The 126,640-nt window shown below is 52.4% G+C and overlaps 4 protein-coding genes across 10 annotated transcripts in view; 3 read left to right on the forward strand and 1 right to left on the reverse strand.

Annotated features, from left to right (window-relative positions):
• The window catches only part of CCDC124 (coiled-coil domain containing 124), a 12,739-nt gene extending 10,144 nt beyond the window's left edge, over window positions 1-2,595 (forward strand). The window contains exons 3-5 of the mRNA XM_064280962.1: window positions 1,194-1,383; window positions 1,996-2,110; window positions 2,188-2,595. Coding sequence (XP_064137032.1) covers window positions 1,194-1,383; window positions 1,996-2,110; window positions 2,188-2,395 — 513 coding nt within the window. The 3' untranslated portion in view covers window positions 2,396-2,595. The remainder of the gene's footprint in view (window positions 1-1,193; window positions 1,384-1,995; window positions 2,111-2,187) is intronic.
• Window positions 2,596-30,939: 28,344 nt separating this feature from the next.
• Window positions 30,940-50,490, forward strand: KCNN1 (potassium calcium-activated channel subfamily N member 1). Its single transcript, XM_064280963.1, has 8 exons — window positions 30,940-31,359; window positions 32,409-32,504; window positions 38,053-38,471; window positions 41,626-41,767; window positions 42,818-42,928; window positions 44,721-44,848; window positions 48,073-48,142; window positions 49,955-50,490. Exons 1-8 carry the CDS (start codon window positions 30,955-30,957, stop codon window positions 50,207-50,209), a joined length of 1,626 nt encoding a protein of 541 aa, XP_064137033.1. The 5' UTR covers window positions 30,940-30,954; the 3' UTR covers window positions 50,210-50,490.
• A 3,569-nt stretch (window positions 50,491-54,059) lies between these two features.
• ARRDC2 (arrestin domain containing 2) lies at window positions 54,060-67,714 on the forward strand. 4 transcript variants are annotated; one of them, XM_003413021.4, is made up of 8 exons: window positions 54,065-54,521; window positions 57,885-57,951; window positions 58,191-58,338; window positions 59,211-59,313; window positions 59,408-59,664; window positions 60,034-60,196; window positions 60,417-60,574; window positions 60,919-63,320. In XM_003413021.4, the coding sequence occupies exons 1-8, from the start codon at window positions 54,263-54,265 to the stop codon at window positions 60,970-60,972; spliced, it is 1,209 nt and encodes a 402-aa protein (XP_003413069.2). In that variant the 5' UTR covers window positions 54,065-54,262; the 3' UTR covers window positions 60,973-63,320. The 4 variants fall into 4 exon arrangements, with proteins under 4 accessions (XP_064137036.1, XP_003413069.2, XP_064137035.1 ...); XM_064280964.1 differs by lacking the exon at window positions 54,065-54,521 and adding an exon at window positions 57,221-57,797 and having other exon boundaries at window positions 60,919-63,338; XM_064280966.1 differs by lacking the exon at window positions 59,211-59,313 and having other exon boundaries at window positions 54,060-54,521; window positions 58,169-58,338; window positions 60,919-67,713.
• A 20,970-nt stretch (window positions 67,715-88,684) lies between these two features.
• On the reverse strand, window positions 88,685-121,408 carry IL12RB1 (interleukin 12 receptor subunit beta 1). Of its 4 annotated transcripts, none has more exons than XM_023552231.2 (16): window positions 120,782-121,403; window positions 115,444-115,506; window positions 114,154-114,271; window positions 113,509-113,678; window positions 111,652-111,791; window positions 109,249-109,282; window positions 108,693-108,821; window positions 107,995-108,077; window positions 106,939-107,179; window positions 105,075-105,242; window positions 104,231-104,368; window positions 103,226-103,381; window positions 100,551-100,685; window positions 99,523-99,619; window positions 99,107-99,188; window positions 88,685-98,326 (listed from the first exon to the last, which is right to left on the reverse strand). In XM_023552231.2, exons 1-16 carry the CDS (start codon window positions 120,843-120,845, stop codon window positions 98,048-98,050), a joined length of 2,097 nt encoding a protein of 698 aa, XP_023407999.1. In that variant the 5' UTR covers window positions 120,846-121,403; the 3' UTR covers window positions 88,685-98,047. The 4 variants fall into 4 exon arrangements, with proteins under 4 accessions (XP_023407999.1, XP_023408002.1, XP_023408001.1 ...); XM_023552233.2 differs by having other exon boundaries at window positions 98,192-98,326; window positions 99,523-99,692; window positions 120,782-121,405; XM_023552232.2 differs by lacking the exon at window positions 88,685-98,326 and having other exon boundaries at window positions 98,911-99,188; window positions 99,523-99,692; window positions 120,782-121,408.
• Between the last annotated feature and the right edge of the window lie 5,232 nt (window positions 121,409-126,640).

Raw genomic sequence — 126,640 nt, forward strand, 5'->3', positions numbered from 1 at the left:
ATATTTGGTTGTTGATCACTGAATTTTCTTTTATGAAAAAAAAAAAATTTACAGCCTTGGAAACCCTATGAAGCAGTTCTGCTCTGTCCTACAGGATCACTGTGAGTCAGAATAAACTTTACAGCAATGAGTAATCTTTATTAGAGTCCCTGAGTGGCACAAACAGTTAAGTTCTTGACCACTAGCTGAAAGGTTGGCAGTTCAAACCCAACCAGAGGCACCTTGGAAGAAAAGCCTGGTGATCCGCTTCTGAGAGGTGACAACCAAGAATACCCCATGGAGCTCAGTTCTACTCTGACACACCTGGGGTTGCCACGAGTCAGTCAATGCGAGGGCAATGGGTTTGGTTTTTGGTTTAGGTCTGCCTAGAGATGCAGGGGCATGTCACGTGAGTGTGCGGACCCCTCCCCAGGAGCTCCCAGGCAAGAGCAACAGATGGGGGATTCACGGGGCTGGGACGCAGGCCCAGCCTGAAACAGAGGAATATTCTAAACCTGTGGCTGTACCATAAATAACCCAGAGCCTTGTGCTGTCTTTGGGGTGGTGGGGGCAGCAGCCAGGACGAGCCGCGCCCCCCCCCCCAGCCAGATGTCTCCTCACACTGCCCAGCTGTCTGCTATCAGAGCTTCCCTGAGGGGTCAGGGCAGACCTGGCCCCCACGACTCATAGGTAGGGACATGCGGACAAGGCCTCCCTGTCATTCCCACTTGGACTGCCTCGCTCCAGACCCCTTGCCTTGGCTGCAAACAGGTCCAGACCCTCCTGTGGATCCCATCACCTTGGGATCCAATCCAAGCCCTCTCGGTGCCCTCCATGCCCTTCCCCCTCTAAGTTTGCCCCTCCTTGCTCCCCGTTATACACCCTCACTCCCATCACCACCTGAATGCAGCTCCAGCCACAGCAGCCTCCCTTGTTCCCCTATCGTGCCAGGTGGTTCCTGCCCCAGGGCCTTTGCACCTGCCATTCCCTCCACCTGGTCCCTCTTGGCTGGCTCCTTCCCCTCCTTCATGCCTCAGCCTAGTGTCCCCCTTTTCCTAAAGCCCCCCGCCCTGGCTGAAGTCCGTCTGCTGCTTCTGTACTTGTTCAGGGTGGGTACCCCCCAACTGGCAGGCTAGGGCCAGGCCGGGCCCAGGTCCATCCTGAGCCCAGACCCCTTCGATGGGGGTGCCCAGCATGATCACCCATACCCCCAGGAGGAGAAGGAGAAGAGGCGCTTGGAGCAGCTAGAGCGCAAGAAGGAGACACAGCGGCTGCTGGAGGAGGAGGACTCAAAGCTCAAGGGTGGCAAGGCCCCACGGGCGGCTGCGCCCGGCAAGGTCACCCGTGCCCAGATCGAAGAAACGCTACGCCGTGACCTCCAGCACCGGGAGGCCCCAGAGCCAGGTGGGTGCGGGGCAGGGGCACCGGGAGCTGCCCTTCCATCACTAAGGGGTTGTGGCCGCAGGACCCTGACCCAGACTGACCCACTCCAGAGCCCTCCCTTGCCCTCAGCAGAGCCCCCAGATCCCCATGGTGGGGGGGTTGGGAGGCATCCCTGCTGGCCTGTCTCAAAGCACAGATGACACGGGGTGTCCCCAACATCCTCAGCTTGTGTACCCCACAGTCCCGGTGGTGTTAACGGAGCGCCAAGAGGCAGAGATGGCAGCCACATGTCGGCACCTCCTGTGTGCCAGGTGAAGGGTGGTCAGCAGGGCCTGGGCAGGGTCTGCTGGGGTGGCCTCCCCGCTCACAGTCTGTTTCCCCTCTTCTCATCATTCTTTCCTTGCCTCTTCCTCTCCATCCCTTCTGTCTTCCTTCTTTTCATCTCTTCGTATCTCTCTCTCCATACATTTCTGTCTTTGCATCTCTGCATCTGTTTCTCCGTCTCTGCATACGTCTCTTTGCATCTCTGCGTATCTCTCTGCGTCTCTGTTTCTGTGAACGTTTCTGTCTTTACATTTCTGTGTATCTCTTGGTCCTTGCATATCTATCTGTCCCTCTGTCTCTGGACCCTAGCTGAGAAGGCCCGGAGCCACCTGGAGGTGCCGCTGGAGGAGAATGTGAACCGTCGCATGCTAGAAGAGGGCAGTGTGGAGGCGCGCACCGTGGAGGACGCCATCGCTGTGCTCAGGTAATGGGCTCAGGTAAGGGGGGGCTCCCTGGACCCTACCAGCACCCTCCGGCCCCCTAACACGCATGTCCCCACAGCATGGTTGAGGAGGCGGCTGACCGGCACCCTGAGCGACGCATGCGGGCAGCTTTCACTGCCTTCGAGGAGGCGCAGCTGCCGCGGCTCAAGCTAGAGAACCCCAACATGCGGCTGTCGCAGCTGAAGCAGCTGCTCAAGAAGGAGTGGATGCGCTCGCCCGACAACCCCATGAACCAGCGGGTCATGCCCTTCAATGCCCCGAAGTGAGGCACCCACCCCTGGACTGGGAGCTGCCTGCGGCTGGCCACACCAAGGGGGACATGGAAGACGGGAGGCCAGGCACACGCTGTGGGCCGGGGGCTCCGTGGCATCACGCCCCTTCCTCCTGCAGAGGGTCCCTGCTCCGAGCGACCCAGGCGCACGCAGGGCCCAGGGCTGGGTTCCCAATAAAGGCAGGTCTGGCTGCAATGAGCAGGTGTGGACTTGAACTGGTGAGGGAGTGGGGGGCTGGGAGGTGGGTGGGAGGGGTGAGGGAGCGGGTTGAGCAGGCAGGTGGGAGGGGGCAGGAAGGGTAGACCAGTGGGAGGGACTGAGTGTTCAGGAGCAGGAAAGGGGGCTTCTGGGGCCAAAGTGTCGTAGGTACCCACAGTACCTACTGTGGTAAGATGTTGGAACTGCTGCCTGGGAAAGACGAGGGCCCCGATGCTCAGCAGGGCCGATGATCATGGGACAATACTGAACCATGCAGGGCCGGGCTGACGCATCTCCCCAGTCTCCTCCACCCTATCAGCCCTGGCCATCAGACCCTGCCCACTCCTGCGGTACCTCAGTGTAGATTAGCAAAAGGCACCCCTCCTCAGCTGAACCGGTTGTGCAGCGAGTGACCTGTACAATCAGTCGTCCACAGCAGCCTCCCTGAGAGGTTGAACCACTGGCCGAGGTCACATAGTACATCAGAGGGACAGCTGGAGGCAAGTCTTTGGCCTCCGGAGCCTGCATTTCAGACTCTACCTGAGGGCTTGTGCTGTGCCGGCTTCTGCTGCCGTTTGTTACTCCCCAACTGGAGGCGTCCAGCTGAGTCCTGGTGGATCAAAGTTGCACGTCTGAGAAGCCACAGAGGGAGGGATTTGAACCCGGGTTTGGCAGCCTGCAGCTTCAGTAGACCCTAAAGGGCGGGGGGCGGGGAGGGGCAGCTGGGAGACAGCCCACGAGGCTGGGGAAGGGGCGGATTGAGGTGGGGGGTTGGCAACAATTTTTTGGACATGATTTGCAAGAAGCCGACTTCAGTCCAGACCCAGCACCTGGCTCTTGAGGGCCAGGAGGGGAAAAAGGTGCCCTCCAGTACAGCAGTCAGATCGTCAGCAGCACTTCCTGGGTAGGCTTAGACCGAGGGCAGAGCAGCTGCTGGCGCTGGGAGTCAACACCATGGTGAGGGAAGGGTGTTTTCAGTGCATGCTATGTGCCAGGCCTTGGACAACCCTGCTGCAAATCAAGGTCACCCATGACAGAGAAGAAAACTGAGGTAAGGGGGACTCCCTGGACCCTACAGGTGCTGTCTTTGGGGCGGTGGGGCCAGCAGCCAGGATGAGCCTCCCCCAAGCCAGATGTCTCCTCACACTGCCCAGCTGTCTGCTATCAGAGCCTCCCTGAGGGGTCGGGGAAGACGTGACTCCCATGACTCATAGCTAGGGACACGCGGACAAGCCTTCCCTGTCATTCCCATGCGGTGCCTCAGGGTTGATTAGCAAAAGGTACCCTCCCCCCGCCTCAATCCACCCCTTCCCTAGCCTCGTGGGCTGTCTCCCGGCCGCCCCTCCCTCCCTGACCTTCAGGGTTCACTGAAGCTGTAGGCTGCCAAACCCAAGTTCAAATCCCTCCCTCTGTGGCTTCCCAGACGTGCAACTTTGATCCACCAGGACTCAGCTGGACGCCTCCAGTTGGGGTGTAACAAACGGCAGCAGCAGCTGGCACTTCTACTGGTCAAGTCCTCAGGTCGACTCTGAAATGCAGGCTCCGGAGGGCTCTGAGTGGGAGGATGGGGTGAAGGATTTACTGAGCTCTCCACCCTGGCTCCCCACCCAGGCAACACCCTCCCTGTGCCCTCTCATGCCCATTCCCAGTCCCCCTTCCTGGCTCTCAGCTTCTCAGATACCAGGCTTGGCCCCACTGGGGACTTTGCCCTGGGTTCCCCCTGCCCAGAATGCACCTTTCTAGATCTCAAGTTTCAGATGCAGATACCCACTGAGGCCACCTGTCCCTGTGGGGTTAGGGCTGGGCCAGAGAGAGCCAGGGTCTGCCTAAAGGTGGGGTGGGGCAGAGGGGAGGTAGAAGTCTTCATAGAGGAGGGGCTTTTAAGGATGGATAGGAATTCTCCACAAAGATGAGAAATGGGGAAGGCTGAAGGAGCGACATGCAGAAAGGCCTGGAGGTGTCAATTCTCCCCTCGGGGAGGGGGTGCAACTAATAATTAGGTACAGCTCATGTGTTATGTGCAGGGGGCTGGAGGGTGCCAGAAGCAATGGAAGTTGACATGAAAATGGCAACAATGGTATAAAAGTGGCTCCAGGTATTGAGCCCAAGATTAGTTTGGGGTCCCTCAGGAGCCAATCCTGCAAGGAGGGCATGTGGGTTACCAGGGAGGAAACCCACAAAGCTCTTGTGGGGTGTGGAAATGAGGGAGGGGAGGAGCCTATGGGGGCGCCAACGAGCAGAGTCCCTTCAATGACTCAGGGAGACTGGGCCAGCAGTGAGAACCCCCAACAGGGTGATAGGCCCTTGCTAACCACGAGGCAACATCTCACTGAACCCCAGGACAGCTCCATAAGACAGCGATTCTCTTTACAGATAAACAGTCACATGGCCCAGAAGCAGCCGACAGAGTACTCCACCCAGAGCACCCAGGGAGGTAGCAGGGGTGGCATGGGGCCGGGAATCGGGGCTGAAGGTGTCTCAGCGGGGTATCGGTGGAGGAGCCCAATGTCTCCCCCATAAATGGAGGCTTGGGTTCGAATCTCACCTCTCCCCTTTACTCCTAGGACCTTGGGCAAGGGCCTTAATGGGCCTGAGCCTCAGTTTCTCTCTCTCTAAAACAGGTCTAGAAACAATGCCCACCTGTAGGCTGTCTTGAGAACCAACATGCCCTGGAAGGACATGTCCTGGAGAAGGGCTTGGCAAAGGATTCTCCGTGTGGACACGCTGAGGTCTTTGTGGCCCTGGCTGAGTCAAGGTCGGGGCCAACGGCCATTAACTGGAGGGTGGAAGCCAGGGGGGAAGCCCTGGATGCCATGCTGAGGAGTGGGACTGTTCCACAGCTATAACGGCACAAGGCAGATGAAAGCGAAAAGAAGCTTTATTTAGTTGGCCAAGTAAGGGAGCACAATGGGGCTCATGTCGCCAGGATGGCTCCTGAATGATGGCTGAAACAGTGTATATTAGAGGAAGGGTCCTTGCAGGAAGGAGCAAGTCATTGATTGGTCTGGTGCAGAAAATGGCGTTTCCCCCCACGGGGTTCCGTCATCTGCGCTTCCTCAGTTCAGAAAAAGGGGGTGTCTCAAATTGGAGCTTAGGCTCAGATCCTTATCTTCTGAAAGTCTTCCCCCAGTCTTGGGCCACTAAAGTTCAGTTCCCTCAGATGGGAGAAAAGTTCCAGGGTCACCCAGAGGACAGGGTTGCGCATGTCAGGCGGGCCAGTTCTGGTCTTAACTGGTTCTGCAGGTCTGTGGACCCCGGCCTCTTGTTTTTCTTATCTTGGGCAGGAAGTTGGCTTGATTACCTGAAAAACCATCTGGAGAAACCAGTTAGAGGTGGAGGTGGCTCATGCTACTTTACTTACAAGTTGGGGTTGGTAATGGTGCCCAAAGGTGTCATTCCCTCCTCTTTTCAGGATTTGGGTGCTCAGTCCAAATCCTGACTTCCATAGGGTGAAAGTCATTCTTCTGTAAGTACTTCAAGCTGGACAGGGGCGCTGGCATAGAACTGAAGTCTGGCCTGTGTGGGTTCAGGAGGGATGGGTTTGTATCCTTGTTGGCCGAGGTTTGTTAAGAGGAACACGGTCTGACATATGAGGCATCATGATGTTCACAGCAGCTAGGCAATTTTGAATGAACCCGGTAAGACAATTTAAGAGGCAGAGCAAAAACAGATAGATTAGCAAAAGAATAATCAACACAGAGTAACAAGAGGCCAGAGCCAGTGGAAGCTGGCAAACAGGGAGGTTATCCATGACCACCAGTCAGGCAGTGTTTCTCCATCAGGGGATGGGTCCAATTGGCGATTTGTTCTAATTTGTGGAGACTAACTTCTGCATCATGGCTGGTGTTTATCCAAGTGCAGCAAGAGGTGTTGGCTATGGCACAGATGCCCCCTTTTTTTTTGCCAAAATACAGTCAAGGGCAATGCGGTGGTCCATCATGACCCAAGCAAGGTAATTTAGGGAAGTTTGCTGGGCTTTTATGGCTTGGCTGTTAGTTTTGGAAAGGATGTGAATAGTTTCTGATAGATTTTTCACTGCGTCTTGAAGAGCTGCGAGCTGAGGGAAAACTGTAAGTGTTTGAATGATAAACCAACCATCGCCAGTCTTGGTTATGGGATTAAACCTGGTTCCAGTTAACTCCCACCCAGTATCATCAGAGTCATAGTTGTCTGAGGTTTGGGTTTCTCTTTTCTTGCCTTCTGGGAGTTAGCAGGTGGTTTCATTAGTTGAGTGAGCTTATAAGGGGAAGTGATCATCACGGGGAAGGACACTATTCCAAGAGTGCAAGTACCGAGCACAGCTCGGGGCAAGAAGCATTTGTGAGCAGTAGAGCAAATGTTTGACTCCCAGGTTTAGTGTGATTACCACAAAGAAATGAATATTCAGGTAGCACGCAAGCACGGGTACGGTGTGCAACTTTTGAGCTGGTCTTCTCTGAGTAATTCCAGGGGCGTGCAGTGTCACCAAACCAATTTTCCCAGCCTTCTGTTATGCTGTAGTCATTAGTGACACAACCTGAGTAAGTTCCTAGGTTAACAAGGACAGCTAGATTTCATATGTGTTTGATTCCTTCTACAAAGCTGTAATTAATCCAAGTAAAATTTCTTATATTGTCTGAATCTGAAGGCCAGTAAAATAAGCTTTTGATTTTAAAGCAAGGAGTGGTAGCACTTGCTTTTTTTGGCTCTTACCTCTAACCCAGGACTATCTAAAGAGTCATTATAGGTGGGAGATGGTACCTTCTTCAGGTGTGTAACATTGGATATTGGAACTGCCCAAGGGGCATGGAGACTTTCCGTGGTGGTGGGCAGAGGCTAACATACCCAACAGGTGGTGAGATTGCCTCCAGAGGCTACTGATTGGATTCATTTCAGATAAAAATTGTCCACAAGATGCTCACCATGGGGTCAAAATAAAGGAAAGACCTGGAGCTGCTGTAAAAAGAGAAGGAAGAACACAACGATTGCCAAGACAGTAAAGGCAATGTAAACATTAGGAGACAATCATGTTGGAAGGTCTTCCCTTTTCTTGAACGGCCACCACAACCCTGTTATTGGTCCAGCCTCCCAGTTGCTGTTCTTCTGCAAAGTCTGTTGTTCAAGGTCAGATGTAGGAGCTGACTTGATTCTGGTGTGGTGAATCCAGGCGCCCTTCCCACTGATGTTCACAGCTGCGGGTGTGGACATCAGCATGACATAGGGACCATTCCATTTCTCAGCCAAAATCTTAGCATCCCAGGCTTTAACAAATATCCAGCTTTTGGGCTTGGTGATGTGCAGCAGCACTTCAGGTGGTGGGACAGTCTGCCAGGTGGCATTGGCGTACCTGTGGAGAGATTCAAGATTTTCTCCTGCTAAGCGTAGATACTGTTTTCCAAATAATTTACCTTGTTCATGAATACAATCAGTTCCCAGGTCTTTGGTTATATCCGTGGAGCTTTAAGTCAGATTTATATAGTTACAGAGCAAGGGGCACCCATATGCAAACTCAAAAGACTTACCTTTAGCTTAGTTCTAGGAGCAACTCTTACCCTGAACAGAGCCATAGGGAGAGCTTTTCTCCAAACTAATTTGGTTTCTTGACATATTTTGGTTACATGTGTTTTCAGTGTCCTGTTCATTCTTTCTACCTTTCTGCTGGATGGTGGTCTCCAGGTGCTATGGAAATGCCATTTGATGTCAAGATGCGTAGCCACAAGTTGAGTTACCGTGTCAGTAAAGTGAGGTCTGTTGTCACTTTCAATCAACTGTGGTAGGCCAAATCTGCTAATGGTTTCTTCTAGTAAATGCTTTGCTACTTCTGTAGCTCTTTCTGTCCTGCAGGGATAAGCCTCTACCCAGTTAGAAAAAGCATCTACAGAGACTAGCAAATATACTTGCCGGTATTCTCTGGGTATTTGTCCCCGATACTGTGTTCCAAGTGGAGCTGCAACAAATGCTTTTGGATTATTTTTCTGGCAAATAACACAATGTTGGGTAACGGATTTTATTATTGCTTGGATACCTTCACTCACTAGGTGTTGATGCACCCAATCATACATGGCTTCTCTCCCATAGCGGGTAGCCTCATGCAATTCTAAGACTGGTGGGATTTTTTTCTTTTGGGAGGAATAACCGTCCATCTGTCGTACAATACCACTTTTCCCTCTTTGGGAGTTACCGTTCATAAGCTATGTAAGGTTGTTGCTTAGTTTCAGGAGTTGGGGAATCAGGGCTATTACTACAGGTGTAAAAGTTCATACAGCTCGCTTCGCCTCTAGGTCTGCTTTCCTATTGCCCTGGGTGGCGAGAGACTCACCTTGTTGGTGTCTCTTTCAATGGGTTATAGCCACAGCCTCTGGTAGCAGGACTGCTTCGAGGAGTAGCAGTATTTGCTGGCTATGCTTAATATCTTTCCCTGCTGAAGTGCCTCATGTGCGTGTAAAACTGAAATATGTACTTTGAGTCCATGTAGATGTTTGTCCGCTTCACCCTGGCCAGTCTCAGAGCTTGCACCATGGCAATCAGCTGGGCCTTCTGGGCAGAGGTACTGCTAGGGAGAGCATTCGCTTCCAGAACTGCAGTAAGAGTGCCGATTGGGTAGCCTGCGTTCCACTCTCCACCTTCTACGAAGCTGCTCGCATCGGTGAAGAGTTCAAGATATACTTGCGCCAAGGGCCAGTCCTGCAAATCAGGGCAACTGCCATATACTAGATCGACAGTTTGAACACAGTTATGATGTACTGGGTCACCAACGGGCAAGGTAAGGGAGGAGAGTGGCTGGATTCAGAGCGATCATAGGTTGAATTTGGACATTTGGACTGTCCACAAGGGCAGCTTGGTACTGGGACACCTGGCTCTGAGATAACCAGTAGCTGCCTCTCTGTTCTGTCAGGACTGAGTGGGTGGTATACACTCACAATGGCTGTCCCAAAGTGAGCTTCTCTGCAGCTTTGGCACTCTTTAACAGTTGCCACTACTGCCTTCAGGCAAGCTGGCCATTCTTGAGTTACTGGGTCTAAAGTCTCAGAAGAATAAGCCACAGGGCATCTCCAGGACCCTCAATGTAGGGTGAGTACTGCTGCAATTCCTGGGTGTTTATGCACAAACAAAAGGCTTGTACAAATCGGGCAAACCTAGAGCCGGGGCCTCTAGCAGGGCCTTTCTGACTTGTTCAGATGCTCTTTGCTCATGGCTAGTCCAGGCAAATGGATCTGTCTCCTTCCCTTCCAAAGGGTATATAAGGGTTTGGTTAGCCTGCCAAAATTTGGGATCCAAATTCTACAGAATCCTGCCATTCCTAGAAGCCCGTGCAGTTGCTTACAGTTTTCAGGTGGGCCAAGCCTGCAAATGGCCTGTTTCCTTTTAGGCTTTAACTCTCCTTGCCCTGCACTGATGATGAATCCTAAATAACTAAACTTTTGTTGCACAATCTGGGCCTTTTCCTTGGATACACGGTATCCAGCCTCGGCCAAAAAGTTTAGAACAGTCACTGTGTTAATACTGCAATCAGATTCATTATTACCTACAATAAGGAGATCATCACATACTGCAGAAGGACCCCATTAGTCAGTAGTAGTCTCTTAAGTTCTCTGGCCAAGATGGTCCCAAACCAAGTCAGAGAATTTTTAAACCCTTGTGGAATAACAGTCCAGCAATATTGCTGTGTTTGCCTGGAATTTGGATCCTCCCACTCAAATGCAAATATCTCTTGGCTTTGGGAGTCCAAGGGAATGCAGAAAAATGCATCCTTTAGATCTAAAACCAAGAAACAAGTCCAAGCAGGTGACAGGGTTGACAGTAAAGTGTACAGGTTAGCCACCACCAGGTGTATGGTGACAATTACCTGGTTAAGGGCTCACAGGTGCTGGACAAAACAGTATGTCCCATCCTTCTTCTTGACTGGCAAAATAGGGGTATTAAAATCTGGATAACAGATTCGCAAAAGTCCAAAATCCAGGTGCTTACTGATGAGCTGATGAGTGGCCATCTGGGCTTCACGGTTTAGCAGGTACTTTCTCACCCATGGTGGTGTGATGTTGGGTAGTAGCTGGACCTTGATCAGTACTGCCCTGTGGGTGTGTCCAGGCCACTGAGTGCCCAAACAATAAGGTTATGCACTGGTTTGGGAAGAGCACTGCCCCCTGATGGTGAGGCTCTGTCTCTCGGCAGAAGATGGACCTTCCAACCATGTTCAGCAGGAACATCAACATGCATCTGTCCTTGCTCAAAATAGATTTCAGCCTGTAATTTACTGAGCAGTTCCCTCCCCAACAATGGGGCAGGGCATTCAGGCATGTACAAAAAGGAGTGAGTCAGGGTTTTTGCCTTTCCTGTGAGAGAGCAGATTAAAGGTTGGAGAAAAGGTCAGGTATCTTCCTTTGCTGATACTCCCATCACAGAAATCTTTTTCTTAGAGGGTGGACCCGTTAGGTGGGTTAAAACTGAGTGGGTAGTGCCAGTATCCACAAAAACTTAGTTGGTTTTCCCTCCACACTCATTATAACCAGGGGTTTGGGTGGAAGGCCTGCCTCCGGTGCCCTCCAATCAGTCTTCTTCTAAACTTAGAGGTGGCAGTTGACTGGCCCCTGTGTTTGACCTTGACAGCTTTGGGCACTCTATGCCAGTGGCCTTCTCCCTTGTAAGCAGGCGCACTGGTCTTTACCCATAGGAATCTTGTTACCAGCTCCCCCTACTGGAGGACCTCCTTTTCTTTGTCTATTTGGGCCTCCCTTTCCTTTTTAGGGCTGCCACCAGCAAGGCTGCTATAAACTCTATTTAAACTCCTTTGCTTTGGGACCCCGTTCTTAAGCCCCATGAGTAAAAAATCCTGATACTGAGTGAGCCTACCTTACTCAGCATAGTTTGGCTTCCAGTGAGGGTCCCGGAGACGGCGGGCCTCATCCAGTGTCTGTGCTTGCTCAGTCCAGCAAAGGGGGTCTCTCAAACCCTTTGTTTCTGAAAGTCTCCCCAGTCTTGGGCCGCTAAAGTGTGGTTCTGTCTGGTGGGAGAAAAGTTCCGGGGTCACGTAGAGGACGGGGGTTGATGGCTCTGCGCATGTCAGGCCGTCCCGATCTGGTCCTAACTGATTCTGTGGTCTGCAGACCCCAGCCTCTTGTTTTTCTTAACTTGGCAGGAAGTTGACGGATTACCTGAAACGAAAACATCTGGAGAAACCAGTTAGACGGGGAGGTAGCTAATGCTACTTTACTTACAAGTTGGGGTTGGTTTTGGTGCCCACAGGCTGGGGTCTCACCAGGGGATGGGAAGCCATGGCAGATGTGAGAGCAGGGGAGGGAGGGTGTCTGAGCTGCGCGTGACCACCTCCGCTGGGGACTTTAGGAGGACAGCTAGAGGACCAGAGAGTGGGGCTAGAATCCAGGACGCGAGCTGAGAGCGGCACCTTCAATCCCCGGACATAAGGGTGGAATGGTAACGGCTGATCCCTTTTACAGAAAAGCCCCTTCTTGCTGGGCCACACTACCGGAATCGCGGGTACGCGCATGCGCACCTGCAGCAGGGAATCCCTGGCCCCGCGCAGCGCGCGGGAGGGGGCGTGCAAGGGGAGTCCCGCACGCTCCCAGCCCGCCTCGCGCGGTGTTGCCAGGACGACCGGGCAGCTCCTGGGTGGGGCTGCGGAGACGCTGGGAGTGTACTGCGCCTGCGCAAGTCTCCCGCCACTGGCGCCGGGGCTTTCCCTGGGCGCTCCCGCCGGGGAATGGGGGACGAGGTGACGCCGCGCCCCGCGCGCATGCGCAGGTTCCCACCCGTTCCCCCATCCCCTGGGCCGGGGATTCCTCGCCGCCGCAGTGCGAAGGGGGGCGGGGCGGGGGAACTGGCTCAAACCAGAGTGGGGATCGCGCAGAGGCGGCGGAGGAGGGAGCGCCTCCGGGGTCTTCCCGAGGTTCCCCACTCGGCCTTAGCCATTGCCATGGCAACCGCTAGCTGGCCGCAGTGCTGGGGCGACGGCGGGGCTTGGGAAAGCCGTGCGGCTCTGCGCCTGCGCCGAGCTCCGCGTCTGGGGTTTCCCCTCGCGCGCCCCCGGGGACCGCAGGTGTTGGGTGGTGGGGAGAGCCCGGGGGACGACAAAGGAGGGGAGGGGGAGCAGGGAGGAGACAGGGATAATGAGGGCCCCTGGAGGTTTGGCGGGGACAATGGGAGACAAATGAGGGGCTTGAGAGCGGGACACTGGAGGTGTGGGGGTGCAGGGAGGGAAGACTGGGGGCCGGACACCTTCAGCCCCTGGAGCCGGAGCTTCCAGACAGCTAGGAGCCCTGGTTGTGGACCCAAAGTTTCCAGATTTCAGCAAAATAAAAACACAAACACAAGACGCCCGGTTAAATTTGAATTTCAGATAAACCCGGAGTAAATTTTCAGTGTAATGTGTTTTACCTGACAACCCGAGTCCAGGTCCCCCCCCCCAACTCACACACAATCTGTCCCTGGCGCCCTTTCCCAAAGCCGTGGGGACTCTGGCGGACGATGCCTTCCTCCTCTGGCTCAGCCTCCCATTTTTCTGACGCCCCTCAGCCTGTACGCGGGGTTCCCCCGCCACGGGTCGTTCCCCACCCCACTGGCCTTGAACCCGCGCCCACCTGCAGATGTGGGGCAGGTCCTGGACATGCAGGAAATGTGCAAAGACGCGGTACACGCTCGCCCACTCGGCCCCCTAAACCCTCCGCCATGGACCTGGTCCTACTGGGGCGACGTGTCTTTGCCCATCCCTGATGGCCGCACCCCCTTCCTTTCCCAAACTGGAAGGGGTTCCTCTCAGCCTGCGCTCCCAGCACCCCCAACCGCCGGGCTCCCCTCACTTTCTGGGCACACAGTAGGTGCTCAAAAACGTTTGAGGCGATTGTAAGGAGCATTTATGTGGGGATTAATTTCTCAACCGCTGCCTTCTCCATCGCACGGGGAAGCACCCTTTTCTGTGCCTTTACAGACTCCAACAAAGTGCTTTTCCTTTGTCTATCCCTTTGGTTCCAAAAATCATAAGACAATAAAATGTGATGGAAAAGCGAATAAAAGGAGGGAGGTCAGCCCTGAGGGCCCCTGGCCCTGGCTGCCCCAGGCCCCACACTGAGCAGACCAGGGACACGTTCTTTTTGCAGCTCCGTGTTATTCCGGTTAAGCGTCCCGGGTGTGAAACGTTGGGGCTCCTGGCTAGGTTATTAGCTTCCCTTTGGTAGGCAACGCCCTGCAGAAGCAGTCCTGGATGTTTGGTGCCATGTCTTGGGGGCGTTTCCCAGGGCAGAAGGTAGCTCCGTCCTCTGATCTGGCTCTGGGTACCCCTTGGGGTTGGGGAGGATCAGGACTACCCCCTATCCTCCCAGCAGCCAGGCACAAGTCAGAACAGCACGAAAGGTGAATAAAAGACCAGACCCCACCAGGGGCTGAGGAGTAGCAAGGATGGTAAGCCAGGCAGAAGGTGACATTGGACCCAGCACTGAAAGACGAGTGTGGGTGGGGTCTGGGGTCCGGTCGACCCGGCAGAACCGCAGGTGCAAAGGCCCTGAGGCCGAATGGGTTAGGAGAGCCCCCGGGCGTGGCCGGAATGTGGTGAGCGGTCCAGACGGAGGTGGCAGAACTGGGACAAAGGGTGAGCTGGGCCAGACCACTGCAAGATCTGCGAGGGAAGCTTCGTCAGGATCCCCTTTTGATTCAAAGGAAGAGGGGGGCGGGGTAAGGGAGCGCGGACTTAAGCCGGGCAGGAACGTGACCTGTCACCACACAGGCGAGCTCTGGCTGCCTCACAGAGAAAGGTCTGTGGGAAGACAGCGGGGACAGGAGGAGTTGCAGGACTGGGCGTGGGGGCTCCACAGGGCGATTGTGGGCGGCCCAAGGGGCGGGGACCATCCCTGCACGCCCTTGTCACCGCTGGTCCCTGTCTCTCTCCACAGTATGCGACAAGGCACCACCCACATGCCCACCTAGCGGGGAGTCACCCCCACAGGGGTGCAGGGTGGCGCCCCTCGCCTGTCGCGTCCCCGTGACCTTTCTGCCTCCGTAATGCAGACCCCCTAGACCCTCGCCTCTTTGTTCTCTTTCCCTCCACACACGGTCACGGTCAGGCTGGCGGCGCCGTTCGAGCGCATCTCACACACACAAAGGGGGGTGCGTGCGCTCCCAGCCCCTCCCCAGTCCCGCTTCACCAGCCCCGCCTGCGCGCGGAATCCCAGCCTCTGGACCCCTCGCGGGAGCTCATCGCGGGGGCCTTTCAGGGGACTCTCCCGGCCCCTGGGGGGGGGGGGGAGGTGGCGGCTATTTTTAGAATGAATGGAAGAAAAGGAAAAAAATATATAAAAAAGGATGGAGCCTCGTAGAAGCCACCTGGCTTCCGGGAGGAAACCCTACTAGCCCCAGGCCACGGCAGAAGGTGGGTGGGGGTTCCAGGGCTGGCGGGGCGGGAGAGGGACGGGGTGGCCACGGTGGTTGGGACGGCGTTCCCCTTTCTGGGGGGCTGGAGGAAGAGAAAAACGTTGGAGCGAGAATAGACCCCGGAGATCGGCGTTGCTCATTTACTAGAGAGAAACTGAGGCTCAGAGAGGGTCCGGACTGGGCCAAGGTCACCGGTGGGGCCGAGCCCTGGCTTCTCGCTCCCCTGCTAACCATTCTCTAGTGACCCCGACCCCGCGAGCCACGTTATTCGAATTTGGCAGAGTGACCTTCACAATCCTGCTGCCTCCGCCGTTCGTGTCCACAGAGGTCTAGGAACCCGGGGTCCCCGATTCGTGCAGGCGTGGCGGGGGCGTTCCCGGCCCGCCGACGAGGTAGAGAAGTTTCTGTGGTTTGTTTTCGGGCTACCGAGGTTCCACTCCGTCTCTGGGACCTTCCTGCCAGGGCAACGTCACCAATTGCCCCAGCCTCCCTGGTCCGCTGGGCTCCCCAGGCCCTATAGCCGTCTCGGGGTGGGGAGGTTAACTGCTTGTCGGGTTCTCTAACTCCCCACCTGGGAGAGCAGCCCCCAGAGTGTGAGGGGCAGCCGCGTTGTGTATTGCTGAGGCACTGCGCCAGGCCTGGGGCTCCCCTTTTCCGGGCCTCAGTTTCCCGGCCAGTAAAACAAACGCCTTGGTCCAGCCGCCGCGTAGGGTGTCCCCCAGCCCCAGCCCCGCCATCTCTTTGAGTGTGATCTGGAATTTTTTGCCACGCCTTGGGGGTAGTGGGCTGGAGGGAGACACGGAGGGGGATTCCCCCTCTTTTCCTCTCTTTCCAGAGAAGTGCTGCAGGGGAAGTGGGTAGGGCAGCGGGCAACGACTCCCTCCCTCCCTCCCTCGGCGGGTCAGCGCCCCCTCCCCGAGTGGAGACAGTGGCGGGCGGGGCCGGGCGGCCGGGAGGGGGCAGCTCTGCGGCGGCGCGCGCACTCCTCCAGCCCGCACGCCCTTGCCCGCCCGGTGCACTTGGCTTTGCTCTCCCCGCCGGTCCAGCTCCGGCAGCTGCGGCCAGCGACGGTCGGTGAGTGGGCGTCAGGGAAGGGTACCGGGGTCCCAGAAGCGGCGCCCCCCTTCTGTTCGATGGGCGACGGTCTGGGCTTGCCTACTCGGGGGATCCAAAGGAGAGCTGCCAGAGGGAGGGGCACCCCTTACCCCCCACCGAATAGGGAGTCAGCCCCAGACCCCCCACATATCCCAGTAACTGGGGGCTCCGGATGAGATCTCGAGACATAGGACCCGGTATGGGCAGGGGCTTGAGGACTCTCAGGATGGGCACCATCCTCAGGGGTGAGGGGAGAGCTGGCCCCCCCTGGTCCCCCCTTTTCTCCCCTTCCCAGCCTTTCCCCTACATCCCCAGGCCCTTCTCTTCCCACCAGGGCGTACGGGTATTCCCCTCAATGAAGATTGGGAGCGAACCCCCATCCTCTAGGGTGCACTATCTCTTCCCTAAGCTTCAGCCCCTCCCCCCCATCCCCATTGACAGGGAAAGGGGCTGAGGCCCAAAGAGGGTTAGCACTGGCCCAAGGTCACCCAGCCAGGCAGAGACAGAGCCGGGAGTTGCAGCCAGACCCTCTGACTCAGCTGGTGGGGTTCATTCTGGGGTCCTCTCTTTCCAGTGTTTAATGCCTGGAGTGGGATGTGGAGGAGCCTCTATCTGGGGGGCCAGGGATTGGGGGTCTCTTCCCTGTCTCTGAGTCTTTCTGCCCAGCCAGAGGCCCAGACAGGACTGAGCTGAGAAGCCCTCGCCTTCTGCCCTCCTAGGGCTCCAGGGTTTCAGTCTCCCCTCACCTGACTCGCCTCTCCACACCCTCCCTCCAGCCTCATCAGGCTGCCCACCACCCTGCCGGAAATCTCTGGGGGTTCTAGAGCCATGGGGTGGGATGGGGAGGAGCAGGGAGGAGCATCAGAATTGCCACTATGATGCCACCAGCTTGATGGCGACTTTGGACAAGCCCCCTGCCCTCCCAGGACTAGAACTATCTCCAGCCCCCAAGCCATTCAGGGGGTTGCCCCTTCCCGCAACCCCAGACCCTCCAGGAGTCTGGAGGGAGAAGGGGCAGCTGGAACGTTTGTTCACACTGTGTTTCCCCTTCAGCCCCAGTCTGGGATCTGGCCAGCCACCCCCTCTTTTCCCTTAGAAGCTGTCCTGTGTCCCCTTCTTCCCCCTCCTCTAGGGTGGTGCCTGGGTCCTGGTGCCCATATAGGACTTCTGGAAGAGGGAGTGAATATAAGGAGGAGCTACAGGCCCTAGGGCAATTGTGGGGGGCTAGAGAATTTGGAGGGCTGAGATTAGAGTAGGTCTCACCAGGGATTATTTCTGTCTCCTTCATCCTCCAGTCACTCCATGGGAGAAAGATGTGGCAGTCTGCTCTGTAAAAATTATAGCCTTGGAAACGCTATGGGACAGCTCTACTCTGTCCTCTAGGGTCACTATGAGTAGAAATCAGCTCCACGACACCTACAACAAGTAGTGCAATGGGGCCCTGATGGCACAGTGGCTAAGAGCTTCAGAGAGCTATGGTTGTTAAGCAAAAGATCGGCGGTTTGAACCCACCAGCCACTCCTTGGAAACTCTATGATGCAGTTCTACTCTGTCCTGTAGGGTCACTATGAGCCGAAATCAACTCGACAGCAACGGGGTTTTTTTTGGTTAGGTGGTGCAATTCGTTTGCACTCATCTACTAACCTGAAGGTTGCCAGTTCAAATTCATTCAGTAGCACCTCGGAAGAAAGGCCTGGTGATCCCCTTCTGTAAATATTACAGCCAGGAAAGCCTGATGAAGCAGTTCTACTCTACATATGTGGGATAGACATGAGTCAGAATTGACTCAACGGCAAAGCAACAACAAGGGAGAGGACAGGGAACAGCATAGGGAAGGGCAGACAGAAGATGGAGTCCGGTGGCCAGTGCAAGGAGGCAAGGCCACTGGAGAGGGAGCTTTCAGGCTGGTTTGTGGAAGGGGCATGGAGGTATCCACAGGGGCTCACCGAGGCCTCAGAGGGAGGAGACAGGGCCCCATTAGACAGAAGAGGCCACTGATCTTAAGTTTCCTTACCAAGTACCATCTCATCAATGCAAAGTCAGACTGCAAATCTGTTCTGAAGACCCTTGAGGTCTGGGGGCTGTCTACACCCAACCCTCTTGTGGCCCTGCCTTCACCCCACGCCCATGTCTCGTCTTCACAGGTCTCTCCAGCAGGAAAAGAAAGACAACCAGCAGCCCCCCACCTGGCAAGTGGTAACACAGCTGCTCTGAAAGGGGCAGGGTCCTTGGTGGCAGCTCATCGGGGAGACCCCTGCACCCCAGGGTGAGTGACTCCCAAGGTTTTGTGGGGGCTGGGGTGGCCCATGGGCTGAACAGGCCAACCAGGGTGGATTGACTAGAAAATCTAATGATTTAAGGAAATAGTGCCAGCCACTGAAACAATAATAACAATAATAATATGAGGCCATGGTGGTTCTGTGGTAGAATTCTTGCCTCCCATGCAGGAGACCTGGGTTTGATTCCCAGCCAATGCACCTCTGTGCAGCTACCACCCACCCACCCATCAGTGGAGGCTTGCATGTTGCTGTGATGCTGAACAGATTTCTGCAGAGCTTCTAGACTAAGATGAACGAGGAAGAAAGGCCTGGTGATCAACTTCCCAAAATCAGCCAACGAAAACCCTGTGGATCACGGAAGTTTGATCGAAACTGATCATGGGGCTGGCACAGGACTGGCAGCGTTTCATTTCGTTCCTTATGGGGTCACCTTGAGTTGGGGACTAATTCGATGACAGCTAACAACAACAACAATAATAACAACAACGATGACTTCACTTTCTAGAGCTCCCAGGCAGTAACTGCCTACCTTATCTGATGGCTGGTGGTGGAGAATTTGCTCAGAGATGCTGGTTGACCTGCCCAGTGTCACACAGCCAGAGGGGGGTAGATGAAGTGGGTGAGAAGGGTCCCCATCCTGACAGGCTCCTCTCCACCTCCCGGGAGCCTCACTCCATGAAGACAGCTTCCAGGAAGCACTCAGGTACAGGCAGCTTGCTTGCTGGTTTTTCCCCGGGAATATTGACTGGCATTCGGGGTTGGGGGTGAGCTGGCTGGTGGGTCATGAAATCAGAAGCATGTGGTCCCAGACCTGTGGAGTTGGCCACACATCAGCAAACACATACTAAGCAGGACTGTGTGTCCAGCTCCAGGCTGGGCTCTGGAGACACAATGCGGACCCAAGCAGGCCCAGGTCAGTGGGGTCTCCTGGGATATCACTTAGGAAAGCAATATACTAAGTGCTGGATGGAAAATAAAACCTGGTGATGTGCCTAGGGTGGGGCAGGGTGTGGCTCCTGTAGGTGGACAGAAAGGCCTCTTTGGGAAAGTAACACATGAGCTGAGCTCTGAAAGAGGAGAAGGAGCCAGTTGGGAGAGCTGGGACAGCATACCCAGCAGAGGGAACAGCCAGTGCACAGGCCCTGAGGCAGGAATGAGGTGGTATGCTTGAGTCAGGAGGCTGGTGTGGCTGGAACAGAATGAGTGGGACAGAGAGAAGGGCGCTGAAGGCAGGGAGGTCAGCAGCTAGAGACCAGGACATGCTGAATCTCAGGGGCCAGCAGATGGGGTAGACTGTAGAGCAAGGAGGAGCCACGGAGGGTGTGTGAGCAGGAGAAGGCTATGGACTGATGTGTGATTTTCAGGAGTCTCTGTCGCTGCCATGGAGAGCAGAGGCTGTCAGGGCAGAAGTGGATGCAGCAGGAAGTCAGGGCAGAAGGCGGGGCAGTATCCAGGGTGGGGGAAGATGTTGGCAGAGCAAGGACTAGTGTGATGGAGAGAAGTGGGCAGATTCTGGGACAGAGCTGGGGACTGAGGAGGAACTCTTTGTGACCAGATTTCTGCACAAGATGAGGAGAGAGCAGGAGGGATCAGTTCTGATTGAGGAAAGTCTGGGGAGGCGTCCTGGAGGAGGTGCTCTTTGAGTTGTCAGGAAGGGTGAATAGGAGTTTGCCAGTGGCCATGGCTGGAACGGTGTCCAGGGTCTAATTGTGCAGAGTGAAGATGCCATGTGGGCCCCACGGGGAGCCCTGAACTCAGAATTTGGGTGATGTGATCAGATTTGTAACAAGGAAAGATTCTCCCAGGCCAGGCTGTCTGGCAGCAGTCTGGCCTGAGGCAGAGAGTCCAGGAAGGCACTTTTGAAATGGTCTGGGTCATGATTAGGACAGCGGCATGAGCATCCATTGAGCGCTTGTTGTATGCCAGGCATATTTGTCAGAGATTAGCTCCCTTACCACTGCCCTCCAAGGGGCCTCATCATGCTGCTGAGGAAACTGAGTTACAGACAGACACAGTGCCCTACCCACCACAGCTGCTGTATGAGTCTTCTGTGGCTGCTGTAACAACGTCCCACAAACTGGGTGGCAATAGATAGATAGGTAGGTAGGTAGGTAAGCAGGTTGGTAGGAAGGCAGGCAGATAGGCAGGTAGGTAGGTTGGTTAGTTAGTAGGTGGGCAGGTAGGTAGCTAGATAGATGGATAGCTGCCATCGAGTTGACTCTGACTCATGGTGACCCCATACACAACAGAGCAAAACGTTGCCCGGTCTTGTGTCATTCTCATGATTGCTGGCATGTTCAAGTCCATTGTTGTGGCTACTGTGCCAATCCACCTAACTGTCTCCCTCATCCTTGCTGGCCCTCTACTTCACCAAATGCGATGTCCTCCTCCACCAACTGATCCCTCCTGATGACATGTCCAAAACAAGCAAGTCCAATAAGGTTGTGTTCTGTGATCCATAAGGTTTTCTTTGGCTAATTTTTGGAAGTTGATCGCCAGGCCTCTCTTCCTCGTCGTACTTAATCTAAAAGCTCTGCTGAGCCCTGTGCACCATGGGAAAGCCTGCTGGTACTTGAAATACTGGGGGTGTAGCTTCCAGCATTACAGCAACACGCAAGCCACCACAGTATGACATACTGACAGATGGGAGGTGGGGTGGCTTTAACAACCGTTCTGGAGGCTGGCAGTCCGAATTCAGGGTGTCAGCAGGGCCCCGCTCCTTCCAAAGGCTCTAGGGAGGATCCTGCCTTGTCTCTTCCAGCTTCCGGTGGCCCTAGGTGTTCTTGGGCTTGTGGCTGCCTCACTCCAATCTCTGCTCCTTCCTCGCACTGCCGTCTTCCCTCTTTGTGTTTCTGTGTCCTCTCCTCTCGCTGTAAGGACACCCATCACTGGCTTTAAGGCCCACCCTAATCCATGATGATCTCATCTCGAGATCCTTAACTAACTACATCTGCAAAGACCTTATTTCCAAATAAGGTCCCATTCTGATGTTCTGGGGGGGGGGACACAAATTTTGGGGGGACACTCTTCAACCCAGTGTAGCTACAGAGCAGGACTCCATGCTTCGGAGCCAGGTCTTTATCTCAGGGCCTGTGCTGGGCAGCGGCTATGAGGGCAGGGAGGAAGGGCCGCATGAATTGAATTTGTTATCAGTTGCTGTTAAGTCAGTTCCTACTCATGGCGATCCCGTGTGTGAAGAGTAGAATTGCTCCACAGGGTTTTCAAGGCTGGGATCTTTCAGAATCAGATTGCCAGGCCTTTCTGCTGAGGCATCTCTGGGTGGGTTTGAACCACCAACCTCTTGGCTAGTAGCTGAGTACTCAACCATTTGCATCACCCAGGGACTCCTGGAGTGAATTTTGGGAGAGAAATTTAGGAACAGCTCTGGGGTCCTTTGGAATTGGAAGGTCACAGGAGACAGAGAGTTGATGGTGGTCTGAAACCTTCCAGCTTGAGCACGTGAAGGGAGGGGACTCTGGTGTCTGGGGCAGGGGTGCTGCTGCTGCAGCTGAGTGAACAGGACAGTCCAGGGTGGGCGTGGCAGGGGCTCTCTCATGGCCTCAGATGCTTTGTGGGGACCCCCTTCCACTCCTACCACCTCCTCCAGGCCAAAGGCTGAGACAGCACTTTTTGGTTGAGGAGGATGGTACCGCCCAGCCCAGCCCTTCTTAGCCTCATTTCCTCTGAGAACCCTCTTCAGGATCCTTGTGGATTTATTTATCACCTCAAGGTCTGTCTCACTCACCGGCCTGGGGGATTTTGTGTGTTTTTTTCACTGCATGGTCACCACCTCGGGTTTTTTTATGGTCACCACCTCAGGGTACAGGCCCTGCATACAGGAAGCACTCAATAAATGCTGGCCTTGCATACAGGAGGTGCTCAATAAATGCTGGCAGCATAAAAAAAGCTCTGGATCCCCCCTCAGGAACAATCCCTCTGGGGCAGCTGCCCTAATCTCCCCATGTCTCCCTGCTTGCCCTGTTCCTCTAACAATTCACAAGAGCCCTGAGGAGCTTAACCCTCAGTGGCTTCTCCTCTGCTCAGAATTATCACCTCCCACACAGACCTGGCCACACTTCTTCCAAGACAGATTGTTCGTTCTTTTGGCAGTCCATGGTATATTCAATATTCTTCGCCAACACCACAATTCAAAGGCGTCAACTCTTCTTTGGTCTTCCATATTCATTGTCCAGCTTTCACATGCATATGATGTGATTGAAAATACCATGGCTTGGGTCAGGCACACCTTAGTCTTCAGGGTGACATCTTTGCTCTTCAACACTTTGAAGAGGTCCTTTGCAGCAGATTTACCCAATGCAATGCGTCTTTTGATTTCTTGACTGCTGCTTCCATGGCTGTTGATTTTTGATCCAAGTAAAATGAAATCCTTGACAACTTCAATCTTTTCTCCGTTTATCATGATGTTGCTCATTGGTCCGGCTGTGAGGATTTTGGTTTTATTTTTTTATTTATTTATGTTGAGGTGTAATCCATACTGAAGCCTGTGGTCTTTGATCTTCATTAGTAAGTGCTCCAAGCCCTCTTCACTTTCAGCAAGCAAGGTTGTGTCGTCTGCATAACGCAGGTTGTTAATGAGTCTTCCTCCAATCCTGATGCCCCGTTCTTCTTCATATAGTCCAGCTTCTTGTATTATCTGTTCAGCATACAGATTAAATAGGTATGGTGAAAGAATACAACCCTGACGCACACCTTTCCTGACTTTAAACCAATCATTATCCCCTTGTTCTGTCCGAACAACTGCCTCTTGATCTATGTAAAGGATCCTGATGAGCACAATTAAGTGTTCTGGAATTCCCATTCTTCGCAGGGTTATCCATAGTTTATCACGATCCACACAGTCGAATGCCTTTGCACAGTCAATAAAACACAGGTAAACATCCTTCTGGTATTCTCTGCTTTCAGCCAGGATCCATCTGACATCAGCAAGATATCCCTGGTTCCACGTCCTCTTCTGAAACCGGCCTGAATTTCTGGCAGTTCCCTGTTGATATACTGCTGCAGCCATTTTTTAATGATCTTCAGCAAAATTTTGCTAGCGTGTGATATTAATGATATTGTTCTATAATTTCCACATTTGGTTGGATCACCTTTCTTGGGAATAGGCATAAATATGGTCAGCGGAAAAGAGGAAGACCCTCAACGAGGTGGATTGACACAGTGGCTGCAACAATGAGCTCAACCATAACAACGATTGTAAGGATGGCGCAGGACCGGGGCAGTGTTTCATTCTGTTGTGCATAGGGTCGCTATGAGTCGGAACCGACTCGACAGCACCTAACAACAACAACAACCACCACACAGACCTGAGGCAGGACCACTGCCCACCTCTCTGACTTTGCCTCACCCTGTTTGCCCCCATACTGGTCTCCTATCTCTTTCTTGAATTCACCTTCCCAGGTCCTACCCCAGGACTTTTGCATGGGCAGTTCCCTCACCTGACGCATTGTTCTCCCAGCTCTTCCCATGCCAGCTGCTTGGCTCCTTTTGAAGGTCCCCTCCTCTGAAAGGACTCCCTTCTCCCCTCCCCAAGTCTTCCCATCTTCACTTCCTTTTCTCTCAACTTCATTGTTTCATTGGATCTTTTTCCAATTCTTTCATGTATCTGAAATTCTTAGTGTTTTATGGCTTCACTTGGAGAGGACTGGCCTCTTTGTTGTTGTTAGTAGCTGTTGAGTTGACTCTGATTCACAGTGACCCCATGTGTGCAGTGTAGAACTGTGCTCCACAGGGTTTTCAAGGCTGTGCTCTTTTGGAAGCAGATCTCCCGGCCTTTCTTTGAGGTGTCTCTGGGTGGGTTCAGACTGCCAACCTTTCAGCTAGGAGGTGAGTGTATAACTGCTTGTGTCATCCAGGGACTCCTTTGCTAGAAAGTTATCCATGAGGGGCAGGGGTTATATCTGTCTTGGGTACCATTCCCAGTACCAGGCTCAGAGAAGGGGCTCTGTGGATATGTAAATAAGTGAATGAGTTAATGGGTGAATGAGTGAAAACCTCCCCCTCCTCCTGCCATCCCGACACTCACTGGGGGGCCTGGTTGGGCCTCCATCCAGGCAGCCAGACGTTGAGCCTGGGTTTGGGGCTCAGATGGGTGGCTTTGGTGGATGAACAGCTAGAGGGGAGGCCAGGTGACCCGGATCCCTCAGCGCCAGTACTCTGAGTGTCTCCCAGGTCTCCTGCATCCAGACCCTTGGCCAATAGATAGTCTCAGGCCCCTGGGGGTGGTACCTCCTGATGGGCCGCCCCCACCTGGCCTGCCTGTGGCCAAAGAGGACACTGGCAGCCTAGGTGGCTCAGGCTGTGAATCACCAGGGCTTTTTGGCAGCTCCCTTCCAGCCAACGACAGGGCCCATTCGAAGTTCTGGCTGGGATGGTGTCTTAGTTATCTAGGGCTGCTATAACAGAAATACCACATGTGGATGGATTTAACAAACAAAAGTTTACTCTCCCACAGTCTAGTAGGCTAGAAGTCCAAATTCAGGGCATCAGCTCCAGGGGAAGGCTTTCTCTGTCAACTGTGGAGGAAGGCCCTTGTCATCAATCTTCCCCTGGACTAGGAGCTTCTCGGCACAGGAACCCTGGGTCCAAAGGATATGCTCTGCTCCTGGTGCTGCTTTCTTGGTGGTATGAGGTCCCCTCCCCGCTGCTCGCTTCTCCTCTTATCTCTTGTAAGATAAAAGGTGGTGCAGGCCACAACCCAGGGGAACTCCTCTTACATTGGATCAGGGAGGCGACCTGAGGGAGCATGTTAACCTTCTAATCTTGTCTCATTAACCACAGGCAGAGATTAGAATTGACAACACATAGGAAAATCACATCAGATGACAAAATGGTAGACAATCATACAATAATGGTAATCATGACCTAGCCAAGTTGACAGATATTTGGGAGGGGGGGGGACACAATTCAACCCATGACATATGGGGAACCCAGGCAGCCTCCGATCAGAGCCCCACCTCTGTCCAGCCCCCCACCCCCACCCCATCTTCTCCTGAGCAGGGCAGATGGGGACAGTTGCTCAGGGTAGAGGGCTCGAGGGAAGGAGGGCCCTTTCCAGAGGGAGGCTGCGGGTTCAGAAGCTGCAGGGCCTGGGGGGTGGGGGTGGAGGGTCTGTGGCCGAGGCTTCTGTCGATGCTTGGACTTGTGTATTCTTCTTGTTGTTGTTAGCAGCCCCCGCCTTATGGCAACGCCCTGTGTTACAGAGTAGAACTGAGCTCCTTCAGGTTTTCCTGGCTGTAATCTTTACCAAAGCAGAATGCTAGCTAGCCCTTTCTTCTGCAACATTGCTGGCTGGGTTCAAACCACCAACATTTAGGTTAGCAGTCGAGCTCAAACCATTCGCGCCACCCAGGCTCCTGGACTTGTGCATTTGGGACCCATATTCAAATAGTGTTAAACATTGCGGTGACCCCATAGTGCAGGCTGGGGTCAGTCCATGGGCAGCTGCTAACAGGATTCCACGGGAGGCATGAGTGACTGGATCACATCTGTCCTTTAGAAGGAGCTCCCTCAAAGCTCCAGGGGGAGGACAGGGTGGCTGGGCCTGGCCTGAGACATGGGGAGGACTGGGAGGGGGAGCAGGAGGGGTGGCCTGCTCCTGGGGCAGGGCTGAGAATATACCGCTTCAGGTCCCCACAGCCCCTCTCCTACTCTCCATGTCTCCTCTAAGTTGATTGTGTGTGCTCAGGCCCCTGTGGACACAGCAGGACCTGGTTGGTCCCCAGATGGCCCAAGGGGCTGGGATGAGGAACAGGTTGGTAGGGAGGGGACAGGGGCCCTGTCTGCTCACCCCAGGCTTAAGCTCTGCCCTGCCCAGCCTGGCTGCCTCCTGCGCCCCTTGGCCCCACTTCCTGCCCAACCATCCCCTCATTCATTTCCTTGGTCCATCCATTCTTCCATCAGTGGGAACAAGACAAGCCAGCAGCCCTGAGGCAGTGAAAGTGATCAGATGAGCCTTACCTGGCCCAAGGCTCTGGCAGGGAAGGAAGCAGATGGGTGTGTGTGTGTGGGGAGGGGGGGAGATGCCCCACCCAGGCTCAGTCTTAGGGCTCTAGGACCCCCTGGGGGGCAAAGCCAGACACCATCACTCCCAGGGGATAGGGGACAAGGTGAGGCTAAGGCAGTGCTTGGCGACCTCCCCTCCCAGGGCTCCCGGGAGGCACTGTTAATGGTGAATAAACGAGCTGCTGAAGGTCACCCTCAGTGACCTCAGTTTTCGGGCCCCTCCAGCCCTGGCAGTCCCAGCTCCCCAGGCTCCCGCTGGCCTACTCTCCTGGCCATGGTGTTGGGGGTCAGGACTGGAGGGCTGAATCTGAATTGGCATCTCTCCCCGTCAGGGAAGGTGGCCTCCAACCCGTCTCCTCCCAACCCCTGGAAGCCCCCAGCCCTGCTCCCGGGCACCCTCGCCTGCCAACATCCACCCTAAAGAAGGGTCCCCCACGCAGAGCAGGCGGCTGAGGAGGTCATTTTGAGGGGATGGTGAATCGCTTTGCAAAGTTGTCCCATAGGATGGTCGAGCAAAGGTTGGGGACCCGATTTGGGGGAGGCGGTGACTAGGGGAACAAGAGGGCCGTTGGAGGCGGGGTCGTTTCGCTAAGGTCCCCTCTGTAGCGCAGGGCAAGAACGCGAGTTCGAGGACTGGCCGCCCTCGGGCGGCGGAGGAGGGGGCAGGGAGGGGCCGAGGTTGCCTGGAACGCGGGGTCTTTAAATGCAGGCGGGGCTTTGTGGGGTCGCCAGGGGCGGTGCCAACCCGAGCTCAACCAATCCGCGGCGCCGCCCGCGGCGCACCGCCCCCTTCTCTCCGGGCCCGGCTGGGACTCGCGCCCCCCCCGCCTCCCCCGGCCCGGCCGGTCGACAGGGCGCCGGGGGATGCGCCCGCGGTCCCCGCCGCCCCCGGGCCGGGCCCCGCTGGGGGCCCCCGCGCGCGTGCCCGGCCCGGAGCCCGGCGGCGGGGGGCGGCTCCCGAGCCCCGCGCTCGGCCCGCCCCGGCCCCGACCCCGACCCCGGCCCAGAGGTCCCCGGCTGCTCGGGACCCTGTCCCCGCCAACTTCGTTCGCCCGCCCGGGCAGAGCCCGGCAGGTAAGGGGCGTGGGCGCAGGGGTCCTGGGCCGCTGCCCGTGGCGCCCTGGAAGGGGTCCTGGGCAGGAGAGGGGTGGTCTCCGTCGGGTGGGAACCTAGGGGACAGCGGGGTGTGTGTGGGGACCCTGCTTGAGCGAGTGAGTAAGGACTTGGGGACCTCCCTCAGGATGGGGATATAACTGGGTTCGCTGAGGGGGGCCCTAGCAGTGAGTCTCCAAACTCCACAGAAACGGGGGAGGCGGGGGAACCTCTCAGAATGGGAACAGTGCCAGGACTGACTTGCAGAGAGGGGAGTCCAAGCAGAGACCCGTACCACTGACCTCTTATAGGAGGGTTAGGGGCCCCCTGAAAGGGTAGGGGGTCAGGGGCCCAGTCTCCTAGCTCTCTTGGACCTAAAGAGGCCAGGACCCTTTTCCTAGGCACAGGCAGCAGGTGTGAGGCCCGGAGATAGGGGTGGGTGAGCAGTAGGGGGACAGGGCTGGCTAATTGTACCCACTGGTAGATTCGTGATGGGTTTGAATGAGGGGGGCAACTGATGCCTCCTGCACCCCCTTTACCCCAGGGCATCAGCTCACAGGGGGGAAGGGAGAGGAGACCTAGTACACCTGGTACCCCTAGACCCGGAGATTGCTGGGGGGTCTCAGGGACCTCCCCCACCCTCCACGGGGACATATGGCCTCGTGGCCACGGCTGGGACCCACAACAGGCCCATACATCCAGGGAAGGGTCCACCACCATGCTGCTTTCCTGGGAGTGAGGGGCTGGGCATTTCACCCAATAGGGGGAGCTGCCTCTGGCACCTAACTGAGGCAGGGAGGAGGAGGAGGAAGCTTTCATCCATCCCATGAGGAAAACACACAGCTATGAAACCTATAGGTGTGTGTCCTGTCGAGCAAATACTTCCACGTGAGAGCCCATGACATTCAGGCATCGACCCTATCAAGTGACATCCCCTTTCAGAGGTGGCATCACTCTCTGCCGGGGTCCCTTTCAGGGCAGCAGCTTCAACTCTTCATGGGTAACAGGGCAAGTGGTCCTGGCTGGACTTCTTCTTCATCCTATATCTTGTGGGGTGGGGAGAAGCCAACTGCCCTGCTCCCACCCTCTCTCTCTTCCAGAGCCCTCTGGGGTCCCTCCCGCCTCTGCCTGGATCTCAGGATTCATGCAAATCTTCGTGCCCTTTTGGGATGAGGTGGAGAGGCGGCTCTACTCAGCCCCTCACTCCAAGTTTCAAGGAATGGAGGTCTGGTGCCCCAGAAACTTGAGGCAATTTTGGCAGTTCCAAACAAACAAAACCCAAATCAGTTGCCTTCCAGTCAGTTCAGACTCAAGGTAACCCGATGTGTGTCATAGTAGAACTGTACTCCACAGGCTTTTCAAAGGCTGATTTTTTGGAAGTAGATTGCCAGGCCTTTCTTCCTCATTGCCTCTGGGTAGATTCAAACCACCAATCTCTCAGTTAGTAGCTGAGCATTTAATCATTTGGGCCACCCAGGGACTCTTTCGGCAGTTCCAGAGACACTCAAAACCAAACACAGCGCCACCCACTTAACCTTTTGGAAAAACACCCCCTTCTTGGGTACCCAAACCTTGGCTGTGATTTCAGAGGGGCTCCTGGGGCTCTTGGGATCCCTGAGGGTCTTAGGAACCCCAGCTTTAGGCCCAGGATGCAGTGGGGAGGGGGAGGGAGTCCCCTTGTCCCCAGGGCCCTCTGGTCTCTCCCAGCCTTTAGCTGTTGTTTTTCCTGTGGGGCCTCTGACAGGTCCTTCTGGGGCCCTGGCTCACGTCATATGCATTCAGGTTGTGTGCACCCCTCTGCCCTCTCAGAAGCCACCGGCCGGCCTCCCCCCTTCTCACTCTCTCCCTGTCCTGGACATGGCCAGTGGGCAGGGAGGAACATGGCAGACACTCGACAGCTGCATTTGGCCCATGCGTCTGCCAGCTGAGTCACCCCAAATTGCATCCTCATCTGCGTATTTCGGAAGGTCATCTGCAACAGCCCTTAGCCCCCCTTCTCCCTGGTCCTGTCTGCCAAGCCATCTGCCTCTCCTGCCTGCACACCCCCAGCACTGGGCAGGGACCTTTGTGTCTTCTGTTGGGGGGGGTGGGTGGGCATAGTAGAAAGGGTTCCTGGGTGGGGGTCAGGGTGTAAGACAGACGAGGTCACTCAGCCATGGAAAGAACGTCTTGTGCTCCTACTGTGCACCAGCACAGTGTCTGGGGACACACTGAATGAGACAGATAATGCAGAGGGGACACTGGACAAAAGCACAGGCAGTCCTGTTATGTGGGAGGTGTCCCCAGTCAAGGCCAACCCTCATCTGCTGGTCAGTGCACCTCCTCTAGCATGTTCTTCATTGACGGTTCCCAAATCCATTGCCCCCGGGGTGTGCTTTTAGGGTTTCAAGTGGTGTCCTGGTCTGTGCCCACAGCCATCATATCCCCGCTGTCCTTTTCCAAGAGGGCAACACTTAGCCCACCACCTGCCCTGCCTGGCTTGTTAGGAGAATTCTGGAATTTTTCCTGTAAAGGGACAATGGGACCTTTGGCAAGTCCCTTCACCCTGTTGGGCCTCAGTTTCCCTGTCTATAAAGGTGAGAGATCCTAGGACCCCCCCCCCTTAGGGGCGTCATGAGGATTACAGAGAAAATTTGTATAAAGAACTGAGCCTGGCACATGGTAAACCAAACCAATTGCCATTGAGTTGACCCCAACTCATGGTGACCCCATGTGTGTCAGAGTAGAGCCATAGGGTTTTCAGTGGCTAATTTTTTAGAAGTAGATCACCAGGCCTTTCTTCTAAGCCTCCTCTGGGTAGACTCAAACTTCCAACCTTTCGGTGAGCCGTCAAACACGTTAACTGTTTGCACCACTCAGGGACTGTCATGTAGTATGTGTTCAGTAAACATCTGGGTGGCAGCTGGTGGTGCGTGTGAGGGTGGGAGATGGTGGGCTGGTGGGGGGGCTGTTGGGCATGGTGGGGAAGGGTCTGGCAAGTCAGGTTTCAGGGAGGTGGGACTCCAGGCATCGGTGGGAGGGTGTTCCAGGCAGAGGGAATAGCACATGCAAAGTCCCTGAGACGGGTCTGAGCTTGCTGGTTCTGGCATGCTGATGGGGGTGAGTCTGGGGAGAGTGAGAGGATGAGGTGGGTGGAAGGCAGACTGCAGTGGGCCTCTTGACCACCAGGAGGAGTTTGGCTTTTGCTTGATGGTGCTGGGGACCCATGAAAGGATTTTGAGCAGGGGAGGCTGACTTAGGTTTCTCCAGGATGGCAAAGTCATGTGCTGAGTGCTGTGGGTATACCACATGGAAGTTTCTGTGTTTGAGCCCCATGGCTTCTGAGCCATAGAAAGTTCTCGAGTTTTGGCAATGGTCTCTGCCCCTGTAGTCAGTTGACGAGACCCTGAGTAGCCTCTGGGTGTAACGTGTCCCTCTGTGACCCCGCAGGTCAGCGCGGGAGCCCAGCCACTGCGCCATGCCGGGCCCTGGGCGGCCTGCAACGAGCCCAACACCTGCCCCCAGATAGTCATGAACAGCCATAGCCACAATGGCAGTGTGGGGCAGCCGCTAGGCAGCGGGCCAGGGGCCCTGGGCCGCGACCCTGCAGACCTCGAGGCTGGCCGTGCCCCCCAGCCCCTGCACAGCCCAGGCCTGCAGGTGGTCGTGGCCAAGAGTGAGCCAGCCCGGCCCTCACCCGGCAGCCCCCAGGGACAGCTCCAGGATGAGGACAAGGAGGAAGACAAGGACGAGGAGGATGAGGCAGGCAGGCGGGGGCACTCAGGGAAGCCCCTGAATGTAGGCCACCGCCTGGGCCATCGGCGGGCCCTCTTTGAGAAGCGGAAGCGCCTCAGCGACTACGCACTCATCTTTGGCATGTTCGGCATCGTTGTCATGGTGACGGAAACGGAGCTGTCCTGGGGGGTCTACACCAAGGTAGGCACAGCCCAATCCCCCCTCTGTGTCCCAGTGTGCCTCAAGGATGCCCTGCAGGCCTGCCTGACTGCCCTGCAGCCCCCTGGACCCAGGGTTGGGGTCCCCAGTGGCCTAGCGAGAGAGCCAGGTGGGGTGCCGTGGGACTGTGGATAGGAGTCCTGAACTCCCACCAGGCCACCTCCTGGGGCAGCAAGGAGGCTGTGATGGGGAGGGATGCCCCAGCCTTTCCCTTTGCCCTGAAGGAGGGGCTCCCCCCAGGACAGATTGGCCTGGGGTAGGTGCAAGACAGGGGCTCTGGAAGGCAGGGGGCAGGGGAAGACCTTCCACCCCTTCCAAGGACATTTGGGCCTAGGGTTGGAGCCAGGAGGATGGAGAGATCAGGACCAAGTCAGCCTTATAAACTGTGGCATGCTGGATCTTCATGAGGTACTTAGGAAGTGCTGAGGCCACAGGAGACCAGGGCTTACAAACTGTGAAGTGCCAGGCCTGCAGGAGGTTAGGCCTTGTAAACTTTGAAGTGCCACAGAGCTGCAGGAGTCCAGGCTGTACAAACTGTGAAGTCCTGAACCCATAGAGGCTAGGCTGTGTAAACTGGGGAGTACTGGTCCTGTAGGAGGCCAGGCCATATAAACTGGGAAGTGCTAAGTTCACAACAGGCCAGGCCTTATAAGCTGTGATGTGTCAGGGGCGCAGTGAGGCCAGGCCTTATACACTGTGGAGTGCAGTCTCCCTTGCCATCCACCCAGCCCCAAGGAGTAAGGACACAGTATTATTGCTCCCTAGCTCCCTCCACGTGCCTGTCGGCCGAGCTCTTTCCACTCCGAGGCCCTGGGATGCAGGAATTAGCATTCCTCCTCATCCCCCCTCACTTCGCAGGGGAAGAAGTCGGGGCTCAGTGTTGGGGGGACCCCCAGCATGGAGGGGGCGCTGTGACCCCAGCTTGTTTGGGTGACTTGGTGCCCCTTCCCTGACAGCCGGGTGAGTAGGGGCAGAGGGCTACCCACCCCATCCAGCATCCGTCCATCTGTCCATCTCCTCTCTCTGCCCAGGAGTCCCTGTACTCGTTTGCACTGAAATGCCTCATCAGCTTCTCCACCGTCATCCTACTGGGCCTCGTCGTCCTGTACCATGCCCGCGAAATCCAGGTCAGTACTGAGGGGCAGGACCCAGTGCCCCCAGACCCCTACGGCTCAGCCCCCAAAACACGAAACAGCCAATCCTCCCTCACGAAGACACAATTTGGGTCCCTCTAAATTTCCTTGGGGAATCCCTGGGTGGTACAAATGGTTAAGCGATTGACTACTAGCTGAGAGGTTGACAGTTTGAACCTACCCAGTGGAGGCTCGGAAGAAAGGCCTGGTGATCTGCTTCTGAAAGGGCACAGCCTCAAAAACCCTCTGGAGCACACAATTCTGCTGTGCACACATGGGGTTGCCACGAGCTGGAATCGACTCGACAGCAGTTAAGAACAAGTTTGCTTGGGATGCATGTCTGTGTTTTAATTTTCACTGATTATTTAAAGAAGAGAACAGCTAGTGGGAGAGCCCCAAGCTTGAGCCGGCTCACCTGGCCAGCAGTAGACTTTGCTTAGTTTTGACACACCTGGGCCCCTTGGGGGGACACACAGCAGTTGTTTTAAAAACCCCAGGGTCTTCTGAGGCTTTGCAGCCGTGAAAACCAGTCTGTAGCAGCCAGCTTCCTTTTCACGTTTGATCAGACCCCGTGGTTTGAAGGGTTTGGTGCACACCAGGGAGTTTGTCCTGCTGTTTTGGGGGTTAATGGAAGTCAAGTCGGGCTGCAGGGAAATGTCAGCTCAGGTTGTGCCCACTGTGAGCAAGATGTCACCGAGCTCCAGCTCGGGGATGGGGAGGTCGCGGGGTGTCAGAGCTGGCTCCTGACCTCTGGCCTCTGGCCGCTGACCTTGAGGAACAGCAGTCTGGTGGGAGATAGGATGTAAGAAAGCTGGGTCTGGGGGCTGTACCCTGTGCAGACGTCTGTAGGGCTAACAGAGGCCTGACACGCAGGAGGGGACCATGGGTCTGGGTGGGAGGGAGCAGCGACCATGAGCTAGAAGGCATGGTCGCTGTTTTAAAGGGATGGCTGCTGTACAAAGCAGCCTGGTGGCTCCTCAGCCGATTAAGCACAGAGTTACCATATGGCCCCAACCCAAAAGAACTAAAAACATAGGTCCACGTAGAAAACTGTACACACATGTTCATCACAGCACTGTTCACAGTAGTCATGAAGTGGAAAGAACCCAAGTGTCCATCAACGGATGGATGGATAAACACAATGGCGTCCGTCCACACCATGGAATATTCCTCAGCTGCGTAATACCATGAGAAAAACCAAAAAAAAAAAAAAAAAACCGTTGCTGTAGAGTCAATCCCAAGCTTTTCTTGGGTTCCTTGACTGCTTTTATGTGCATCTTCACCGGCTGTACCAGTCCCAGCGTGGCCTAAATGGTTAAGCACTCGACTACTAACCAAAAGGTTGGGGGTTTGAATCTATTCAGAGGTGCCTTGAAAGAAAGACCTGATAATCCACTTCCCCAAACCCCATGAGCAGTCCCACACCGAGCACATGGGGTTACCATGAGTCAGAACTGACTCAGCCGCAGCCAGATTTTTCGGTCGTCACATGGTGTCTTCTTCCCCCTGCGTGTGACTCTGTTTCCGCCTCTGTTCTCCATGTTTCTAAGATACCGCTCAGAAGGGATTAGGACCCACTGTACTCAGTATGGACCCCTGGTGGCACAGTGGTTAGGAGCTTGGCTGCTAACCAAAAGGTTGAAAGTTTGAATCCACCAGCCAGCCGCTCCTTGGAAACCCTGTGGGACAGTTTTACTCTGTCCTATAGGGTCGCTATGAGTCAGAATCAACTCAACAGCAACGAGTTTTGGTTTTTCAGGTACTCAGTATGACCTTGTTAAATTAACTGCTAACATCTTCAGAGAAAGACCGTATTACCAAACAAGGTCACGTTCGTAGGTACGGGGGTTAGGACTTCAACATATATTTTGGGGTATATAATTCAATCCATAACAAACCACCAAAAGGAATGAAGCACTGATACATGCTACAGTGAACCTGGAAAACATGCTTGGTGAGAGAAGCCAGACACAAAAAGCCACATATTGTGTGATTCCATTATATGAAATTCCCAGAACAGGCAAATCTATAAAGACAGGAAGTAGATTAGTGGTTGCCTAGGGCTTGGTGTGCTCAGCTGATAGGCAAAAGGTTGGCAGTTCAAACCCACAGGTGGCTCCGTGGGAGAACAGACATGGCGATCTGCTTCTGTAAAGCTTCCCCCTATGAAACTCTATGGGGTAGTTCCACTCTGTCATATAGGGCCACTATGAGTCAGATTTGACGGGACGGCACCTACCAACAAGAACAGGGCTTGGGGAAGGGGAAAACAGGAGTGACTTCTAACGGGTACAGGGGTTCTGTTTGGGGTGATGAGAATGTTCTGGAACTAGATAGAGATGATGGTTGCACAATATTGTGAATGGACTAAACACCATGAATTGTTTACTTTAAATGGGCGAACTGTATGTTAAGTGAATTATATCTCAATAATCCTATCTATAAAAGCACCAGTCCTTCCGAGGACCTAGAAAGCCCCCTCTAGGGAAGATGTACGAGCCCCTCAGCCTTTCTGAGCATCAGGACCCTGAACTAGGGTAGGTGAGTGAAGCACTTCACGCAGGCACAAAATATCAGGGTGTGCCAAGAACTCAGTTATCAAGATAATTAATACTATCTAAACGTGATATTTTAATAAATTGAAACAAATGCCAAAATATCCAGAGTGAGCCAAATACCAACATTTTAAATAAAGACAGCATCAAATTCTTGATTCTCCCTTTTGCCACAGCCTCTTACATGTCTGGTTCAGGCACTGTTACTGGTAAATATGATTTCTCCTGATACCTCACTTGCTTTGCCCTAGTCCCAGCCCCGGACACCTCTGGGGCCCCATCAAGACCCAAGGGGAGTAGGGACCCCCGGCAGGCTGCACGTGTTCAGACCACACAGATGCGTGGGCAGAACTTGCCTCTATAATGAAGGCTGTCATGACATTTTTCACTCTCCGTTTCCCCCTCCCCCATCCAGTGGTAACCACTAATCTTCTTTTGTAGTCACGACATTTTAAGAAAGTGCTTTTTTCTCCCCTTTTTTCTTATTTTAGAATTTCTTTATTATTAATCATTTAAAAATGACACATGAAAACGAAAAAATTGATAAATATGCCTTAGTCCCTAGGTGGTACAAACAGTTAAGCACTCGACTACTAGCCCAAAGGTTGGCGGTTCGAATCCACCCAGAGGTCCCTTGAAAGAAAAGTCTGGAGATGCGCTTCGGAAAGGTCACAACCTTGAAAAATCCTACAGAGCAGTTCTGCTCTGCACACACGAGATGGCCATGAGTCGGAGTCGACTCAACGGCATCTTCAACAACAACAACATCACACACACATTCAGGCAGAATGGAAAAGTCCAATGAAAGCAGTAAATATTCCCTGAGTTCTGCACCAGGAAGGAATAATCACTTTGGGGAGGGGATATTGTCTCAGGCATCTTCCAGTATGCATATTTCAGAGGTCCCACCCGGGCCTCAGTTTACCCTGCCCAGTGGGTTTTTTTAAATTATGGTTAAAATTCACATAACAAAATTAACCATTTTAAAGTCTGCATACAGCTCAGTGGCATTTAATATATTCAGTGTTGTGCAACCACCACCAATATCTAGTTCCAGAACATTCTCATCACCCCAAAAGGAAACCCTGTACCCATTAACAGTCACTCCTCATTTCCCCTCCCTGCGGTGGAGTTGGCCCCTGGCTCACGGGGACCCCACGCACAGCAGAACGAAATGTTGCCCAGTCCCGCACCATCCCCGTGATCGGCTACAGACCAGACTGCGGTGACCCACAGGGTTTTCACTGGCTGATTTTTGGAAATCGATCACCAGGCCTTCCTTCTTAGCCCACCTTAGTCTGAAAGCTCCACTGAAACCTGTTCAGCATCATAGCGACACACAGTGACAGAATGGTGGTGGCTCTGCATTGAGGTACACTGGCTAGGAATTGAACCCAGGTTTCCAGCATGGAAGGTGAGAATTCTGCCTCTATACCACCAGTGGCCCTCTTCCCAAGCCCTAGGCAACGACTAATCTACTTTGTGTCTCGTTGCATTTGCCTATTCTAAAAAAAAAAAAAAAAAATTTTTTTTATTATTCTAGGTATGTCATATAAGTGGTATCAGACAATATTTGCCTTTTTTGTGTCTGGTTTCTTTCACTGAGCATCCTGTTTCCGAGTTTCATCCGCGTGGTATCATGTATCTATCAGGACTTCATTTCTCTTTATGGATGAACACTATTCCGGTGTGTGGATGAACCACGTTGTGTTTATCCATTCATCCATTGGTTGGTACTTGGTTGTTTCCACCTTTTGGCTGGTGTGAACGGTGCTCCTGTAAACATATGTGTACGAGCCTTTGCGTGGATGCATGTTTTCATTTCTCTTGGGCATAAACCCAGGAGGAGAATTGCTGGGTCACATGGTGGCTCTGTGTTTAACCATTTGAGGACACCTCACCCAGTGCTTTTAAGTTTGAGTTGTAGCTGATGTTGAGAACTAGGGAATTTCACATCCAAGACCCTGTTTCTGATTTCTCTTGTAAAGGCTGAGCTTTTTAATTATCTAGTGTTATCAGGTGTCTTAGTTACCTAGTGCTGCTACAACAGAAATACCACAAGTGGGTGGCTGGTGTTAACAAATAGAAATGTATTTTCTCACAGCTCAGGAGCCAGAAGTCTGAATTCAGGGCACCAGCTCTAGGGGAAGGCTTTCTCTGTTGGCTCTGGGGGAAGGTCCTAGTCTCTTTTCAGCTTCTCTTCCTAGGTGCCTTGGCAATCTCCACACGGCACTTATCTTTCCCTGGTTTGTGCTTGCTTGTCTCTGTGCCTAATCTGCTCCTTTTATATCTCAAAAGTTAGGTTTAGGACATACCCTACCCTGATCCGGCTTAATTAACATAACAAATAAAACCTAATTCCAAATGGGATTGCAGTTACATTCACAGGTATTGTTGTTTTTGTTAGTCGCTGTTGAGTCGATGCCAAAACCTGGCAACCCCATGTGTGCAGAGTAGAGCTGTTTCATAGGGTTTTCAAGGTTATGACCTTTCAGAAGCTGTTTGCCAGGCCTATCTTCTGAGGCATCTCTGGGTAGGTTTGAATCTCCAACCTTTTAGTGAGCACCTGAGTGCTTAACTGTTTGCACCACCCAGGGACTCCCCACAGGTATAGAGGTTAGGATTTACAACACCTGTTTTGGGGGGACAAATGTTCAACCCATTACAGGGGGGCTTGAGGCTGTGGCTATTGTGAATAGTGCCGCAGTGAACACACATGCACGTTTCTGTGTGAATGCATGTTTTCATTTCTCTTGGGCACATACCCAGGAGCAGAATTGCTGGGTCCCATGGTGCCTCTTTGTTTAATGGTGTGAGGACAATCCAATGAATGCATTTAAGTTTGAATTGTGGCCGATGTTGAGAACTAGGGAGTTTCCCATATGCGACTCCTCTTGCAAAAGCTAGGCTGGGAGGGATTTGGGCTACTGTCACGCTCTGAGGGCAGCAGGGCTGAGACCCACCTGCCACCTGCCCGGCCCCTGCAGCTGTTCATGGTGGACAACGGGGCAGACGACTGGCGCATCGCGATGACATACGAGCGAGTGCTGCTCATCTCTCTGGAGCTGGTGGTGTGCGCTGTACACCCAGTGCCCGGGCACTACCGCTTCACATGGACAGCACGGCTGGCCTTCACGTACGCGCCGTCAGAGGCTGAGGCGGACGTGGACGTGCTGCTGTCCATCCCCATGTTCCTGCGCCTCTACCTGCTGGGCCGCGTCATGCTGCTGCATAGCAAGATCTTCACGGACGCCTCCAGCCGCAGCATCGGCGCACTCAACAAAGTCACCTTCAACACACGCTTCGTCATGAAGACGCTCATGACCATCTGCCCTGGCACCGTGCTGCTCGTCTTCAGCATCTCGTCCTGGATCGTCGCCGCATGGACTGTGCGCGTCTGCGAGAGGTGTGCCACCACAGGCCCTGGGGACCTCTTGTGACCCTGTGTCCAGCCCATGGCCTTGGGGACATGGAGCTTCCTGGCCACTACATTGTCTCCCTGACCCGGGGCCCCCGGGGACTTGTGTGCAGCCTTGACCTCAGGGACCCTGGACTGGGGCTCCCTGGCTGGGGCTTTGTCTCCCTGACTCCAGGACCTTCTGGGACCCGTGCAACCAGCCCATGACCTTGGGAACCCTGGGGCCATTACTTCCATGTGTCTGGCTCCCATGACCTCTGTGATTCTGGGACTCCTTGGCCATCATTCCCTCACCCTGACCCTAGGACTCCAGTGACCCTTGTGTCCAACCATGACCTCAGGGAATCTGGGGCCAGTACTCTGCCTTCCTGACCCCAGGACCCATGTGACCCCCTGCCCAGCTCATGACCTCAGGGACCCTGGGGTAACCTTAACCATTGTTTCTATCTCCCTGACCCACAACCGTCTGTGACCCCTGCCTAACCTATGACCTTTGAGACCTGGGACTCCCAACCATTGTTGCCATGTCCCTGACCCCAAGACCCCCTGTGACTCCCCCACCCAGTCCATGACCTCGGTGACCCTGTGCTGGGGCTCCCCAGGCTATCACTTCCATGTCCCCGACCCTATGACCCCTGTGACCCCCATGCCTAGCCCATGACCTTGGTGATCCTGGGGCCATCGCTTCCATTCCCCTGGGCCTTGAGCCCTGTGTCCCTGGCCACCCCCACCCCTACCCCTGGCCTACCCCCCTGTGGCACCCCAGTCCTTCCTCGCCCACCCCTGGGATCTCATGCCCCTCCTCCTGTGGCCCCTCCATTTTGGGGAGAACCCCTGACTTCTGGCCTGGGCAGCAGCAGAAACAGGGACACGCCCCACATGTAACCTGCTCTCCTTCTCCCCTGCCCGCCGCGGACATAGGGAAAACATGTGAGTCCCACCTCAGCCATGCGCAGAGCCACCACCACCGCCCACCTGCCTGCCGGGAATTTAAGATTAGCTGCCGCAGCGGAGGACAGGAACAGAAGGCAGGGCTGGGCCAGGAGCTACCGAGGCTGGGGCCTGAAGGGGACCCCCAGCACGTTGGGCCCAGGTCTGGGCTCTTGGCCTGGATAGCAGGAGGCAGGCCACCTTGGGTGCTGTGTATCCCACTGAGCTTCAAAGGGAGACGGGGGGGAGGAGGACGGAGTTGGCCTTTCCAGGAGGGCTTATGGCTTTGTTGGGGCAGCTGACTCCAGGATTTGGGGTCTCCTCCCGCAAATGAGAAGGGTCAAGAGTGAATAGGACTGGCCAGCCTTCGGGACTCCTTGGAGTTGGTTCTGGGCAGACCCAGCTTACAGAGTAGGAAACTGAGGCTTGGAGAGAGAAGCAAGGTACCATCCCCGAGAGTTTATTCAGAGACCCCAAGGACTTCAGGAGAGGTAGGGGCCCAGCTGGCCTCACAGGGTGCAGGGGCGGCTTGTGGGGAGAGGGTCTCACTTGGGAAGGGCCTGAGGCAGGTGGTGCTGGGACTGAGGTTCCTGGGGGTCCCTGGGCTGGACCAGCCCCAGCCCCAGCCCCCCTGCAACTCCTGCTGCAAGCTCTTCCTGCCGTCTGATGTTGGGCTCACAGGCAGAGGACCTGACTCCTCCTGGGATCAAGGTGTAGGGCCTGGGAGTCACACAGGGTCTCCTTGGACCCCTGGGTGTGCCCACCACCCTCCTGTCAGGACAGGTCGGGATTGGGGTCCCGCTTGTAGGGCATCACTGTGGTTCCAGGCCAGGCCATTGCTTTGGTGGGCACAAGCAGGGATGGCGGGCAGCCAATCCTAAATTCTGAGCCCCACGATGCTTAAAGCCCCACCTATCTCTCTCCACCCCTGCAGGTCTTGTCCCACGTCACCCCTGCCTCCTGCATGTCCCCCTCCTGCACCTAGGCAGCACCCACCAGAGCTCCAACCTGCCTTGGATGCCTTTTTATGAAACAGCGTTCAGCCCCTGTCTGCCACTCAGCAAGCGGCCCATAAGCCCAGGCTGGGGGGCTAGTAATGACATTTGACTCCCCCAGAGGTGGGGATCCCCTCAAATAGCAGACCTGTGGGGGGCTTCCACCCCCATTGGGGCTGGCAGTCTCTGCCCCATCTTGAGCCCCTGGCCCCAGCCTGGCCTCTGGGGCCATAGATGTAGCTATCACCTGCTCTGCCAGTGCGACTCTCTCCCCTCCAACTTCCCGTGCCTCTTCTGTGTCCCCCACCATTGGTCTCTAACGCTGACCCCTCAAACGTGGTCCCTGCTAGCCAAGGAGTCACACACTCCCTGATGTCCCCCAGCCAGACTCGCTAGCCTCCCTGGACAACTGCCTAAGGGCCTTTATGGGCTGGGGGGAAGGCTGGAGCAGACCCTCTAGCCACTCCCAGAACTGATTTAGACCTGGCGGGTCCCAAAAGGCCAGTCTAGGCCCCTCTGTGATCAGAAGGAAGTCATTTCCCTTCGAGGCTTTGGGGCCTTGCTACCTTGATCCCAAAAAGGGAGCCCTGGGTCTCTCTCGGTGCCAGGGGACCTGCCCCCCCCATCCAACTCTCAGGCTGGGGTTGGGGCACTGGGGGTGCCATGCATCCTGGCTTCCCTCCTTCCCCAAGTCCTGGACGTGATCCTCCAGCCTCTGCCTCCCCATGTCCTCCTCCATCCTCTGGGCCTCCCTGGCTAGGGAAGTCCTTCCTGGTGTCTGACCAGAATCATCCTCGCCTTCATGCCTTACTCCCTGCTGCGTCTGGTGCCTCTGGCCACCTGTGTTCCCATCTGTCTTTGTGTGTCTGTCTGTGCACGAGGGGTTATGGGTACCTGCACCCAGACCCCTCTCTGCCCCATAACCAGGGCCCCGGGGAGAGCAGATGTCCTGGGCAGCAGCTTGGGGGTCAGGCAGAGGGAGAGGGTGTGGATGCCCCAGGACTACGGGGCTGACCGAGATAAGGCTTTCCTGAGACCAACCACCCCACCCTGCAGTGCCCTTTCTCACCTTGACCCCCAGACTGGTCCCTCCCAACGGTCATGGCCCCTACCCCATGAGGTGGACTTAGGGCCCTGCTGTCCTGGCCCTAGCCCTGGGGGATGTGATGAAGACAGGGACCAGCATGGACTCACTGCATCCTCCCTGGCTCCCCCAGGTACCACGACAAGCAGGAGGTGACCAGCAACTTCCTGGGTGCCATGTGGCTCATCTCCATCACCTTCCTCTCCATTGGCTATGGCGACATGGTGCCCCACACTTACTGCGGGAAGGGCGTGTGCCTGCTCACTGGCATCATGGTGAGGGTGCTTGGGGACACCAGATGTGGCCAGGATTATGGGAGCTCAGCAGAGGGGAGCCACCAACGCAATGGGTGTAGAGGGTGTCTTAGTTTCCTAGAGCTCCTGTAACAGAAACACCAAAGTGGGGGGCTTTAACAAACAGACATTTATTTTCTCACAGCACAGGAAGCTAGAAATCCCAATTCAGGGCACCGGCTGTAGGGAAAGGCTCTCTCTGTTGGCTCTGGGGGAAAATCCTTGTCTTAGCTTCTGTAACCCCAGTGTTCCTTAGGTCCTTGGCAATCTCCACGTGGCACCTATCTATCCCCCGTTTGTTCTCACTTGCTTCCATGTCTATGTTGTTGTTAGTTGCCATTGACCTGATTCTGACTCATGGCAACCCCACATGGCGCGAACAGTTAAACGCATGACTACTAGCCAAAAGGTTGGTGGTTCAAAGTCCACCCAGACGTATCTCGGAAGACAGGCCCTGGCAATCTGCTTCCAAAGGCAAAGGCAACGGCAACAGGTTAGGTTTTTGGTTTAATCTTCAAGTGAGCAGATCACCAGGGCTTTTCTCTCTCAGAGCTACTGGGGGGGTTTAAACCACCAACCTTTTGGTTAGCAACAAAGCACTTAGCTGTTGCACACCAGAGGTCCTTATCCGTAGGTGTAAACTCATTGCTATTTTTTTTATTGAATCAATTCTGACTCATAGCCATCCTGTAGGACAGAGTAGAACTGCCCCATATGTTTCCAAGGCTATAATCTTCATGGGAGCAGACTGCCACATCTTTCTTCCATGGAGTGACTGGTGGATTTGAACCATTGACCTTTTGGTTAGCAGCCAAGTGCTTGACCACTGTGCCACCAGGGCTGTTTATCCACAGGTATGGGGTTATCATTTACGACACATATTTTTGGGGGACAAGGTCCAATTCATAACAGACAGCCAGGTGCAGGGTGGTATCAGGGCGGGCTTCCTGGAGGAGGGGATGTCCTGCCTTCGGCCTGGGAGGACCTCAGGTCAGAGCTGGACATTGATGTGCCCCCACCCTCTGAATGCAGGGAGCTGGCTGCACGGCGCTTGTGGTGGCAGTAGTGGCCCGGAAGCTGGAGCTCACCAAGGCCGAGAAACACGTCCACAACTTCATGATGGACACGCAGCTCAACAAGCGGGTAAGGACCCTGTCTCCTCGGCCATGGGGGTGAAACCTACTGCCTTCCCTCTGCACACGCTGGGCATGCCTTTGCCTTGCACGGAGACTCAAAAATGGCCAGGCGCCCTCTGGTGGCCCAGAAGTGCCAAAATGTGGCCACAGAGCCAGAGTCAGACTCCAGGGCCACTGCCTCAGTTTCCCCATGTACAAAACGAGGGTGACAGCTGTGTGTGAGGTGTGGAGGGGCAAGTTGACTGCTCTGTGCCTCAGTTTTCCCATGTACAAAATGATGGTGATAGCAGCGTGTGCAGATCCATAGAATTCATGTGTGCGAGCCATGGCGGAGGCCTGGCCCATGGTGAGCAGACGTAAGCGTGTTAGGAACACACCCACCACAAGGATGTGGACATTCAAGCACAGCACAGTCTGCCTAGTCTTGGAGCTTTCCAGGAGTTTCCAGAAATTCCTGGGGCTTTCTGGAGTTTCATGCATATATTAATTTATTTGAGCTGCTATAATAAATTACCACACACACTGGGTGGCTTAAAACAACCGAAATTTTTTCTCTCATAGTTCTGGAGGCTGGGAATTCAAAATCAAGGTGTTATGAATTGAATAAGGAGCCCGGGTGGCACAGTGGTTAAGCAATTGGCTGCTAACTGAAGAGTCAGCAGTTTGAACCCACAAGCCACTCCACGGGAGAAAGATGTGGCAGTGTGCTTCTGTAAAGATTACAGTCTTGGAAACCCTGTGGAGCAGTTTGGCTCTGCCCCACAGGGTTGCTATGAGTTGGGATCAACTAGATGACAATGGGGTATGGATTGAATTGTGTTCCCTAAAAAGATAGAAAGTTCTAAACCCTGGTCCCTGTGAACGTGACCTTGTTTGGAAATAGGGACTTTGACGGTGTTATCAGTTCAATTAACATGAGGTCATACTGGAGGAGGGAGGCTCCTAATCCCATTTGAGTGGGTCCTTATAAAAGAGAGGAGACAGAGGGAGACAGACAGAGGGAAGCCCCTATGTGTGAAGTTAAGATATGCTGTTAGGCCTACAAGCCAAGAAACGCCTGGAATATCAGAAGCTGAGAGAGACAAGAAAGACCTCCCTTAGATCCCTCAGAGCATGGGCCTGCTGACACCCCAGATTTGGACTTCTCGTCTCCAGAACCATGAGAGAATAAATTGCTGTTCTTACAAGCCACCCAGCTTGTGGTACTTCTTTACAGCAGCCCCTGGAAACTCATACACAAGGTATCAGGAAGGGTTGTTCCTTCTGGAGGCTCTGAGGGAGAATCCATTCCATGCCTCTCTCCTCGATTCTAGCGGCTCCCAGCAATCCTTGCTGTTACTTAGCTTGTGGCAGAATCACTCCAGTCTCTGCCTTCGTCATCACATGGCCATCTTGTAAGGACACCAATCATTGGACTAAGAGCCAAAAAACAAAACCCATTGCTGTCAAGTCGATTCCAACTCATGGCGACCCTATGTGTTACAGAGTAGAACTGCTCCATAGGGTCTTCTTGGCTGTGATCTTTACAGAAGCAGACAGCCAGGTCTTTCTTCCACAGGGCTTCTGGGTGGGTTTAAAAACTCAACCTTTAGGTTAGTAGTCAAGCACAAACCATTTTTGTCATTCAGGGACCTTGGGCCCACCCTAATCCACTATGGCCTCGTCTCAACTTATTACATCTGCAAAGACCCTGTTTCCAGCTAAGGTCACATTTTAAGATTCTGTGTGGACATGAATTTGGGGGGAATACCAGCCCAGTACAACGCTTATCCTGAAAAAGTTTTCTTTTCCGGTCCCAGGTGAAAAACGCCGCTGCTAACGTTCTCAGGGAGACGTGGCTCATCTACAAACACACCAGGCTGATGAAGAAGCCAGATCATGCCCGGGTTCGGAAACACCAGCGTAAGTTCCTCCAAGCCATCCATCAGTAAGTCTTGCCCCTTCCCACTCACGTTTCTGTGTCCACCTGGAATGGAAGCAGCCTTGGACCCTGGGAGGAGGCCACAGGCCAGGCCAGGCAACTCAGTGTGGCCCGTCATGGCCCCTACTAGGCTAGGTGGTCAGTTGGTTGGGACCTGTAACTTCTGTGCTGGGTAAAATGATGGGGCCAGGGGCCAGACCGGCCAGGTTTCTGGTCAGAGGGAGGCCTAGAGCAATTGCCCCAAACAAGTCCCAGAAGCCGCCCAATCTAAGGAACCAAACTACTTGTCATCAAGTCGATCCCAACTCATAGCAACCCTATAGCAACAACAAGCATATTTTATTCTCTGGAGTAACCAGAATCGTTTTTACCTCTTGGACTATGAAGTGTCCTCCCTTTTTTGCTTTGGTTGTCAGGGAGCTAGAATTTGCGACCTGATCCATGCAGCCATGTGGGGTAATGAGAAATTACTGATTCCCCTGTTGTCCCTTTGTCCTGAGAATTATGTAGCTCATTAACTGTTCATTGGGGTCACTTGAGGGGCTTTTTAAAATCCCACTGTCTGGGCCACCCCCAACACCAGTTACGGTAGACGCTGGGATGCAAGGAGGACCCTATGTAAGTGATGGAGGTGGGAGGCTGGGTTGGGGGAGGGCAGCTGGGACAGGGGCCTAAGATCACTGGGTCTTGGGGCCTCAGAGTGTAAAGCAGCCTGACCGCAGGGAAGAATGGCTAAGGCGAGAGGATGCTCAGCTAGCTGGATTTTTTTTAATCCCATTTAATCATCTTTGTCTTTTTTAAGAAATCAGCTTTATCAAGGTATAATTGACATACCGTAAACTGCACGTATGACACATTGTAAAACTATCACCACCGTCAAGATAATGAATAGATCTATCACCCCCTTACCGTCTTTGTCTTTTAAATAGAGAGTTTAGTCCATTTATTTTTATTGTATTTGCATTATAATTAGATTTATTTCTAATGATAATAATAACTACTTCATAGGACTGTGGGGAGATTTAAATGTGATAATGTAGAAAATGCCTTGCATGGTCACCAGCACAGATCAATTGTTTGATAAAATAGCACCCCAAACCCTTACTCCCTGCCTTTGCTTCTACCGTCCCCTAAAAAGCAAGGAGAGAGACTGGCACTCCACTTATCTGACTTCTTTGTGCCCAGGTATTTGTCCTACCTCACCAGACCCCAAGATAGTAACATGTTTCCTCTCTAGGAGTAGGGTGTGGTTCCAATAGGATTGGGGTAACTAGGTGCCTCACCTATACCTGCCACATAGTATTTTCTAAAAATGGGAATGGCCCTTGGTTTCCCCCTTGATATGCTCATTTGGTCATTTTCACAAGCATTCCTTGTACTGGCCAGTATGCCAGTCATGGGGGACACAGATATGCCCTGCCCTGGACCTCACCCCAAGAGATGTTTCTGGAAGGTTCTCTGAGGGAGGTGGGAAGGTAGAAATAGATGAGATGAACTGAATCTGGGGAGAGGCTCCTGCTCTGTGGGTTACCTATATCCCTTTGTCCTGGGGCAGAGACTATCTCACTCACCTTTAGGTCCCTGTGCTGCCCCCGCCCCAGCCCCCACAGAATAACCCCATGAGAACAGCTGACAAAATTAAGCACATTTGATCCAGGGCCTGAGGGGTAGGTAGGATGTGGGTTGAAAGCTGAGGGATGGGAAGGCATATCAAGTAGTCTGCAACATGATCAGGGCAAAGGTGGGGAGGTGGGAATGGGCATAGTAGCAGGGAGACGGGAGGGCTGAGCTGTGGGCACGAGGAAGCCATGGTAGGTTCTTGAGTTGGCGTTCCCATGATAGGAACATTTTATAAACAGCCAATGAAGAAATGGTCCCCAGGAGGGTGGATTGAAGGGCGCAGCATGTGTTTGGGGGGTTAAGAGGGTAGATTGAGGGCCACAGCATGGGTTTGGGATTTCCAGACAAGCCAAGAAGGATTTCCTCCGGGAAGGGCATGCCAGGGCTGCTAGCAGGCCTCCCCTCCCCTCCAGGGCACCCCCAACCCTCAGCCCCCAACCCTTCCTCCTGCCCAGCCCTGAACCATGGGGCTGGGGGTGTCCATGTACTACTATGTCTCTCCAGACTGGGGATCCCCAGGGGCTAGGTCAATGGCTGGATCATCGCAGAGGTGGACACCTAGGGGCCATTCAGGGTGACTGCCACACATGGTAACACAGGGGTTAAGCTTGGATAGGTAAGGGTAAGTGTTGGGACATGTGGGACAAGTCCTGCTTGAAATGGTTCCCTGGGCCACCTTAGCTACAGAAGAGATGGTAGGAGGGGCAGGACACATCACCTCCTCCCATGGGCAGCTGTCCAGGGCTGAGGCAAGAATGGCAGATGCGAGTTCAAATCCTTCCACTGCCTTCACCCTCTGAGCTTGTGTCCCCCTCGGTAAGCAGCACAGGTGGAGTTTTCTGGACTAAATGCTGCCACCTTGAGGACCAGGTGTCCATTGCCCTGTGGGAGCTCACGAAGTTCCAGTTCCCCCAACCTGTCCCCTCTAGGGACACAGAGCTGAGGGCAGCTGCAGTTGTTCTGGTCAGGACTAGGGGGAAGGGCAATTGCTGAGGGGAGGGCACAGAGGACCAGTGTGTCCCCAATGGACTGGCACCCTCAAAGGCCGGGCCCTTCCCCAGAGCAGGGTGGTGTCCTCACACCATCCTGGGCCCAGCCTTGCTCTCAGGGGGCATGGGTGGGAGGTTGGTAGGGGTCTGGCACACACTGCTGGCTGCTCTGAGATTAAAATTGCCTTGTGGTTTCTCTCTGCTCTGCCGGGTCCTGTCAGGGCTCAGAAGTAAGTGTCCTCAAGGGGTTCAGGCAGGGAGCTGGGGGTGCATGGTGATTGGGGGAACACTGGGCAGCTCGGGGGGCGCCCCCTGGCCTCGGAGGCAAGCAGGCTCATGTCCACCCCGGGGGCCAGCATGGGCTCCCCCTTGGGGCTCGGGGTCCGAGTTCCTGTGTCGGACCCAAAGATCTTGTGGGGGGCGGCCGAGCTGCCCCCAGGCCCTGCCACTCCGAGATATGCCTTACAGGGTGGAGGGAAAGGGCCACAGGGGCCTGGTCCCTGACTCCACCTCACCGCTCCCTGCATGCTCCACAAGCTGACCCTGGGCAGGTGCATGAAGGACCCCACTTCCCCCTCTGTGGGCTCGCCCTGACCCCACCCACCCATGTGTCCCCATCAGACTGCGGAGCGTGAAGATGGAGCAGAGGAAGCTGAATGACCAGGCCACCACACTCGCCGACCTGGCCAAGGTGAGTTGGCAGGCAGGTGGAGCAGATGGCTCGGGGCCAGCAGGTGATGGGGGAGGGGCAGTGCTGGCACGCACAGAGCAGGCAGGTGACACAGGCGGGGATGGGCCACCTGGGAACCCAGGCTCTCTCTGCAGGAGTTCACTGTGACTGCAGGCTCCAGAGACTCCAGAAATCTACTTGTGTAAATTATTATTATTTTTAACATTGACAGTTGCTTTTTCAAAAAGTTAAACCTCAGAGAGGGTCTAAAAGAACAGTCTGATGCTGGATGCTGCCCCGGGGCTCCAAAAGACACCCCCGGACCCTCAGGCTTGTGCTGCATGACACAGGCTGGGCTGAGGGCCAGCGGCCTGTGCAGGGCCCACAGGGTGCCTCAGCAAGTGCCCACCCGAGCTGTGTTCAGCTGGGAAGTAGGAGGGGAGGGGGTCACGGCCAAGCACAGGTGCGGCAGCTGCAGTGAGCAGCAGGGGGAAGGAGCTGTGTGAGGTCTGGCCCCTGTTCCCTCCCACCCAGTGGAGTGTTGAGAGAGTGATTTCCTGGGTCCATGGGGTGTCAGGAGAGGGTGGGACCTCCTGAACCCCTTTGTCAAGGTGATCGTTGAGGGGTTTCCCCCAACCTGAGCCCAGCCCACCCCTTCAGCCTACAGGGCTGGACCCGTTGGCTGGAGACCTGGAGTGTCATTCTTCTGCCACCTGGTGGCAGTGAATGCCATCTCCTCCAAGGGCTCCTGCCTCTCCCTCTGAACAGGCCTGTATTTGCTGGGTTGTGGGGACGGTTGGAAACCCTGGTGGCATATGCTACGGCTGCTAACCAAAGGGCTGGCAGTTCAAATCCGCCAGATGCTCCTTAGAAACTCTGTGGGGCACTTCTACTCTGTCTATAGGGTCACTATGAGTCGGAATTGACTCGAGAGCACTGGGTTTGGTTTGGTTTTTTTAGCGGGGGACAGTTGAGGGGGTGGGGACTTCCCAACCACAGCCGTAGCAGTAACTGTGGTGGTGGTGGTGGTGGTGGTCTGTGTTTGGGTCTGGGCCTCAGGGCTACCACCTCCTCACTCAGACTGCCCGTCTCCACCCCAGCCAAATGCAGGATGGGGAGGCAGCTCACAACTGAGCTGGGGGTCCACTGACCTCCTCCCACTCAACCATGTCCCTGAGCTCCTGCTATCCCCACTGTTCCCATCTGGAGCCACATCAGCCCAGAACCTCCCCCAGGGGCTGGGGGTGAAGACACCACCCCACCAGGACCAGCCTCTTGGCCACCACCCCTCATCTGGGACCCTCTTCCCAGGACCCGGGTGTCCCCTACAGGGCCATGACCCCCTCCCCAGGATGTGGGAGCTCCCTGCTGCAGGGATGGGAGGCTTTCCATTTAGAGGTTGTCTGGTAGGGAGACCCCTCTCAATGTGTGGGGACCCCCCCCATCCAGAATCTGGCAAACCCTCAACTGAGGTACTCCATGTGACCAGTCCATCCCCCAGGCAACTCTGGCCACGTCCACTCCCCAGACCCTTTTTGGCCTCCCCCAGACCTGCTGGCCCGACCCTGGCATTCCAGGCCCCTTTCTCCCCTTGCCCTTTCTTCAGCCATTCCCTGAGCTTTGGCAAGAGACCTGCAGGGTTAGGATTAATGTTTCCCAGTAAGGGCTAGGGTTAGGGGTTGGGCTAGGGTTAGGGGTTGGGCTAGGGTTAGGGTTAGAGCTAGGCCTAGAGTTAGGGTTAGCCCAGCCTCACAGCCCCCATCCAGCCGAGGCTCTCCACCCAGCTCTGTGTCTGTCTCCCTCACTCTCCATCCCCCATCCATGTTTCTACAGACCCAAAGTGTCATGTATGACCTGGTGGCTGAGCTGCACGCTCAGCATGAGGACCTGGAGACCCGTCTGGCTGCTTTGGAGAGCCGCCTGGACGCGCTGGCCGCCTCCCTGCAGGCCCTGCCTGACCTTGTCGCCCAAGCCATACACCCGCCGCCACCACCCCTTCCACCCCGGCCTGGTCCTGGGCCCCCGGCCTCGGCTGCCTGGAGCCCCTCGAGCTGGCGGCCACCCGCGACCTCTTCAGACTGCAGGTGATGGCCTTGCCCGCCACCAGACCCCAAATATTGGCCATCGTGTGGCCACTGCCTCCACACCGCCCGGGGGGCCTGTCCAGCAGCACCTCCAGGAGAACAAGAAGGCACAGCTCAGTTGGGCTGTGTGGCCTGGGGTCCTCTGCCCCCCGAGGCCCACCCGTATCCACACTGCTGGGACAAGGGGAGGCCTGGAGCTTCCCTGGTTCCCTGGCCCCCGGTGGGCAAGGAGCAGTTGGAGGGGGGGTCCTTGCCAATTCTGAATAAAGCAAGATCTGGAGTTGCTGCCTGTTGTGTGTGGTGGGGTAAGGGGGAGCACCATCACCCCCCAGGAGGTGGACATCCTGACCCAGAGGCCCAGAGCAGGTATGGTAGTCCAGGGAGGCCCCTGAGCCTGTCCCCATCACCATCCCAGCTCTGGTGGCCCCAGGGCCAGGCTCAGTTGGGGATGGCTCCCCGAGGATCAGTATGCCAGCCCAGTCCCCACAAGGTACCCGATAATCGGAACACCCCTCCCTCTCTCCCTCTGCCCTCCTGGCATTGATGGAGCCCCCACTGGTGCCTCAGGGTCCAGTGGGGAGGGTGAAGGTGGCATTCAGCCATTCTCTGGACACATATTGAGTGCCTGCTGTACACAGGAAACAGGATGTAAATGACCACAGTCTTCACCAGAACCTGCCAAGGTTAAAACCCCACCCGTTGCCATTGAGTGGATTCCGACTCATAGCGACCCTATAGGATAGAGTAGAACTGCCCCATAGAGTTTCCAAGGAGCGCCTGGTGGATCTGAATTGCCGACCTTTTGGTTAGCAGCCATAGCACTCAACCACTACGCCACAGGGTTGTTGTTGTTAGGTGCCGTCGAGTCGGTTCCGACTCATAGCGACCCTATGCACAACAGAAAGAAACACTGCCCGGTCCTGAGCCATCCTTAGAATCGTGGTTATGCTTGAGCTCACTGTTGCAGCCGCTGTGTCAATCCACCTCTTTGAGGGTCTTCCTCTTTTCTGCTGACCCTGTACTCTGCCAAGCATGATGTCCTTCTCCAGGGACTGATCCCTCCTGACAACATGTCCCAAGTATGTAAGACGCAGTCTCACTGTCCTTGCTTCTAAGGAGCATTCTGGTTGTACTTCTTCCAAGACAGATTTGTTCGTTCTTTTGGCAGTCCAGGGTATATTCAATATTCTTCACCAACACTACAATTCAGAGGCGTCAATTCTTCAGTCTTTCTTATTCATTGTCCAGCTTTCACAGGCATATGATGCGACTGAAAATACCATGGCTTGGGTCAGGCGCACCTTAGTCTTCAAGGTGACATCTTTGCTCTTCAACACCAGATTTGCCCAATGCAATGCGTCTTTTGATTTCTTGACTGCTGCTTTCATGGCTGTTGATTGTGGATCCAAGTAAAATGAAATCCTTGACAACTTCAATCTTTTCTTCGTTTATCATGATGTTGCTCATTGGTCCAGTTGTGAGGATTTTTGTTTTCTTTATGTTGAGGTGTAATCCATACTGAAGGCTGTGTGTGGTCTTTGATTTTCATTAGTAAGTGCTTCAAGTCTTTTTCACTTTCAGCAAGCAAGGTTGTGTCATCTGCATGACACAGGTTGTTAATGAGTCTTCCTCCAATCCTGATGCACCGTGCTTCTTTATGTAGTCCAGCTTCTTGTATTATTTGCTCAGCATACAGATTGAATAGGTATGGTGAAAGAATACAACCCTGACAGCACACCTTTCCTGACTTTAAACCAATCATACCTCCTTGTTCTGTCGGAACAACTGCCTCTTGATCTATGTATAGGTTCCTTATGAGCACGATTAAGTGTTCTGGAATTCCCATTCTTTGCAATATTATCCATAATTTGTTATGATCCACACAGTTGAATCCCTTTGCACAGGGTTAGGACGGGGAAACTGAGGCCCAGGGCCACCCAGTGGAGAGTGTTGGAACCAGGATTCAAACTGCGGGACCACAGGTCAAAGAGAAGAATACATACTTGTTGGTGGGCACCCCATGGAGAGGTTTGTGAGCAGAGGGACATGGCAGGGATCCTGGGGTTAGGGACACCCTCTGGGGCAGGCAGGCCAGAGGGCCCCCGCGTACACAGAATCAGAAAGGTCCCTCCAGACTTTGGGTGTGGGGTGCTGGGGCCAGGCTGAGGTGGGGATCAGGCAGGCGGAAAGGTAAATGTGGGGAACAGGCTGGGGTTAAGGGGGCCAGGCTGAGGTGGGGGGCAGGGCAGGGAGGTGCAGGCTGAGGTGGGGGGCAGGATGGGGTAAGTGGGGGCATGGTGGAGGGGAAAGCCAAGGTGGGGGCCGAGATGGGAGCCAAAGTGGGAGTGGGGCCAGGCCAAAGGGTGGGAGGGGCACAGGCCAGGTGGAAGGGGGCAGGTGGGGCCAGGCTGAGGTGGGAGGTGGGGGGGCAGACTAAGGCAGGGAGGGGCAGGCTGAGGTGGGGGGGTGTGCATGCTAGGGGCAGCCCTCGGTAGGGGGCAGGTCAGGGGCATGGGAGGGGCAGACTGAGGGGGGGCCAAGGCCAAAGAGGGAAGGTCCACGCCGGGGTGGGCCAGGCAGAGGAGGGAGGGAGGCAGGCCAGGAGCATAGGGGGGCAGGCCCAGCTGATGCTGGGTCCTGGCGGGGGAGGGCAGGTGGAGCTCTGGGGAGGCTAATCTGGGCCCAGCTGGGGAGCTCAGGCCTGGCAGCCCCTGATAAGGTTATTGACCACCAGCTCAAGGAGATACAGCAGCCAGGTGGCACCAGGCGCTAAGAACCAGTTTGAGAAGGGTCTGGGCGGTGACTGATGCAGGGCAGACCCAGGTTCAAGTACTGGCTCTGCCACTGTGAAGGGGCCACTGGGCAGCAGCTGTTCCTCTTGGGGCCTCAGTTCCTCATCTGTAAGGTCAGGGATGATAGTACCTTAAACTAGGAAACTCTAAAAAGGGTCAGGCACACAGTTGGTGCTCAATAGATGCTCTCTCCCTCCTGATCACTTAAACAGGGGGAAGGGGGACGTTGAGTAGTTGACAAGCCTCATCCAGAGCTTTATACCAGCCCCACTGAAGCCTAGCTCCAAGGCTCCCTACTGGGTGGCCCTGGGCAGGCTGCATCACCTCCCTGTGCCTCAGTTTCCCTATCCTAACCTGGTCGGGTTCTGGTGAAAAGTCTGTGTGGTCATTTACATCCTGTTCCCGGTATACTGCAGGTATTCAATGTGTCCACTGAATGACTGGCTGGGGAAACTGAGGTCCGGAAAAGTAAGGGGGCTGTCCTATAGAGTTGGAGGGCACCATTCAACCCAGCGCTGGGCTGGCTTCTGGACCTAGGGTTGGGGTAGGGGGTTGGGCTCGGCGTCCACCTTGAGGACAGCCCAGTCTGACGGGGGAGGCCCGGTAAGCACAGAACAACGGAAAAAATATAACAGTCGTAAAGAAATAAACGTGGCCATTGAGGGGACTGGGGGGCTCAGGAGGGGGCGTTTGGGTGGAGCTGGGAGAGTAGATCAGAAGAGGGGCCTTCCTAGCAGCAGCACAGCCAGTGGAAAGGCCAAGGGGCAGGACCTGAGCGTGATGTGTTTGGGGACCAGTCTGGAGGTGAGTGGGACTAAAGGAGGGGCGGCTGGAGCGGCCAAATGGGTGGGGGATGCGTGGGACCACAAGATGGAGCCCCGTGGCCGCCGCCCACGCCAAGCTGCCACATCCGCTGCCTCTGATTCAACAGAGCCGACCCTGCACAAACAGATCACGCCCCACTAAGGGGTTGCAAAGTCAACAAGGCAGGCGGGCGGCTCGGGCGCGTCACGGGGGCGGACCCGGGGACCAGGAAGTCAGCGGAGGGCCCTGGGCGCCTGTACTAGTGTGCCGAGGCCTGAGGAAACTGGAGGCACCCGGGCCGCGAGGAGGGGCGCGAAGCCGGAAGGTTTGCAGACGCGCCGGGCCGTGCCCCTCCACGCTGTGTGCTGGGCAGTGCCACCCGCAGGGCGCACTGTCCCCGCTGCGTCCCCGGCCTGGCCCCCAGCGGGTTCACCATCACTGCTGTGCACCCCGCCGGCGCGATGCACCCCTGGGGCGTGCGCAGCTTCGTGCTGGAGCTGGCCCGGGGCCCAGGAGGCTCGTACCGTGGCGGCGAGCGGCTGTGCGGCCGGGTGCTGCTGGAGGCGGCGGCGCCACTGAGGGTGCGAGCGCTCGAGGTGGCAGCGCGCGGCGGGGCGGCGGCGCACTGGCTCGAGGGCCGTAGCGTGGGCGTCAACGCGGTGTCCAGCGACTACGTGGCCGCCGAGACTTACCTGCGGCGGCGGCAGCTGCTGCTTCGAGGTGAGCGGCTTCCCAGCCAGGACTACTTTGGCCAGGACCCCCTGCTCTGGGTCTGGGCGCCCTGTGTCCTCCAGAGCCAGGAGCCCTTCGACTTAGAGGTTGTGCGGTCGGTGACTGCTCTCCATACGTGAGGACATCCTATCCAGAGTCTGGACACCCACCTCGTCTAGGGCTTCTTTTCCAGGACCACCTTCCCAGGGTCGTCTGGGCAGCCTCCCTCCAGGGCAGAGCCGAGACTCCCCAGGCTGAGACCCCCCTCCTTATGTCGGCACACTCCCCCGCCAGGGCTGGGAGACTTCATTTAGAGGTTATCTGGTAGGGATACCCCTCTCAGTGCACGGGGACCGCCTATCCAGGGTCTGGAGAACCCTTGGGTGGGGTCGCCAGACCCCAGAAGCCCCATTTTAGCCCTAGTCCCTAATCCCCAAAGAAGGTCCTACCAGCGTTCTCCCCCCTCCACCTTATCCAGAACTGTTTGTAGCTATGGGGTCATCCCTGGGGAGAGGTTTCTGGTGGTGTTACAGGGAGCATGTAGGAATACCCCTCTGTTGTTGCTGTTCGGTGCCTTCCAGTAGGTTTGACTCCCAGCGACCCTATGTACAACAGAAGGAAACACTGCCTGACTCTGTGCCATCTTCGCAGTCGCTTTTATGCTTGAGCCCATTGTTGCAGCCACTGTGTCAATCCATCTCGTTGAGGGTCTTCCTCTTTTTCGATGGCCCTCACTTTACCAAGCATGATGTCCTTCTCCAGGGACTGATCCCTCCTGATAAAATGTCCAAAGTATGGGAGACAGAGTCTCGCCATGCTTACTTCTAAGGAGCATTCTGGTTGTACTTCTTCCAAGACAGATATTTGCCCTCTTTTGGCAGTCCATGGCAGATTCAATGCTCTTCTAGGGGAAGAAGCTTGGGGTGAGAACCATCCGTCTGGGAGTTATGCCCAGCATGGCAGGGTCTTAGGCCTCTTAGGCCTGTCGGTATCTGCCTTCTGAACCTCAATCTTTCATCTCCAACCCCAGGCCACACAGCTCATCAGGAGTGGCTCAGGGACTGCAGCTCATGCTGTGTGGCTGCCAGGGAGACCTCGGCCTCTCTGAGTCGCTCTAGCCTAAGCTAGACCTGCCTATGTTCATCCGCAAAATGGGTGGGGCGGCTGGGGGGGGGGCGTGCTCCGACCCCTCGAAGTTCCCTTTTTCCAGCACTTTTCCCAAAACCGTGAAACCTTGTCCCAACAGCCCCAGGCAGGGGACTCTTCCCTAACCAGCTGTGGAAACCGAGGCGCGGGCAGCCGGGGTGGGGCAGGAAGGGACAGCAGAGGCACTTCCCTTCTGGGGAGGCTCAAGGGAAACATTGGGGCCACGGTGGCCCTACGGCCCCCCTGGTCCCAGACAAGCGCAGGCGACTTCCTTAAAACGCTGGAGGGCCGAGCCCGTGGAGCTATTGTGTGACCCCGGGGAGGTCTTGCCCCTTTCTGGGGCCCTCTATGAAACGGATAGAGGGAGGCCCGCCTCAGTCCGAGCCTCCTGGCTCCCCACCTCCGTCTCCCCAGGGGTAGCAAATAAACTCGGCCCTGCCTCCTTCTGTGCTTCCGGCTTCCTGTTCTGGGAGAAGGTCCCAGTGCCTTCTCCTCCTGGCAGCCCCCCAGTCTGAACCCTGCGCCTCCCCGAACACCGCCAGACCCCAATCCTCCCTTCGGTCCTGCCCTGATGCCCCTCACCCCGGGCTGTGCGTGACCATGTTCAGCTGTGCTCCACCTCCACGGTAGCGTCGAGGCCTTGAGATTGTGGTGTGGCCTGAGCCAAGCGCAGCCCGGATGGCCAGGGTAGGAGTGAGTTTGAGTAGCAGTGCATCCGCCGCCACCAGGGGGCGCCGACGCCCTGCAAACGGCGCGGAGGCAACCCCAGGCTGCTTGAAAACTCCCCACCCGACTCTCCCTTGGGGAAACTGAGTCCAGAGAGGAGGGGCACCGCTCGTAGGTCGCACAGCAGGCCTGTAGCGTCCCTTGGTCCTGGCTCTGAGAAGGGGAGGGAGGGAAGGCTGGATGTGTCTGGAGCGGCGTGCGGGGTTGGCCTAGGGGATGAGTGAGTTTGCCAAGGGCTGAAAGCCCGGAACTGCATGTCGGGAAGTAGGAACAGGGTGGGCAAAGGCGCCCGGCGAGGCGTAGCAGCGTGTTGGGGACAGGTTGATGACCGTGGCATCATGGCTTTGGGGTCACGAATGATTTTCTCCCAGTTCTGCAGATGTGGAAACTGAGGTCCCAAGGATTGTCACTTGCCGGGGTCACCCAGCTGAGCAGGGGTTCGAATCCTAGGTGAGAGTAGGGTGGCCAAGAGGCGCCCCGTGGAGAGCGAGACCCCACCCATTTTCTCCTCCCACCCTCACTTGTCAGAGGTGGAAACTGAGGCTCGGCGCGGCCCAGACTCTCGGGCCCGGGAGTGGGGGCCAGGCCCCGCCCAGCACGGGCTGAAAGTGCACGTGGCGGCGGTTTGACGATTAAGCCCGAGGGGCAAGGTGCTCGCTCATCTGGACGACCTCAGGCCTGGGCCTCGCCTGGAGGTCTGAGTTTCCTAGCTTGACCGCTGGGGTCCCCGAGAGCCTGGCTTCGGCCGCTCCACGCCTCGGTTTCCCCCTGGTCGGCCGGGGAGAGGGCGTGGCCCTGGGCGGGGGCGTGGCCCTAGGCGGGGGCGTGGCCCTGGGCGGGCACTGGAGCCGGCTGTTGTTTGTTATTTTCCTCCACGCCTGGTCCGAGCCACGCCGCTTGCCGCGCCTCCAGGGGGCGGGGACTGCTTCTCGCCCCGCCCCCGCCCTCGCCCTATAAAAGCGTAGCGAGAGTGCGGCGCGGGCAGTCGCTCGCCGGCTTCGTCAGGACGCCTTCGCGCGCCGGGCGGACTCGCGACCCTAAAGCTGTAGCGTCCGTAATTTGCGTCGTCGTCGCCGCCGCTGCAGCGCCGTGGGTTCGAAGCCTGCGTCCGCGCATCGCGGGTTCGCGTCCCGGGCGCGATGTTGTTCGACAAGGTGAAGGCGTTTGTGGTGCAGCTGGACGGGGCGAGCGCCGGCGCAGAGCCGGTGTTCAGCGGCGGCCAGGTCATGGCAGGCCGGGTGCTGCTGGAGCTGGCGAGCGCGGCGCGCGTGGGCGCCCTGAGGTTGCGCGCGCGGGGCCGTGCTCAGGTCCACTGGACCGAGTCGCGCAGCGCGGGTTCGAGCACCGCGTACACGCAGAGCTACAGCGAGAGCGTGGAGGTGGTGAGCCACCGCGCCACGCTCCTCGCGCCAGGTAAGACCAGCGACATGGGGGCTGAGCACTGCCCACCCGACGGCAGGACCTCCTCGCAGCCCCTGAGTTCCACTCTTCTACTCGCAGACACTGGAGAGACGACGACTCTGCCTCCAGGGCGCCATGAGTTCCCGTTCAGCTTCCAGCTGCCCCCGTAAGTCCTAAGTCTGCAGCCCTTCCAGGTTTGGGGGTGTCCAGGGTCGCTATGAGTCAGAATCGACTGGAAGGCAATGGCTTTGGGGTTTTTTGTTTGCTTGTTTGTTTAAGGGGACTTCTGAGCTCCAAGACTGTCTCCCTGGGGCACCCCTGAGTGTCTTTCTAGTGCCCCAGTCTCTGGACCCCACTAAGTGTCTCTGTATCTTGCCCCTGAGGCCCTCTCCATTCTGCTCCCAGGACCCTAGTGACGTCCTTCGAGGGCAGGCACGGCAGCGTCCGCTACAGCATCAAAGCCACCTTACACCGGCCCTGGGCCCCCGCGCGGCGGGCAAGGAAGGTGTTCACTGTCATCGAGCCTGTGGATATCAACACTCCCGCCTTGCTGGTATGTAGGTATCCCAGAAGCTGTAATGGGGGTGTTGTAGGCAGCGACCTGGCCGCTGGGGGACTCCAGCTGGCTCCTCACCCACTTACCCCCTGCACAAATCGGGGTGACAGCTTGGCTTTAGGAGGGAGGAAGGCAGGTGTCAGAAAGCACTTGGAGTCCAGTGGCACCAGGTGCAAATCCTACCTCCGTGCCAATTTGCTGTGTAGCTCTGGGCAAGTGTCTTATCCTCTCTGAGCCTCAGGTGCCCTGTCTGCAAAATAATGCATAGGCCAGAGCTGGCAACTACAAGGGCTTGTTGTTGTTAGTTGCCATCAAGTCGATTCTGACTCACGGCAACCCCATGTGTGCAGAACTGCTCCATAGGGTTTTCAGTGACTGTGACCTTTAGGAAGCATAAGTGTTTGCGCCGCTCTGGGGCTCCAGTAACAGCTTACTAAGCACTAATTACGCCCTAAGTATTTGGCTTATTTATTTCATTTTCAATCTATACGGTGGACTGTATCCTTGAGTAAAGGTTTCTGGGTGGTGCAGTTTGCGCTTAACTGCTAACCTAAAGTTTGGTAGTTCAAACCCACCCAGCAGCACTGTGGAAGAAAGGCCTGGCAAATTACTTCCATTCAGATCACAGCCAAGAAAGCACTGTGGAGTACCGTAGTTCTGTTCTGCCACACATGGAGTCACCGTGAGTCAGAGTTGAGTTGACTTGACTTGACCACAACATCCATGGTTCCGTTTTACAGATAGTCCCAAAATTGTTGAAAAGAAATTGTGCTCTCCTCCCCCAAAGTCCTTCTTTGGTGGCAGAGGTTTGGGGGCTCCATGGAGTTTGCACAGTGACCCATTCGTGTCTCTCTCCTCCACCCTGGCAGGCACCCCAGGCCGGTACACGGGAGAAGGTCGCCCGGGCCTGGTATTGTAACCAAGGCCTCGTCTCCCTCTCGGTTAAAATAGACCGAAAGGGCTACACACCAGGTAGCTGGGTAGCAGGTGGGCAGGCAGGATCAATAGGAGGGCCAGGGTTGGGGCTGTGGTTGTGGAAACTGAGGCACCCCCCTCTTTGCTGTAGGCGAGGTGATCCCTGTCTTTGCTGAGATTGACAACGGCACCACACGCCCCGTGCTGCCACGGGCAGCCGTCGTCCAGACACAGACCTTCATGGCGCGAGGAGCCCGCAAGCAGAAGCGGGCCGTGGTGGCCAGCCTGGTGGGGGAGCCTGTGGGCCCCAGGCGGCGAACGCTGTGGCAGGGCCGGGCATTGCGGATCCCGCCTGTGGGCCCTTCCATCCTGCACTGCCGCGTGTTACATGTTGACTATGCCCTCAAGGTTAGTGCATTTTGCTGGTCGTAGCAGCAGGGGGGCGCTGCATCCTCTTTGTCCCTGGACTGGGGTTCCCAAGGGTGAACCCAAGCCTCAGTCTCCCTGAGCGTAGGGAGGGGGGGTCAAGAAGTATCTTCTGTAGAAAAAAAGGAGAAGAACGTGCATGGGGGAGGCTACCTGGGCTCCTCCATTGCAGCTTGCTCCCTAGGTCTGTGTCTGTTCCCAGAATGGAGTTTTTTGAAGGTGGACCTTGGGGCCTTGGTCTCCCTGGGCACAAGGATGAGGGGTCAGGAAGTACCTCTTGTGTAGAAGGAGGGGAGGGGAGCAGGCGTGGCAGAGGCTGCCTGGATGCCCTCCATCATGGCTCTCTCCCAGGTCTGCGTGGACATCCCAGGTACATCCAAGCTGCTCCTGGAGCTCCCGCTGGTCATTGGCACCGTGCCCTTGCACCCTTTCGGCAGCCGCTCGTCCAGTGTGAGCAGCCGTGCCAGCTTCCTGTTGGACTGGGGGCTAGGCACCCTGCCGGAGCGGCCTGAGGGTAAGCACCAAGTCCTGCTGCAGGGGACGGGGGACAGAGGGGTAGATGCCAAGTCGACCCCCACAGTCTTAGTCCTCCCATTGATCATGATGACAGTCATGAGTACCACCCCCCACCCCGAGTCCCAGTCACCTCCCTGAGGGCGCACAGCCCAGGTCGGCACTCACCCCAGGCTCCCTTCCACTTCTGCCAGCCTCACCCACCCTGCTCTCGTTTCTAGCTCCTCCTGAGTACTCAGAGGTGGTGGCAGATGAGGAGGTGGTTACTGCAGAGCAGAACCTCTTCCCGCTACTGCCAGAACTTGACCTAGGCCTCGAAGGCCCCTTCTTCGCCTACATCCAGGAGTTCCGCTACTGCCCACCGCCCCTGTACTCTGAGGTGAGCTTGGGGCTCCGGGAACCCCCTATGCCTCTGGGTTTTCAGATGGGAGATATAGGAGACAGGTTTTAAATGTTAATGAAGAACTTCTATACATACCTCAGCACCCAGACTCCGTTGGTACCTTAGTCTGCTTTAGGTGTCACCCCTTGGTCGCCTCTTCCCTGGGTGAGTGTGGGGTTTGGGGAAAGGGCATTTTAGCAGATGAATGGGAGATGAACCAACAGACAAATGAGAGGGATAAGTCCGAGAAGGTCAGATTTGGGAGGAGATGTGTGGGGCAGGGAGGGGGTGCTTCTGAGCCTCCAGTTTCCTCCAAGACCTGATGGGAATTTTTCTCTCAGGAGGACCCTCACCCACCCACGGAGGCCATCATACCCCGTTGTATGACCTGCTGAGCTGCAAGTGGACACCTTGAGAGATGAAGCTGCATACTGTTCCCGGCCACTGCAGACATGGGGAGCGGCTGGAGCAAGGATGAGCCAACCTGACTGCTTTGAAGTTGGGGAAATGGAGTCTCAGATTGGCCACAGTCTGTTCTGAAATCACGCAGAGCTGGGCTGAAATCTAACATATGTGGACTGGCTGTCCTCGTGAGGCATCTAAATGCCAAGTGCAGGATCCGAATGATGGTTTAATATGTCTATGCCTAGTCTGTGGTCAGTGCTGGGGATCCTATGAAGCCTCTAGTCTGAGGGTTTCCTGAGGGTGGACCCAGGAATCAGACACAGATACTTCCAGTCTTATGGGACCAGAAGGACCCCAGGGCTGGGGAAGTCCAGAGGGAGAACAGGGAAGGCTTCCTGGAAGAAAGGGTGTTTTAGCTGAAGCTTTGGTGTATGAATAGGAGCTCAACAGGCAGGCAAGTGAAAGGGAGAGGTCAGAGAAAGTCAGAGCTGAGCGAAGTTTAGAGCCCAGCCCCTTCATTTTAGGGGAGAGAACTGGGGACTCAGAGGCAAGTGCCTCAGTCGAGGCCACTCAGTGAGGTCCAGTGGGAGAGAAGGCCCAGGAGTGAGGTGTTCAGGGGAGCAGGTTGTTGGGGCGATGTGGGGACTGTGAGTGACAGGGCTAGTGGCTTTAGGTTTTGAAGGCCAAAATTTCCCGTTCTGGGCTGCAACTACCCAGGAGTTCCTCCAGGTACGAGGGCCACCTAAGCAGGAAACAAAGACTCAGGGGGGACAGACAAGACTGATGACATAACTTGCAAAATGAAACTGCAGGGATCCCCTGCTCAAAGAGTCTGAAGAATTTCAAGAAGGGGACTACAGAGCATTAACTCTGGTGCAGGGCCCCATGGGAGTGCTCAGGCCATACACCCTGGGGACGGAGGCCAGCCGGAGGACCCTTTTGTCCTGATAGCACAAAGCATGAAGGGGCAGCTGGATCAAGGCCCCAACTGCAGAGTCCCAGTCCTGGTTGGGGCAGGGCCTTTGCCTAGGGCTCAGCATTTTTCATAAACCTTTTAAAACTGTATTCTTTTGTACATTTTTTTTTTTTTTTAAATAAAAGTGTGGAGAAGGAGCTAGATGGGACCTGTTGGTTTATTTTCCCTAAAACTTCCAAGGGAGCTGGTCTGGCCTTGACTGTCAGTACAGTCCCACCTGGGCTATTAGCTCAAGGACTGAATTCTAGGCTAAGGAGTATTGAGGCGCCTGTTGTTCAGTAGGGGAAGCTGAGGCTCAGAGCTGGGCGGTCACTGGTTCAGGGCGAACAGGGAGACTAAGCTGGGTGTAAAAATGGCATGGCAAGGGTGTTGTCTGACTTTCTCTAACTTTACAAAGGGGAAGGAGAATCAAGCCCAAGGCTGATTCCTGTGAGGCAGAGGTCAGACATGCCTCCTCTCTCCGCCATCTTTACCAATTTTGATACTAGCTTGTCCCTCCCACGGCACTCTACTCCTCTGCTGGGTTCGATAATTCCTGGCAATGGTTACACAGAACTCAGAGACCATCCTCACAGTTAAAAGGTTTACTAGAGAAGTAACAGGTTGAAGAATGCTAATGATACAGTTCTTTGATCAGGCCAGCCTCTTCTCAGCTGTTCCCTGGCCCTCAGTCCCTCAGCCTGACTTCTACCCTACTCGGCAAGTGCAGGAAAGCTCTTTTAGCTCTGCTGCTAAGTGTGCAGAGGCACCTCGTTCCTCCACAAGGCCACGGCCCAGAGGCTACAGTTCTAGCTCCATGGATTGCCAAACCTACCTTCACCAAGTACCTGCAAGGCACCCTACTCCACCAGCAAGCCTCCTGCCTGAAGGCTCTCAGCTTTCTCGCTCTGTGGGCCAGGAAACCCACCATGCAGTCTCATGCCAGTCTCCTGCCATGTCCTGGTCCTGCTCCCACCATTTCCGTGGCTGCTGCTGCTTGCCATTTCTGGTGTTACAGCTCTCCCTCTCTTCCTGGTTCTGCTGCCTCTGCCGCCTCTCTCGTGTTACAACTCCTCTCTCTCTATCTCTGTGTCTCCCTGTAAGCCTAGCGGGATGGCAAAACTGACCAATCCCCTTTTTAGGGTTCCATGCACCTTATTTACATTATTAGCAAGTTATCTAATCCCCTTGGTGGGCCACACGCACCTTATTTGCATAGTACCACCCAGTCATTTGGTGGGAGTTATAAAGACTGTGGCTAGAAGGGCCATATAAAGTAATTCATTGCACTGTAGGCTATCCCCTGGCTCTTCTAGCCATTGGCCCACTCATACTTGGAGGATTAACCTCCCCACCATTATTTTACCAGTCCAAAACAATTGGTTTTAGCAATTAGTTACCAGTAGTTAATAATTGGAAACCCTGGTGGTGTAGTGGTTAAGTGCTACCGCTGCTAACCAAGAGGTTGGCAGTTCAAATCCACCAGGTGCTCCTTGGAAACTATGGGGCAGTTCTACTCTGTCCTACAGGGTCGCTGTGAGTTGGAATCGACTTGACGGCAACAGGTTTGGTTTTTTTTTCAGGTAGTTAACAATTAGTCCTTCAGTAGGGCAAAGAGTCCTCAGGGTGAGTTAACTCGGGTACCAGCCGTTCAGGTCTGCTCCAGGCATCCATCTGATCTGGCCGCGTTCTCCAAAAGTTCATTTTCTCTTCACCCTCTCTGGTGTCTGGTAAAATTTAACTGAGAAGATTATTTCCTTGCTCTGAGCCTCACGAGGTATCAGCATAGCAAAACCTTTAAGGGACTTCAGGTTCGGCCACAGTCCTCCAGTCCAGCATTGCCTCCCCCTTAGCTTCTTTATTACAGTTTTTACAATCACAATTAACCCTGTTAACAGTCAATACTCACAACTGAATTATATAATGCTATCAGCCTCTTCCCCCCCCTTCTCTTCCCCAGACCCATCAGGAAAAAAGGACTCTATTCAGCAAAGACCCTCCCTTGTCCCCCTCATTGAGTATGAACACATCCATGAAAGTACATAAACCAGTCACTTCATGTCTTTATCTCCCCCCAGTTTAGAGAGTCAATGTTCACATCGCCCAACCCTATCAAACCTGTACTCTGAGGAGGCGAGCATGTTCCTTCAGCTCATGAATCTTCTGTTCCAGTTGGAGCTTTGAGTATCTGCATGCATAAGCAAAGTCTAGTCCAGAGCAAGCCATCAAATTGTAGCAATCTATACCAGCTCACGGTGTCAAATGTCTTTCTCTTCATTGGGTCAGGTTCTGGTCAGTTCATCCCTAGCCCATGTGGGCTAGGCCAGTGGGAACCATCTATGGGCTCGGGAGTCCACCCAACTCCCTGAACTTGAGACCAGTCAGTCCCTACTCTCTCTGATCCCTACCCTCCATGGACTAGGTCAACAGGTCCCAATGGAACATGTTCAAACTCAGCCCATCTCGTCATTGCTGCACTTCCCTCACTTCCACTCATTGAGTGGTTCCAGGTGGCCACCCAGGTGAGCATAACAGGCTGTCTACTTGCTGGCTGTCTTTATCTACCAGTTCTGGAAGGGGATTCTTCTGATGGCCACTGACTTCCTGCCTTGATGCATCCAACAGCAGCAAACCCGCTTGTTTGAAACTCAAAAGGCAAAAGAGTAATTTTTTTTTTTCTTCTGTAGGTTCTTTCTTCAAATGAAAACCTCCTGCTCTCTCAGCAGTTCTGGGTGGGTCTGCATGTCTTTTCAAATGCACATTTCCTGACTCTGGAGAGTTAAGGTGGGGCTCAGGAATATGCAGGGCTACCTCATTTGCTGATGTGGTGCTAGGCAGAATGAGAAGAAACAGCTGCAAATTAAAATTAACATAATTTAATAAAAATTAATAACCTGAACATGGAATTAGGAAGTATGAATCAAAGAAAATTGAAAATCATCAAAAATGAAATGGAACGCATAAACGTCAATATCCTAGGCATGAGTGAACTGAAATGGACTGGTATTGACCATTTTTGAATCAGACAATCATATGGTCTACTATGCCAGAAATGACAAATTGAAGAGGAACGGCCTCAAATTCATCATCGAAAAGAACATTTCAAGATCTATCCTGAAGTACAACGCTGTCAGTGATAGGCTAATATCCACACGCCTACAAGGACAACCAGTTTATACAAGAATTATTCAAATTTACACACCAACCACTAAGGTCAAAGATGAAGAAATTGAAGATTTTTACCAATTTCTGCAGTCTGAAGCTGATCAAACATGCAATCAGGATGCATTGACAATTACTGATGATTGGAATTCGGAAGTTGGAAACAAACAAGGATCAGTAGTTGGAAAGTGTGGCCTTGGTGATAGAAACGACACTAGAGATCGAATGATACAATTTTGCACAACCAACGACTTCTTCATTGCAAATACCTTTCTTCACCAACAGAAATGATGACTGTACACATGGACCTTATCAGATGGAATACACAGGAATCAAATCTACTACATCTGTGGAAAGAGACAATAGAAAAGCTCAATATCATCAGTCAGAACAAGGCCGGGGGCTGACTGCAGAGCAGACCAATTGCGCATACACAAGTTCAAGCTGAAGCTGAAGAAAATTAAAACAAATCTGCAAGGGCCAAAATACAACCTTGAGTGTATGTCACCTGAATTTAGAGACCATCTCAAGAATAGTTTTGATGCATTCAACGCTAATGACCAAAGACCAGACGAGTTGTGGAATGACATCAAGGACATCATCCATGAAGAAAGCAAGAAGTCATTAAAAAGACAGGAAAAAAAGAAAAGACAAAAAATGAATGTTAGAAGAGACTCTGAAACTTACTCTTGAACATAGAGTAGCTAAAGTGAAAGGAAGAAATAATGAAGTAAAAGAGCTGAACAGAAGAGTTCAAAGGGTGACTCCAGAAGACAAAGTAAAGTGTTATAATGAAATGTACAAAAGTCCTGGAGTTAGAAAATCAAAAGGGAAGAACAAGTTTGGCATTTCTCAAGCTGAAAGAACTGAAGAAAAAAAATCAAGCCTTGAGTTGCAATATTGAAGGATTCTATGGACAAAATATTGAACGATGCAGGAAGCATCAAAAGAAGATGGAAGGAATACTCAGAGTCACTGTACCAAAATGAATTGGTCGACATCCAACCATTAAAGAAGGTAGCATATGATCAAGAACCAATGGTACTGAAGGAAGAAATCCAAGTTGCACTGAAGACACTGGTGAAAAACAAGGAACCAGGACTTGACGGAATACTCAACAAACAGATGGAGCCCTGGAAGTGCTCACTCGTCTATACCAAGAAATTTGGAAGACAACTAACTGGCCAACTTACGCCTATACCAAAGAAAGGTGATCCAACAGAATGTGGAAATTATTGAATGATATCATTAATATCACACACAGGTAAAATTTTGCTGAAGATCATTCAAAAGCAGTTGCAGCAGTACATTGGCAGAGAAGTGCCAGAAGTTTGAGCCAGATTCAGAGGAGGACGTGAAACAAGGAACATCATTGCTGATGTCAAAAGGATCCTGGCTGAAAGCAGAGAATACCAGAAAGATGTTTACCTGTGTTTTATTGACTATGCAAAGGCATTTGACTGAGTAGATCATAACAAATTATGGATAACATTGTGAAGAATGGGAATTCCAGAACACTTAAATTGTGCTCATGGGGAAACTGTACATGGACCAAGAAGCAGTCATTCAAAGAGAACAAGGGGATACTGAGTGGTTTAAGGTCAGGAAAAGTGTCAGGGTTGTATCCTTTCACCATAATTATTCAATCTGTATGCTGAGCCAATCTGTGAAACTGGATGTCTTGTTATCTAGTGCTGCCAAAACAGAAATACCATAAGTGGATGGCTTCAACCGACAAAAGTATATTCTCTCACAGTCTAGTAGGCTACAAGTCTAAATTCGGGGCATCAGCTCCAGGGGAAGGCTTTCTCTCTCTGTAGGCTCTGGAGGAAGGTCTTTGTCATCAATCTTCCCCTGGACTAGGAGCTTCTCAGCCCAGGGACCCCAGGTCCAAAAGAGCCACTATTCTCTTGGCTCTTGCTTCTTGGTGGTATGAGGTCCCTATGTCTCTCTGCTAACTTCTCTCTTTGATATCTCAAAATAGATTGACTCAAGACACAACCCAATCATGTAGATTGAGTCCTGCCTCATTAACATAACTGCTGCTAATCCCTTTTCCTCAACATCATAGAAATAGCATTTATAAAACATAGGAAAATCGTATCTGATGACAAAATGGTGGACAATCACACAATACTAGGAATCATGACCTAGCCAAGTTAATGTATTTTGGGGGGGACACAATTCAGTCCATGACACTGGACTCTATCAGGATTGGAGGAAGACTCATTAACAACTTTTGTTATGCAGATGACACAACTTTGCTTGCTGAAAGTGAAGAGGACTTGAAGCACTTACTGATGAAGATCAAAGACTACAGCCTCCAGTATGGGTTACACCTCAACATAAGGAAAACAAAAAGCTTCTCAACTGGGCCAATAAGCAACATCATGTACTTGCGTCCACAATCAAAGCCCATGGAAGCAGCAGTCAAGAAATCAAACGATGCATTGCATTGGGCAAATCTGCTGTAAATGACCTCTTCAAAGTGTTAAAAAGCAAAGATGTCATTCTATGGACTAAGGTGCACCTGACCCAAGCCATGGTGTTTTCAATCGTCTCATATCCATGAGAAAGCTGGACAATGAATAAGGAAGACCGAAGAAGAATTGATGCCTTTGAATTATGGTGTCTTAGTTGCCTAGAGCTGCTATAACAGAAATACCACAAGTGATTCTTCTCTCAGTCTAGTAGGCTACAAGTCCAAATTAAGGGTGTCAGCTCCACGGAAAGGCTTTCTATCTGTCGGCTCAGGAGGAAAATCCTTGTCATCAATCTTCCTCTGGTCGAGGAGCTTCTCAGCACAGGGGCCCCAGGTCCAAAGGACACACTATTCTCCTGGCTCTAGTTTCTTGATGGTATGAGGTCCCCCATGTCTCTCTGCTTGCTTCTCTTTTTTATGTATCAAAAGAGATTGGCTTAAAACACTATCTAATCTTGTAGTCCTCATCAATGTAACTGCTGCTAATCCATCTCATAAACGTCATAGTGATAGGATTTACATCACGTAAGGAAATCATATCAGATGACAAAATGGTAGACAATCATGCAATACTGGGAATCATGACCTAGCCAAATTGACAGATAATTTGGGGGGACACAATTCAATTCATGACATATGGTGTTAGCAAAGAATATTGAATATGCCATGGGATGCCAGAAGAACAAACAAATGTGTCCTGGAAGTATATCCAGAATGCTCCTTAGAAGAAAGCGTGGCAAAACTTTGTCTCACATATTTTGGACATGTTGTCAGGAGGGTGCAGTCCCTGAAGAAGGACATCCTGCTTGGTAAAGTGGAGGGTCAGCGAAAAAGAAGAAGACCCTCAACGAGATGGATGGACACAATGGCTGCAACAATGGGCTCAAGCATAAGAGCAATTGTGAGGATGGCACAGGACCAGGCAGTGTTTCCGTTATACATAGAGTTGCTATGAGTCCATAGTACATTCAACTAAACACATAACCCTTTTTAAAACATTCCAGTTTCATCTTTTCCACCCCTTGACTATCTTCTTATTCATATGCACATGGCTTCAGGCCTCGTGGCTGGGTGGAACCACAGACCCTGGCCCCCTGTCAATCATCTTATTAAATCAACCAGACTTTTGCCCCAGACCGCTCCAGATGCTGCTTTTCTCCCCTCAGTTGTGGCATAATGTCTCTTAATTTCCTTTCAGCCATTACAGGTAACAACAACTAAAGTAAGCATCTAAAAATCAAAAGTTTCACTTCCCATGCCTATTCGTTCTTTCTCTTACAAAAGTCCTATGCTTTCTGAGTCTGGAGCCACTGCAACAAATCCCACTTCTGACACCAACTGAAAAATGGCAAGGCGAGGGCATCATCATCTGACCTCCTCTACCTTTGCAAAGAGGAAGGAGAATCAAGATCAACAGCCCAAGGCTGATTTCTATGAGGCAGAGGTCAGACATACCTCCTCTCCCTGCTGTCTTTACCAATTCTGACACCAGTCATGCCTCCCATGGCACTCTTTACCTCTCTGCTCTTGTTGTTGTTGTTAGGTGCCTCTTCTGGGCTCAATAATTAGTTGCAGTGCTCACAGACCATACTCATAGTTATGGGGTTTATTAGGGAAGTAACTGGACAGTTCAGGTTCAGAAATGCTCAGAATACAGTTCTTCAATCAGGATAGTCTCTTCTCAGCTGTGCCCACAGGCAGGTGTCTCCCTGGCCCTCGGACCCTCAGCCTGGTCTCTGCCCTACTCAGCAGGTGTTACTAAACTCTTTTAGTTCTATCAGTAAGTGCTCAGAGGCACCCCACTCTGCCAGCAAGCCTCAGCCCAAAAGCACACAGCTCTAGCTCTGTGGGTCAGCAAACCTAGCTCCACCAAGTGCCCAAAGGCACCCTACTCCACGAGCAAGCCTTCTACCTGAAGGCACTCAGCTTTCTCACTCCATGGGCAGGAAGCCCACCATGCCATCTCCTGCTGGTCTCCTGATCCTGCTGCCGCTGTTTCTCTGCCACTGCTTCTGGTCATCTCTGGTGTTACAGCTCTCCCGGTTCTGCTGCCTCTCTCTGTCTTCCATGTTACAGCTCCTCTATCTCTCTCTCCATGTCTGCTTTAAGTCTAGTGGGATGGCAAAACTGACCATCACCTTGTTTACATTATTACCAAGCTATCCAATCCCCTTGGTGGGCCACAAGTAATTCATTTGCATAGAACCACCCAGTCAGTTGGTAGAAGTTAAAGACTATGGCTACAATGGCCATATTAAGTAATTCACTGCACAGCACTGGGGTTGGATGGGACCTTGTGAATCTTACTACACCAGCCACCAGCCAGAGCAGACCCAGACGCTGGGAGCGTGAATGGTGGAGGACAGGTGGAAACCTCACCTATGAGTCTGGAAATGGGGAAGGGCTGGGCTCACTGGGGCTGGGTGGGGGGGCTCCTGGGTGGATGAATAACTCCATCTACCTAAGTCACCCACTTTTTGGGCTTTTTTTTTTTTTAATTAAGGTGAAATTCACATAACATAAAATTCACCATTTTAAAGTGAACAATTCAGTGACATTTAGCCCATTTACAATGTTGTGCAAGCCCCACCTCTATTTAGTTCCAGAACATTCTCATTACCCCAAGGAAACCCTGTACTCACTAGCAGTCACTTCCTCCCTCAAACCCTAGGCAACCACCAATCTACTTTCTGTTTCTATAGATTTGCCTGTTCTGGACATTTTGTATCAATGGAATCACACAAGATGTGACCTTTTGTGTCTGACTTCTCTCACTGAACATCATGTTTTCCAGGCTCATCCACATTATAGTGTGTATCAGAGCTTCATTCCTCTTTATGGCTGAATAACATTCCATTGTATGGATAGGATACATTTTGTTTACCCATTCGTCTATCAATGGACATTTGGGGTTTTTTGAACCCTTTGGCTATTGTGAATTGTGCTGCTGAGAACATGTGTGTACACTTTCTTGTATGAATATTCCCTGGGCTTTGACTTGCACATGCAAAGACACTGAGGTACTAATCAGCTTGGTGGGTGTTTAAGTAGTAGCCATTGGGGGGTAGAGAGGGATGCCTGGAGGGACAGGTAAGCAGGGAGATTTGGGGGCCTGAGGAGGGGTGAGGTTTTATTTTAGAAGAATTTTCTGCCCTCCTCCGGGCATGGTCTGAGGTCATTCTGGAGTTGCAGGTGGGGAAACGGAAGCCAAGAGAGTGAGGTGGCCCACCCAGGGTCCCACAGGCAGTACTTGATGGAGCCGGGACTCAAACTTGCACCTCAGACTCTAGAGTAGACACGTGGCTGCCAGTGCTTAGTCTCCGCCCCAGATCTCTGAGGCTCTATCCCTCCTCACTCTTCAACCCCAGGTCTGAGAGCCCGGGCTGTGCGCATCAGCCCTGCCTGAGGTGGTGAAAATTAACTGACACCCCAGGGTGGCCATTGGCAGGGCCAAGGGGCAGGAGTGAGGACTAGGGGGGCCTTGGGGCTGGCCCCTGGGAGGCACAGATTTGAGCTTTTCTCAATGTGTGAGGGCACACAGATTATTTGGGCTCTGGGCCTCAGTTTCCCCATCTGAAACCCTGGGGTGCCCCCTCTTCATTTTCCTCAATCACCTCTCCTACTGCAGCCTGAGAGTGGGTCTTGATTTCCATCTGGCTCTGGCCATGGGGCCCCCTTAGCCCTCCTTGTCTGGCCCTGGTGGCTGAGCTGGCACTGAGCCTAGAGCATGACAGACTTGGAGATCCTTGGAGGGGCCCAGGCTGAGGGGCGATATCCCCTCAGCACAGCTGCTCAGACCCCAAATTGCCTGTCCCAGGAGGGGTGAGCTCCCCATCAACCGGGATATGGAAGAGGGAAGATCCCAGTTTCCAGATCTGTGTTCCCAAGCTGAGAAGAGCCTAAGGTGTTTATTCCAACAATGGATGTGGACACAGCTCTACAAAAGGTTCTCTCCAGAGGGCTTGGGAGGACAAGACACCCATGTCCCTGGAACTCCTGCGTCTGCAAGCATTGGGAACCCGATCCCTAGAGGAGGCAGATTTTGTGGTTCAGATAAATGACAGCCCAGGTGAACTGGCTCAGTGAGTCGGGATTTGGGAAACTCCCTGGGAAGGCAGGGAGGGGCCCTGGAGGCCCAGAGGAGAAGGGCCAATTCTTCCCCTAAAATAAAACCTTACCCCTTCCCAGATCCCTGAGACTTCCCACCCACCTCTCTCTTCATCTCCCCTTCACTTATTGGTTACTACTCAGACACCCCAAACTGATTGCCACCACAGGGCTTTTGCAAGTGCCGTTCCCTCTTCCTGAAAGGCTCTTTCCCTCTGGCTGGGTCCTCCTTGCCACCTGGTGTCCCTGACTTCCTGGCAAAGTTGCCCCCTCACTCTCTCTCCAATCGCCCTGTTCTCCTGTCCTCATAGCCACTATCACTCTGAAATTCCTTCTTAGATGTTCGTTTGTTTGTCCATAGCCCCCACAAGAACCATAAGCCTGTGATGGTGAGGCCAGGTCAGGGCTATGTCTCCGGCACACAGCAGGCGTGACAGGGGTGGCTGACTGAGTGACTAGGGGACCCCACCCTCTCTGTGTGGACAAAGTGCGCTTGTTCCCAGCTGATTCTAACACCCCAGGTCTCTCTCCATTCTGTCTCTCTGTCTCTGTTTCATTGTCTCTGTCTCTCATTATCTTTCCACTTTTTTCTGCCTCTAACTCTCTATGCCTCTCTGTGTCTCTCTCACTCATTCTCTATCTCTCTGTGTCTCTGTTTCTCCATGTCTCTCTCATTATCTCTCCATCCCTGCTTCTGTTTGTCTGTCTCCCTCACTGTCTCTGTCTTCCTGTCTCTCTCTCATTCACCATCTCTCTGTCTCTTTGCCTATCTCACTCTCTCACTATCTCTGTCTCTTTTTTCTGTCTCTTACCCTGTCTCTCTCACTGTCTCTGTGTTTTTCTCTCTGTCTCTCCATGTCTCTATCACTGCCTCTCCATCTCTGTCTCTCACTGTCTCTGTCTCTCTTTCTCCTGCCCTGGCCCACCCACCAGGGTGAGGGGTGACAGGCGGGTTGGGTGCCACCGCCTGTTTTCTGCCCGCATACGCTGGCTGGGGGCCAAGCTAGGCTGCCGTTCAGAAACCCTCCCACTGCTGCTCCAGCCACCCGGTGCAGGCACCGCCGGCCTCTCCTCCTGGCACATTCTGTCCTGAGCAGGGAGCACTGAGGGCGGCAGGAGGGGGCCCTCTTCCTGCCCAACTCTGATTATAGGACACTCTGTCCTGGTGCCCCCAACCCCCTCCCCTCCCTGCTCTGGGCTTAGACCTTTCCGAATGGGGCCACGGCCACCTAGCCAGCCCACCCCACCACAGGGCCTTTGCATTGGCCAAGTCGCCCCCCTCCAGCTCTCAGATCCTATATCACTGCCTCGGGATGCCCTGTCTCTGCCCAGCCTGGCTTCATTGCCCTCCCTGGCCCTCCTCCCCCTACCTGGAGTTATATCCTGGCTTCCTTTTTGATGTGGCGTCTGTGTCCCCAGGTCCCCGCTGTGTCCCCAGTGCCTGGCACACACAGTAGATGCTCAGTGACTGTTTTAGAATCGACGACATTTCTGCCCAGGCTCAAGCTGAGCTCCCAGCCCTCAGCCCATCCCCTATCTCCTCTGACACTGCCATCCAGCTGTCCCTGCTCTGGACACACTGGCCATCTCTCAGTCCTCCCACCTTTGCCCAGGCACCCTTCATGCCTTTGAGAGCCACATGCTTCTCCAGGGAAGGGCTGGTCTCCTATTTTGGGGCCCATTGTGCTCCACACTTAGGGCAGCCATCATGTCCACATGTGAGCACATACACACATATGCACACACAAATAGACATGCACGCACACACAAATAGACATACACACACACACACATGACCACACAGGTGAGCAAACACGTGTGTGCACACATAAGCAGACACGTATGAGTACATGCACACACATGAACACACGTGTAGGCTCATGTGCAGACACGTGTGCATACATACACATGTGTGCAAGCATGTCAGGAACACAGATGCCAACAGGCAAACTTGGGTTCATGCAGCTGAGACCTCAAGCAGCCAGATTCATCTGCACACATGAGCAAAAAATATGCTAACATGTGTTCAAACACCAGCCACATGCTTGCACCCACCCACATTCACTGGGCGGCACCAAGGGCTTTCGGGGGTTCACAAGTGGAGTCCCCACAACTCTGGGATGCAGTTATAGCCTCAGCCTTGCAGGTGGGACAAGGTGTGTGGGATTGGAACCCATGCCTTCTGTGTGCACAAATGGGTCCACACACTTCCTCCCCTATGTCCCCATTGCTGCTTGCATAGTCCCCTCTGAGGAGTCACCCCCATCTTGTTTCTGGGGTTCAGAGGAGACTGGAAAAGTCCCCAGAGAGTCACAGGCTGAGCAGGTGACACAGCGGAAGCAGTGACCCAGCCACCTGCCACACTGGACGCCTGGGCTCAAGGATCCACAGAGAACAACAATGAAGAATCTGGGGGATGGGTGGGAGTGGGACAAGTAGGGCTGAGCAAGGCTGGATGGGGAGGGAGGGTGCAACACTCCTTCCCAGGCCCTGTTCACAGGTGGGAAAACTGAGGCACAGAGACTGAGTGGCTTGTCCAAGATCCCCAGCTGGATCTTGTCCTAAGTCCTTAGCAATAGGGTCTGCAAGGGGCATCTGCTCTAACCCCAACCCTGCCTGCCAGAGCACAGTTCATCCACCTTTCGGTGATTTATTGATGTTGCTAGTTGCCATCAAGTTGACCCCAACTCATGGGGACCCCATGAGTGTCGGAACAGAGCTATTCTCCATAGGGTTTTCTTGGCTGTAATCCTTACAGAAGCAGACCACCAGGCCCATCTTCTGCTGAGCCACTGGTAGGTTTGAACCACTGACCTTTGGGTTAGGAGTTGAGTGCTTAACCACTGAGCCAACAGGCTCCTTTTTGGTGGTTTAGGAGAAGCCAAGTTCACTTCCTGGCTCCAGATGTTAACATGTGACCAGATCTGACCAATTAGAGCATTTTGTCACTGTGACCACAGGGATTGATTCAGGTTTGGGCATATGACTGGTGGGCCAATATGGCCCTGGGAGTTTGGGGGTTTAATGGAGGAAAACCTGGAGGTGATAGGACAGCAGAACAGAGAGTCCCAAGAACACTGTGCTGGGGACAGAGGGGAACACAGACACCCCTAGCCCCTTGGGATCAAGATAAAGCCAGAGAGAGGGACTGGGACTAGAGAATCAAGGAAAGGCTTCCAGGAAGAGGGGACATTGAAGTTGGGGCTTTAACAGATGAAGAAAAGTTCACCAGGGAACTAGGAAAGGGCATTCTGGGCAGAGGGAACAGCCTGTGCAAACCACAGCAAGCAGGAGAGAACAAGGCCTGTCCTTAGCCACCCTGGGTGGATTTGTTTATTTTCTCCTGGGCTTGATTCTCCCACCTAACCACCTACGCACCCCACCCAAGTGCAGGACCAAATCTGGCTGCTAGCACTATAGGTGATGCAGGTGGGCCAGGCCATGTGGGACCTCCAACCCTGGCTGGGAGCCAGGCCCTGCTCCTGGAGCAAGGAGAGACACAGTTGGGCAGGTAGGTGGGGTGCAGTGGGCAGGGGTAGGTTGAGCCCATGGGGCAGGTCCTGGGGCTGTGTGGAGTGGGCCTCTGGAGCCTGGGAGCTGGGAGGGGCCAGATTAGGGTCCAGGCAGCAGATGGCATCTCCCCATGTGTGAACTCCACCCCACCGCACAGGGTTCAAGAAGGAAGCAGGCAAGAGCTCAGGGTCTGGACACCTGCACAGGCTCTTCCGCCTGGTATGACCCTGGGCAGCAGCACAACCTCTCTGAGTTTCACTTTCCCCATTTGGAGTAGGTCTTAGAAGTCTGACCTCACTGTGGGACAGGTTTGGTACTGAGCAGAGTGGGGGTTGCTGAGGCGGGGGGCTGAACGGGGACGCTGAGACCAAGGGGGTCAGATGGGGGTACTGGGGCGTGGAGCAGACCAGCCTGTTCAAAACCTTTGTCAGCAGTTGCCAGCCTCTGGGAAAACAGGAAGCCAGCTCTCAAGGGAGCCCCCAGCTGCGCTTCCTGAGGCTCCCTGTGACGCGTGTGCTAGGGCAGATTTTGTGTGCACGTGTGTGTTTGCAGCAGCCTAGGGACGAGGCCTAGCTGCCCAAGTGTGCACATGTGTGTGTACAGGGCAGGGCTGCCTGTGAGGCACCTTTATGCTTGGAGGTATGTGCACACAAGTTGTATATATTTATATATTTGAATGTGGGCTTACACAGTTCAGCAAACAGGTGGCCTGGTCAGTCTGTTTGCAAGTCTGGACCTGGGTCTGGTATTGGGCAGATGTGTCTGTCAGAAGTGGGTACAGGCGTGTGCTAGTATGTGCTGATGTGGGCTGACGTGTGTTGACATGTGCAGATATATGCTGGCATGGCAAACGTGTTGGCATTCTAGCATGTGGTGGTGTGTGCAGGTGCCGGCCAGCAGGGGGGAGCCTGTGTCATGGTCCCCAGGCCTCTGAATCCCCAGGGCAGCCAGGATTCAGCTGCTAATGGTCTCTCGTAGACCTGCTCTGTGCCTGTCCTTTGTTCCTCCTGGTCCCTGAGACTCCACGTGACCCCTGCGGCTTCCCACCCTCCTCTTCTCCATCTGCCATGGCTCACTGCACTCCAACACCAGTCGCCTCCTCAATGATCCTTGAACTCACCCAGCACAGTCCCCCTCAGGGCCTTTGGACATGCTGTGCCCGCTCTACCCAAACTGCTCTTCCCTCCCGTCCTCTCTGTCTCTGAGGTCTCAGCACAGTGACCTTGGGAGAGTGACCTCTCCCACTTTTCAATCCTCACCCCCTTTCCCCTACCCCTGGTCCTGACCATTGCCCCAGGCCCCAGCTTCCAATCTGGCCATTTTCCTCCTCATCCTGGCCCAGCTGATCCCCTCTCTTAGCCTGTTCCCTGTCCTGTAATCTAGGCCACTCTTGATGTGGCCTCATTTGCCCAGGGTCACCCAATGAAAATGAAAAAGCCTGGATTCTAACCCAGGCTGGCCTGACCCCAGGGCCTTTATTCTTACCCATATAAAAAAAAAAAAAAAATTTTTTTTTTTTTCTTTATAGAGGGAGGAAATACCTGCAGGGTCAGGCCAATTGAAGGTCACTCAGCCACAGGGACCAGATGGGGCTGAGTCAATCCTAGGATAACTGGCAAACTCTCTTGGCTGGCAAACTCCTATTCACTCTTCAAACCCCCACCTCCAATGCCCCTTTTCTCCTGGCTGAGCCTGGCTCCCTCTCTGCCTCCCCTGAGACACATCCCCCCATCCAGTCAAAATCCTGACCCCACTGGGCTAAGGGCATTTGAGTCTAGCACTGTCCCCTCTAGCCTCTCAGGAACCCAGCATCACCCAGCTCCACATGCTGTCTTTCTGGGGCTGGCCCAGGTCCCCCTGCCATGCCTGATCCCCGGGAGGTACCTCCTGGCTGCTGAATCATCCTCAGGACCTGCCAAGATGCACAGCTTAAAAGGGCAGGCTGGATGCTTCCAAGTGACCCAGGAGCCCATGAGCTTCAGAGGCCCCCCAGGCCGGGCCTCTGCTGGCCCTGAGGTACCCCCTGCCCAGGCCTGCAGCCCCTCTGGCCTTAGCTTCATTAGCCCACACCCGACTAGTTCCTGTGAAGAGGCTGTCTCATGCCCCCAACCCTGGGCAGCCACGGGGGCGCTGCGAGGATAACGTTCGGACACCTATCTTTAAACACCCTTTCCTGCAGCCCATTCTTATCTCCCAGGGTCCGGAGCTGGACTTTGCCAACCCAGGATTAGGTGCTCAGTGGGTAATAAAGTATCAAGGTTCGTGTTTACAAAGTATCCGGGATTCTGTCTAAAGTGCTTCCTCTGTGCCAGCTAAGAAAATACTAGGACTGTGGATGGCCACGAGGGTCTGATACTGACAACCAACAAGTATGGAGACTCGTTGTTTACAAAGTATCAGAACAAAGTGTAGTCACGCCAGGCCAGGGTTGACAGCACCCCACCCTGCCCCTGGCCATGCCCTGCACAGATGGCCAAGGTGGGCACTGCCACCACTATCAGGCACTGTTTATCAAGTATCGAGTGGCAGGAGCTGGTGATAGAGTATCAGGTCACAGGGAAGTCACACCACAAGTTGGGCACTGTGACAATGTCTCTGGTCTCCGGCTGTTTACAGAGACCTGAGACTGTTTACAGGGGACTGGCCGGTCAGCTTCCGGATGCCAGTGGGACGGATGCCACTGGAGGGTGTTCGCAGGGGGTCCTGGTCCCATGGCTGCCTCTAGAACCAGGGTCAGGAATGAACTAAGTGACATCAGCAAGAGACAGTGAGGCTGGCCTTTTGCTCACTCCAGACACCCTACCTGTGCTGGGCTATTTGAAGCAGGAACTGAATGGTGAAGCCACCAGGTTCATGGACCTGGCTTGGATTGTCCCAGGCTGGGTAGCCTTGGGCACATCACTTAGCCACTCTGGGTCTCCACTTTCTCATCTGTAAAATGGGCGGGATGACAGATTAAATACAGGGTAGATAAAATCAAGGATGCCTGGTTAACTGAATTTCAGATAAATAATAAACAATGTTTTTGAGTATATTTCAAATGTCACATGGGATGTACTTACACTAGAAATTATTTGTAATAATTTCATTAAAAATTCATAATAATTTTTCTAGTGTAAGTATATACCAGGAAGCCCTGGTGGCGTAGTGGTTAAGTGCTACGGCTGCTAACCAAAGGGTCAGCATTTCGAATCCACCAGGCGCTCCTTGGAAACTCTATGGGGCAGTTCTACTCTGTCCTATAGGGTCGCTATGGGTAGGAATTGACTTGATGGCACTGTTTTTTGTTTTTTTTTTTTTTTTAAGTATATTCCAAATGGAGTTTCTGGATGAGGCAAATAGTGAACACACTCAGCTGCTAACTGAAAGGTTGGGAGTTTGAGTCCTCCGAGTGGTCGCTCAGAAGAAAGGCCTGGCGACCTGCTTCTGAAAAGTCAGTCATTGAAAACCCTGTGGAATGCAGTTCTACTCTGACACACATGGATGTTCCTTACTCGGACTTGTCTAGATGGCAACTGTTTTATTTTTTTATAGCCCAAATATCACAAGGGATATACTAAAATTTATTAGTTATTTACCTGCAGTTCAGAGTTAACTGGACATCTGCTGTTATTTGCTAAATCAGGCCATCCTACAATGGAGCCTCCTCCACAGGAGGTTGTGATGATCCTAAAGGGGAGCCCAGGCCAGGCGCACAGAAAGTGTTGGAGACGTCAGAGCACTGCTGTTCACACTGTTGTTCCAGGAACTCGCGGGGAGTAAGGTTTGATGGCTGGTTCATAGATGCATCATCTCCTTCCAGGGAGCAGCCCAGACGAAAAGAATGGTTTCAGCAGAAGTCAGCCTGAGGCACCACAGGGCCTCAGGTGACCTAAGGGAGTGCAGGGGACCCAGGCCTCTGGGGTTCTTCATTCCTGGCCACATCCCCAGTGCCCAGAGCCTGGGGTCCTGGAGGGTACAGTAAAGAGTTGTTGAATGAATGAAAGACAGGATTTAATAACTGGTTATTGAGTTCAATGATTGATTCCACCACTGTATGCACCTACTTATTGAGCACCTACTGTATGCAGGCTCTGGGGACACTATTGTGGAGTGAATGTCCCAGTCCCTGCCAACCCAGGACTCTCCATCACAGAAGGAGACAGATACTGATCCAGTAATCACCATAAATGCAAAACTATAACCTGGACAAGACCTACCAAAGAGAGACACCCAGTGCCAGGACCCCACAGGTAGAGTCCAGGAGGGCTTTCTAGAGGAGGTGATGCCAACTGAGACCTGAAAGAGGAGAAGGAGATTTGTTGGTACAAATATGACAGAGAGTCCCAGGGAGAGCACATAGCATGTGCAAATGTCCTGAGGTAGAGGGACCTGGAAGATTTCAGAGAATGAGCCAAAAGCTCAAGTGGCTGTCTTTATGGGAAACCCCAGCGTCTTGACAAAATGCAGGCCCCAGCAGACAGTCCAGGAAACTGAGGGTCTGACACACATGGGGTTGCCAGGAGTTGAGAAAGACTGGATGGCAACTGTATCCAGTAGGTAATGGCAACTGTATCCAATAGGTAACTAAAAATGTGCTCACCAAATATTCAATACCTACTGTGTGCCTGGCGGTGGGGAAAGGGCTCAGCAGCAAAGGGGTCCAGTGGAACTCTTGTGGGAGATAGAGATATGTCTAGGTGGATGATTCTAGAACTGCATGCATTTGTCAAAACCTACCCAACTTAACCTTATTGTATGTAAGTTACACCTTCACTGACTTTGAAAAATGTTTATACACTTAATTCTAAGACTTGATTTAAAAAAAAAAAGTGCAAAAGAGAACAAAACCCAAATGCTCTATGCAAAGTCTCCTATTCTGGAAACTCCCGTTATGTGCTGGAGCTCGGCATGGGGACCAGTGGTATATGACTAGCTGCTCGGGCTGTACACATGTGCCTGGTAATGTTTTTTTTTTTTTTCCCTCAAAATAGAACACATCAAGGAAGAACTACGGAGGCAGTAAAAAGATCAGTGGTTGCCAGGAGTTCAGGGAGAGGAGGGAGGGATGGATAGGTGGGACGCAGGGCATTTTTAGAGCAGAGAAACTCTTCTGTACGACTGTAATCATGGATAAGTGATATTATGCACTTGTCCCAACCCATAGGATTGTACAACACAGAATGAACTCTGATGTAAACTGTGGACTTTGATCAATAATGTTGTTCACTGCCATGGAGTTGACTCCGACTCATGGTGACTCCATGAACAACAGAATGAAAGGCTGCCTGGTCCTGTGTCACCCTCACAATGGCTGCCATGTTCGAGTCCATCACTACAACTCTTGTGCCAATCTATCTTACTGAGGGTCTCCCTCGCCCTTCCTGGCCCCTTACTTCACCAAATACGGTATTCTTTTCCAGCCAATGGTCTCTCCTGATGCCACGTCCAAACCAAGTGAGTCAAACAATGTTCTGTTGTGATCTGGCTGATTTTTGGAAGTAGATGACCAGGCCTTTCTTCCTAGTCTGTCTTAGTCTGAAAGCTTCACTGAAACCTGTCCAACTTCGGTGACCCTACTGGTATTTGAAATGCTGGTGGCATAGCTTCCGGCAGCATAGCGACACGAAAGCCAACTGCCACACCTTTCTCCCATGAAGTGGCTGGTGGGTTCGAACCGCCGATCTTTCAGTTAGCAGCTGAGTGCTTAACCACTGAGCAACCAGGTCTCTTTGACAGAAGGGTGGTGGTTAGGCGGTAATAATGTATCAATATTGTTTCATCAATTGTAACAAATGCACCACAGAAATGTTAGGTGTTGATAACAGAAGAAACAGCCTGCAGGGGAAAGGGGGAGTTATCGGAGTTCTCTGTATTTTCTGCACACTTTCTATGTATGACGAAAACTCCATTTAAAAAATAAGGTCTATTTTTTTTTTTTAATCTATATTTTCAATGGAAACCCCAGTAGTACAGTGGTTAAGTGCTACAGCTGCTAACCAAAAGGTCAGCAGTTCGAATCCACCAGGCGCTCACTGGAAAATCCATGGGACAGTTCTACTCTGTCCTATAAGTCACTATGAGTCAGAATTGACTTGACCGTAATGGGTTTATATTTTCAATTGTGTAAATATGAACATAGTATGTGCAATGCATTCATGAAGTAGCTGGGAGTATACCATTATATAACAACAACAACAACAACAAAAACCCACTCACTGAGTCAATCCCGATTCTAGCAGCCCTATGGGACAAAGTAGAATGGCCCCGTAGGTTTTCCAAGGAGCAGCTGGTGGATTCAAACTGCCAATCTTTCCGTTAGCAGCTGAACACTTAACCACTGTGCAACCTGGGCTCTATACCATCATATAAACCACAGGAGAAAAGAAAAAAGCAGGTATAAATGATTGAGAGCTCGGCTGCTAACTGAAAAACTGACAGTTCAAACACACCCATGGCTCTGTGGGAGAAAGGCTTGGCAATCTGCTGCAGTAAAGATTACTGCCTAGAAAACCCTGCGGGGCAGTTCTACTCTGTCACATGGGGTTGCCACGAGTCAGAAATGACTCTACAGCAGCAACAAGACAGTTGTTACGGTTGTGTGGCAGACCCGTGCCTCAGTTTCCTCATCTGTATAATGGGAGTAACAAGTGCCCGGTCACATGGGGTCATTGTGGAGACTGTGTGGTTGGGCCTGGTATAGTGGATGTTCTCAGAATGGGATCAGTAAGTCCTGGGTTGGTTTTAGTATCTTGGGTCCTTTCAGCTGTGTTGGTTGGTTTTCTGCTGATGTAAGTCAGGGTAAGGAACAGACCCCACATTTTGCTATCACCCAAATGTTCAAGTTGCTGCCCTGCACCAGCAGCAGCAGCACCGCAACATGCTTGCTTCCCCTTTAAAAATCCAGCTCTGGGGTCACTTCTTTCTAGAACAGTCTTGGGGTGAGGAGCCCAGGCAAGTGTCCTGTGTCTTGTTCCTGAGATCTTGGAGTGCCTGGTCATCAAAGGGTTGGACTCAGTGTGGCCATTAGGACTGTCCCACTGTAGGAGCTTCTTCAGGGGACAAGGCAAATATAGCCCCCAGGGTAGGGGGCTTAGCAGGGTTAGGGTGAGGCAACCCACCCAGGCTGGGATCCCAGTGTGCAATTCTGGCCTCAGTGGAAAGTCCAGCCTGACAACCATTCAGGAAGGTTCAACCACGACCAGTCTCAGTGGGGCCAGGAGGGGAATTCAGAGCAGCAGGCTTGACCCACCAGTGACAGAGACAGGGAGAGACAGGGAGAAGGAAAAAGAGACAGAGAGAAACAGGGAGAGACAGACAGAAACAGTGACAAAGAGAGAGATAGAGACAGGGAGACACAGGCTGAAAGGTAGGGATAGACAGACAGGGAGACAGAGAGAAATGGAGAGAGACAGGGAGAGACAGAAAGTGAGACACAGACAGGGAGAAAGACAGAGACATGGAGTGATAATGAGAGACACAAAAAGACAGGGAGAGACAGAGAGAAATACAGGGAGAGACAGGAAGAGACACACACACAAGACAGAGAGACAGGGAAAGATATGGAGAGAGAGACAGGGAGACAGTGAAAGGGATAAAAGGAGAGACTGACAGGGAGAGAGTCAGGAAGAGCCAGAGATAGACAATGAGAAAGAGAGACAGGAAGAGACAGAGCTCCTGGGCCATTAATTCTACCCCCCAGGCCTGGTCCCTCCCCAACCCCCAGCCAGGCCCAGCACCTGCCCCCCATCCCCTGTTATATACACAAATGGGGAAACTGAGGCCTAGAGGTGCTGCCCCCTCCCCCAGTGACTCTGGGCGGGGCCAGGAGGAGGGACTTCAGGGAGTGAGAAGCCTGGAGCTAGGACCAGCTTCTGGGATGATTTTGGTTTGGGCAGGCTTGTCCTGTGGGAAACTCCCGAGTTGCAGGCCGGTGAGAGAGCATGACAGGGAGTGGCCTGAACTGAACAACGGTGGGGGGGGGGGGAATGCCACGGAAAAGGAGTTGACACCTCCCAGATCATTGTCCGTCCACAACTCTGGGGCATGTTTGAAATTTTCCATGACACAAAGTGTTTTCAAATGCCCCCTAGGCTCCTGGGGCTGATTCCAGGCTCAGTGTCCCAAATCGGGACATCTTGGCTCCTTGCCGACAGCAGCTGGAGGCGCCGGAGGGATGCCAGGGAAAACCAGAGACGCCCCGGGGTGACAATGGGGCCTGGCAGGGACTGCAGCGCCAGCTGGAAATTCACCTCCTGGCATTTCCTGTCATTGCCACCCCCACACCTGTGGCCACAGAGCTGGAATGACAGTCAGTGACTACCTTCCCCACCCCACCCCAAGCTGGGGGAACCATGGAGCACTTGCAACCCATGGAGTTACTCCCTCCTTGAGCTGCCTCCCTGAGGGACTCAGGAAACCACAGACTGAGGAGGAGCAAGTAGGGGTGAGGGGTGTTGGCAGAGATCTTAGGGGACTTCAGGTCTTACCCCCTCCTGCATCCTGGGGCTGGCCCCACCTTTGATAACCCTGAGAAGACAGGCTTGGGACCCAAAGGATCAGACCTGGAGAGACACAACAGTTCACCAGGAAAAACAAGCCCCAAACCATGAGAAGCAGGAACAGGAGAATGGAAAGGCAAAGAGTTTAAAATGAGTCTGATACACACCCCAAAGCAGGCAGGGAACATGCTGGCAGTGGTAAAGTCAGTCCATCAAAAACAAAAGTAAACAAACAAACAAGCAAAACAGGCAGCAGGGACTCGAACAGATACCTGTACACAATGTTCACAGCAGCACTACTCTCAACAGTCAAAAGGAAGAAACAGCCCAAGTGTCCATCAACAGATCATGGATAAACACAATGTGGTCCATTGGTATGATGGAATATTACTCAGCCATGAAAAGGAATGAAGCACTGATACAGCATGGATGAACCTTGAAAACATTATGCTCAGTGAAATGTCAGACACAAAAGGGCAAATACTGTATGATCTCACTTATATGAAATATCCAGAAGAGGGAAATTCATACAGACTAAAGTTTATTAGTGGTTACCAGCAGCAGGTGGTAGGGGAAAATGGGGAGTTATTACTTAAAGGGTACTGAGTTTCTGTTTAGGATGATGAAAAAAATTGGAAACAAGTAATGGCAATGGTTGCAACACATGGGGTCACCATGAGTCAGAATCAACTCAACAGCAACAGATTTGGTTTGGTTTTGGTTTGCACAACAAGGTAAATGTAATTAATGTCACTGAATTATACACGTAAAAATGGTTGAAATGGCAAATGTTTTGTTATATATTTTACCACAATAAAATTAAAAAGAAGGTGAAAGAGGAGGGGGCTACAGGGAGGGGAAGAGGCAGGAAAGGAAGGAGGAGGAAGAGAACCAAGCAGAAATAACAGGCGTGAAAAAAAAAAAAATCTCATAGTTGGATCAAGAACATGATAGGGAAAGAAGGAGAATGGGTTCAGCTGAAGAAAGAGGAATGAAGGAGACAAAAGTTGTCTCCACCCCTTCAGGGAAACTGACATGGCTTTATTAAGAGATACTTAAGAGGCTATGGGCCATGGAGATGGTGGATGCACCATGTTCATGGACAGGAAGACTAAGCCTCATGGAAACATTGGTTCTCCATATCCATCTGTAGTTTCAACACAATTCCAGTTAAGAGCTTTCCCTGGAACCTGATGAGATGATTTTAAAAACTACCTGGAAAAGCATAGCATTGCAAATAGTTGGGACATTGTTGCAGAAGAACAGGGTGACATTACCCGTCCTACCAGATATCAGGACCAATGACAAAACCTGTAATTAAGGCAGGGAGAATTTGGCACAAGAAGAAAAATATTGACCAAGGAATTGGAACTAAATACCCAGAGACAATCCCATGTATGCCAAAAATTTTGCTTCAAGATGGAGGAAGCCTCTCCCAGTAGTGGGTGGGGATGGGAGACTATTCCGCAAAAGGATTTGGGAAATGGAAATCTGTGTTGAAAAAAATGATATTGGATCTCTACTTCACACCATGCACAAAAGTCAATGTCACGTGAATTAAGGACTTAAATGCAAAAATATAATAAAATAAAGCTTTAAAGGTGTTGGTAAAAAATACAGCTGTACCTGTACACCAGTGTTCATTGCAGCACTTTTCACAATAGCCAAAAGGTGAAAACAACCGAAATGTTCGACAGATGAATTGGTAAACAAAATATGGCCTATACATACAATGAAATATTACTCAGCCATAAAGAGAAATGAAATCCTGTTGCATGCCACAACATGGATGAACCTTGGAAACATCACACTGAGTGAAATAAGTCGGTTGCAAAAGGACAGATGCTGCATGATATCACTTAAATGTAAATAAGCAAATATATAGAAACCGAAGATTATTAGTGGTTACCGGAGGTGGGAGGGAAGGGGAAAGAGGAAGTTTTTGTTTGGGGGCATTGAGTTTATATCAATGATGGTGGAATATTTTGGAAAATGACAGTTACAACGATGGCACAACATGGAAAATGTAATCAATGTCATTGAATTATAAATGTGGAAGCTCTTGTAATGGTGAATGTTTTGGTGTGTATATTTTCACAACAGTAAAGAAAAAAAGTGGGTACCTTTTAGATCTTGGGGTAAGGATTTTCCAAACAAGAACCAATAGACATTGTCTATATAAGAAAAGGCTGATCAATTTGCACATCTTAATATGTTAATGGATTAAGACTTTTTGCTGATCAAAAGGAACCTTACAGAAAGTAAGAAGACAAGTTATGAACTAGAGGAAGATACTTGCAATATATACTCAATTGACAGAAGAATAGTATCAAACATATATAAAGAATTCCTATAACTCATCACAAAGAACACAAACAACCCCATCAGGATTTCAAGGAAGAGGAAACGTGTGTGGCCAATAAATGTACAGGAAGTTTAACATCATTAGGGATGAGGAACATGCAAATCAAGACAGCAATTAGATGCCATTCATTGGCAAAAGCTACAAAGTTCAACAATACCAATTGTTGGCAGGTTCACAGGGACTTATACACAGCTGAGGGCAGGTGAATGGTTTTGACACTTTGGAAAAGTGTCCAGTGTTTCTGAGCATGTCAGAATCCACAATTAACAGTCTTCCAAAGTTCTACGCCTTCTTACTCCCAGCTCGAGTCCCGGACGTTAACATCACAGGAAGGGCAGGGCATTGTTAAATGGGAGGTATATTGGATTCCTGTGGTTGCTGTAACAAATTACCACAAAATGATGGCTTGCAACAACAGAAATTTATTTTCTCACAGTTCTGGAAGCCAAAAGTCTGAAATTAAGTGTCGGCAGGGTTGATTCCTTCTGGAGGCTCTAGCAGACAATATGTTCCATGCTGTTCTCCCAGCTTCTGGTGGCTCCTGGCAATTCTTGGCATTCCTTGACTTGTTGAAGCATGGCTCCAATCTCTGCCTGTCTTCACATGGCCTTCTCCCGGTGTGTGTGTCTATGTCTTTCCATTTTCTGTTTCTTATAAGGACGCTTGTCATTGGATTTAGGATCCACCCAAATCCAGGATGATTCTATCTGGGGATCCTTGCTTTAGTTACATCTCCAAAAACCCTTTATTCAAATTAGGTCATATTCCGAGGTTCCTGGTGGACATAACTTTTGGGGGACCACATTTCAACCTACTTCAAGGGAGACTTTTGATCCTTAGATCACACCCTAATACAAGGACCACCCATCAGCCCAAGGTTCAGAGGTCAGGTCCCTGATGCTGTGATTCTCATTCCCGCTGTGCCCACAGCTCCCAGCAAGGGTCTGGCACACAGTAGGCTCAAGGGAGTGGCTGAGATGTGGAGTGAGTTGACCCATGCACCCAATGGCTGGGGTTCAAATCCCAGCTGCTCAAGCCAATGCCTTAACCTCTCTGTGACTATTTTCCTGGCCAATAAAGAGGATCTGATATCTGCCTGTACTGGGTTGAAATGTGTCCCCAAAAGATATGTCCACCTGAAACCTCAGAATATGACCTTGTTTGGAAATAGAGTCTTCATAGATGTCATTACGTGAAGGATCTCAAGATGAGATCATCCTAGAATAGACTAAAAAAAAAAAAAAATTCATTGTGGTAGAGTTGGTTCCCACTCATGGCGTTCCCATGTGTTACAGAGTAGAACTGAGCCCCACAGGGTTTCCTTGGCTGTAACCTTCATGGAAGCAGATTGCCAGGACTTTCTTCCTGGCATGTTGCTGGGTGGGTTCAAACTGCCAACCTTTAAGTTAGGAGTTGAGTGCAAACTGTTTGCGCGACCGAGGGACCATTCCTGGGTTAACCAAAAAAAAAAAAAAAAAAAAACCCATTGCTGTCGAGTCAATTCCAACTCATTGCGACCCTGTGGATCAGAGTAGAAGTGCCCAGTAGAGTTTCCAAGGAGCACCTGGTGGATTTGAACTGCTGACCTTTTGGTTAGGAGCTGTAGCACTTAACCACTACACCTCCAGGGTTTCCTTCCTGGATTGAAAAAAAAAAAAAAAAAAGGAGGTGGGCCCTAAATCCAAAGACTGATGTCCTTATAAGAAGAGACACAGAAAGAATGCCATGTGACAATAGAGGTTGTGATTGGAGCAATGCGGCTATAAGCCAAGGATTGCTGGGAGCCACTAGAAGCTTCTGTGAGTCACAGAACAGATTCTCCCTCAGAGCCTCCAGAAGGAACCAAGCCTGCTGATGCCTTGATTTCTAACTTCTGCCCTCCAGAGCTGTGAGAGAATAAACATCTGTTGTTTTAAGGCACAGGGTGTATGGTCATTTGCTGCCCCAGCTCTGGGACACTAACACAGAGCCTTGTTGGACTATTGAGTTGATTCAGTGCCCTACACCTGCAAGCTCCTGGGTCTCTGGGTGACACAAGTGGTTTAGCACTCAACTACTAGCCAAGAGGTTGGTGGTTCAAATCCACCCAGAGGTACAGCAGAAGAAAGACCCGGCGATCTGCTTCTGTTACGATTACAGCAAAGAAAACCCTGTGGAGCAGTTCTACTAACACATAGGGTTGCCAGGAGTCTGAAATTGATTCAAGGACAGCAAACAATAACCTACAAGTTCCTCGTATACAGCAAGCGCTTAATGCAAGCTCACTGAGAGGATAAAATACATTACTACAGCAAAGCATGCAGTTAGCGCCTGCTGTTGAATGTGTGGATGAATGACCACGGGTCAGTGCATCCCAGGCCCTAACCACACTGCCCAAGGTCCCCAGGCCCCTGCCGCCCCGCCCCCTGCCACCCTCTCTCCCCTGGGCACAGCTCATTTCCTTGTTTCTCTTACGCAGAGATACCAGTCTCAGACAAACAAGCAAACCTGCAGGGGCTGCACCAGGCAGCGGGGAGCTGGATGCTATTTGTAAACCAAAACCCAGGCCTGCAGGTTTGGCGATCTATATGCAAAACCTGCCCCGTTTCCTCCTTGTGAGAAAGTCTCCCCATTAAAGTAGTGTGGGGGAGAGGCAGGAGAAGTGGGGAACAGGCTCCATTCCCTGAGGACCTTGGGGAGGGACAGCCTCATTCTGTGCCTCAGTTTCCCACCTGTAAATGGGACTGTGCTGGGCAGAGGATCATAGGCTCCTGGCTGGGGTTGTTGGACTTGGGGGTAACTGGATAAGAGTCACGACCGCTCTGAGCCTCAGTTTCCTTGTCTCTGAGCTGCTGAGAGTCACGTGGCCGCCAGTGCTGCTTCATGAGGCCAAAGCATCTTTGGAAGACAGGAATCAAATCCCATTTCCTCTCTCAATACCCTCTCAGGGTACCCCGTTGTGCTTGAGGTAAAGACTAACCTCTTCCCTGTGGCTCCCAAAGCATCGTGAGGTCCAGCACCCCTCATCTCAGCCTCCTCATGAACACACAAGCTCATTCCTGCTGCAGGGCCTTTGCTCTGCATCTCCCTCTCTCCCTCCCTCCCCTCCCCTCACACAGGCCTCAGCTCCAATGCCATCTCTTCCAGGATGCCCTCCATGGCTGCCCAATTGGACAGATCCTCTCTGTGCTGTACCCACATTTCGTTTTATTCATAGTACTTTTCACTACCTGACTCTGTTATATGTTGTCATTGTCAGTTGCCATGTAGAGCCAATTTTGACTCAGGGCGACCCCATGTGTGTGGAATAGAACTGTGCACCATAGAGTATCCTTGGCTGTAACCTTAACAGAAGCAGACCAACAGACCCTTCTTCTGTGGTACCCCTAGGTGGATTGTCCATCTACCTCACCCTCCCCATTCCATGAGCCCCCCAAGAACGAGGATTTGTCAGAATTGTCCCTGGCTGTGTCCCCAGCCCCTAGCCCAGGTCCTGGAGCACAGTGGGCCTCTGGTATACGACTCTTACATCAGCATGTTCGTGAGCACATTAATTGAGCCCTGGTCAGGCGCCAGGAGGCAGGGACACAGCCGAGAACAAAATGCAGACTTTTGGTGGTGTAGGAGGGAGGAAGGGAGTGTGGGAGGCACGGTGACGTTTGAGCTGAGAACTGAAGGGGGTGGAAGGGAGCCATATAGTGTGTAGGGGAAAGATGGTCCCAGGCGGAGGGCACAGTCTGTTCAAAGTCCCTGTGGTGGGTGGCACAAGCCTGGCTTGTTTCAGGAGCAGCCAGGAGGCCAGTGAGGTTGGAGCAGAGGGGGCACTGCGGGGAGAGGAGGGAAGTGATAATGGAGGCAGCAATGGGAAGACTTTGGCTTTTACTCTTGGGTAGGCAGGAGCTATGGAAAGTTCTATGCAGAGGAGGGACAGTTCTGATTCAGGTTACTATGGGGGAACAGTCCGAGGACTGAGGGTGGAAGTCAAGGGACCAGTGTCTTAGTTATCTAGTGCTCCTACAACAGAAATACCACAAATGGATGACTTTAACAAACAGAAGTTTTTTCTCTCACAGTTTAGTAGGCTAGAAGTCCAAATTCAGGGCACCAGCTCCAGGGGAAGGCTTTCTCTCTGTCAACTCTGAAGGAAGGTCCTTGTCATCAATCTTCCCGTGGTCTAGAAGCTTCTCTGCAGAGGAACTTCTCTGCAAAGGACCCGCTTTGCTGCCAGCATTGCTTTCTTGGTGGTATGAGGTCCCCCTGTTTCCCTGCTCACTTCTCTCTTTTATATCTCAAAAGAGATTGGATTTAAACAAAATCTAATCTTGCAAATTGAGTCCTGCCTCATTAACATAACTGCCTTTAATCCCACCTCATTCACATCATAGAGGCAGAATTTACAACACACTGGAAAATCATATCAGATGACAAAATGGTGGACAATCACACAACACTGGGAATCGTGGCCTAGCCAACTTGACAGATATTTTGGGGGGACACAATTCAATCCATTACTACCAGGGAGTGCTGATGTGGGCTGGACCAGGTTGTGACAAGGCATAGGATTGGGGATACATTTTGCTGGAGGATGGGGTGGGGGATGGGTAAAGGAGAGGCTGGAAGGAACGGGTGGGAAGCTCAGAGGCAGCCAGGGTCCAGGAGGGAGTCCCAGGCCCCTGAGTGAGCTGGGCTGTCAGTTTCTCCTGACCTAAGGACATCTTCCTCCTCAGCCCCGCCCCATTCTCCTGCCTCTCTCTGTGATTTTTTTTTTCCCTCTTCTTATCTTTTTTTCTTTTTATTTTATTTTTTTGTGGTGAAAATATACACATCAAAGTGTTCGCCATCTCAACAATTTCTACGTGTACAATTCAGTGACATTGATTATATTCTCTAAGTCATGCCACCGTTCTTACTTACTATTCTTTCCCAAATCATTCTACCGCCACTGACATAAATTCACTGCCCTCTAAACAATACTCTTTCCCCTCTTCCCACCCTGGTAACCACTAATAATCTTTAGCTTCTATCTATTTGCTTATTTCATGTGAGATCATTCAGTGTTTGTCCTTTTACGACTGGCTTATTTCGCTCAGCATGACGTTTTCAAGGTTCATCCATGTGGTGGCAGGCATCAGGACTTCATTTCTCTTCATGGCTGAGTAGTATTCCAGCGTGTGTATAGACCACATTACGCTTAGCCATTCATCTGCTGGCAGACATTTTGGTTGTTTCCACCTTTTGGCTCTTGTGAAAAGTGCTGCAGTGAACATTGGTTTACAGGTTTCTGTTTGCATTCTCTCTCTGTGATTTTACCTGTGTAATTTCCAGCCTTGTCAGAGGGAGGAGGCGCCAACCACCTTCGATTCACAGTTGATCCGCCTTGATCTCCAGCTCCATGCATCTTCATCCACCCCCTGCAACAACCCCAAGATGTGGGTACCGCCCCCCCTGCACTGTACAGAAGGGGAAATTGAGGCTCAGAGAGGTGAAGGGGTTGTGCCTGTCTGAGAGGGGCGGACCCAGGATTCAAACCCAGGCATCGAGCTCCGAATCTCTCATCCACCCTGGGATGCTGTTCAGCTCTGGCTGCAGACAGGGACTGGGGTGGGGAGCCCCCGGTTGTGCTAAGAATCCAGGTTTTAGATTCTGATGGCTCTCCATTTCTGTGGGAGTCCCTTGGTAAGGCAAATGGTTAAGTGCTCGACTACTAGCTGAAAGGCTGGCAGTGTGAACCCACCTAGAGGTACCGAGGAAGAAAGCCCTAGCAACCTGCTTCTGAAAGGTCATAGCCTTGAAAACCCTATGGAGCACAGTTCTACTCTGCACACATGGGGGTCGCCATTAGTCGGAATCGACTCGTTGGCAATTACCAACAATAACAAATTTCTAATGATAATAGGAGTTTATATCATTCATTCATTGCCAGCATCCCCTGGGGTCCCCCCTTGCGTTGGGCAATGACTGAAACCTAAGAGGCCCCAACTTGGGGGTCCATGTTTGACACAGACCCCCAAGCTCATAAGGTTAAGGGCTGGGCTGGAAGGAGGTACCCAGGGCTAGGGTCCTCTGAGGCTAGGGGAGTGGGGGACTTCCAGAAGAAGGAAGTGTTAGGCCCAGATCTTGGGGCTCCCCACCCCCATTCCCACCCGTGGGTGATGGGAGGTAGGGGGGCTGCAAAGATTCCTGTTCCAAAATCCTAGCTTGGTGCCCCCCAGTCTCACCGGACCCAAGGCCCTGCCTCCAATGCCCCCATTCCCACTAGCACAAGCAGCCGACAGTGTGGCTGGGAGGAGAGTGGTCTGGGCCCCTGGCCAGACTAGCTGGCCCTCTGGAAAACCAGCTCAGGAGGTGGGGTGTCCCACTCAGCCCGCCCTGATGATCTGGGACCATCTGAAAGGCACCTCAGGGATGCTCGGTGCTGGGGCCCTGGACAAATCGTAGGTTTCCCCATCACAGAAATGGGGAGGGAGTCTTGAGTCTCAGAGTTGTGGGTGTTGAACTGCGGGCTTGAGGGTTAGAGAAGGACTCCTAAATGATGTGGGTTGTTGTCCCAGCAGCACGTGAGGGGCCGAGGGGACCTGCTGGGGGGGCAGGGTGGAGGCCAAGGCAGGGCCGGCGGACAGATTAGGATCTGGCTTGTTGGGGGACACTGGCCAGACCTGGGCTGACCCAGCTGGTGCAGGCTGGGCCTGGGAGATTCTAGGGCAGGCTTGAGGGAGAGACAGGCTGAGAGAGACAGAAAGAGATAGAAACACAGGGAGAGATGGAAAGAGATTTGGAGAGACACCATGAGAGATGGAGAGAGACCAAAAGACAGACAGATAGACTGGAAGAGACAGTGAGAGATGGAAAGGGAAAAGACAGATTCAGGAAGAGATGTGTCAAAAGAGAAAAACCTGATCACTAAGTCAATTAGAGTTCAAAGGTTTCATCGGGCACAGAACAGGGAGCAGCCCTCCAGAGAGGGGAGAGAGAAGTCCATCCCATTACAATCTTGATCAGCTTCTATGCAGTACCAACTGCACAGGGGACTTCCCAAAAAGGAAATATAAAATCATTGGTTGTCATTGGAAAACCTTGGGGGCGTAGTGGTTAAGAGCTATGGCTGCTACTAAAAGGTCGGCAGTTCAAATCCACCAGGCCTCCTTGGAAATCCTATAGGGCAGTTCTACCCGGTCTCATAAGGCAGCTATGAGTCGGAATCCACTGGAGCACAATGGTTTTTTTGTTTTTTGTTTTTGGTTGTCATTCATTTAATCTGCAGGAGGCGGTTTGGATTGGTTTATTAAGCCTGACCCGACTGCATTCTATAATCTAAAAAAATGGTTCATTTCATTGTTTAAACTTTTCCCAGCACGTCTCTATCACCGAGTTTTTAGTTTCTGAAGGGTTAAGAGTTAAGTTTAAGGGGGGAGGTATTTTCTTTAACAGATGAGTCAGACACAGAGAGATAGGAAAAAACAGAATGAGGGACAGGGAGACAAAGAGAGGGAGCCAGAAACTTGAAAGGCGGGGAGACACAGGCCCCCCACGCAGCAAATGGGGGAAGCTGGGGGTGCAGGACTCAGCCTGGCGAGAGGGGAGCCGGGAGGGGGGGGCGGGTGGTGGAGAAGAGGAACCGAGGCCACAAGTCCCTGCGTGGAGCCCTCCTCTCTGTGACGTTGCTATTACCGGGGGTGATCTTAGCGCCTCCGGCCCCCTCATTGCTTAGTTCGGGAAGGAGGGGTTTACTACACCCATTTCACCGCTGGGGAAACCGAGGCACAGCCTGATTGGAGGCAGAGACGGACTCGGACAGAGTCTGAGAGACATTCGCCTCCGTGAGTCATGGCCCAGCCCCGCCCGCAGGCCCACGGGGACTGTCCGTGGAGGAGGAGCCGCCCCTAGCCACCCGGCGTATGTTTTCCTTCCTGCTTGGCGTTTTAGCTCTGGCAGTAGCCGCTGTGTGCCGGAGCAGGCGGTTCCCGCCGGGCAGGGTCAGCTCCACAAGCCACCAGCAGCTCAGGGGTGAAGAGCAGTGTGTGTGTGTGTGTGTGTGTGTGTGTGTGTGTGTGTGTGAGGTGGGGATGAGGTGGTGAGGCGAGGTGCAGATGGAGAAGGACTGGATAGGGCTAGGTGGTGGCGGGTGGGAGTGGGGGACCAGGTGTAACTTTGGCCGTGACCCGGACCACGGGGTACCAGGCAGGCTCTGCCTCTGTGCCTCAGTTTCCCCACCTGGAAAGAGAGACCCTACCCTCCCCACCAGGCCGGGGCTGGCTGGGGTGGGGCAAGAGAGGCCAGGGGGAGTGTCCCACCTCCCCAGCCAAGGTTTCCTTCTGTTATTAAACATTGATGGAGGCTGTATAACTCAATGATAAAAAGACAAACAATCCAACTAAAAATGGGCAAAGGATCGGAATAGACATTTCTCCAAAGAAGTTATGCAAATGACCAACAAGCTCATGAAAACATGTTTAAGAAAAAAAAAAAAAGATGTTCAACATCATTAGCCATCAGGAAAATGCAAATCAAAACCACAATGAGATACCACTTCACACCCACTAACCAAAAACCAGACCCTTTGCTGTGGAGCCGATTTGGATTCATGGCAACCACATGTGTTACAGAGTAGAACTACCCCATTGCATTCTCTTGGCTGTAATCTTTATGGGAACAGACTGCCAGGCCTTTCTTTCGCATCACTATTGGGTGGGTTCAAACCACCAACCTTCAGGTTAGTAGTCAATTGTCGACCATTTACACCACCCAGGGACCCTCCTCACACCTACTAGAATGGCTACAATTTTTTTAAAAAAAGGAACAAGTGTTGGTGGGGATATGGTGAAACTGAAATCCTTGTGCCTTGCTGGTAGGAACGTAAAATGGTGCAGCCGCTGTGGAAAACAGTCTGGTGGTTCCTCACATGGTTAAACATAGAATTACCATATGACCCGGCAATTTCACTCCCAGGTATATAAAACAAAACAAAACAAAAATAAACCCACTACTGTCGAGTCAATTCCAACTTATAGCAACCCTGTTGGACGGAGTAGAGCTGCCCCATAGAGTTTCCAAGGCTGTAATCTTTATGGGAGCACGCTGCCACATTTTTCTTCCACAGAGGGTAGGTTTGAACTGCTGACCTTGCGATGAGCCACTGAGCGCTTACCATTTCACCACCACGGCTCCTCCTAGGTGTATATCCGAGAGAAATGAAAACATACATCCACATAGAAACCTGTTCGCCCGTGTTCACTGGAGCAGTTTCACAACAGCCAAAAGGTGGAAGCAACCCAAATATTCATCAACAGGTGAGTGAGTTAGCATTCATAAGAATGGTCCATCCATACAATGGAATATTGTTCAGCCATAAGAGAAATGAAGTTTAACAAAAAAACAAAAAACAGTGCTCTGAACCCATTTCCATTTTACAGATGGGCAGGCAGACGTCCAGAGTCATTTCCAAAGGGAACCTGATGGAAAATCCCAGGGTGATAGCTTTCAGGCATGGCTGGATCCAGGCACTAAGGCTCCATCCTCTATGCTGTTGTCCATCCTGCAGATTTCTGTCCCAGGGAGCTCCCACCCCATGGTGGAAAAGAGGCTCCTGGTGCTCCAGAACTCCTTCCACCTAGCTCAGCCTTCCCCTTGGTGGAAGCAGGGTTTCCATTTTTTACATTACCTGGAGCTAAAATCCCAGTGGGTGCCCAATAACCGTTGCCTGTCTCCCCTTTGGAGTCCCTGGGTGGTGCAAACAGTTATTGTGCTGAACTGCTAACCACAGGGTTGGCAGTTCAAGTCCACCCAGAGGTGCCTCAGAAGAAAGGCCTGGCGATCTACTTCTGCAAGATCAGCCACTGAAAACCCTGTGGAGCACAGTTCTACTCTGACACACATGGGGTCGCCACGAGTCAGAATCCACTCCACAGCGCCTGCTTTCCCCCTCTTTGGGCCCTGGTGCTTTGGCTGGGAGGGATGGGGCTTGATCAACTTTGGGGAAGTTCCCAAGTGGGGTTCTGCACCACTGGGCAGGCCTGGGACTGAAACAGCTGAGCAGGGGTGATTTAGCTGCCTGGTGATCTGCTGATGGGTGGATATGGGGTCTGGGCATGCGAGTGTAGCTTCAAGCCCCAAGGGTCACATTTAGCTGTGTGACCCTCCTCTCTGACCACTTGGCCCACCCCTGTCCACCTTCTCCTCAGGCCAGATTTAGGCCTATAGAGGGAAGAGGAGGACCCTCAGGAAAGGTTTGTTTGGAGGATGGCGAGGCCTGAGCAAAAGCCAGGAGGCAGTAAGTCCAGGGAGAGCATTTTTAGAACAGCGAGCAGCCACACGCAGCTGGAGCACCAGGGCCTGGGGAAACTGAGGCCCCAAGAGATAAGAGGCCTGGGCCCTTCACCTCCTAGCCCTCCCGGCCTTCTCTTCTCCCAACGGGTTTACTCGTGCTTACTTTCAAATCTGTACTGAACAATTTCACATCCTGCGTTTACCTTGCTGACTGGGTGATCCGCTCCTTAGGGATTGCAAATTTGAAAAGAGGCTTTGATTCTGTAGGAAGGTGCTGTGGGGTTGGGAGAGAGACAGATGCCAGCCATAGCTAGAAGCAGAAGTTTGATGTGGTGAAAAAATGTGAAGTTGTTTCCTACCGCTGATCTGGTAAAACTGTTGGCTAATCCCCCCAGCCTGGGTTCAATGTCCGCCAATGTACCTCAGGCACAGCCACCAGCCATCAGTCAGTGGTGGCTTGCACGTTGCTCGGATAGTGAACAGATTTCAGTGAGGCTTCCAGACCACTACAGACTAGGAAGAAAGGTCTGGCAATCAACTTCTGAAAATCAGCCAATGAAAACCCTATGGATCACAACATGCGATCCCAAACTGGGCAGCATTTAGTTTCATTGCGCATAGAGTCGCTTGTGACCGACGAAGGCTAACAGTTTGGAGCCAGAGAAGTCTTCTGCAAACTCCTAGTAGATGGAGGGGGCGGGGCTACTCCGCTAGGAAGACAAAATCAGCTGTTGCCACCTGGTGGCCACGAGGGTTATCGGAGACCACACGTGTACCACGAGGTTTTAGGGGACCCCAGTGGCCGCCGGGGGACCCATGGGGACTGTCAGGGACAGAAGCAGTGGAGGCAGGAGGCCAAGGGGCGAGGTCACGCGGTCGGCGACAGGGAAGTGGATGGACGCGGGGTGTGTAAAGGGCTCTGCAGGAGGGTGTCCTGCTCTGCCTCCCCCAGCCTAAGGGCTGCTCGGCTGCGCCCAGAAGGGAGATGCATGTCTGTGGAATGAAGAAATGAATAATGAATGAATAGATCCTCAGCTCCTATTTGTTTTTTTTGAGCAGGATATTCACGGTTCAGCCAGAGTGTAGATATGTTAGGGAGGACTCTATTGCGCTGTTACCCCCATTTCACCAAGGAGGAGACTGAGGCAGTGGAGGGTCCATCGCTTCCCCCAGGGAGTGCACAGTCCTCTTATTGCCCACAGCTGGATCCTTTGAAGCTCAAGATCGCGCAGTGCGGTGGGAGCCCTGAGCCTGGACTCCCGTTCCAGTGCTCAGGAGCCCGGCTTTGCCTGCCACGCTGAACATGCAGCACTCCCTTGGCTTATTCCGCCTCGACGCGGACCAATGACTGCCCCGTCCCCGCCCCCGGATGTCGGGCCTGGCCCCTCGTGATAGCTTCCGTTTTAGGGCGGTATCTAGGCTTTCCTGCCCCAGGATGTGTCGCAATAGGGGCCGCACCCCGAGCAGGCCCGAGGGGTGGGGGTGCCTGAGCCTCTTGAGGGGGCTCCGGTCAGTCGGCCCGGGTTTGACTCCTGCTCTGGCTGTGTGGCCTCAGGAAAGTCAGTCTCTCTCCCTGAGCCTCAGTGGTCCCATCTGTAAAATAGGATAGCCAGTACCGCTCACTGGGCGGTTGCAGGATTCAGAGAACAGTGAGAGTGTCTGGGTGGATCGGGGCCGGACATGCAGTATGCGCTTATTAACCGGCCTTCATGACTGTGATCATCTGTCCGTGCATCCTGCTGTCTGTAAGGCGAGGTTATTAGTATTCCTGTCCCTCAGGCCTTAATGTGCTGAGGGTCCCGAGCCTGGGACTCTGCATTAGGTCTCCCGAGAGCAGTGGGTGTCCCTCTGCCAGACCGTCCTGCCTGCCAGGCCTCAGAGCCTCAGCCTGGTCCTCGGGGGCTAGCTGCGTCTCCTCGAGAGACCCTGCTGAGTCCAGTCCAGGCCCCTCGCCTTTATCCCAGAATGTCTCCACCACCAGGGCTTCCTGCGGGGGCGCCTCTTCCGGGAAGCCCTCAGGCTTGGTCCACTGCCAAACCTGGAGAGGGAGGGTGGGGCCAAGGCTGTGGGTGGGGCTCTGTTTCCCATCCACACAAGGTCCCTGCCGGCTAAAATCTCTAAAGATTCTGAAACTGAGTCTAGGTCCGGACTCTGCCTCAATGACCTCCATTCCGCCCCCTCTTGGGAAGAGCATCCCCATTTCTCCTTGGGGAACTGTTCTTCCTCTTCAGTTGGCGGGCTTGGGCAGGCTGCTGCCCCCACCCCAGCTCCGGACGGATGTGTAACGCAGGCCCAGGCAATCAGAGCATCTCAGCCTCCTGGTTCTAGCGATAGGCTCAGAGATGAGCATGTGACCTGAGCTGACCAATCAGAGGTTGCCCTGGGACTTTCGCTGCGGTAATGGGATAAAAAAGGACACCCTATTCCCACTGAGCAGAGGAAGGCCTGGGGAGCTCCTGGAGCCTCTTCTCCACCATAGGGGTGCTGCTGGGGAGAGAGGACAGCAGAAAAAAAGAAATAGAGGCTTAGTCCCTGGATCTAGCTGTGTCTTAAGTCCATCACCCTGGGATTTCCCACTAGCTTTCTTTTTGAGTCCTGTTTTCTGCCACTAGGAAATGATTGACATGCACTTTCTCTCCGGGCCTCTGCTTGCCTGTCTGTAAAATGGGAAGGGGTTTGGAGCACTAGTTTTGGAGTCCATAGTGCAATCAGTTGAGGGAGAATAAAATGAGCTAATGTATGGCCATTGCTTTAGCAGAGCCCACACCAGAGTATGGATCCAATAAGTAGAACCTGGGAGTAGAAAAGGATCGTTTACCTGTTTCCCTTGGCTGCCAGGGAACTCGACAGCGGAGCTGGCACAGGGTGTGGGCAGAGGTGGGCACAGGCACTGTGCAGCCCTAGGGAGGGAAGAGGAGAGTGGGTCAGAGGAGCCATACTTCCACCCGTTCTTACTCTTCAATTGTTCTGACTTAATTTTTTTGTTCTTATTAATTGTTCTGACTCAATTTTTTTCATCACCCTTAGGTTATAGAAGCCACTGAGGATGTGGATTTGGGGAGGAGTTCAAATCCCAGCTCTGTCCCCACTTCTGGGTCAAACCCTGATCACCTAAACCTCCGTTTTCTCATCTATAAAATGGGCAGAAGCAAATATCTACTCTATTGTGTGTGGCTATTGCCATTATTACTGTCACTATTACTGGTCCCCTCTGGGGTGAGGGCTGCAAGTTACCTGTTCAGGCTGAAGTACCCGAGGATACCCAGGACGAGGATGCTCACGAAGCTGCCCAGCGACACCAGGAAGATGATCAAATGTGAAACCTGAACTTCTGGAGGCAGGAGAGCTCGGGTTTGGGGAAGTTCCTCCTGACATTTGAAGGGGTGGGAGCCGGGAAGGAGGGGCTGGAGCAGGGGTGGGCCAGGCCCTCCATCAACTGGCTGCTGGCTGTGGCATGCCATGGGCCCCCCCATGCCTCAGTTTCCTTATCTGTAATGTGGGGACCATGGAACCCTCTTGCCCAAGTGACTGGGTGATAAAAGTGCTCAAGAAATTGTAGCTCCAGGTGCCTGCAGGCTGGGCCCCTGTGGCTTCTCCCCCTGGGCTCCTTGCCCCCCTCCCCGCCCCAGCCCAACTCCCATCCTGACTCTGGTTCTCTTGGGGCCAGATTTCACTGCTAGGACAATGGGTGGGGACCACGGCAAGAACAGGGATTATTTGGGCTCCGAATCTCTTGTGACTATGAACCCCAAGGTAACAGAGCCTGTCTGCCTATCTTTGTGATGGGAGAGAGATTTATTTATTTTTCATTCATTACACAGCCTCCCCCCTCCCGCCGCCTAAAATTCCCCAGGAGCCCCAGGCTGAGGAAGGGCAGAGTGAGACACAGTCACCCCCAGCCCCAAGGGGCCAGGGCAGGGCAATGGGGTGGTAGCACATGGAGACAGATTAGACTTCCTGGAGGAGGGGGCTTTTGGGCTGGGTTTTGAAAGATGAATAGGAGTTTGACAATGGGGAAAGGGGAGACATTCCAGACAAGAGCTCCTGCATGACAGCCCCCCCCCCCCGCCCCAGTGTGAGAGAAGTTTCACCAGGGACACCTGCAAAAGACGAGGCTGGAGAAGGGTGAGGAGGCAGAGGGAGATCCCGGAGCATGGTGGTCAGATTGATGGGAGGCACCTTTGTGGACTGGGGTGGGGTCGGGGCAGTGCATGCTGGAAAAATAACTGGAGGAAGGGACCATCCCTGCCCCTGCTGCTCACCAGTGCTGAACTGCTGTGGCTTGCTCCAAGCACCTTGCTCTGCTGCAGTGTCTGCTCGGATCTGCACGGTGTAGGTCACACCAGGACGCAGGCCACGAAGGGTGACCTGGGTCTCTGTGGCATTCACCTCATACTCTGCAGGGGAGGGAGGGAGGCAGCCATGGGTCCCAGGAACCCCTCTGTTCCCCAGAGGCCATGCTCAGCTGTGGGATGCCCCCGACCTGGGTGAAGTCCCCACTGGGCTGCCATGCCTCCTCCCTGCCTCTCAAAGGAGCAGGCTTGGTCCTACCCCCGGGCCTTTGCACTGCTGGTTCCTGCCACCAAATACATTCTTTCTCCAAATACCCACATGGTTTCCTCCCTCACCTCCTTCAGACCTTTAGGGTTAGACCTAGCTTTGTTTCTCTTGTTCCCAGGCGCCCCCCAGAGCCTCAGACAGGACCCAAACACAGAAGGTTCTCAGAAAGCGTTGGTGGAATTGAGTGAATTTAACAAATAAAACACTCCTTAAGGCAAGAATATAGTTGCTAACTGTCATCAAGAAGAAAACATTCCTCAAACCCTGAATTCATATTTTTTGACCCTATTCAAGAGGAATATTGTTATTCCTCAAAAGAATTTTTTTGGGAATGGAGAAATTTGGCCTTTGACAACTTGGGTTTTGACAAATGGGTTTTCAGCAGATGGGTTGCTGCCAGCACCCTGAATAAGACACTGTCATGGGTTGAATTGTGTCCCCTTCAAAAGATAGCTAAAGTCCTAACCCCTGTATCTGTGAACCTGACCTTGTTTGGAAATAGTGTCTTTACAGATGTATCAGTTAGGTTAACAGACCACAATGGAGTAGGGTGAGTCCTAATCTCATCTGAGTGGTGTCCTTATAAAAGACAAGACAGAAACAGAGAGACACACTGGGGAGAGGGCCATGTGATGACGGAGGCAGAGATTGGAGCGGTGAGCCACAAGCTCCAGACTGCCTGGAGCCACCAGAGGCTGGAAGAGGCAAGAAAGAATCCTCCCCTAGAGCCTCTGGAGGTGTGCAGCCCTGTAACACCTTGATTTCAGACCTCTGGCCTCCAGAATTGTGAGAGCTTAAATCTCTGTTGTTCTAAGCCGCCCAGCTTGTGGTACTTTGTTACAGCAGCCCCAGGGAACCAATACAGCCACCGGCCCCCATGTGGCCTCAGTTTTTCCTCCAGACGATGTGGGGGATGGCCAAGTTGATGGCAGCGTATCTAAGAATCTTTGCTGGAGCAGTCCCCTTCATTCATGCCTGTCCTCGTGCTGGGTGTTGTGGTGGGAGGCAGGACACGAACCCCCGTGGCGTTGCAGGCCCAGCCTGTGGCTGCCAGAGATGGGCGGACGAGGCTTTATCTGCAAGGCTGTGTAATCCAGCAGGGAGGCAGGGTGAGGGGCAAATTGTGAAATGAGGAGAAGTCTCCAGCCCTGGTCAGCCCAGTCTCAGGTCGGGCAGCAAGTGTGACTGCCTGAGTTTCCTTGGGGGCCGTGTAACATAATACCACAAACTGGATGATTGATAAGAACAGAATCTATTCTCTCACTGCTCTGTGGGCCAGAAGTCTGAAATCAAGGTGTCAGCAGGGCTATGCTCCCTCCGGAGCCTCTAGGGGAGGAGTCTTCTTGTCTCTTCCAGCTTCTGGTGGCTCCAGGCGGTCCTGAGCTTGTAGATTCATCTTCACATGGCCGTCTTCCTTCTGTCTTGTCTCTCGGTCTCTTGTCTCTTCTGCTCTTGCATAAGGGCACCACTCAGATGGGATTAGGATCCACCATACTCCAGTGTGAAGTAGATTGCTAAGCCTTTCTTCCGAGGTGCGCCTGGGTGAACTCAAACTGCCAACCTTTTGGTTAGCAGCGAAGCACATTCATTATCTGCACCACCTAGGGACTGCAACCTGACTGTTAACATCTGCAAAGCCTCTGTTTCCAAACAAGGTCACATTCACAGGTACGGGGGTCTTCAATGTATCTTTTTGGGAGACACAATTCAATCCATAACAGAAACTTTCCGTGTTACATTTTCATTTCTTTCCCTAAGGGGCAAGAGAAAGGTTGGCAGTTTGAACCCACACAGCAGTACCACAGAAGAAAGTCTTGGCAATCTGCTTAGGTAAGGATTACAGCCAAGAAAACCCCATGGAACCCAGCTCTACTCTGTAACATATGGGGTTGCTATGAGTCAGAATCAACTCAACAGCAATGGATAAGGGGCAGTGGAAGAGTCCAGGCTTGTTCAGTCATTGAGCTGGTGAATTTCCCTCCCTAAGCCTCAGCCTGCTCATCTGTGAAGCGGAGACCTTAAAGTCTGCCTAATGGGAGTCCGTTGCTGATACACGTGAGGCATTGCCAGCTATGCAGCCCCTACACTTGGCATCAAGAGCACTGGCTGAATACTTCCTGTATACCCAGCTCTGGCACCGTCCAAGGACGGGGTAACCCTGGCCACAGAGTCAAGTGGACTTGGGTTCAAATTCCGACTCCTCCTTCTCTGGAGGTCTGGAAGGGACTATCCAAGCACTTCAGCCCAATTTTCCTGTCTCACAGGTGGGAACATAGAGGCCCAGAAAGGACAGTGAGGTGCCTAGGGTTGCACAGCAAGGCAGAACACGAGTGCAGACGGCTCCTCCCCCAGCCCGCTCCTTCACTCCTTCTCATACCTGACACCTGGCTGCTGTCCTCATCCCAGAAGCGCACGACATGCCCCTTCAGGACGCCGGGGCAGGAGCTCAGCGGTGACTCTGCCCAGTGCACTGACACCGAGTCCGCGCTATGATTCTTCACCGAGACGAACTGTGGGGTCCCGGCCCGCGAGGCTGCAAGCAGCACCGTCGCCACAGTCTTAACACCAAGAACACTAGTCGAACGTTCTCTGTAGATCCAGCCCCGGCACCAACCAAGGACAGGGAGGTCAACCTTGGCCTCACAGCTGGCTGGCCAGAAGTCAGCTCATTTGATTCCTAAGGTACCCTGAGCAGCATTGTCCCATTTTATAGAAAAGAAAACTGAGACTCAGACAGGGATCCCCTAGAGAACTTTTATTCATGCTTCAAAGCCCTCGCACAAATGCCCATTCTTCTAGACCCCCTTCACTGTGACACCCCCTCAACCCATCCCCCCCTCTCTAGCCCAGCCCGTACTTCATGATTTTGAATCCTGGCTCCATCGCTTAGTAGTTGTCGTTTCTCCTCTCTGAGCCTCAGTGTTTGGGGCAATAGGGCAATGCTGCTCAGGATAGCTTAGGACTCTACTGAGCTGACGAACACAGTTGTTGTTACCTGCCATTGAGTCAGACCCTGAGTCATGGTGACCCCATGCACTACAGAACAAAGTGCTGCCTGGTCCTGTGCCGTCCCCACGATCACTTGTGGATTGGACCACTGTGATCCATAGGGTTTTCATGAGCAACTTTTTGGAAGCAGATAGGCAGGGCTTTCTTCCTAATTCATCTTAGTCTAGAAGTTCCCCTGAAACCTGCTCAGCATCCCAGCAACAAGCAAGCCTCCACTGACATGTGGTGCTATGGATGAGGTGCACGGGCTAGGAATTGAACCTAGGTCTCCCGCAGGACCGCCAATGACCACCAATGGTCTGACACACAGTAGGTGCCTCTAAATTCTCCTGACTCCTCCAGGAAGATGATCCTACAGGTCTGGACCACTCACCATTGCCCCAAAAGTGGTAGGTGGACAGGACCGTGGACCATGAGGTGGGCTTCTTTGGGCGCGTGGAGGCGAAAATAGTGACTCGATAACACCCCTCCTGCTCCATTGCCCCCGATGCTGGGTTCCAGCTGTGGGTCACTGGAAGGATGACTCAAAGCCAGGTCAATAAATAGGTTGCGTTCCCCTCTCCTCACCTTTCCACTGGGTGTGCTGTCTGCACAGATTTCCCTAGAGAACTCCTATTCATGTTTCAAAGCCCTTGCACCAACGTCCCCTTCCTTCAGGACCCTTTCCATTTGGCTCTCCTTCAGCTTGTCCCCCTCCTCCAGCCCAGCCTTTACTCCATGGGGCTAGGGTGTCTGTGTCCAACTCTGCCCCCTCTAGGCTGGAGGCTTCTCAAGAGCCAGGCTGAGGCTGAGGCTTCTTGGGGCCTCAGCTGGGCCCAGGAGAGAAGATGAGAGAGCAGTGGGAGACTGCCTGGACTGCACAGAGGCCTTCCTTTCCCTCCAGTGGCCTCATTAATTTGTCACCTATGTCTTGCGAGCTGCCACCTTCCCTGGTGTAGGTAAATGTTTAACAAACACCCTGGGACATGAGACTCATTACCCTCTGGAGTGCAACCTGCCCAGGGCTGAGCCCTGAGACTCCCAAGAGTCTCAAGACCAGCGTGGGCAAGTGGGTTCATTCGAGTCTCGGCCTATCCCCATTGCTGTGTGACCTTGATCAAGCAGCAATCACTCTCTGGGCCTCAGACACCCTGTATGGAACATCCCTGAAGGTTTAAGCCAGCCAGGAGTGATAAAGGGGGATGCCGATGCAGAGGCGGGGCGCCACATTCCCATACCCATTCCAGCCTGGTCCAGGGCTTGGGGTGCCGTCACGGTGCAGGTGGCACGGCTCTTGTCCTGGTCATGGGGCTGCCACTCAATGCAGTACGTCGTGGCCTCGACCCGGCCTGCCCAGTGCATTGTGGTCCCCTTGGCTCCAACACTGATATTCAGAGTCCTGGGTTCTAGGAAGAGAGGGAGGGGCACGGGGGAAGCACATTCGGTGCCGGCTCACCCCATCCTCTGGCCCAGCCCTAATTCCACAGGCTCGGAGTGTCTGTATCTGGCTTTGTCTTCCCTACACTGGGGACTACTTAGACGCTGGGCACAGAGGAGGCCAAAGGAGGGCATTGGAACGCGCTAAGTTGCTGCCCCTGCCTGATTGTGGGCTCCCTGCCACGACGTTCCCCATTAGTGCTCCCTGTACCACCCTGACTCCCACTGCCAGCCAGTGGGGCGCCTCCTGCTTTTCCAGATGCCTGTCACCCACCACCGCCTCACCCAGTAGAGGGTGTGGCCACAGGACCAGACCTCCCCAGGTAGATCAGACCCTGAACCCTGGATTCAGAAGCACAAGAACAAAACCATCCAGTGCCTTGGGTTTATCTCTCCCACCTGCTACAGCCAGGGGAACTGGCAGCAGTCTTGGAGAGGTGGGAGCTGTTTCTAACACTGGGCACAAAAACCACCCTTTACTGAGTGCCTGTTGTATGCACCAGGCCAGTGCCAAGTGCTTTATAGGAGCCACTTCACTATGAAGTAGGACAGTGATTACCCCATTTTATAGATGCAGAAACTGAGGCTCAGAAAGGGAGAGCCACTGGCTAGGGGACACCCAATGAGGGCATGGCTTCATCTCTCTGAGTCTCGGTCTTGTCTCTAAAATGGGCATCATTATAACAGCCCCATCCCCAGAGGGTGGCTGGGGGCACAGCAGGTCCAGGAGTAGGGTGAGGAAACTGAGACACTAGGCACGGGCACAAAATTTCAGGGGGCACCAAAAAACTCAGTTATCAAGATAACCAATATTTTAATGCACTGTCTTAAAAAAATAAAAATTAAAAAAATATATATGTTGTGCACTATTCACAACAGCCAAAAAGTGGAAACAACCCAAATGTCCATCAAACAGATGATGGACAAACACAGTGTGGTCCATATACAGTGGAATATTACTCAGCCGTAAAAAGGAATGAAGCTCTGATACCTGCTACAACGTGGATTTACCTCAAAAACATGATGCTAAGTGAAAGAAGCCAGACACAAAAGAACACATATTATATTGCATGGTTCCATTTATATGAAATGTCCAGGACAGACAAATCCATAGACACAAAAAATGGATTGGGGCTGGGGAACGGGGAGAGATGGGGATTGTTAATCGGTACAGGGTTTTCATTTGGGGTGATAAGAATGTTCTGGAACTAGATAGAGGTGGTGGTTGCACAATATGGTGAATGGACTAAAAGCCACTGAGCTGTACACTTCAAAATTTTATTGTGTGAATTTTACCTCAATAAAAAATAAAACATAAAAATATAAAAAATTAACAAAATACTAAGATTCTAAATAATGACAGGATCTGACCCTACTCTTTCATGAACCCCCTGCCTCACTCACCTCACCCTGATCTCTGCTCCATTCCCAATAAAACATTATTGACAAAAACAAGCATCCGGCCCAGCAGGCTGTACTTTGCTGATGAGATTGCATTATACAGCGTTATGATAATGCATTTGCTATTACATATCTTGATTACTGAGCGGTTGGACACACCCTTAAATTAAACACGCCCTTAAAGGTCTGTGCCTGTGGCTCAAAGTAGGTGCTCAGCTGCAAGGGGCCTTCCCCGCTGCTCTCCCCACCCACCTGCAGAGGTACCTGTGTGGTTGTCAGCAGTAATGAGACATGTCTGGTTGAGGCCAGGGCCAAAGCGATTCTGAGAAATGACAGTCACATTGTATGCAGCTCCTGAGAGTCTGAGCATTTTCCTCAGGGGCAGAGTCTTGGTGGCCCTGGCCTGGCATGGGCAAGACAGCATGTGCAGGTGGATGCTATATGTCGCCTCCACACCAGGTGTGGTTCTGTGGCAGCCTTCTGGAAGCTCCAGCTGCGGTGGCTGCTGTGAGGATTAGAGATGGCCTCTTAGGACCTGAATACACTCTTTGTCTCATGGACAGATGTCAGGACACAGCCTGTGAAGACAGACTCACCCATGGGTCACGGTAAATTACACGTGTGGAAAATTTTTAAAATTTTGAAAAAATCATAAACCCTGGTGCTGGCAAGGCTGCTGGGAAACTGGCATTCACTTCCAGCGACCATTGGTTTTTGTTGCTCTTGTTAGTTGCCGTCAAGTGGATCCCAAATCATGGCGACCCCATGTGTGCAAGGTGGAAGTGAACCATATGTGCTCTAGGGAGCACAGTTCTACTCTGACATGTGTGGAGTCCCTGTGAGTCGGGCCCCACGTGCTGAGTCAATTGCTATTGGGTAGAATATTTGGCCATTTTGCCCCTGACTGGCAAGAGAGTTTCCCTCTGTGCCTCAGTTTCCTCCTCTGTAAAATGCGGCTAATTAGACTGTACTTAATGAGTTATTTTGAATCTCAGAGAAATCTTACTTCCTCCCCTCTGACCCAGCCCACCATCACTGCCTAGTTGGGCCAGTCATCTCCCCTCTTGTCTCCTGGCTTCTACCCTCACCCCCCACAGTTTGCCCCACCCCACAAAAGCCAAAGTCCAGTTATGGGTATTCCCAGCTCACATACCCTCCATAGCTCCCTAGTACCTTCACAGTGAAACCCACCATCTGCCTAGTCCCTCGGATTCTCATGTCTCATCTCCCTCCTTCTCCCACTTGCTCGCCTCCCTCCAGGCTCTTGCCCCCTGCTCCCCGTCCCTGGGTCATATTGCAGTGCTACAATGACCCCAATACCTGCCCCTGCAGGGTCAGCTGCCTCCTTCCGTCTGGCTGGAGCAGCTCCACCGAGCAATTCAGCTCAAGCTTCGGGGGGGTTTCTACAACAAGACAGTGAGACAAGGATGCTGGGACTGTCTCCCTCCATCCCATGAAACACAAGATTTGTGTAGGTTGTTAAAGAGTTTCCAAAATCAGCAAAAACCACCCTAGGGGCTGTTTCCCAGCACTTGGGGCAGGAGGCAAGAGCTCATGAGGGCTGGAGGCAAAGGCTGGGAATCTCTCCCATAGCCTCTTCCTGGGCCACTTCCCCACCCTCAGGAATAGCCATTATCCGTGATTTTGGATCTTCCCAACTTTTTCTTTGACACAATTTGAAACTCCCTTTCTCAGTTCCCCGTTGCCCAGGGTTGGGGACAGCAGCCCATTTAACCATCTCAGGTGGATGGCACCCACGAAGCTCAGCCCAATGGTTCCCACTTGATAGAGTCCTAAAGCGGGCACAGCGGGGCCCGAGCACCGGATGGTTTGAGGGTCTACAGCCCAATCCCATCTCGAAAGAACAGCACTCGTTTCTCCTGTTGTCTCATTTCTAATGCCCCACTCCTTATTTCTACCAATTACAGCCTTATTTCTAACACCCACCTCCTTATTTCTAACACTCGCTGCCTTATTTCCAAAGCCTATTCTCATTCCCAAGGCCCAGGTGCTCTCACCAGCAGGGACACACACAGAGCTGCTCCAGCTGCTCCAGGGACCTCCTGGGGCCTGAGACCTGAGCCACCGCTGCCGCCGCAGCTGAAATTCCTGGGCAGCATCCTTCTCCAGGGGGCAGCGGCAAGACTCTGAGGAGAGGTAGATCAAACATTAGGCCGCAGGGTTGCCCCACACCCAGGATGCCCAGGGCTTGGCACTGGTCATTTAGCCACTGTGCACTTATTGGGTGCCAACGGTATGCAGGACCATGTGCTGGGCGCTGGGGACATAGAGTGGACAGGGGAGGCTCTGCCCTTGAGGGGTCTCCAGGTACATCCATTTCTGCCCCTGCCCCAGCTTCGAAACCCCGCCAGGCTACCTCCTGGGGATATGATCTCGGCCAATGTCTTCTGGCCTCTGAGCATTGGTTTCCTCACATGTGAAATGGGAACAATCCAACACTTAACTACAGAGCAGAGCAACAGGCACGCAAAGAGCTTAGCATTGGGCCGGCCATACAGTAGGTGCTTAATGCTGACTTGCTGCAGCTGTCGCTGTCATTATTATTATTCTCACCTAAGCCAGTATCATCCTGAAGTCCACAGTGGCCCTAGAACAAGATCATATTTATATATTGTTTTACATCTTGGTGTTGAAAAATACGAACTGTTCCAGAATTTTAAACACTATATTGTTTCGTACACCAACGTTCATTGCAGTATTGTCCACAATAGTCAAAAGGTGGAAACAACTCAAATGTCCAACAGAAGTATTAATAAGCAAAACGTGGTCTATGCATACCATGGGATATTACTCAGGCAATAAGAGAAATGATGTTTTGATACATGCTACAGTGTGAATGAACCTCAAAAACATGACGCTGAGTAAAATCACCAGGCACAAAAGGACAACTACTATATGATCTCACTTACATGAAATGTCTAGAATAGGCAAATGCATAGAGGCAGAAGTAGATTAGTGATTGCCTAGGGCTGGGGGGAGCGGCGGGGAATGGAGAGTTCTTGCTTAAGGGGCATTGAGTTGCTGTTTGGGGTGATAAAAAACGTTTTGGAAACAGATATTGGTGATGTTTGCACAACATGGCGGATGTAATTAATGTCACTGAATTGCACGCGTATAAATAGTTGAAATGGCAAACGTTTTGTTATATTTTCTCACGATAAAATTAAAACATATGGTTAATTAGCCAATTATACATTGTATATATTTTACCACAATACAATTTAAAAAATAATAATAATAATAATTTTGCTAAATGCCATGTGGAGCCCTGGACTGGATCCAAGAACCGAAAAAGGACTTTTGTGACAAAACAGGTGAAATCAGAATAAAATCTGGAGCTTCACTAATAGCGATGTGCCAGTGTTAATTTCTTAGACGAAACCAATGTCCTGTGGTCATGTAAGATGGTAACAGTGGGGGAACCTGGGTGAGGGATGCATGGGAACCCTCTGTACTATCTTTGCAACTTTTCTGGCTACTCTATAACCCTGGAGAGAAGACACAGCATACTAACTAGTCTTTGACATCACACTGGCCCTTATCATGCGGGGCCAAGGTGAGGAATTCACATATAAACCCTGAATTTCTGCCCACTCGCTGAGAGAAGGCAGAGCTGGAACCTCCCTGTAGAGTCTGACTCTCTCCAAAGACCAAGACGCTGTATTGAAATTCTGTCTGCTATCGCCAACCTTGAACACTAGCTATGAGGGACCTCTGCCACGTTTAAGCTGTGGTCAAGCCTTCCTCCCAAGACCACTCGTAAAAGGTAAATGCCTGCAGTCTAAAGATTGGGACTTTAACAATTGATATAACATTATAATTCTTCATTCTGATTCTCCGGCTCTATATGAATGTCTTGAGGTCTTACTCATGTGCCTTGCTATGACTACCTTGCAAAAAACTAAACGGTAGCAAACCTGAGTACTTCTCAACTTATTTTAAAATAAAACCCTACACAGCAGGCAGTGACAGACAGTAGCTGAAGAAGGAATGAATGAATGAGTAGAAGGGCAGCTTCCTGGAAGAGGTGGCCTTCACACTGGCCCCAGCTGGGCTGGGTTTGCATGTGCTGAGATGGAGAGGAAACCTTTCTGGGGAGGGAACAGCACAGATAAAGGCAAGAAGGCTTAAAATCAAGTATACGGGCGAGCCTGGCAGCCATTCAGGAGGGTCTCGGAGGAAGCACGAGACAGGCGAGGGGACTGGGGCCAGCTCAGCCTGGCTGAGAACAAGCATGCCCTCCTGAGGGTAACGGGGAGTCATGGAGGATGTGTGAGCAGAAGCAGCCATGGTTAAATCCAGGTGTCAGTTCCTGAGGGGCAGGGCAGGGGTCAAGAGTGGAGGTCAGGTGAGGGGGTTGACAATGCAGAGATGGTGTCAGGGATTGAATTGTTTCCCCCCAAAATATCCGTCATCTTAGCTGGGCCATGATTCTCAGTATTGTGTGATTGTCCATCATTTTATGTGGTTTTCCTGTATGTCGTAAATCCTATCACTATGATGTAATAAAACGGATTATCCGCAGTTATACTGATGCATTGTACAAGATTAGATAGTGTCTTAAGCCAATCTCTTTTGAGATTTAAAAGAGAGAAGCAAGCAGAGACACAGGGGGACCTCATACCACCAAGAAGGCAGCGTCGAGGGTAGAGCACGTCCTTTGGACCTGAGGTTCCCGTGCTAAGATGCTCCCAGACCAAGGGAAGACTGATGACTGGGACCTTCCTCCAGAGTCAACAGAGAGAGAAGGCCTTCCCCTGGAGCCGGTGCCCTGAATTTAGACTTGTAGCATACTAGACTGTAAGAGAATAAATTCCTCTTTGTTAAAGTCACCCACCTGTGGTATTTCTGTTATAGAAGCACTAGTAGACTGATGGATGATGAGAATGATTTGAGGTGGTGAGGGTGCACTGGGAAGCGGTCTGTGCCTATCCCTGAGCCAGGGAATAAACTCACCAACTTCCAGGGGCTGCCGGGCGTCCGGTGTCGGAACTGCACATCAGCATTATCCTGGCCATCTGGGGTTTTCCACTCCATGAGCACCTGCCCTGCTGTCCTGGACACCTTGATGTCTTTAGGAGGAGGGTCGTATTTAACTGGAAGCAGAGGCGGGGGTAGAGGAGTCAACCAGGATATGTGTGAGTTGGTGGGCTCCACTTGAGCCAGGATAACCAAGTCCCCCAAATGTGAATCAGAGACACCCCTGCAGTCTGGGATTCTATGGTCCCAATAGTCAAGATATATATGCAGGATTCCATTAGCAAAGATATCTTTAAAATATCAATACCCATTGTTGGCAAGGATGTGGCAAGACAGACACTTTTGTAAATTGTGGGTGAGAGGGTTATCGTTAACCTTTGTTTCTCTGGAGGGCTATTAAGGATGTGACAATTTTTTAGATCCATTTCAAGGAGCCTGGCCTAAGGAGAGACGTCTATTATCCTTTCTTCACCTTGATCAAACCATACCTGATCCTACCCCAGGGCCTTTGCACTTGCATACCCTCTGCCTGAAACACTCTTCCCCACTTTTATTCCTAGATGCTAGATCTTTTTTTATCCTTTGGGGCTCAGCTCATGTGTCACCTCCCTGACCTTCTGACTTTATTCTCTCACCATGTGGAGTTATCACACATTGTCCATTGCCCCCACTTGAATTTTGGCTCCATGAAGGCAGAGACAGGGCCAAGATTAGGGTGAGGCAAGGTCACGCAAGTGCAGGGTTAGATCTTGTCTTAGTTTAAAATTTTGATATTTTGTTCATCATGGATTTTTTTTTTTGCATTAAATTGAATTTTCTTAAGTACCGCATTAAAACAGTATTTACGTTGACTACTCAGTTTTTTAGTTTTTGTGCCTGTTGTGGATTGAATTATGTCCCTAAAAATATGTGTTTGAAATCCTAACTTCTATCCCTGTAATTATAATCCCATTGGGGAATGGCTTGTCTTGGTTTTGTTAAGGAGACAGGATTAGTGTCATGTGTGTTTTAAATCAATCTTTTTTGAGACATAAAAGAGATTAACAAGTAATCCAAAGAAGCAGAGATGAGGTAAAACAGATGCCAGGCTATATGGAGATCTCTAAGAAACCAGGAAGCAGAAGCTAAAGAGACAAGAACCTTCCTTGTTCTAGCCTCCTAAATGACGAGAAAATAAATTTCTGTTTGTTAAAGCCATCCACTTGTGATATTTCTGTTATAGATGACTAAGACGGTACCAAGATAGATGTCTCACTTGCCTCACCCTAGGACCAGCCTGGGCAGCAATGTCCACATTCCCTATTCCTGATCATGGCAACAGTTGTTGTGTGCCATCATGTCATTTTTGACTCATAGCAACCCTATATGACAGAGTAGAACTGCCCCATAGGGTTTCCCAGGCTGTAATCTTTATGGGAGCAGACATCCAGGTCTTTTCTCCTGAGAAGCCACTGGTGGATTCAAACTGCTGACCTTTTGGTTAGCTGCTTAGTGCTTTAACCATTGTGTTACCGGTGCTCCTTGTGGTGACAGTAGGGACTCAAAAACAATATACTGAATGCACGTTGTTTGGTCACAGAAACAGAAACAAAGATCAACAGGGTCCCAGCAGCATTAGGGATATCAGAGAGATACCAGAAGCAACCTAAATGCCCAGGAGTGGAGGGGTTGTGAGGGGATTGTGGAAGACCCTGCTGTGCCACACACGGTGAATGATGTGACAACAGCTGGCAGTAGAGAGCCCTTCAGCAGGTGACAGTGTCCCCCAGGTCCAGGCTGGGGAACCCGATGGCATGGGGAGGAGGAGAACAGGGGCCCTGATGGTGTGCTAACCGAAGCTGTAGAGCAGCAGGGAAATCTCAGGCGACTTCTCCGTTCTGTTCGCGACCTGGGACTCCACCCAGAGAGTGATGTCGTGGAGCACAGGCACACCGTCCTGATCAGAGAACTGCAGTCTGGTGGCTGAGCCCACAGCGAAGTAGCAGCAGCGCCCAGGGCTAAGGCTGCAGAAAAGAGGACGTTGATGATTAGTCCGGGGTCCTCTTGGACCCCAGAATGCCAGCAACTATGGCAGATGCTGCATATCACCTCCCAGCACCCTTTTCTGCCTCTTCTATTTCTCCCTCCGCTACAGCCTGGGGCTCCTTGGAGGTTGGCCGGGCACTTAAGGAGTTGAGGGGACCCCAGAATCTTCCAGCATGGGCAGCCACAGAGAGAAGGAAGGAATGGATGGATGGATGGATGAATGAATGAGTGAGGGGGTAAAGAGGAAGGAAGGACTAGAGGGAGCCTCAGTGCTACCCACTCTGAGATGCTCACATCACAGAGGCTCAGCCCTGCCTTCTCAAATGAGAAACTGAGGCACTGGAAGAAACAATGACTAGACCTAGGTCGCGTATCTGAGAGCGTGGGCATTGGGGAGTAGAAGTGAGGGAGGGATGGCGGAAGAGGGTCTGGGGACCAGAGTGGGGTCCTCACCAACACCTCAGGAAGTGGCTGACCCCGGTTGCAGGGCCCTCGTACCGCCAGGAACACTCATAGCTGCCTGTGCTGAGTATCCGGTAGCAGCTCAGGTCCCGGGGGCCCAAGGCCGAGCCTGAAGAAGATTCCAGAAGTTAGAGAATGGACTAGGGTATGGCGGGCACTGTAAGGCTTAGCACCAACATACCCCCAGGATGACTCTTTGCAATACTTAAGTAATCTGGTGTCACCTCAGTCTAAGCCTGCAGTGGTTCCCAGCATCCTCCCTGCCCCTCCCCACCTCTCTCCCCCATCTCCCTGCTCACTCTGCTTCAGCCTCCTCACTGGGCCCCAAAAACACCAGGCTCATTCCTACCTCAGGGCCTTTGCATGTGCTATTCCCTTGGCCTGAAACACATCGCCCCTTGATCTTTTTTGTTTTGTTTTGTTTGTTTATGATTACAATTTTATTAGAGCAAAAAAGGACACTAATGAAGAAACACATAGTCCGTGGTCTGGAAGGGCTCCCAATGCGGAGCTTCCATGTCCCAAAAAGGGAGTGCTACCCTCCCACTTGCACTGATGTCTTTCACCAACCAGGCAACACACCCTGATTTTGACATACCAGCTTCTCCTTCAGTATCTCCTCCTCCACTACCCACCAGCCCAAAGCAGCCCTCTCTCTCCCCGTCTTCTGCTCAGTTTTTTTCATAGCACATGTGACTGCTCATTGCATGCAGTCTATGAATTCATGTGCCTGTATCTATCCACCCCACTCCACCCATCCATCCATTTGTCTATCCATCCACCTATCCATCTACCCATCTATCCAGGCTGGGATCCCAGAAGGTCAGCTGGACTCACAGTGGATTCCGTCATGTCTAGAATTGTGTCTGCACATAGTAGGCGCTAGGTAAATCTTTTATCAAATAACAGAATGGATGAAGCACCTGCTCAGTGCCAGACCCTTTGCGGGTTGGATTATAAGCATAAATGTTTCAGCAACTGCTGCCTGGGAAGGGGGGACTTCAATTAGCTGCTTTACCCCATGTGCTGACCATCTGAACAGATTCAGACACCAGTCCATGACCCTTGTGAGGGAGACTTAGGCTCGAAGAGGGCAGTGGCTGCTGCAGGACACCCAAGCCTCGCTGAGGATGGGCTGGCCAGCTGGCTGTGGGTAGGAGTGCCCAAGAACCCAGGCAGGGCTGGGTCTTTGGCTGGGTGGGAGGAGGCTGAGAAACAGGGCAACTGGGGATTGGGTCATTCAGAGCCCAGTATGAACACCCCCTGGGGACTGTCCCAAACCTGAGTCTGTGTGCGAGTATGGCGGGTCCTGAAAACAGCACTCACTGGCTCCGCAGGCTCCGGCTGCAAAGGCAACAAAGAGATGATGATATTCCTGGTTTCACACAACTTAGGCAGAGGGACTCAGCTTGTGGGTTTGCACCCATCTGACCATCTGCTCGACTGACCATCCACCTGCCTGCATACTCACCCATCTGTGCACTCACCTGCCACCTACCCACCCACCCACCCACTCATCTGCCCATCCATCTATCCATTTATCCATCCATCCATCCACCCATCAACCCACCCATCCATCCATCCACCAACCCACCCACCCACCCATCCATTCACCCACCCATTTGGCCATCTATCCATCCATTCATCCATCCACCAACCTACCCATCTAACCATCTGTTCACCCATCCACCCATCCATCCATCTATCTATGCACTCATCTGTCTAGCCAGCCAACCAGGTAGCCAGCCAGCCAGGTAGCCAGCCAGCCAGGCAGCCACTCACCCATCCACCTACCCTTCCATGCATCCATCTACCCACTCAGCCAGCCAACCACATGCCTCTGACCATCCACCCACCCACACATCCATCCATTTGCCCTTCAATCCACCCACCACCCATCAGCCCTTGGTCTTTGTATATAATAAATTCCCCAATGGAGGCCGAGATACATAGTTGGGCACCTATGGGGAGGTGGCCCCAGAAGGAAAAAACAGGAAGACGGACAGCCCTGGGGAGGCTGAGAGAAGTGGGGTGTGCCTGGAACATCAACAACATCTGAAACTGGTGGGTGGCTGAGCAAGTGAACTGAGGCCACAACATTGGGTAGCTCTGGACAGTCCTGGGGGTGGAGGGGGTAGACCTCCCTCAGCCAGGGGTCAGCCCTGCCCCCAGGAGTGACAGAGTCTGTCAGGTGCTAACCTGGGTAAGGAGCTCCTGCTGGAAGGATTAGAATCGCTGGGAGGGAAGGAACCAAGAAGCAGCCCCATGTGGCCTGACTGTGAGGAGGGATACTGGGCTCTCTGTCCCCCCATTTCCTTCTGTGGCATCACAGCCCCCCATGGCCTGAAGCCCACCCCCGTCTTTCCCCCTGGGCTGACCACTTGCTGCCATCACCATCAGGCTGCCCCCTGGGCTGCTTCTCCAGATAAATCTGGGGTCCCTTTCCCCTCTGTTGTTGGTCTTCCAGCCTTACCTGGCTCTCACAGATCCCAGCACCATGGCTCACACAGGCTATGCCTTGCAGCTGGCCAGCCCTGTTCCAAGCGTTTTGCCTGAGTTCAACTCATTGAGCCATGTGATGAGACTGTGCCCTGTTGATTCCCAGACAAAGAGAGGGAAACTGAGGCACGGAGAGGTGAAGAAGTTGCCTGAGGTCACATAGCAGTAGTGGCAGAACTGAGACTGGAGTCCAAAGCTTCCCCTCCACAGGGGGTCAGTGCCTCCCTCCTCACCTGATTCCACAAGATGGACAGTATATATATATATATATATATATATAATGTATGTCTGTTATAATGAGGGCAGTTTTAGTTAAGTGGTAGAATTCACACCTTCCCTGCAGGAGGCCTCCCCACGCATCTGTCAGTTTGTCCTACTGTGGGGGCTTGCGTGTTGCTGTGATGCTGGAATCTATGCCATTGGTATTCGAATACCCAGCAGGGCTACCCATGGTAGAGAGGTTTCAGCTGAGCTTCCCGACTAAGACAAACCAGGATGAAAGACCTGGTGGTCTACTTCCGAAAAGAATTAGCCAGTGAAAACCTTATGAATAGCAGCGGAACACTGACTGATATTGCCAGAAGATGAGCCCCTCAGGTTGGAAGGCACTCAGAATACGACTGGGAAAGAGCTGCCTCCTCAAACTAGAGTTGACCTTAATGATGTAGGTGGAGTCAAACTTTCGGGACCTTCATTTGCTGATACGACACAACTCAAAACGAGAAGAAACAGCTGCAAACATCCATTAATAATCAGTACTTGAAACGTACCAAGTATGAATCCAGGAAATTGTAAATCATCAAAAATGAAATGGAATGCATACACGTCAATATCCTAGGCATTAGTGAGCTGAAATGGACTGGTCTTGGCCATTCTGAATGGGAATATCATATGGTCTACTATGCCAGGAATGACAGCTTGCAGAGGAATGGCACTGCATTTATTGTCAAAAAGAACATTTCAAGATCTATCCTGAAGTACACTGTCAGTGATAGGATAATATCCATATGCCTACTAAGAAGACCAGTTAATATAACTATTATTCAAATTTGCACACCAACTACTAAGGCCAAAGATGAAGAAATTGAGATTTTTACCAACTGCTGCAGTCTGAAATTGATTGAACATGCAATCAGGATGCATTGATAATTACTGGTCGTTTGAATGTGAAAGTTGGAAACAAAGAAGAAGGATCAGTAGTTGGAAAATATGGCCTTGGAAACAGAAACAATGCTGGAGATCACATGATAGAATTTTGCAAGACCAACGATTGCCTCATTGCAAATATCTTTTTTCACCAACATAAACGGCAACTGTACACATGGACCTCGCTAAATGGAATATGAAGGAATTGAATCGACTACATCTGTGGAAAGAGACAATGGAAAAGCTCAATATCATCAGTCAGAACAAGGCCAGGGGCAGACTGTGGAACAGACCACCAATCGCTCATATGCAAGTTCAAGTCGAAGCTGAGGGAAATTAGAACGAGAGCTAAAGTACGACCTTGAGTATATCCCAGCTGAATTTAGAGACCATCTGAGGAACAGATTTGACGTGTTGAACACTAGTGACCGAAGACCAGATGAGTTGGGGATTGATATTCACATCACACAAGAAGAAGGCAAGAGATCATTAAAAAGACAGAAAATAAAGAAAAGGCCAAAATGAACGTCAGAAGAGACTCTGAAACTGGCTCTTGAACATTGAGTAGCTAAAGCAAACGGAAGAAATGATGAAATAAAAGAACTGAACAGAAGATTTCAAAGGGCAGCTCGAGAAGACAAAGTAAAGTGTTATAATGACACGTGCAAAGAGCTGGAGTTAGTAGAAAACCAAAAGGGAAGAACATGCTCGGCATTTCTCAAGCTGAAAGAACTGAAGAAAAAATTCGAAGCTCAAGTTGCAATATTGAAGGATTCTATGGGAAAAATATTAAATGACGCAGGAAGCATCAAAAGAAGATGGAAGGAATACACAGAGTCACTGAACCAAAAAGAATTGGTTGACAATCAACCGTTTCAGAAGGTAGCGTATGATCAGGAACAGATGGTACTGAAGGAAGAAGTCCAAGCTGCACTGAAGGCACTGGAGAAAAACAAGGCTCCAGGGATTGACGGAATACCAACTGAGATGTTTCAACAAATGGATGCCAAGAAATTTGGAAGACGCCTACCTGGCCAATCGACTGGAAGAGATCCATATTTATGCCTATTCCAAAGAAAGGTAATCCAATATCACAGACAAGTAAAATTTTGCTAAATATCATTCAAAAGTGACTGCAGCAGTATATTAACGGGGAACTGCCAGAAGTTCAAGCCGGATTCAAAAGAGGACATGGAACCGGGAATATCTTTGCTGATGTCAGATGGATCCTGGCTGAAAGCAGAGAATACCAGAAAGATGTTTATCTGTGTTTTATTGACTATGCAGAGGCATTTGACTGTGTGGATCATAACAAATTACGGATACCATTGCGAAGGATGGGAATTCCAGAACACTTAATTGTGCTCACGAGGAACCTTTACACGGCTCAAGAGGCGGTTGTTCCTACAGAACAAGAGGGTGTTGAGTAGTTTAAAGGTGTGTGTTAGGGTTGTACCCTTTCACCATACTTATTCAGTGTGTACACTGAGCAAACAATCTGAGAAACTGGACTATATGAAGAAGAACAGAGCATGGGGATTGGAGGAAGACTCATTAACAACCTGCATTATGCAGAGGACACAACCTTGCTTGCTGAAAGTGAAAAAAAACTTGAAGCACTTATTGATGAAGATCAAAGACCACAGCCTTCGGTATGGATTACATCTCAACATAAAGAAAACAAAAATTCTCACAACTGGACCAGTAAGCAATATCATGATAAACGGAGAAAAGATTGAAGTTGCCAGGGATTTCATTTTACTTAGATCCACAATCAATGCTCTTGGAAGCAGCAGTCAAGAAATCAAACGACACAGTACATTGGACAAATCTGTACCAAAAGACCTCTTTAAAGTGTTAAAAAGCAAAGATGTCACTTTGAGAACTAAGGTGCGCCTGACCCAAGGTATGGTGTTTTCAATCACCTTATACGCATGTGAAAGCTGGGCAATCAATAAGGAAGACAGAAGAAGAATTGACACCTTTGAATTATGATGTTGGTGAAGAATATTGCATATACCATGGACTGTCAAAAGAAGGAACAAATCCGTCTTGGAAGAAGTACAGCCAGAATGCTTCTAAGAAGCAACGATGGTGAGACTTTGTCTCACATACTTAGGGCATGATATCAGGAGGGGTCAGTCCCTGGAGAAGGACATCGTGCTTGATAAAGTAGAGGGTCAGTGAAAAGGAGGAAGACCCTCAACAAGATGGATTGACAGTGGCTGCAACAGTGGGCTCAAGCATAACAAAGTTTATGAGGATAGTACAGGACCAGGCAGTGTTTCATTCTGTTGTACATGGGGTGGCTGTGAGTCAGAACCAACTCAATGGCACCTAACAACAACATGCAGGAGACCAGTGTTCAATTCCTGGCCAAGGCACCTCATATACAGCCACCATCAATCGGTCATTGGAGGCTTGTGTGTTGCTAGGACACTGAACAGGTTTCAGTGGAGCTTCAAGACTAAGACAGATTAGGAAGAAAGGCTGGGCTATCAGCTTCCAAAAATCAGCCAGTGAAAACCCTGTGGATCACAAGGGTCTGATCCACAACTGATCATGGGGATGGGGCAGGACTGGGCAGCATTTTGTTCCATTGTGTGTGGAGTCCTCAAGAGGCAGGGCCAATTCAATGGCAACTAACGAGGACAACAATAACATATCTGTTATATACACAGTTGTTCTTTAGTTCTTCATTGGCTGTTTTCTCATTGCCCTCTGGGAAGTAGGAAAAATTCAGTCCATTTCATAGAAGAGAAAAACCAAGACCCAGAGGAGAGTTGTCCAGGTCTGACCCCAGGGCCCACAGAGGTGGCCATTACTGGTGTCCCCATTTGGCAGAGAGAAAGACTGAGGCACAGAGAGACAGAGCCAAACCTCAAGCTCAGGTCCATGGCTCTCCACACATTCACACTCACCTAATTCCACATGGTCAGTGAGAAAACCCTGGCTCCAGGATAGGGGTACTCACCGCTCTGCCTGGGGAAGAGGAGGAGGAGGACGGGGAGGACCAGCTTGGCCACCAGCCACCCCATCAGGTCCACGCGGAGCCTGCAGTCCAGGCAAGCTCTCACACTGCCGGTGAGGCCCCAGGCACCTCTTCCCCGCCCTGGAACGCATCAAAGCTGAGCAAGAAAGAAGACAAAAAAATGTAAGGTGTGACAGCCCCTCCTGCTGCAAGTCAAAGCGAAAGAAAAACCCAGGAAGTCAGCTCGGAGGCTGGGGCCTCCCTCCACCACAAACCCACCAGGCCTGGAAACCCCATAGTAGCTCCGTGAGCTGCTGGCGACTGTGTGGGCGGGGTCTCCAGCCCTCTCTGGACCTGAAAGGGAGTCCAGCATCCTCGAGGCCTGAGTTCCTTCATTCAGCGAGTCTCCAGGAATTGCCTACTGTGTGTTGGGGGCTGAGAAGATGCTAGACGCCCTGTTTCCCAAACACCAGCCTTAGAGCGCCCTGGACCCCAGCTCCTGACCCTGGATTCTCACCTCTCAGAGAACCCTTTCCCCAACCAGCAATGCTCCAAAATGTGCATGAAGTCATGATTCACACTGCGATGTAGATGGACCTGCAGACCTTGCTGAGTGAAGGACACCAGAGAAAACCGCATATTGTCTGACTGCCCTTATATGAAATGCCCAGAACAGGAAAAGGCACAGAGGCAGAAAATGAACTACTGGTTGCCTATGGCTTGGGGGAATCCCTGGGTGGTGCAAACGGTTAAGTGCTCAACTACTAGTTGAAAGGTTGGTGTTTTGAACCCACCCAGAAACACCTCAGAAAAAAGGCCTGGTGATCTGTTTCTGAAAGGACACAGCCCTGAAAACCCTATGGAGTTCTACTCTGCACACATGGGGTTGCCATGAGTTGGAATAGACTTGTCAGCAACTAACAACAACATGGCTTGGGGAAGGGGAATGGGGAGTGACAGCTAATGGGTACAGAGTTTCCATTTGTGGTGATGAGAATGTTCTGGAACTAGATAGAGGTGGTGGGTGCATAAAAAATGCATTAAATGTCTCTGAATCATGCACTTTCAAAGGGCAAATTTTATGTTATGTGAATTTCATCCCAATTTAAAAAATTTCCACAGAGCCCAGGAGGACTAAAGAGAGGGGCGAGGGTCTCTCCTGCGGGAGCGCATGTGGGAAACTGAGGCCCAGGCAGGCAGGGGCCTCCATGTGGCCCAGCCTATGGGGAGGAGGATCTTCTTCCAAGGAGCCCAGCCAAGTGGCAGCTCGGCCAGGCAGGGTCAGGCGCCCAGCAGACCGTGAGGTCAGTGCCCCAGGGACAAAGAGGCAGTGTCCCCAGCCTGGCACAGTGGGAACAGAGACCCGTGACCCTACACAGGGCAGCCTTCATGGGCTGCAGGGCCCAGGCTGGGGCAAGGGGGTGGGTGGGTGGCTGGTGTGTGAGGCTGGGGGAAGGGGCAGAGAGATGGACAGAGACAGAGAGAGAGACACACACAGAGATGGAGAGAGATAGAGATGGAGACAGACAGAGATGGAGACAGACAGACAGACAGAGATGGAGAAAACATAAGGAAAGACAGAAGAAACAGTCAGAGATGGGAACACCTGGGACCCCCTACTGGCCATCCTGAGACCCCTGCCCCGGGAGGTGCCATTGCCTGCCCCATTTCACTGATATGGAAACTGAGCCTAGAGGTGCCCAGAGGACCTGGCTGGAGGTCAAGAGATAGACTGGAACTCTGAGCCAGAGTATCCCCAGGGGGCTGAACATGGTGGCCCTGCAGGAGTAAAGTCCACATCCCATGGCTGTGTCCACGTGGTGCTCCCCTCAGCTCGCCCCCCCCCCCAAAATGAGTTGTTGTGAGGATGAAGGAGGGAGGCACAGAGGGCTGGGCTCCAGGTGGGTGGGACCCAGCTGAAGGCCGGTATGATTACTGCCATCATTGTTGTTGCCCCTCTCCTCTTCACAGGAGCCTCTGTCCTTGCCACACCCCTTTCCCATCCCCCGGAGGTTGAAGAAGCCATTGGAAAAACACTGAGGGAGGGAGGACTGAAGGAGGAGGGCTAGCGCCAGACACTGACATCCCCAGCACCTTGGGTCAGAACTAGGGCTGGGAAGGGATGGGGGGTGGGGGTGCCCTCAGGGGGAACAGGTAGGGCTGCCTGGAGGAGGGGGCACTTCAGCTGGGATTTACAGAATAAAAGGGAATTCTGGTTAGAGGGCACAGCCAAGGCAAATGTTGGGCAGGATGAATGTGGCTGGTCTGGGGCTCCGTGGGGGAAGGGAAGCTTGCCTGGTGGGCAAAGGCCTCTAAATGTTGGGCTGAGGGGCTCGGATTTCTCCCAAGGGCGCTGGGGAGCCATGGCGGGTATGTGAGCAGTGGAAACCACAGCCACATCTTAGGTGGCGTTTCCACCCTTATTGGGGTCATAGTCCAAGGCTCACACCGAGCTTCACCACACCCCACCGCCCTCAGACTGCCCTGGCACCTCCTCCAGGAAGCCATGTGGGGCCCCTCCCAGCTGCCCCAGAAGCACAGCTGGACTATGCCCCCAGGCTGCCCTACTTTCCCCAGCCCCACAGACTGGGGGAGGGAAGGAAGACAGGTTGCAGCAGGTCACAGAGGTCCGGAAATCGTGACAGGAGGAACCACAGAACTTCACCCTCTCAGCTTCCGCCCCCTTCCCAGGGACAGTGACCTTCAGCATCAGGAGGGCCAAGCTTTCCTTCATGTGGCCAAGAGACACATTCTTGAGGGGCATCTAAGGAGGGTGTTGAAGGATGAGTAGGAGTTTGCAAGGGGAAAATATATTAGTTCATATAACAATCACATTTATAAACATCGTTCACCAGTAAGAACATTTTTAATTAATCCATTCAATTTCTGATGCTCCAGAGGGTTATCTGAAGTGAGTTTTAAAACATATGTAGAAGTTCACCAGAGGGGAAACCTCATATGCTCGGTCAACAGCCACTCTCCCTGATGCCCCTGACAGACACATTGGAGGACAGTTTTGATCGATATGTAGAAGTTCATAAGAAAAAAATTATTTGTTCATTCAATAAACACTCTCTCTTGCCACTGAGAGGTCATCTGGGACTTCTGGAGGCTGTGTCAGAGCTTCCAGGTGGAGCACAGGCATTTCAGATCTCCCTGGTCACTCTCCCTCCGATAGCTCCTCATCTGCCCAACTGAGCCAGCCCAGTACAGGGAGCCACTCTTTCCTGTGGATTTTAGCCAAAAGTCCCAGGAAAGGGTCTGATTGGCTAAGCTTGAGCCATATTTCCACCCTGAACCAATCACAGTGGCTGAAGTGAGTGGAAGGCTCTGATTAGTCAGGTCCGGGTCACATGTGCACCCCAGGGCTAAAAAAGAACTTTTAGGCAAAACCAGCCAGAGAAGGACAGTCATCAGGACAGGAGGTGAGCTCACCATCACCTAGGGTATGTGAGCTACAACTTGAAGTCCACTCGGTGTACCGTTACGAGATAAACAGAGGACACCCAGTTAAACTGGAATTTCATATAAACAACACATTTTTTTAAATAATTTTTATTGTGCTTTAAGTGAAAGTTTACAAATCAAGTCAATCTCTCACATATAAACTTATATACACCTTACTACATACTCCCACTTACTCTCCCCCTAATGAGTCAGCCTACTCCCTCCTTCCAGTCTCTCCTTTCGTGACCGTTTTGCCAGTTTCTAACCCTCTCTACCCTCCCATCTCCCCTCCAGACAGGAGATGCCAACATAGTCTCAAGTGTCCACGTGATGCAAGTAGCTCACTCCTCATCAGCATCTCTCTCCAACCCATTGTCCAGTCCAATCCATGTCTGCTGAGTTGGCTTCGGGAATGGTTCCTGTCCTGGGCCAACAGAAGGTTTGGGGACCATGACCACCGGGATTCCTCTAGTCTCAGTTAGACCATTAAGGTCTTTTTATGAGAATTTGGGGTCTGCATCCCACTGATCTCCTGCTCCCTCAGGCGTTCTCTGTTGTGCTCCCTGTCAGGGCAGTCATCGGTTGTGGCCAGGCACCCTCTAGTTCTTCTGGTCTCAGGATGATGTAGTCTCTAGTTCATGTGGCCCTTTCTGTCTCTTGGGCTCATAATTACCTTGTAACATTGGTGTTCTTCATTATCCTTTGATCTAGGTGGGTTGAGACCAATTGATGCATCTTAGATGGCTGCTTGTTAGCGTTTAAGACTCCAGACGCCACGCTTCAAAGTGGGATGCAGAATGTTTTCTTAATAGAATTTATTTTGCCAATTGACTTAGATGTCCCCTGAAGCCATAGTCCCCAACCCCCTGCCCTTGCTCCGCTGACCTTTGAAGTATTTAGCTTATTCAGGAAGCTTCTTTGCTTTTGGTCCAGTCCAGTTGACAACACATTTTTTAGCATAAATATGTTCCAAGTATTGCATGGGACAAACTTGCACTAAAAAATTATTCATTATTTATTTGAAATTCAAATTTAACTTAGTGGCTGCTTTGGAAAACAGACTGGCAGTTCTTCAAAAAGTCAGAGGGAATTACCACATGACACAACAATTCCACTCCTAGCAATATACCCAGGAGAACTGAAAACATTATGTCCACACAAAAACTTGTACACCAATTCGTGTGGATATTCTCCTATCACTGACAGCGTTGTACTTCATGATAGCTCACGAAATGTTCTTTTTGATGACGAATGCAATGCCATTCCTCTTCAAGTTGTCATTTCTGGCATAGCATACCATATGATTGTCCCATTCCAAACGCCCAATACCAGTCCATTTCAGCTCACTAATGCTTAGGATATTGATGTTTATGCGTTCCATTTCATTTTTGGCGATTTCCAATTTTCCTAGATTCATACTTTATACACTTCACGTACTGGTTATTAATGGATGTTTGCAGCTGTTTCTTTCCATTTTTGAGTTGTGCCACATTAGCAAATGAAGGTCCTGAAAGCTCGACTCCATCCACGTCATTAAGGTCAACTCTATTTTGAGGAGGCAGCTCTTCCCCAGTCGTCTTTTGAGTGCCTTCCAACCTGAGGGGCTCATCTTCTGGCACTATATCAGACAGTGTTCCGCTTCTATTCGTAAGGTTTTCACTGGCTAATGCTTTTCAGAAGTAGATTGCCAGGTCCTTCCTCCTAGTCTGTCTTAGCCTGGAAGCTCAGCTGAAACCTGTCTGCCATTGCTGACCCTGCTGGTATTTGAATATCAGTGGCATAGCTTCCAGCATCACAGCAACAGGCAAGCCCCCAGAGTATGACAAAATTACAGACGCGTGGGAGAACGTTCACAATTCATAAAAGCCAAAAAGTGGAAAGAAACAACTCAAATGTCCATCAACTGATGAATGGACAAGAACGATGTAGTCTATCCATACATAGCCTATCCATTTAATGGAATATTATTCAGCCACAAAAAGGAATGAAGTGCTCAAACATACCAACAATCAAGAAGATGGCACAGGACCAGGCAATGTTTTGTTCTGTTAAACGTAAGGTCACCATGTATACCTGCTACGACATGGATGAACTTTGAAAACATTATGCTTAGTGACAGAAGTCAGACACAAAAGACTCTGGATGATTCCATTTTTTGAAACGTCCAGAACAGCCAAATCCATAGAGTCAGAGTATAGATTGGTAGGCTGGGGGGCTGGGGAATGGGGAGTGACTACTAACAGATACAGGGTTTCTTTTGCGGATGATGAAAGCGTTCTGACATAGGATAGTAGTGATGGCTGCACAACTCTGTGAACGTACTAAAACCCCCTGAATTGTACAGTTAAGAGGGTGAATTTTATGATATGTGAATTACATCTCAGAAAAACTGTATGAGAAAAACACTTAAGTGGG

Source organism: Loxodonta africana, chromosome 3, assembly GCF_030014295.1.
Source record: "Loxodonta africana isolate mLoxAfr1 chromosome 3, mLoxAfr1.hap2, whole genome shotgun sequence".
In the NCBI taxonomy this organism is placed as follows: domain Eukaryota; kingdom Metazoa; phylum Chordata; class Mammalia; order Proboscidea; family Elephantidae; genus Loxodonta; species Loxodonta africana.

Coding starts and splice junctions, on each gene's coding strand:
- KCNN1 (XM_064280963.1), top strand. CDS start 30,955: ATGAACAGCCATAGCCACAATGGCAGTGTGGGGCAGCCGCTAGGCAGC. Junction 44,849..48,072: donor TTCCTCCAAGCCATCCATCA/GTAAGTCTTGCC, acceptor TGTCCCCATCAG/ACTGCGGAGCGTGAAGATGG. Junction 48,143..49,954: donor CACTCGCCGACCTGGCCAAG/GTGAGTTGGCAG, acceptor ATGTTTCTACAG/ACCCAAAGTGTCATGTATGA.
- ARRDC2 (XM_064280964.1), top strand. CDS start 57,524: ATGTTGTTCGACAAGGTGAAGGCGTTTGTGGTGCAGCTGGACGGGGCG. Junction 59,665..60,033: donor ATGTTGACTATGCCCTCAAG/GTTAGTGCATTT, acceptor GCTCTCTCCCAG/GTCTGCGTGGACATCCCAGG. Junction 60,575..60,918: donor CACCGCCCCTGTACTCTGAG/GTGAGCTTGGGG, acceptor TTTTTCTCTCAG/GAGGACCCTCACCCACCCAC.
- IL12RB1 (XM_023552231.2), bottom strand. CDS start 120,845: ATGGGGTGGCTGGTGGCCAAGCTGGTCCTCCCCGTCCTCCTCCTCCTC. Junction 115,507..120,781: donor CCTCTTCCCCAGGCAGAGCG/GTGAGTACCCCT, acceptor TTGCCTTTGCAG/CCGGAGCCTGCGGAGCCAGT. Junction 111,792..113,508: donor CCTGCTGCTCTACAGCTTCG/GTTAGCACACCA, acceptor CTCTGCTTCCAG/TTAAATACGACCCTCCTCCT.